General features: G+C 37.1%; 1 protein-coding gene and 1 pseudogene across 10 annotated transcripts; both read right to left on the bottom strand.

The window, feature by feature from the left end:
- Window positions 1-25,473: 25,473 nt before the first annotated feature.
- Window positions 25,474-29,175, bottom strand: LOC107540855 (cyclin-H pseudogene; annotated as a pseudogene).
- A 15,312-nt stretch (window positions 29,176-44,487) lies between these two features.
- CSNK1G3 (casein kinase 1 gamma 3) lies at window positions 44,488-129,410 on the bottom strand. Of its 10 annotated transcripts, none has more exons than XM_087815518.1 (14): window positions 129,036-129,410; window positions 103,289-103,710; window positions 96,184-96,224; window positions 94,165-94,234; window positions 80,558-80,706; window positions 78,756-78,990; window positions 73,447-73,532; window positions 73,242-73,326; window positions 71,264-71,412; window positions 69,958-70,053; window positions 66,075-66,170; window positions 56,869-56,975; window positions 56,330-56,353; window positions 44,488-47,091 (listed from the first exon to the last, which is right to left on the bottom strand). In XM_087815518.1, exons 2-14 carry the CDS (start codon window positions 103,464-103,466, stop codon window positions 47,037-47,039), a joined length of 1,371 nt encoding a protein of 456 aa, XP_087671644.1. In that variant the 5' UTR covers window positions 103,467-103,710; window positions 129,036-129,410; the 3' UTR covers window positions 44,488-47,036. The 10 variants fall into 10 exon arrangements, with proteins under 10 accessions (XP_087671644.1, XP_087671646.1, XP_087671645.1 ...); XM_087815520.1 differs by having other exon boundaries at window positions 66,081-66,170; XM_087815519.1 differs by having other exon boundaries at window positions 71,264-71,409.
- Between the last annotated feature and the right edge of the window lie 14,769 nt (window positions 129,411-144,179).

Below are 144,179 nucleotides of genomic sequence, written 5' to 3'. Positions count from 1 at the left end.
ATATGTTTAACTTGTATCAATGGATAATTTAGTCTTTTTATAGTCAGACTTCCTCATTTTTTACTTTTTATTTTTTACTTTTGATCATTAGGAACTGTGCTTTCCAAACTTCAATGTGCATGTGAATCACCTAGGGATCTTATTAAAATGCAGATTCTAATTTCGGTAGGTCTGGGGAAGGGCCTGAGACTGTGCATCACTAACAAGCTCCCAGGTGATGCTGATACGCCATCGCCTTTGATCAGCAAGGAGCTCAAGTAAATTTTTCAATGATATATAGTGTGTTTTCTGGGTCTGCATATTTGAGAATGTCTTTTTATTGTCTATACATGTGAATAACATCTTCACTGGGAACAGAATACAGGGCTACCTCGATTTTTTAATGTGATCCGTTCCAGAAGACCATTGGAGTTCTGAAACATTCGAAAACCGAGGGATCGACAGCCAACAGCTGGGCCTGAGGATCTTGCCCTCAGCAGAAGCCGTGTAGCATGTTCAACTTCCGAGATAAGTTTGAAAACCGAAGCATTTACTTCCAGGTTTACAGCGTTCATAAACTGAAATGTTCGTCAACGAAGACCTTAGTAAACCAAGGGACCACTGTACTTCAAGTTCAGACCGTCCTCACAAATGTCTGGTAGATGCTCTATTGTCTTCTGTGTTGCAGGGAATACTGAGATTCACCTTATTTGAGCTCCTTGAAATATGGCAACAATTTTTTCCCACCTGGAAGCTTTCAAAAGGTTTTCTATGTCATACAAATTTAAAGTTTTAGCAGAGTAAATCTAGATATGTTTCTACTTTCATTTAATTTGGTGAAGAATACTGTGAGCACTTTTAATTTAAAATTAAGACATTTTTTCAAGCTCATGAAAAAATTATTTTTCTTTACCCCTGGATTGTGACATCTGCTCTATATTTTTTTATATTTATCAAGAATTCTTATTTCCCTGAAGTTGGGTCATATTTATTCTCCATACCTATTAAATTCATCAAATGTAGTTGGAGATTTTAATACCCAATTTTCAATACTTGATAGAACTATATAGAAAGGCAGTAAGAGTACATCAACTTGAACACTATGAACAAATTTGGTGTAACTGACATTTGTACAATGGAATACCGTACATTTTTACAGTGGAATACATTACCACAAGGAAGATAAAAGAACTATGGCTATATTTGCCAACACCAAAGAATCTTAGAAACCAGGTTGAGAGAGGAAAGCCATTCCATAGTAGAATACCATTTTCATACTATAATACTATTTTCATAAAAATAAGCAAAACTAAATAAGGCATATATATATAATAGATCAGGAAAACAACCAAAAAAGAGAAATACAACAAAATCCAGTATATTGTCTACTTCTGTGAGAAACAAATGCACAGTATTTTTTAAGTTTTTAAAGATTCTATTTAAAATAGATAATAGAATTATTATTTTTATTTCATTATAATTATAATTATAAACAAATGTTAAAAATTCCAATCCCAAACAAGCTCCTACTATGATAAGTGAAAATAAAACAGATAATAAAAAAATGATGGAGTAAGAACCTCTATAAATCTTTTCTTCCATAAAAGCAGTGAAAACCCTAGCAAAAGCTGTCAGAATTAACTTTTAAGAACTCTAAAATTTAACCAAAGGCCTGTAAATGATCTCAGGAATGTTTATTTAAGTAATATGGCAGAATCTCAGTAAGAATGGGATACTTCCAGGCATTTTAACTTGACCTACTTCCATCCTCTTTGCCCAGGTCCATGGGAGCCTTAAAAGTCAGCAGCATCTCAGCCATAGTAGTTGAGAAAAACAACAGCCTTGCAGCAATAAGAGAGAGCATACTTTGTTTGGAGATTCTCAAAAAGCCACATCCCCAGAGCACTGACACTATTTGACCTATTTCACAGTAGACTGGGAAAAAAAGCCCAATTTTCAGCCTGTTTTTACTATTTGACCTAAAAAGGACCTTACTCCATAAAAAAAGGTCTATCCTGGTGGCTTTTGTCATAAACAAGCAGTGGAAATTGTTTACCATCATAACTGCCTGAAGCTAATACCAGTTGGGGAAAACAAGAACCTGGCCAAGTAATGAGATATCCATGGAGTGCATAAAAATCTTCAAAATATTTCTGGGGAATCTATACAGCCAAGCTCATGTGCAGGACTATGTACATGCCCAGGAAAAACCTGCTGATGTACCAATCTCTCATCTCTGGCTGATCTTTGAGACCTTGTGCTAGCAGGAAGTGAAGGCTGAAGTCAGAGTTATAAGTTGACTAAGTGCAGAGACACATAATTAAACTGCTGAAAGATGAAAAGAAAGAGAAAACCCTGAAAGGAGCAAAATAAAAACAATTCATGATATACAAGGGATCCTCAACAAGATTAACAGCTGATCTCTAATCAAAACTATGGAGGTCTAAAAGAGTAGATTAATATAATCAGTGAGCTGAAAGAAAGATTGTCAGTCAAGAATTCTATACCTAGAGAAATTATCCCTCAAAAAATGAAAGAAATTCAGACATTCCCAAATAAATAAAAACTAAGAGAATTCATCACTGTCAGACGTGCTCTACAAAAAACAAAACAAAACAAAAAAGCCCACTAAAGAGTTCTCCTCAAGTTAAATGAAAGGACATGGGAGAGTAACCTGAATTCACATGAAGAAATAAAGAGCAATGGTAAAGACAATCCCTTAGATAAAATATAAGAAGTACAAATGAATTTTTTGTAACACTTTTCTCCTCTCTGATTTTTAAGACAACTGCATAAAGCAATAATTATAAAACTGTGTTGTTAGGCTTATAATATATAAAAGTTAAAATTTGTTTTACAATAATCACACAAAGAAATAGGAACAAAATGGAGTCATATTAAAGCAAAGTTGTGTGTTCTATTGAAATTAAGTTGATAGCCCGGCCGGGCGTGGCTCAGCGGTTGAGCGTCGACCTAGGATCCAGGCAATCGGGGTTCAATTCCCGGTCAGGGCACATGCCCGGGTTGTCAACTAGATCAATGACTCTCTCATCATCAGTGTTTCTGTCTCTCTCTCTCCCTCTCCCTTCCTCTCTCTGAAATCAATAAAGATATATTTTAAAAAAAGAAGAAGAAGAAGAGAAATTAAGTTGATGGTAATGCAAACTAGATTGTTTTCAGCTAGGCTGCTAAATTTAATCCCAAAGCAACCAATAAGAAAATAACTCAAAATTATAGTAAAATAAATAACAAGGGCAGAGATTGGTAGAATGGATTTAAAATAAAAACATGACCCAACTATATGAAACAGACTTTAGACTTAAAATGTTAAAAGTAAACTAGTGGGAAATGATACCATGCAAACAGAAACCAAAAGAAAGTTAGAGTGGCTGTACTAATACCAGACAAAATATACTTAAGACAAAAACTGTTAACAGAAACAAAGAAAGACCTTTTATGATGGTAAAATAGTCAATTCATCAGTAAATAACAATAATATATACATATGTACCTTATGACATAAATCCAAGATACATGAAGCAAAACTGACAGAATTGAAGGGACAGACAGTTCAAGAGCAACTTTATACCCCACTTTCAAGAATAGATAGCAAAAGTTGAACAACACTATAAGTCAACTAGACCTAATAGAACTCTCTAGAACACTCCACCCATCAACAGCAGAATATACATTCTTCTCAAGTGCATGTGGGACATTCTCTAGGATAAAGCATATGATAGGTCATAAAACAAGCTTAAATAAACTTAAAAGGATTGAAATCATGCAAAGTACATTATCTGATCAAAATGAAATCAAAAAGAGAAAATAAATCAATAAAGAGAAAAAAATCAATAAAGAGAAATCAATAAAAAGAAAATTTGAGGAATTCATAAATATTTTGAAATAAACACACTCCTAACTAGCCACTGGGTTAAAGAAGAAATCACAAAGGAAATTAAAAAATATTTTTAGATGAATGAGAACAAAAACATAACATATGAAAACTTTTGGGATGTAACTAAAACAAGTTCTTAAAGGTAAATTTATAACTGCAAATTCCTATATTGAAAAAGAATAACTATATTAATACTTATGAAATATTCATTCTTCCTAGTTTTTACTTTCTCAGTGAGTTTCATACGACCCATTCCTCAAGGTAACCAGGCCATTCTAGATTCATTACTTTATTTTCACTAAATCATTTAATCATCCCACAACCCTAAACACTAAATGCTATTATTATTTCCATTTTACTAGTAAGGGAATTAGGTAATTTGCCCAAGATCACAGAGCTTATAACAGAGCTAGGGAACTCAGAGAAAAGATTTAATTTTTGGCTTCTGAGTTTCCAAAGTCTTTGATCTACTTTTTAGCCCATTGTCTACTTTGGTATTGTCTATTACCAGTCATAAGCAGATAAAGTTTTCACATCCAACTTTCCAAGAGGAAAAAGTCCTGATTTATAGCATTTGCTTATTTCTATTGTGTATATATGCCCACTATGACCAATTTTCAAGCTACCAGAGTGACATCATTGAACACAGATCTGGAAAGAGATGCCCATGACTGACTCTCATGCAGTATGAGCTGGCTTCAGCACATGCCTGGAATCATGTAGCCTCAACCCTATAGCCCAGATCTTCAAACTCAACTCAAACTCAATGACTTCATAAACCCAAGTACATGTTATAATTTGGCATTTAATATTTGGGAATACTGAATTTATTTCAATAATCATCTCTCTTCAGAGAGATTCTTTTCTATAAGGTAAGACAAGATAATATTATTCTTGAACAAATTTCTTCTTTGGGCTACAGCTTGAGTCTCTTATTCAAAGATAAACAAAAGCAGTGTCTTGGACACCAATGAATAATTTTTCCATTGATTTGCCTTAAACAGATGTTGATTAAACATACTTCAATTCAACAAATATTTATGGAGTGTGTACTCTATTTAAGGCACTCTGCAATGTAATGAAGGGTTTCCCGTGTCTTCAATTATTCCTATCAAAACAAATATTCAATGGCCTAAAAGAAAACTTGTTGTAAGGAAATATTTATTTCTCAAGATTGCAGAGAGGAGGGAGGAAATACCCAAAAACAGAGCAGAGATATGACAGCAGACATGATGAGGTTGAAAGATCAGGAAATGAAAATACTGTGATTCCAAGTCTCCATTTGCTGTCCTGTTAGTGGTGTCTGAACTCAGTCTGAAGCCATCCCCACAATGACCCAGAAAGAGGATATGTTTCCATTTGGATTCTATTCTGAATTTAGGGTCTCATCGCCTTATTTGCTGCTCTTCTCCTCTGTCAAAGAAGAGTCAGGTCGATTTTTTTTTTTTTTTTTAATTTAAAACAGACTATTGTCTGTGTCTATGGCCTATGCATATATGATCCTTAGCTAATCCCTTCAACTTCCTTCACCCAGTCCCCCCCACCCCTCTCCCCTCTGACATCTGTCAGTCTGTTCCGTGTATCTATGCCTCTGGTTCTATTTTGTTCATTAGATTCCACATATTAGTGAAGTCATATAGTATTTGTCTTTCTCTGACTGGCTTCTTTCACTTAGCATAGTACTCTCCAGGTCCGGCAAATTCTTTGAGGCTACAATTTCTAAATCACTTATTTTCTAGTACTTTGAAAAAGGCTTCTTTTTCCTCCTGGAACCCTTGCCTTATAATGCTGGGTATCTGGGAGCTCATCCTAAAATTTTTTCAACTTTTCTGTACATTTTTAAATGTTCAGAATAGGCTTATCTTATAAATATATATGCCAGACCTGGAGAAAACACTGGTCTTGAAATTTTTATTTATGTGAGACAGAGCAACTCTCTGGCTAGGAGCAGGGGAAACGGCTGGAAGACATCTTCTGAAAGTGTATAGCAATCATAGTATTAATCCACACATATGAAATTCTTAATGGCAATTTCATTTTGAACTTGGAAAAATTAATACTAAATTTCCCTGGAAGAATGAACAGACAAAAGAGTTAAGAATTAAGAAAAAAATAAGAGTAATAGAAGAAATTTATTCAGCCATATATTAAAACAATAGAAGGGTAATGAGATTGCATTTACCCTGATTAAAATGTAATATATGCCATTTCTGGAATTATGGTATATATGATATATTTTTAAAACTTCTTGAAAATACTGGGTGAAATATAAGTAACATCTGTTCAAAGATAGTTGAAATGTATAAATATTAGGGAAATCTCCAGAGACCAAAACCCAAATCTCAACTAAGAACATCTTGCAGACTACACCACGTCCAACATAGTAGAGCACATTTGACCATGATAATGTGTGAGGACAGAGACACTGAAATGAGAAATTATAAAGACAAAGAATTTCATTAAGAAAGTACTACACTGCCCAGCCAGGTGTAGCTCAGTGGTTGAGCATCAACCTAGGATCTAGGAAATCACGGTTAGATTCCCGGTCAGGCCACATGCCCAGGTTGCAGGCTCAATCCCTACGGTGGAGCTTGCAGGAGGCAGCCGATCGGTGACAACTCTCTCTTCACTGATGTTTCTATCTCTCTCCCCCTCCCTGCCTCTCTCTGAAATCGATATATATTTAAAAGTATGTATATATTAAAAGAAAAAAAATATTATACCAAATATTTGAACAAGAACAGCCTTATGAATATCATGATTTGATCAGGAAAAAACAATTGTTGATCATGACCCCTATAGGTGTTGAGGGTTCTCTAGGGAAACAGAACAAAGAGACATATAATACACATAGTCCATGTCCATGTACATATAGGATGTCCCAAAAAATGTATAAAAATGTATTCCAATGGGTTAAATCTGAAAAGAAAGGAACATCCATTGAGCTATCAGCTTTTAGTAGTGTATCATTTGCTGGGGGACACTCCACATCACTGTGGAGGCTGAGAAGTCCCATGATCTACCATCTGCAAGCTGGAGGCCCAGAAAAGCTGCTGTGTGGTTCTAGTCCACAGCCAAACGCCTGAGAGCTGGGGGCCCAATGATGTCAGTCCCAGTCTGGATCTGAGGGCCTGAGAACCCAGAGCACCAATGTTCAAGGGCAGGAGAAGATGGATGTCTCAGCTCAAACAGAGAGCAAATTCACCCTTCCTCTGCTTCCTGGCTGAATTCAGGTCCTCAGAGGATTGATGATGCCACCCACACACACATTGGTGAGAGCCATTTTCTTTACTCAGTCTGCCAATTCAAATTTTAATCTCTTTTGGAAACACTCTCAGTGACACACCAAGAAATAATGTTTTACCAGCTCTCTGGACATTCCTTAGCCCCGTCCAGTTGACACATATGAGTGACAATCACAACCCCCTACATAAGTTTATTTATATATTATATACATGTACTAAGTGCTAGCATTTTATGTATATTATAAAACTATCCAGTAGTAAAGTAGGAGTTTGTGTGTGCATATTTTAGTATGGATTATCCTGAGCACCCCCTGGGATGCTCCCTACCCCCAACTTTGGAAACCACTGATCTCTATCCATCTATATCATATAAAGCAAGGATGAGGTGCTTAGAAAGCCCCACGTCCTTCCTCTACCTCCTGGCTGATGGCTGCATTACTATTCATTCCTTTAGTTTTAGTGTTTAGCATAAATAATGTCCAGATCCCTTCCTGAGGACACATGTAACTACAGAAAGTAGAGCGCTTGCTGAAGGCAGCAACTAACTCAGTGCGGAGCAGATCAATGTGGAAGGCAGAGGCCTGGATAGCAAATACCCCACTCACTCTCAGGGACATGAACCCATTACGCAGAAGAATTTTCAACACATACTCAATAAAACTGGAATATTTTTCACTTCTTTCCATTTTTTTAAAATAAAATGTTGAACATTCAGCCTAGTTCCTTATTCTAAACAGATACAAGAATAAGACGCCCTTTCACCCCAGCAGCCTGCACGGTGGGCCTGTCAGCCGGCTGGCTGGCCCAGGCCCCTCTCCCACACTCGCTGCTCCCCGTATCCCCACACTGCTCCCCTAGTCAAAAAGAGCAGGAAGAAATTCCAAAAGAAATTGTATTTCTCAATTTGAGGACACTACCTTTTGGAGAAGATAAAGTACCTCTTTGTTGTAGGAAAGCAGACTCTCTGAAGGGTATCCATTTACAAAGAGAGTGGGCCTCAGCCAAGGGAGACGGGATTGCCCACTGAAAAATCTATATTGTATCTCTAAAATGGCATGGCCATTGTTTTTAGAACAAATGGACTTGCAATTCTGTTCTGCTTCATCTTGGTTCTTCTCTTGCTGAACTGCTCACCTTCCCACACTGCAGTGATGAATAAACTAAGTATAACAAAATCATACAGGAGTTGACATACGTTGGATCAAATAGATCCAAATAAGCATGCTGGCTGCATTTCAGGAGCCGGATCCGTCAATATCAGAGCGGCGCCCCAGCACCCGAGATGCAAAAGGCAGCCAAGCCATTTCATTCAATGAACCATGTAGGGTCTTTCCTCCTCAAAGAGAGACTCTGCTGTGGGGTAAATGCATTACAGGGCCAGGGTTTCAGGACGCACAAAAGGATGCTTTTCCTACGTGCTAGGAAACAAGGTGATTGAGACATATGTGAACAGCCCGAAAGAACCTGGCTGGCTCTTCCCTGATGGAGGAGAGCCACAAATAAGGTAATAAAATTCCAGTTTCATGAAGTCGATGCTAGAGAGTGGAGAGGTTTTCTCTTTCTGCTGTGGGTCACTGTGGGGGTGATTTTAAGTCATTGCCGTGGAATTCACACAACCCAAGAACAAAACAGAGACTTGGAATCCATGTGTTGCCTGCTTTCTAATCTGTCAACCCTTCGTGTTAGCTCTTACAAGCATGCGATTTGCTTAGGGTATTTTTTTTTTCCTCCCTGCAATTTTGATACATAAATAGCTTCTTTCCCATAAGTTTCTTATTTGGCTGCAGAATCATCAGTCTAAGAATAATTGAAGAAATGTAAATCCTCTCATTACTAACCAAGTACCTTAAATAGAGTACAAGCTCCATAAATACTCATGAAATTAAGCTTTGCTTAATCAACACCTGTTTGAGGTAAATAAATGCAAACATCATTCATCAGGGTCCAGGTCATATTTGAAGGAGATTCGCTCCTGCTGTAGTCCAAAAAAGTTATTCTCATGAATATTTAAATAAATGCCACCTTTTCGTTGAAAAAGAAATCTAAAACGAGAGCAAATGGCAGGCGCTCTCTACACCCTCACTCCTTCCTACACCCACAATCTCCGCCACAAATTCACCCACCGTACAGCTTGTAGACTTCTGAATTTTCCTGCCCAGGACAAGCAGTGTGGATTTCCTCTCGCAACTCCAACCCAATCCTCCTGAGGCAGGAAAGCGAAGGACCCCCAGCCCCATGTAGCCTGGGCCCCCCCATGGCCTGGTCTCCACCGTGGAGCTGCTCTGCGTGAGATTTGGGAGACACGGAGGCAGTCCATGCTTGTGCTGCTGCTTAAAGCTGACAAGCACAGCCAGGGAAGGTTCTGGCTTTTCTGTACCAGCGTCTGGCCCGTAGGATTGTGAATGCCACGGAGCAGTGCGGGGCCTCCGCTTTCATGGCCTGGATCCTGTCTGAGGTGGCACAGTCCTGAAACACACTTGGGCGTGGCAGATTCCCAGAGCGCGGAGGTGAGCCACCTTGGTGAGCAGGACCCCGTGTTGTTCTGAGTTAGTCCTGGAAGCTCAGCCAAGAGCTGGTTTCTGACCCTCCAACTCTTATTTTGCAAGCACCTAATTATTTTCTGCTCAGCTTGCGACTAAAACACTCCCACCCTCACATCCTTTCCTCTTTTCTTTGATTTGCAATAATCAGGCAAGTTAAGGGGGAAAGAGTTTTCTAAGAAACTCAAAGCTTTATATGTCAAGATCTAAGCGTGGACAGAATAGAGTTTCACAGGATAGAATTTCACAATGAACCGAGAATAGGAAGGACGGGGTGTGGAGCAAAGCTCCTGCTACACGGGACCCAACAAGCCTTTTCTGGGAACAGAAGGCCTGCGCAGAGGGCAAGGCTGAAAGTGCCAGACTCAAGGTTCCCGGCTCACTACTCAGGGGTAAAGCGAAGACAAAAGCCTGCAGAGTGAAGGAGAAATACGCAGGCGGCTCAGGCGTGAGTTGGCGAATGCCAGATCCCCCGACCTAGGAAGACAGCGGGCCCCTTAGAAAGGTCCCACATTCTACACGGGGGCGTTACGGGAGCGATGTCCAAGGGCAGGTGGCATAAGGACAACTATGTAGGTTCTACTCCACAGTGACACGGACGGAGCCATCGAGGGTCCTGCCCCACCCCCACTGGGGGAAGGGAGGAAATAACCCAGGAGGGGAGCCGGGGCAGACGAGCGGAAGATGCCTGAGGTCAAGAGGGTGTAGCTGCGAAGGTGAGAGCTTTCGCCCTTGGAGGCAGAGGCAAATGCTAACATGCGCCCGGCCGCTGGGCCAGCCACACCCAGGGTGCACGCCGGGCCAAGAAGTTCAGGGAAAGGGACACCCAGGAATACCACTGCAGGGACCACAGCGACAGAGACTGGCTAAGTCCAAGCAGAACAAGACGACTCAAGCCCAGGCCAGCGAGACCATCTATCACTTTCCCGGCACCAGAATTATACATAAGTTTTCCCACGGAGACAGGTCAGCCCTGAGTGACCGAGAGGGCAAAAAGGAGGCACAGAGAGAAAGCATGTCCGTAAGTGTAGCTAAGATGAAACTGGACAGTGGTTGTGATGATATTTGAATTTAGCTAGAAAGTTACCGATCGGACAGAAACTATCTGAACAGAAAAAATAATAAGTTGTCTGATCCAGGCGGACTGGGAGACTCAAGGACAGAGTGAGCTTAATTCTAGAAAACAGAATTTTTTTGAATACATCGGTCATTATGTGTAAATTTTGATCCTACCATAATAAGTAGAATTTGAGTGCTTGCAATGTGTGTAATTAAATGAAATCAGCATTATTTCATTTACTCTTGGTGTAGTCTAATTGTCTTTATTTTGTGGGTAAGCAAAGTGAATCTCACAAGTATTCAGTAACTTACCCAAGGATGAACCAAATTGTATATATATGATAAAGTCGTGATGAAGGCACGCCTTCGGCCAAGCGGAATTTCACAAATATCTCCAACAAATAAAAATCAGTTACTTCAAATGTGTTCTTCCTTCCCCACTGATTTGGCAGCCACGTGCCACACGCACAGACACGAATGCTTGCTGTCTGAAGAGAAGGAACGTCATCTACCAAAGCGTCTCTTCCCATAACTAGAGTTTGCTTTCCTTGCCTTCACCTTAACAATATTTCCAACCTCATGGAAACAGACACTGACTAGAAAACAAACAAACCAATCCAGGTCTTTGGACCTGGACTAGTGTGTAGTTGCTATAAATGAGATATTTCTACAGTCTCTTCCTCGACTAATTCACTGCGTGGCTAATTCTCATAAAAAGGACTGACAGGCGGATATTCTTCATCCCTGAGTCCTGAAGCAAGAATTATGAAATCAAAGCACACATTACTTTAAGACTTCTAACGCAGCATGATTTAGGTGTGCCATAAAAGTTACCATAAAAGAACCTGCCTGTGGCATTCATTTCCCTGCCTTCCCTCGGGACGGGGCCTGGATGCATTGTTTTCCAATGTCCCCAGTTAGAATCCACTCAGTCATTTCTGTTTCTTTACCACTGTGAAAACCTTTGCTCACAGCACCTGAGCCAGATCATGCAGGCATCCAGAAGACGCCCCATGCGGGACCCCCTGCCCAGCCCTGTCCTCCTGACTGCCCTCCCTTGCTCTGTAACCGTCCAGCCTTCCCCGGAGCCGAGGAGGCAGGCTGGGCACCAGCCGCTGGCCCTGAGCTCGAGAGCTGCAGCTGGCCCAGCCTGACCGGGAGCCCGGGAACCAGGTTCCCCCGGCCAAGCGGGGCCCGGTCTCAGCTGCACGGCTCTGCTGAGCGCGCCCAGGGCGCAGGCAGTGCTCCTGAGCAGGGTCTGCGGGATGTCTCCACGATGCCTGCCGCCCTTGTCACAGCACTGAGCTCGGGACTATTCCCAGAGGACCAAGTGCAGGTTATATTCCAGCTGCAGGGATGCCTTCTGCATTTTTTTTTTAATTCAAAAAACCAGGGTTTTTCCCCCCCAGTTTATCTTTTATTTTATTTTTGTTTTTAAAATTTATCTTCATTGTTGAAAGTATTATAGATGTCCCCCTTTTTCCCCATTGACCCCTTTTACCCCGAACCCACCCCCTCCCCCCAGGCCTTCACCACACCATTGTCTGTGTTATGTGTTATGCATATATGCATATAAATTCTTTTGTTAATCTCTCCCCACCCACCCACCCGGGATTTCTTAGCATGTCTTGTCTGCTTTCGTACACACACACTCAAAATATAACAAGCACTCAATGTGTATTGAATGAGTGAATGAATCAGAAACGCAAGAATAACCGTGTAAAAAGATATAATTTTAAAACAGCTCTCCTTCGACCTGACATCACTGTCCACATGCCAAGGAATGATTCCCAGTGCTTCTCAAACTTTAACATATTTAAGAATCACCCGGGGATCTTGTTGTAACACAAGCTTTGATTCCCTAGGTCTGTGGCTGGGCCTGAGTTTCTGCATGTCTGAAAATCTCCCGGGCGATTCTGCTGTGTCAGCACATTCTGAGGAGTGTGTCCCGATCAGCGTCAGCTAATCGGCCTCACCATCATGAGGATCTCAGCGAACTTCCCAGGTCAGGCAAGCCGTCCGTGGCTAATCAAGTAACACGTGTCTTGGCACACAGTAAGTAATCAATAAATAAACATTAAATCAAGATTTCATCAGGAAGAGAACAAACTTGGTTTATCTAAGGGGCAGAGAGATTTCCCTAGTAATACAAGAGAAGAGTTTACAAAAAAAATCTTCTCATTCCTACGGCTCAGAGAGAATTTCAGGACTAATTATCAAGTGAACACAGAGTGTGGTCAGCTTTGAGCCAAGGCTTAAATGTACTGGCCAAATCTTCAGTCATAAAATATCTTCAGACCTAGGTATAATTCTTCCAAACTTCTTCATAAATTTCTCATGAAAAATGGAAAAAATAGTTAGTGAAAACCTGATCACTATCCCAGAAGAGTATTAAAATGTTTAACATTTGTTGAAAAGGAGTAAGAAAGTAGAGAGCAAAATGGAACTTACATCAAGTAAAATTACAGATGAAGTTGATTGTGGTTTTCCAGAGTCCAAAGTTTTTGAGACAATGGAAAAGACAACATATTCCCATTGGTAATTTAAAAGCATGATTTTGGAGAAAAGTCATTCGTTTACAGTGGCTTTAGGACTCCTATTGGTATAAAGTGGCTTCCACAAATTATGTAATTACAGGAAAGGCTCTACTTAAACATTTTTTTCTTGAAAACAAGTATTTAAAATTGTGGCCATGCTTAACTAGGAGATAGCATGCAAGTTTGAATCTCAATAGGACTTAGCTAGTAAACATAGAACCTCAACTGCAGAGGACTGAGTTGGTCACACTCCCAAGTTCATGACGCAGATATCGACCATCGGTGCAAGGTCCCTACCTTGTTTTACTTTTCTTCCTTATTTTCAACCTCCACTCCCAATCTACTTCTCTATCTGTAGATAAGCAGTGTAATGTGTTTGGCATTTTTCCCGGACATGTAGATATATTGAAATAAGGTACTATTTTGTTTTGTGTTTATGTTTTAAATTTGCCTAAGTAAATCATGTCATAGATCTTATTTTTTCCTCTCAATGCTATGTATGAAAGATCTTTCCACATAACTATCTTTATTTTGTTACCTCTGTGAGTATCCACACTATTTCCCCATAAACCCCCCTAGAGACAGATACCTAGGTCGTCCACAATGCCCTGCTCCACAAATAATGCTCAAGCAAACATCCTTACACATGCCTCCTTGGGCACCAGAGCACAACTTCCACCATAGTGGAGTGGATAGGTCATGGGACCTACGCTAAATTAAGCTAAGTTTCTCCAGATCGCTCTCCAGATTAGCTCTTTGAGTGTACAGTCTTTGCTTTACCCATTTTTCTGTGGGTTTCCTTTTTTTTATAAGGTTTTCTTAAATATTCTAGATCTTGACCCTTATCAGTTTTGAATTATCGGATAACTTCTCCCAACCTATTCCCTGTTGGTTGACTTTATTGATGGTGCCCTTCATGACTCTTCCTTTCCTTGGAAAGTCTGAGATTGTGAGGCTGTAAATTGCGACATGAGGTAGCAGCTATAAAGATAAAAAGGGAATAATATAAATGGCAGAGAAGAAAGTTAGAAAGAAACCAGGTTCCTGATGGCATCGCTAAGCAAGTGAATCAATTCTATCAATCGTAAGCACTATATGTTATGTGAGAAAAGTAAACCACTAGTTGTTTAAGCATGGCTAAGTTTTTGTGACTTGAAGTTGAATTCATCCTAAATCGTGCACTCTCCGTGTTATAGTAAGTTTCTCCAGAAGTAGATTCTCAGATAAAAATTAAAGATGTAAAAATCCTATATAAAATATTCACAAAGTACAAAGATATATGTAAAGGACACTATACCAAGATCAAATCTGGCTTATTCTAGTGATACAGGCTGCTTTAACATTTGAAAAATCAATGGGATTCACTACATCTAAAGATTAAATTAGAAAAATCACATGATCGTTTCAGTAAGCGCAGGAAAATGATTTTATTAAATTAAGCACCCATTCATGATAAAACTTGCTACCATACTAGAAATAGATAGGAACAGCTTATTGTGTGAAAAGCTCTCTTTGGATCCTACTGTAAAAATTATACTTAATGGTATAGCATTGGAAGCTTTACCTCTGAAAAGGAGGACAAGATATGGGCGTCTGCTGCCACCACTTCTAAGTACCAGTCTCCTAGCTAATGAAAACGATACAAAAACTCTGTAAAATGTACTAAATTTAAGAGTACCTAAGCAAGTGATGAGATGTAGTATGTTCACGTGTTGAGTTTGCATCGTAAAGATGTCAATTTCCATGGTTGATCTATAGATTCAGTGAAATTCCAAACAAAATCTCAGCGGGGGGGGGGTGTGGGGGGGTGGGGGGGGGGGTGTGTGTGTGTGTGTGTGTGTGTGTGGGTGGGTGTGTGGGGGTGTGTGTGTGTGTGTGTGAGAGAGAGAGAGAGGGAGGGAGAGAGAGAGAGGGAGGGGGAGAGAGAGAGAGAGAGAGAGAGAGAGAGAGGGAGGGAGAGAGAGAGAGAGGGAGAGAGAGGGAGAGGGAGAGAGAACTGGCTAACAATGTGTGAGTGATCCAGTTTTTCATTTTCAGCAGGATTTGGGGTTGTCACTATTTTTCATTTTAGCCATTCTGACAGATATGTAGTACCATCATCATTGTGATTTTAGTTTGAATTTTCCTCTAGTTTACTGAAGTTGAATATCCTTCCTTGTGCTCAGTTTGCATCTGTATATCTTCGTGTGCTGATTGGATTGTTTGATTGTCTGCTGTTGAGTTCTGAGAGTGATTTCTATATCCTACATACTAGTCTTCCGCCTGATGTGTGGTTGGCTAGTCCCTTGTCAGGTAGGTGGCTTTTCTCCCTTCTGCAGCTTGTCTTTTCATCTTCTTAACAGTGTTTCATGGAGCAAATTTTTAAATTTTGATAAGCTCCAATTGATCAATTTTTTCTTTTTTAGATTGTTGCTTTGGTGTCAAATCTTAAAATATTTGCCCAGTCCTAGATCCTGAAATTTTTCTCTTATGTTTTCTTCTTAAACTTTTATGGTTTATACTTTACTGTTAAGTTTGTGATTAATTTTAACTTTTGTATAAGGCATGAGGCTTAGATCAAAGGTTTAATTTTTTTAACCTATGGATGTCCAGCTGCTCTCGCACCGTTTTTGTTGAAAATTCTATCTTAATTCTATTAAATTGATTTTGCACGTTTGTCAAAAATAAGTTAGACACGTTTCTGTGTTAATGTTTTATTTCTGGGCTCTTCTGCTCTGATCCAATGTTCTCTATGACTATCCCTCCACGCACACCACTTAGTATTATTATAGCTGTAGAACTCTCAACATTGGGAAGGTGGATTCCTCCTACTTTATTCTTCTTTTTAAAAATAGTTCTAGCTATTGTCATTCCTTTTTCTTTCCATATAAATTTTAGAATAATCATGTACGTTTATAAAAAACATTGCTAGGATTTAGATAGGATTTGTATTAAACTTTTTCATCAATTTGGAAAGAACTGACATCTTTTTTTGAGTCTTCCAATACATTAATAAAAATTCCTCTCCTTTTATGTAGATCTTAATTTCTTTCATCAGCCTTGTGTACTTTTCAGCATATAAGTCCTGTGCTCATATTCTTATGTCCACACCAAAGTATTTAATATTTGAGTGATTTTAAGTGGTATTTTGATTTTAGAATCCATATGTGCATTGCCCATACACAGACATTCAATTGATTTTTATGTTTATCTTGTGCCCTGTGCTGTTGCTGGACTTAGTTATTGGGTCTCCTAATGTTTTATTTGTTTAGTCCCATTCTTTTTCTCATTTGGTAGACATTTAAGTCCTCGAGAACCTAAAATATGCAACATCCATAGTATAAATTTCATAAAAATTATATGTGAACTTCTTGGGGGTCCAGTTCCACTGGCACTCATTGTTACACGTGGATGATTATTTCATGCATGGTTTGTATTTTGGAGTCTCTACTCTCTCCTTTAGTGGCACACTAAGAGCAGGAGCTCGATGTAAACCAGTTTACGCTGTTTATGTGATTGTCCATGTTCTCCTCGAGCACTCAGACATAGTTTTACCTTAGACTGTTTTTTATGTCAATTAAAAATGTAAAAATGTATATGCATTAGAACTACCCAGAATTAAAAATTATTTGAGAAGAAATTTTTCTTCTATGAAAAAAGAACTTTTCCTTTTATGCTGGTGAGATAACAAAAGGCTAAAAAAAAATGACAGAATTTTTCTAGTCCATTTTGCACTCAGCATTTAACTTTCAGCATCTTTGAGTTCAAATTCCCACCTCATAGGGTCTGTTTTCTTTGACCATTAAGACCAAATCCCTTAGTTAGCGAAACCAGTGTCCCATCACTAAAGCAACCAAGCATCGACTCATATTTGTTTCTCTGGTTTCCAGCAGTCCTACCCACCTCCACTTTGGATCCTTACTGATTTCCTTTACTTTCTCTTTTTTTAAAGGATTGTTGGGTTTTGGGGGGGGGGGGGGTTAATCTTTTTATTGATTTCAGAGAGAGGAAGGGAGAGGGAGAGAGAGTTAGAAACATCAATGATGAGAGTCATTGATCGGCTGCCTCCTGCGCGCCCCCTGCTGGGGATCGAGCCCGCAACCCGGGCACGTGCCATGACCAGGAATCAAACCTCCATCTCCTGGATCCTAGGTCGGTCCTCAACCGCTGAGCCATGCCCTGCTGGGCTCCTTTACTTTCTTAGTGCTCAGTTATGCATTTAAGGTTATTTGTGATACATTTTCCAATATTTCAGGATTTTTTGCAGTATGAAGGTTTTCATTCTATTTAAATAGAGGCAATGTCAGCCACTTTTTGTTAGGCTGTTAAATTCTCCGAATTAATATTTTACTTAGAATTTATCATCTAGACTCATATGTGAATTAGGCTTATAATTTTGTTTCTTATACTTTTACCTGGTTTTGTAGCCAGGGTTATAGTAGCTTCTAAATGAGTTGAATAGTTTTAGTATTTTTTCTGTTTTCTAGAACAATACGTATAATATAGAGAGATTCCATTATTGAATCTATGTTAAAATTCTTCTAAAGTATTACAGGTCTGAGACTTTACTGGCAGGAAGTCACTGGTCTCCATTGCTCTTTTTAAGTGATTATTGGTTTGTTCATGTTCTCTCCTTTCCTCATACCAATTTTGGCATTTTCAGAAATTATCCATTTCATCAGTGCTTTCAACTGTACGCATATCTTTCTTCACAATATTTTTATTATTTTAAATCCTCTGCTATCTATAATTATTAGGACTTTTTTCTGTACTTTGTCGTATTTCTTTCTTCTAATCTAGTCTAGATTAGTCCTGATAGAGGTTTGTCTCTCTCAAAAGTCTTTGAAAACCAGCTCTTGATGTTGTTCTGTAACGATGAACTTTAGACAAAGAATAATAAAGCTAATGTCCTCCAGACATTTTGGTTATGAAGATGTTTCCTATAACTATAAATTCAAATGATCATAAAGCAAATTAAATATTTAATTACATCTAGACAGTGCTCCAGATCCATGGAGTTTCTCTCCTGTTATGACCAGGATGAAAGTATGACCAGTATTTCCATTTGCTCAGCCCTCTTCCACCTACTGAGCACCTGATTTACATCATCTGTGTCACCTGTCCTCATGAAATACCACTAGGACACTCAAAGCATCTGAGTTACTATTGCACCAGCTTTATTCCAGAAATCACCACATCGTGACAGGCATCACATTCCATAATATAAATCATACTCCCTAAGAAAACAAAAATGCCAGCTCCACTTCCATTGATAAAAACATATGCGGTGGGATTACCCCCGGCACTCACTGTTTTTAAAAAGATAAAACGCTACGTGAACTCTTCCTGCGTTTTTTCAAAGGGGCAGTGGAATTAAGAACCACAGGATTTTAAGATTAAAAGTGACCACAGAAACCAGATAGTTCACCCCCCTCATTCTGCATTTGAAGAAATCTTGGCCTAGAGAGTTGACACGTACAAGATGACGCATGAGAACCAGAACCCACTTGGATCGCTGATTACAGCCTGCTCAGAAACGGAATTCTTTTCCTTACTGAAACATGTTCGAAAAAAGGAAAATGGTCAGACACTAAAAATGTGGTAGTAATGGAGGGAGGTGAAGAACGAGCTATGCCAGAGGGGAAACAGACCTTACGGGAAGATTCTCAAAAGCACCTGTAATGGGAACACAAACTGGAAAACACTGTTTAAGTTACCACATGATAATAAAGAGCTGGCTTTAATTCATGCCGTTTTTGTAAACCAGAGCGGAAAGCCCCATTTGTAGCTTATGGCTCATACGGTGTCACTATTCTCACTGTAAAAACAATGATACAGTTACCTGCAAGTTATCTTGGCAATTACAGAGGACAGGGTGCCAGAAAGAAGGCAAACAGAAAACAGGCATCGACAATCCTTCCTAGATGATGCCAGCTCGTGCTGGTATTTCCTGCCTGTCACATTTGCAGGCTAGGAAGGAGAGGGAAAAATGTAACGTAATTTAATTTAAGCTCGGAGCCTAATCATCCATGACCTTTAAACTCTGAAACCAGTGCTACTGCCCACATGGTAAATGCAATTAGGAAATTTGATTTCCTATGTTGTAGGCAATGAGATTTGTTTTAATTGACACTGATATATATTTGTAATAACTTCTGTATAAATTAAAAATCAATGCCAATTTCAACTCTCTGGGTGATTTTTTATTGAACAGGAAAAATTTCACAGGGGCCGAACATTTGCAAATGGCAAAACAACAAATAAAACGAAAAACAAATCTGAGCACTCAACTGTCCTGCACACAGAAAGGGTCTTTGGGCTCTAGGGCTTCTCAAGCCCACCGAACAGACTTGCCAGGTCCTACGTTTGCTTCAGAATTTAGGGAGATGCCCAAAATGTTATGGCAGGTAGGAGCCCCTCTGTCACTTCAACCATTTCTCCACCCCTGACCCTCAGACTGGGCCCCGCGCACAGGCTCTGCTTCCCCCTCTTTTCCGACACCCTTCTGTTGTGCTTTCAATGACACAGCCGAGCCTACTGGAGCCGTCCTCACTGAAGCCAGGCGGGGCTGAGGCTGCACATGGGGGGGGGCGGTTACACCTCGAACCCTGGCCAATGACCAGGCTTTGAATGCACTACACTAACCAGGAAAGTCAGCATGCATGGAACATGTGTGTGAACACACACTCACATGTGCAATGCACACACAACCCCCCCGCCCCACTATGTTATTGATGAGAGGCCTGCTGCGGAGGCTGCTCTGACTTCTGGTTGGTATTTATGGGCAGAGAGTTCACAAGGCCCCTCCTCACCAGTGAGAGAGGGGGCACTGCGCTGGGGGCACTGGGGACCTCAGCGGGCCCGGCATCGAAAAGGAGTCCCTCCTGAAAAAACCGCCAGCCCCTCTTTAGTGCATCCACTCAAGCTCTCCCTTCCTTTCTAAACTGCAGGCTAGAATCGCACAGCGCTTTAACATGCAGCAAATGCTGCAGTTAGGGAACGCTGTCAGGGCTATTATTCCCTTTTTCTTTCCCACATTGATTTCGTCTGAGACTGAACATATCAGCAATTATGCCTGTCAGATCTGGATTTAAACTTCCCATACAATTCTGAATGTATCCCCTGCTGACGGGCGTCTGGAGTTGGGTCCTCCGTATGAATCCTCCTGTGCACACACTCAGGCCTGGTGGTTGGCTACAGTGTTACCACTGAAAAGTTCCTTTCCCAGGGGTCCAAGTAACAAGAAATATGAAAATGAGCATTATATAACACAAATAACAGCATGCTAAGATAGTCTATGTTTTTATTTACTATTCACTTACCTATATTTCCTAAGGTTTCTATAGTAATCCAGCATTACTTCTGTTATAAACTTTTTTCACACTCGCATGAGACGAGCTAGAGGAAGAATATGTAAGGGACATAAGTCTCCTCCTATAGACCCAGAAAACCCAAGTGTGTATAAGCAGAAGGAAATGTACAACTGCATGTAAGTAAACATACGAGCTCAGGAAAAGAGAGTTAAGCTTGTGGAAATAGAGCTGGAATCGCCTCCGGACAATATTTATACACACCCACAAAGATATTTATGTAACTGGCTGTCCAGACTGCCCGTGTTACTTTCTTGCCTTACGCAGCCCCGGGCGCTGCAGCGGAGCCCCCTTTCCAGCCCTGTATTGAGCACCCTGACCTACTCCGACATATAAATTCCAGTGGCAGTGAATTAGAATATGGGGAATCTTTTCTGATAACACAAAAACTAAAACTCACCAAACTTGCAAATGTCATGCTTTTTGAAGAGAATTAAGGGACCAGAGGAAAACAGGAGATGGTTAAAAACAAACAAACAACAAAAACTATTTCCTTCCTTCAAGTCAAAAGTAGTAAATGGTAACTACCTTGTAAATCTCTGCCAATCTGTGCTCCATGTAAATCTCAGCTGGGAGTTCTCTCAGTGAACCCACCCCTGGAAAGTGCCTGCCAGGATGTTTATAGAACCATTACTGGGAGGTTTTCTCTGCAGGAAAAATTCAGGGCTGTGGTTCCATGCTTTAGGGGGTGCAAAAAGGTATTTCAGGAGGCAGCAAGCCTTTTCATTAAAAACAACAACAAAAAACAGACTTTAGTTCCAACCATAATTATATTCTCACAAAGAAACTCAGAAATGGGATTTTTCTTTTTTGGTAGATCAATGGCTTTATCCAAGCAACAGCTCATGAATAAATCTCTTTTTAAAGATCTAAAATGTGACACAGGCTCATTATTAGAAAATATTCAAGTAACTAAGTATATGACTTTAAGGGGGGAAAATTGTGGTACAGTGTTCTGAACCAGAGTTGCATTCTCAATGATGTATCTTTTTTTTTTTTAATTATTGGGCAAGTACATTTTTAGTTAGATTAAAGTGTATCTTCTGTGAGATCACTTTTCCTACATATTTCAACTGTAACAAAATAATGCAACACTAATCTGTAAGACTTTTTTCAGTAATAGATGTTTTTCCTCAGTAAATCAATGCAAAGGCTAATTGGGGTGGAAGGTGACTATCTCTCGTGGTTATAAATACATTTGCATTGCTATCAATCTTTTCCACTACCAATGTTAAACGAGGCTGAACCACCAAGGGGGAAAAAAAAAAAAAATTTCAATGTTAGCACATAGTAAATGCTGCCATCAAGTGGCCAAATGGAGAGTTGCCCTAACAAAAAATAAAAACTAAATTACTAACAATGTTTAAAGCCTGAAATCAACCTTATTCAGATCTTGATCGGCATTTTTATCATAAGTAGGGGCCTGAAAACTACAACCTGTAGGTCAGGCCCATGGCCTGTTTTTGTTTGGCCCTCAAGCTAAAAATGTGGCCTGCAAAACCAACCAAAACTAAAACAAACAAAAAACTACAATATTCGAGTGAATATTCTTTAGTTCTGGGTAGCTAATTGCTAATTAATATATCGTCGCCCCAAATGCTGTGTATGGCAATGTTATACATTGTTAATATTAAACTTGAATTATTTAATGTTAAAAGTCATTGAACTCTACTGTCTAATGTTAAAAAACAAATTAATAATCTTAGCATCTAATATGTACAAACCTATTTTAATAATTTTCACTATTCACTGCTTAGAATTAACTTTGAAGTAGATGGGATATGTCTGAGATATGAGAAATGATTTCCTTAGAATACAACCTGATATTTTCACATATTAGACAGTGGGAGATATAGGTTTTTAAATTATTGAAAGAATGGCCCTAAAATCATTACGATTAATTGTAATGTCAGCTAATTTCCATCATGCATGGCAGGAAAGAAACATATGATACAGAGGTGAGAATTACACAAACGTACAATTGTTTAAAATCCATGCATTTTAATGATGTTCACGAGAAACTAATATTTTCCATTTATATAATGACATGTGAAAGCATGGAGCCCTAATGAAGATGCTTATTCTCCAAGGTGTTCTAAGTGGTGCAGGTAATGAAACAGTTAATCAGTGCACACTGAGCAAACACATTTTAAAGATACATTTCATAACTAATACAACTTTGAAAGTAGGAGCTGGTTCTAAGGTTTTCAAAGTTCTATAAAACCTGTGGTATAAAGTATTTCTCAAGGTGTGGTCGGCAGTCTACCTGCAGCAGGATCATATGAAGTTCTTGTAAAAAACAGATTCTTAGACTTCACTGTGGAACTACAGAGTCGGAATTTCAAGGGAGAAAGGGACAGAATTTGAATGTTTAACAAATCCCACAGGGATCTCTATCACCTTAAAGCTTAAGAGCCCCTCATTTTTAGTAAATGAGAGACAAAAGTAAGCTGATTTTCTTAAGATCCCAAAGCTAGTATTAGAATTAGAAATAGAAGCCAGGCTTTCTGCCTCCAGCCCCAAATCCATATCCTATGCCACACAGACTGGAAAACAGGTTCCCACATTAGGCCTCCGAATCCTCGCACTGCAACTGAGAGCTATTAATCACAAACAGTAGAACTACTTCTTAAGTTATATCTTATGGTCTTTAATAAGCAAAAAACAAAAAGTGCTACATTATTTTAAAAGGTGTAACAGTAGGCGCTTTCTTGCTACTCATCACCATGAAAACGAGCAGCTGACTTCCTGTGAAGGCAACCGTGTAAAATTGTCTCTAGTCTTTTCTTTACCAGGAAACCCAGCAAAAATATGGTCAAGAAACATAAATCAATGCGATGGCTGTTTGCCCAGAGACAGGCATAATAATTCCTTCTGTCGCTGGGTGCCACCCTTTTACAGGGTGACTCTGCCTCCCCTTGAAGCTGGCTGGCCTTCTGACTCGCTTCGCCCAGCAGAATGAAGCAGAGGTGTTGCCAGGCGGCTTTCTGGCTCCCGCCTGGAGAGGCCTTGCAGCTTCTCACCCCCGTGGCCCACAGAGCCCCCGTGCTGCGAAGACGTTCAGGATGAAAGGCCACGCGGACAGAGAAGCCCGGACACCCCAGCTGTCTCCGCCGTCGCAGCTGAGCCACCAGCTGGCTGCAGCCACGTGAATGAACCCAGGTAAGACCAGCAGAGCTGGGGGAACCAGCGGAAATGGGGGAAGTGAGAAACTGGGGTTGATTTAAGTCGCTAAGTTTTGGAGCGGTGTGTTACATAACAATAGATAGTTAACAGGCTACAGAACAACCATAGCGCTGAACTACAACATAGAGACAGCCACCGTGCTAATCCACAAACGCCCAGGGCAGTGAAAATGACACAAAGGCGGGAGGGCTCCGTGAGACCCAGGCCCCGCAGGCTCCCAGTGGGGGGGCATTGGTCTCAGCGGGTAGGAGACGCCCAGACAAGAAGAATCCCCTTCACTTGGATGGCCAGCTGGGCTTCGTGCAGCTGTGGAGCCCTCCGAAAACCTTACTTTCTGCCACAGAGTGGCAGGTATTGCGAAGCTAAATAAGAAAACAGAGACGTCCCATCTGTTCAAGAGAACTGCTGCAGGTGGAACAGGGTGGTAGAGAAGTTACCAGTGGCGATTAGCCCTGCAGAGAAGCCGAGAAGATCACGAGGGAGGGAGGGAGGGAGGGAGGAAGCAAGGAAGGAAGGATTCTTGCCTACACACACATGCACACACACATCCACAAACACATTTGTGATTTCACTATGTGCCAGAGAGACTTCTAGCCAACCCAGAGTCGATTTAGTTGCCTAGGGTAGAATATTAGTGAGAATGTGTTCAAACGCCATGGTCTAAAATGCTAACTTCCAGCTGCACTCTATCTAACCCTCCTCTAGAGGATCCATCATCAAATAGCTGGTTCAGGTGTGTATGATAGATGAGTAATAATCAGAAAAAACATCAGCTGGGGCATATACAAAAATAGTTCCAAAAACCTAAAGAAAAGAATAGGACAAGCAGAAGGCAGATTTTAAAAACTCACAAGACTATGACACAAATCAGACTAAAAAAAATTTTTTTAAATCATAGTACTATTTAAATAAAGGAATTTTTAAAATTACAACCCTTGAAAACAAGAGTTCAGACAAGACATAGTAGGACTCAAGGGGAAAAGGTCAGAAAATAAATGTAATAAAAAAGGGATGTATCAGAGTCAAAAAAATAGAAGAGAGAAATAAAACCATTATATAAATGAAGGTCACTTAGAGGCATCAATGGGGGGGAGGCAAACCATTTCTTAAAGAACAGGAATATACAAAGACAAAGATTTTTAAAGTATTTGAGAGAAAATTACTGTTATGGAGCCAGAGGCAATCCAAAATCCAAATGACATTCCTAAATAAAAAACATAATATTCAAAGGTGGAATAAAAAAATTCCCTGAAGTAAAGCAAGAATCAAATGTATAGATAAAATGAGTCTATTGTGTAGCAGAAAAAGTTGTTATAGAATGATCAGCACACAACCTGAGAAACTCACCGGAGACTCATGAGAGGCCGTTCAGTGGGGAACAAGAAAGAATCAGCTCCCCTACCAGAAAGAATAAAATTTGGCTGACCTCAGGCTTCAAAAAAAAAGGACCGTAGAAGGCAATCGAGCAGTATCTACCAGGTCCTCAGGGAAGAAAATATAAACCAAGATGATCAGTCTGAACAGGCTATCATTGCAAGTCCAAAAGTAACTGACGGGCCATCTGAAACTTGCTGCATAATCTGAAACATCGCTCCTTCGGGCTTTGGAACGCCGACTGTGGCAGGCTGTCCCAGGCGCTTGGAAGAATGGAGACGTCATCAAGACACCACTCAACCGTGGGAGTTACAGTGGAGCAGTTACTATAGTCTGCAGCAATTTAGGAACACCTCGGTTTTCGAACGTCTCCGTTGGCGAGCATTTCGGGTTATGAAGCCGTAAACCCAGGAGGAAACGCTTCGGTTTCCGAACACGCCTCGGAAGTCGAACAGGCCCCGCGGCTTCCGCCGAGGGCAAGACCCCGAGGCCCGGCTGTGGGCTGTGGATGCCTCGGTTTTGGAAACTTTCAGACCTCGAATAGTCTACAGAACGGATCCCATTCGAAAACCGAGGGGCCCCTGTAATAATATAATCTGCCTCCGGGGATGAGAGCAAGTAGAATAAAGGGAAAGACTTCTGTCTCCATCTCTTAGAAGAGAAGGCAAATAGACAATGAATCTTAAAGTGGTAGCTCATTAAATCATGATCTAAATAAACACATAGAAAAGTATAAACATCTCAGACCACATAGGAAATAAAAATGATTAGAAACTAAAAGCACTTCATAAAAAGTGGCAGGTTTCAAACAAAAAATGATTGTCAAAACACTAACTGCAAATGAGCAAAAATATCCCCTACAGGTTTACATCGAATCCCCTCAGATTAGATCTAAAAGAGAAAATCACCTGTTATGTAACAGTGATTCCGAAAGGCTTAAAGAAAAAAGTAAACAAACAGCCCTGAAACTGCCGGCGGAGGAGGGGCCGGGAGAGACGGGAGCCCCCTTCCCTCCTCCGGGCCAGGGCCGCGAAGCCCGCGTCTGCCTGCAGGAGGCACCCTTTCTAAAACGGGAAATCAAAATCCAACAAATAATTATAATGAATCACAGCCCAATTTCAACAATCCTCACTGTCTCATTCAACATTTATTCAATAACATCAGCAGTTTTAAAAAATAAACATTCACGTTTTTGTACTAATAAATCATTTTAAACTGAGAATGAGCCTATTCTGAATTTTTTTAAGATTACTTCTTTCAATAGCAGTGCTTCGGGGTTGCTTTTGGCAAAGCATTACTTCCTCCATTTTTTTCATTTTTTTTAAAAAAACTATCTTTCATATCACTGGCTCAGGGGTGGAGAGAGGAAAGGGAGGTTTATCTAAATGATAATGGCCACCCACTGAGTTCGAAATTCTTCCTTTCACGTTTGCATAACGTTTACAATTTACTTCAATGCTTCTTTGAAATGAGCTAAAGTGATGTGATGACCCCCAAAAGCTGTGTTATAGTCCTCCAGGAAAAGATACTCCAATTTTATTCCAAGAAGCTTAGGAGAACTGTATGAGTCACGGAAACTGTTAGCTGTCCCTGACATGAAGAGAATCAGAAGATGATCAGTGGCTGCCATAACATTTCCACTAACCTGGCTGACACAGGCCTTCCTACTGAGGCGGTGACTAGAGGGGACAATCTAGGTCAGAACTTAGAGCCACAACAAGAAGCCACCCGGATACAGGCAGGGAAATTTTTCACAGAGGTGGCAAGTTCAAAAGAGACCCTGATTATTACAAAACGGGACATACCAGTGAAAAAACAAAACCTGGGCAGAAAATACCAATACGCACTGTGCTCAAAAAGAGGAATCGGCGATCCTGGTTGATTTAAATAAACAGGTAAATAAATAAATATTAAACTTATAGACACTCAATCATGAGTTCTTAAAATTTTTTTTCAGTTAAGCTATATCACATGTGAAAGTAAATTCACTTTAATCTTTCCACTGAAATGGATCCACCGGGTTTTGGGTGAGTGCTTGAGCCCATCAAACAAGGCTAAAGTCACCAAGAAAAGCTATTTTTTTAAGTCTCTCTAATAAAGTGATTACACGATAGTCACACTGCTCTCAGGAGTTGATCATATCTAAATGAGCTTTTAAAATGCACATCTCGGTGTCCGGAGTGAGATGAGCCGAGAACAGGACATCCCTTGTTTTCTCGAGAACAGCTGACACGCGGTGCACCTAACGGAGGAGGTGGCCGAAGAGCGAGTAAGGCAGAGACGACAGGGAACAAAAGGCCAACACTGGATTAACAGCGTACTTTTTCCCTCTAGTCAAGATGTGAATGGGGCTCACAATTCACTTTTTTTTTTTTTTAACAGTGTTAGCCAACCTTCATGGAACACTCGGTAGGAAAAGGCACTGCTCTAATTACTCCTGTGAGGAGCAGGCATTATTTCCCCCCGTTGTCACCTTGGGAAATGGGCACAGAGCGTTAGTAACTTGCCCAACATCACAACGTGAAGGAGCCATGATCCACACCCTGGTAATTTGGTGCGGGCTGTGCATTTAATGTTTATATCCATGCCTTTGAATTTGAATTAAATGCCTTGACTATGTTTAATCTGAAAAGTTCCTAGTAACTGTAACACATTGATATGGATTCATTGGAGCAATCGAATAAGCTAATTATCAAGCTGAACATGGAATTTGCTCCTACCTATCTAACCTTTAGCAACGTAAGGTTTTTACCTAGACGACGACTAAAGACTGCCTATTTAATAATATGATTTCTTCTCTTTTTTAAAAAAAAAACCCAACCATTTGGAAATGTTTTCAGTTAACTAATTGAAGAAAACCAAAGCAGATACTATCTGGGCCCTCTGGAGGTGTTTTATTTCACATAAAGCTACCCAGGAGGGAAACGCTTTTAAATAAATAGAAATGTTCACTCTACTTTGATGCTTTCACATTATTTCATTTTTAAGTAAATTTAAATTCCAGGTATGCTTCATCCTTCGGTTGAATTGTTAGCCCTGACACATCAATTTCAAATGGTTGGAGAGAACCTACCAGGTCACCGTCGCTGCAGACGCCCCTTGGAGAACATGCCCCCTCGCGTCTGGGTCTCTGAGACACAAGCATCTTCACACCCTTTCCTCCTCGGCCTTAAGGGCAAGCTCAGCAGACTGACGTCTCTCCACCTTCTGCTTCAGAACAGCAACTTCTTCCGATATGGGTCCTTAATTTTTTTTAACCAAATTTTTCATGTTTTTTATTATATCTTGTAACTGTGCCAAGCAAGGTCTGTTCTCTTTCAGTACCAGACTTTCTGATAAATAACTTTCCATGGTAATTCCTGCTCTGGGTGCACCAGATACAGTGTCCTTCAGGGCGGCCTGAGGTGTGCCGCCAATGTGAGCATCCGTCCACGCAGCTCTATTAGGAAAGTCATCAGCTGTTTTCCTCCAAATCTCTGGGTTCTCCACATGCGGTAGCAGGTCTTTAAACCAGTGAGAAAGCCCTTAAACGGTCTATCGGGATTGTGGCAAAAAGGTGGAAATTAAATTGCTGTGCATGAAGCAGTTCATATTCCAAAACCTGTTCATGTGCTTTCTCCTGTCCAGAGGACTCTCCCACAGGTTTCCAACAATTTGTGGACCAGATACATTAAATTCATCCGCTTTGCAGGTCAAAATGCAGGAGTGAGCACTGTTTTCCAGGGGTGATACCCCATTACTGAGCTATGAAGATAAAAACACTTGAAATACACACAGACTGGACCCACACAGACTTTGGCACTGTTGGCTTAAACACTGAACTAAGCTCCAATAATGTTTTCTTGTGGTACCTGCACAGAGAGTGTCCTTTCTTCCTGAGCCTCAAGAAAGACTGGCTCATCTGGAAAAGTCTTCCTTTCACCACTGCTTTGCATTTGCATTAGCAGCTGGCGCCGGCTGCTCCTCGCTGGCCAAAGTTCAGTGCCGCTCCTGGCTCCTGTTGTGGCCCATGCTTCAGGCCCAGGACGTCTGGAGAAAAAGGCCCCCAACGCCACAACACGGCGGTGTGAATCGGCTGAGCCAGGGCAGCTGAGGGCGTGCGGCGGCCGGCGTGGGCGTGCAGGCCATCAACAGTTTTAAGCCATCAACTATTTTAGCGGAATCACCTGCTCGAGAAATTGCCTGTGCTATCTAATGTAATCCTGACTACAAGCTGGCAAGATAGGTGGCAGTTTTTCAATATTTTACAGAAGAGGAAACAGGCCCAGAGATTAAGTAACTTCTGCACTCCCCCCAAAACGCACGTCCTCCAAGCAGCTCCCCTGAATTCCTCCCCCATCTGTGGGATCGGATGGAGTCAGCCGGCTCCCACCTCCGCACCCCCTTAGGGCTCTGGACTGTAACAGGTGCAGCAGCTGGTTCACCACGCCTACCCTTTCTAACCAGCCTCGACGGCAGGGACTGTGCCTCATTTATCTCCACATCTCTAGAGGTGTGGCTGGTATATAGTTGGGCTCAGTAAATATTTCATAAACCTAAGGATTCGGTAAGTACAAAGTTCTGCAAAGGGTGAGGGCTACCTTTGATGGCCGGTCCACCAGTCCAGATGTCATATTACGGATCTTCTGGTCCTGTTACAAGTTCTCATGGCCCCAGCCAGTCTTCTCACTTAGCAACAAGCCTAGATAATATACCTCAAATTCAGGAATGAGGCAGGAGATTAAAAAAATAATAGCCCGGCCAGCATGGCTCAGTGGTTGAGCATCGACCTATGAACGAGGAGGTCACGGCCTATTCCCCTGGTCAGGGCACATGCCCAAGTCGTGGGCTCGATCTCCAGTAGGGGGCGTGCAGGAGGCAGCCGATCAATGATTCTCTCATCATTGATGTTTCTCTCTCTCCCTCTCCCTTTCTCTCTGAAATCAATAAAAATGTATTTTAATAATAATAATAATGTCTCTCTGATTCTTATCACCAGTTGCTTTTAGCTATACTGTGGTTTAAAGTTAAATAAATTTGTCCTAAACTATCCCATAAAATACTCAGTGTTCATCTAAGGGAAAATATAACCATTTCTAGATAAAGTACTTACACAATTTTTTTTTTTTTTTGACAACCCACCTTGTTGATAGTGTTCCTAGTCATTAGTTTCAGATTCAGGAAGAGGGGATTCAGCTTTTTTTCATAGTCCTGCAGAAGTCAGACACATTTCTGCTGAATCAAGCACAAGATAGTGCTGCAAGACCCACTCAGCTGAAACCCATCACCTCCACCGCCGTACGGTACTATTAGAACAAAATGGGAATCGGTTTCCATCCCAATAGTTTACCTAAAAGTCTCTCTTCGGCAGGTTTGACCTTTACATTATGAATTTCATTTCGCTGTGAGATCTTACATTTATATTACTGCTTAACATGCACTCTGCGTAGGAGCCTTCCCTAACAATTTTTAACTGCCTTTATCCATGCTGAGCCCTCTGCTTAACTCCTTGCCTAAAACGCAGTGCAGTTACCGGAGAAATATTTCCTGTTATTTCAGAACTGTGAAGGTCAGGCCAGTGCCATGCAAAGGGAAATGAAATGTTTTGTGTCTTTAGGCTGCATAGTGTAGTTTCTATGCCTTTGTTGCTGTTTATGCTGGGGCCTTTGACTGTCCCTCGTTTTACTGTGTTCACTATTGTTTTCCCTTCTCTCTCGTGCCTTTTTAACTGAGCAAGGTTATTTCTAATGCTCTACCACTTATAGGAATTTTATAACATGCACAGCATTGAACATTTAAGTTAAAAACAGCCTTTGTTGCCAGAAAGCAAGAAGAATTACACTCATGAAGTAGTTCTGCAAAGCTGTTTAATCAAGTAATTAATCCCTTGGGTAAAATGATTTTTCATTCTCTATACTGTTTTGAGGAGTCAGATGACCTCATGGAGATCGCCTAGTGCTGAGTTCCTGTTAAATTTACACACAGTGGAGACATAAGCCCATCCCTATTGTAAGTGGCTTTTTTCCAATGGACCCTTAGAGCTAGTGGCTAAATGCATGAGCTCTGGAGTCAGAAAGACCTGGACCTGAGACTTAGCTCTGCCATTATTTACTGTGTGAACCAAGGCAGGCTACATAACCTCCTTTGTTTTTGCATTCAACAAATTGAACGCACACTGTTCTATTATTACTCCTTGCTCATGGAACTGCAGCAAAATCAGCCTAGAAACAATTGCAGAGTTTGCAAATATTTTCTCCACTAAGAATGCAGTGTGGGTGGAAATCACCCCCACAATGTGCTGAGAGGGGGAGGTTCCACAGGAACAGGCAGTGTGTTAAAGTTTGTGCCCACACAGGGTCAGCAAAGTAAAGTGCAAAAGGAACAGAGCAACCTTAGATGGGGCTGGGAGAAGCATCCATGTCAGGGGAGTCCAGCCTTGTGGGTGAGGCACAGCAACAAGTAAAATCCTGCCTATATTCAAAAACAGGCATTTAAGTGGCCTCAAAGCCATGTGTTGGTTTTTCAACCACCACTGTAGCGATTTGCTGTTATGTTGGAGATCAGTGGGCAAGGAGGAGGTGGAGCTGTAGCTAATTCCTCAGGAGTGTCACATAAACCCCAGCTCGTGATCTCCCTGTATATCACCTTATTAATGATGGGTGCGTATGTGTGTCCCACATGAGAATGTTCTCTTATATGTGTTTTGCAAGTATAATGGGTTGAATGGTGGCCCCCAAAATATATATCCACCCAGAACCTATGAATGTGACCTTATTTGAAAGAGGGGTCTTTGCGGATATAATTAAGGATCTGAAGATGACATCGTCCTAAGCTGAAGGAGGGCCACCAGGTAGGGCCTAAATCCAGTGACAGTGTCCTTGTTACAGACAGAAAAGAAGACAGAGACGTAGAGGGGAGGCCACATGAAGACAGAGGCGCAGTAACAGGCCCAGGTGAGTAGTCAGGTTTGAAGCCTGACTCTAGTGCTAGAAGGGATTAAAGCATTCATCCACTCAGCAGCTGTTTTATGCAGGGCCAGGCTTTGGTGGGCATGGCCCGATAATGCAGAGGAAGGTGTTTCTGTGATCTGTCAGCCACCTGAACACCTTGGGCTTCCCCTTGATCTGACAGCACTGCCAGTTCCAGGACTTTACCAACCGGTGGATCCGGGACTGGTAACATCTTATCTTGCTTAGGATGGTCTCAGGAACCAAGGATGTGTGAAGCCATTAAGAAAAAAATACCAGCCCTGGCCAGTTTGGCTCAATGGTTAGAGCATCAGTCCATGGACCGAAGGGTCGCAGGTTCAATTCTCGGTCAAGGGCATGTACCTCAGCTGCAGGTTCAATCCTGGCCCAGGTCAGGGTGCGTGTAGGAGGCAACCAGTCAGTGTGTCTCTCTCACATCGATGTCTCTCTCCTTCTCTCTCTCTCCCCCTCCTCCCTCCCTCCCACTCTCTCTAAAAATCAATGGGGAAAACATATCCTCGGTAAGGACTAGAGAAAGAAAATGCCAGTGGCTGTCACTGTGAGGATCAGAGTCGGGAGCCACAAGGCAATGCTTCTGCCCCTTCAGCTCCTCGCCCTGTGGGCAGCGCCTGCTGCTCACGCTCCCCTGGCACCTTGCCATGGCTTTCAGAATCCGATAAAGGTAAATTCAGGGTCCAGTGTGCCCGACCTCGAGCGTCATTACATCAGCTGGGTGGCGACGGACAGCGAGCGCGCGAGGCTTCGTCCCGAGGAGCGGCCTGCACAGGCGCTCACGCCGGAGCTCTCGCCAGCGCGGCGAGGCTAGAGCACCTTCTTCGGAACGAGCACAGAACTGTGAGGCGAGGACAAGTCCGAAGCGTGAAACATGCGTGTGCCTGGGGGCGCAGTCACGGTGGCGAGCCACACTTGAAGAAGCTGGCCAAGGACACGGGCGTTAGACGGCTGCGAGGGAGGAAGCTGAGAGCAGCCAGGGGGCACGCGGGTCGCCAGCGCTGCAGAGACGGGGCCGGGGGGCCGAGACAGCACCGCCGCCTGCCTGGCAAAGGCAAGATCTGGTGCCTGGCAGAGCCCTCGGGGGTCCCTACGGCTAGGTCACAAGGCACTGTGGCAACGGAGACGGGGCTACGCGAGGAAAAACTGGCAAACTGAAAGAAAAATTACCTGTTGGGGCGAGAGAAGAGAGAGGGAGGACAGTGGCCCATGACTGGCAATGTAAGAAGTAGATCAGTGCACGAGAAATTCTGCGACATACGAATTTTCAATGTGACCCAAAAAGGTCTACTAGATAATAGCAGAATCCAACCCACAAATGAGGTTTTTCTTTCATTTATAAAATAAAGATAATTAATTTAGTTCACTCTTGCAGCCTACCACTATATCTTAAAAAAAATTAGCTGTCCCCCTAAAAAATGGTGCCCAAGCCTGTCCTATTTTTGTCACGCATTGTTTTCACGCCACCTCTTCGCGACTTCTCTTGGGGTTTTGTTTTTCTCTCCATGTCCTTTTGAGCTCCGCCGGTCACTCTCTCTTCTCAGTGCTCTCATTTCAAAGCTTTCCCTCCCCTTTCTTTCAAAAGCTTAGTTCTAAAATGAATACTAACTAGACACAAACCAGCAGGGAATATATAAAGAGATACTCCCAAGCCATAAAGCCACCAAAATATAGAAATACTTCAAGAAAAAAAATTTAAAAGACAGCCAAATATTACCGCAGAAAAACTATGCCACGAAGCATATAAAGTCAGTAGATGAAGGTTATGGGGATACTTTATATAAAATTAATAAAATAAAATAAACAGAAAAAATAAAATTGTGATTTAAATGCACGAAACGTTAGAAGCAAATTATGGTTAGGGAGAACCGCAACGATAAAACTGAGCAAAAGAAAACGAAAAAGAGAAAACACGTCACAAATAGTAGATAAAAAAATGAAAGAATCTGACACACACAAAAGAGTTCTGAAAAAGCCATAGCTGCTGCTGCTGCAAAAGGAAACAAAACAAGACAGAAGTTTCTTAAAAGAGCAATAGAAAACTTTCCCGAAATAAAAGATTTAAAGGTGAATTTTGCCTCTCCAAGATTGATATAAAACAATCATCCCCAAGATGTCAAAGATGGGCTTCAAAGATACTATGAGCACCCAGACCAAAAAAAGCAAAAACAAAAACAAAAAAAATCAGTCAGGTCAGCGCTGGGACGGGTGCAGAAGGAGCTGAGTCCACTTCCCACAAGAGCTCAGCGCCAGCGGGCAGTGAAGCAGGTCGGAGGGCCCCGGGCGAAAGGCGATGGAGAGATCTTACTCCCGGCCAAGCTGCTTTTCAAAAATAAAGGCAAATAACAAAGTCTCAAACATGAGGGGACTCAAGAATCATTGAAAACTAATAGCTAAATGACTGGCGAAGTAAATTGATTCCACTTGGATATAAAAACTGAAAATTGTGGTGAAAGAATTGAAATAAGTCATGAATATGTTGAAAAACAATCTCACTAATAAATATTGAGAGGAGGAATTAAAGAAAGAATATGGTATCAGGGAGATAAGCACATTGATTTTTGTAATTTTGTAAGTAGGTATTGTTTAAAGCTAATAAACAAATCAATAGAGATAATCTTATTTTGTAATATAAAGGGAAATTCTTAAAAGATATACAAATAATTACACGATCAGGTAAATTAAAATATCACGCATACCCTGTTATTACATAAGAATACCCTTACTGATCCATAAAGCAATGCATAAACTGAGTCCAGAAAAAGAAACTGTTACAGGATTATTTTTGTACACTAAAAAACATGAATTTTAAAGATCAGGTCAAAAAGTCAACATACAAAAATGGGTGAGTCACCTAATCTGATATTAAAAGATATTACAAAGCTATGGTAATTAAAAAGCTGAATAGATTGGTTGACTGGACAGGATCAAATATATATGGAATTTAATATACATCCAATTAAATATATATGGAATTTATTACATATGGAATTTAGTATATGATAATATATATATTGAAGCAGTGGGGAGAAATTTCCCCAACAAAGAGTGCTGGGGAAAACCAGCAGCCATCTGGAAATGGATCAAGCTAAATATCTACCTCAGTCCTATCAAAATAAATTCCAAGTATATCGAAAGTTTTTAAAAGTTGTAAATACACATACTCTTTGACCCAGCAATTCCAATTTTAGGAATATACCCAATTGGCATAGTTCCTATTAATACTTGTGTCAATATGGAATAATATGTAGATCCATTTTTAAATAAAAAAGCAAGGTACAAAAAATATGTGCAGTGTGTTTGTACTTTACAGAGAGATATATTAATATATATTTCTGTACATATATATATACATATAATATAACATACAGATATAAACATACAAAGTTTATTCATCATAAAACATTTCAAGACAGGATTTGCAAGAAACTTAACAAAGGCTGCCTCTGAGGAGGCCAGAAGGAGACTGTCTTTCCCTGTACAACCATCTGCACTATTTGGATTTCTATCATTGGCACAGATTCTTCTTGGGATTAATGAAAAGATATTTAAAAGCTCCAGGTAGTAGAGGTAACCAGCAAGCCAGGCACTGGGCTGCACTTCCTGGGACCCCGGGACCCCAGTAAAGATGGGTTAACCGCACGAGCAACAGGCTATGTCGATGCGAGTTATAAAACACTTGATTAATTGAAAGCACAAGCTCAGAAGACACAAGGAGCCGCTGAGATATCACACCGCTCTAACATGCTTATGCAAAGAGTGAATTCCAGAGTCACAGGCCTAATATCCTAATACCAGGATGTGAAGATAGAAGAGTTATATTCATTACATATATTCTAAAAAAAAAAAACATGGTTTAGGAAATTATGGAATTTACTTCAGCATCAAATCTGGTCTCTCTTCCTTGAGGGCAGACAACTTTGCTTTCAAGGCACCATTAGAATAAACTGTGAAAAGTATCTGGTGATGTCTGAGGCCCCCACGGTCAAAATAATTTTTATGTGACCCCGTTGAATATGAAAATTTTATTTTCCTCATCAATTTACAGATGCTTCACGGAACTAGATCCCGGCACAGGGCAGAACTCCGTCGTGTTCTTGGTGACAGCTCCGGTGTCAGGGCTCCGACAGCGAACTGGAAGCCGTCGTTCCACACGGGCTTTACTTGAGCCAGAAGGAAGTGCAGGCTGACAGTGTGGTTCACACGAAAACGGCACACCCGTTCACTCGGCCTTTTCGTTCCAAAAACATTCTGCAGCCGAAGGGTACATTTCTAAAACCTATGATGATGGCATATTCAGCCTGGTGAGGGATAGAGGAGTTTAGGGTCTGGTTGCAGTTTAGATGTAGTTCATCCATCAAGGAGGCTCTTGAAAACCTCCCCCAAGTTAAAGACCTGTCATTTTCCACCTGAACTAAAGGCTTCATTTACTATCCTTACAAAACAGAAGAGTCACTAGTTTCAGAAACATGTTTAATGGAGAGATTCTAGGGGTTAGATGCTATAAAAATCAACAGAAATTTTAAAGCATTTCACTATATAGTACTTGGTCTGCTATTGATATGTTATTTAAAATGTTTATTATATATTTTAGTTATATATATATAAATACATTATATACATTATATACATTATATAAGGTATATAATTGTGTACATCATGTGCATTAAATTATCTACATTATCTTATATAAATACATTATAATTCTAAGAGGAACAGATTAATGTATTAGTCTAATTACCACCCGATTTTAATTAGCCCAGCTCAACTGTATTATTAATGCAAAAATCATAATTGCTGTTTAACAGACTTATGTCAATCAATGCTTTTCTTCCTCCTGTACCTGACAGAGTCCCATTATATCTACTCTCTACACAGACTAGAAAACTTTCTCATTAGGCTCCAACAATAAAACCAAATAACAAGCAATTATTTATTGAGTACTAATTATTTGTAAAGCCCTGTACTAGGCTCGGTGAGATTCCAACATCTTTTTTAATAGCCTCGAGGACTCTGATGGAAGGATACCAGGGCAAATCCATCCAGCTTTGTTCAGTGGGTTCCTGTTATCTGAGCATTCGGGCATCTAGCAGATTCACTCCTCCAGTAGAGCCAGAATAAAAATACACACATAGGCTGGTAGAGCAGGAAAGATGAAAGAACTAGATTTCAGTAACCAAAGAAAGAGGTGTAGACAATATGAAAACCATTTTATCCTGCAGAACCCTTAAAAAGCTAGGGTATGAGAGGCACCAGGAAAAGAGGGGTCATGGGTAAGACATGGATTAAAAACAGGGAGATGGTTCATAAGTTAATAAAAGAAAGACATGTCCCCTTTCTCACCACTGAACATAGAACACTAGGAACTAGGCAAATGCCCTTTAACGGGAGAGATGAAACCTTCTCAGTAGATATTAAACAATCTCAGATAAAAGACATTCACAGGCCAATAAGTAAGGATCCCCTGAGGGGAAATGGCAGGAAAGGAGTGAGTGATTTTCCTACCCATATACTGTTCTAAAGCGAGATTTTAATTTCCAAGGCACAAGTTAAGATAGCTCTAATGTTATCTCCTGAGATCTTGCCAAGAGTGCATTTGACTCGTTAAAGCGATTTTTGAACTGAATGAGAGTAAAAGATAAAAGCCATACAGCCAGCTATTCCGCACACCGCCGGGTTAGGGATGGCTCAGTGGTTCACTCAAGAAAATCATTTAGCAAGAAGCTTGAAAGCAATATCCAGAAGTCTTCAAACTAATATGCAGACAGGAACTATAAACAAGAAGACTTAGACTGAAACGGGCACCACGAATGTGCTGCAGCAGTCAGTCACCGACACTGGGTAGGATGAGGGCTCTGATGGGACTCACACCAATGAGGAGGGGGGTGGAGGGAATACCCTGGGGTGACCCACCCGCAGAGAAAGTCAGGGCCCTCAAGGTAAAATGTGCTGTGGAAAATATCTGGGCAAAGAAGGGAGGAAAAATTGGGATACAATTATGAAAATACAGAATACCAGGCCAGAGAAACAAAAACAGATTTAAACACAGTTCAATGCCTGCCACCAGGTGTCCAAAACACAGTTGCTGAATAAACAAACTTTAATTCAAAGAGCACAAAACCAGGGAACAAAATATAGTAGTGATAGAGAGCTCCAAATGTCCAAACATCTCTCTTTTTCCCCCTAAAACAAGAGCATCTGACAATTCATTATATGCCAAAAAGCTCTTCTCCCTGAAAGTAGAGATAGCAAAAAACTGAAGCTACTATTCTGGACCACAGAGGTGAGCAGCAAGCAGGAAATGATAAAGCGGACGTGTCAGGCAGCTTGAGAGAATGTGAACATGTCATCTTCGACTCGGTGATGCCTCGTGAAGGGAGCTCAGCACTGCGATCCCAGGGCTGCAATTCAGGACGATCCTGGTAAGGGGAAAATCGAGCAAGCTGGCAAACAGGCCTCTCCCGACAAGCTCGGTTTCTAAGGAATCCATGCAGGAGCCGGAGCAGTGTGCATAGGAAATGAATGGGAAAATATAAAATCTTTATCCCCATTTAGTTGAGAATTCCTAAAAAATAAAAAACGCTAAGGTCAACTAAAACAGGTTTTATAAAGTAGGTATAAGCCAGATTGAGGAAAGGCTTGAGAGATGACAAAGAGAATGTAAGGCTTAGCTTCCTTTATTTTTTGTGTGTATTTTTTAAAATCAAGAATAATCTCCAGCCTGAAAAGTTAAGGGGGGGGGGGGGGGGATGGCAAGAAGGAAATGAAGCCCATCAGTCTCCAGATCTGGACAAATTTTATACTGAGAGACCCGTGCGGGTGGTAAATGGAGCCAGGCAAAAAGACTAGAGCCAGGAAATGCAATTTCTATGTCCAAAAAAAAAAGTGGATTATAAAATTAAAGATTGATTCCAAGTAAGATTAGGCTGAATGTGTTAAAAGGCAATTTATAGTATTAGAAATCGAAATGGTAATCTTTAGGAATAAACCTTCTTTTTGATGGGATAAAAAATATGGAGTAATGCAAAGCAATGGACTAAGTGGTCCACCTGAGCTTCAGCAAAGCATCTGGTAAACAGCCAATGGTAGTGCAGCGGGGGTGAAGGATTATCACCCATCAGAGCGCCTGGCATCATGTTACATCGTATTACTGGTTTAGAGGACTGACCTTAAACCAGCATTATACTGGCGTGACCCAGGGTTTTGCCCTGGCTCTGTTTGTCATTTTTATCAATAAAGGTACAGAATTCATGATTTTGAATTGATCAATACCACTGAGGCAAGAGAGCTAATTGTGAAATGGGATAGAATTAGGATATGAGTATTTTTAAACAGGGTTAGTAGCTTCAATCTAAGACGAAAGTTAATACTAGACCTTATTCTTGTCTGAAAAAGCAGAAGTATACACTCTGCCTGAGAAAACAAGGTGCTGCTCAGTTTTAACCTGTACTTTGTTACGAGGTCCTGGTAACAGTACCCTGCGCTGAGAACTATAGTACTATCGCTAATCTTCAGAACCATGCCGCCAAGAAGGCATCATCTCCAATTTGAGGTGAGAAAACTGATGCTAAGAAGTCCAATAACTTGGCACAGTTCTCACAAGTTAAGTAGTGGAGAATCAAATAAACGTCTGATCCCCAGATCCCTGCTCTTTCCAAGGCCATGCACCGCTTCAACACCAAAGTGCACGCGAGGGCCAGGCTCCTTTGCTGTACTTCTAACTCTCCTATGTGCTTTCATACATTTTCCTTAACACTATCATAATTCTCAATGCTATTTCAAAACAGCCCTTCCATTTATAAAAGAAAGAAAGGTTATCTTTTGGTAAGTAGTGTCATTCAATTAGGTAAAAAAACAATTTATCTCAAAATCCAAATCTTTCCAATGTCCAGAACAGAGGTTGGCAAACTATGGTCTGCAAGCAAATCTAGCCCATTTCCTATTTTATTAGGTTCACAAGCTAAGAGTGATATTTATATTTATAAATGGTTAAAAAAAAGTATTTCATGATACATAAAAATGATATGGAGTTCAAATTCCAGTGTCCGTAAATAAAATGTGAACGGAACACGGCCATGCTCCGTCATTTACGTGTTGTCTCTGGCTGTTCTCACGCTGCAAAGGCAGAGCTGACGAGCTCTGACCGAGGCCACATGCAGGGCTCTCACCTCGCACTCCTGTTCAACACACTGCAAGTCTCGGTGAGGCAGTCAGCATTCGGCAGCATTTTCAAGTGGCACACATACTGCCATACATTTTATTATTTTTATTACTAATGCATACTCTGTAAAAAAAGAAAAGTGAACTGTGTGAACTTTGAGTGTTGGGCTCCGAAGGCACAGTGGCATATGGATTACTTTGTTATACAATTATATGGCAAAGTATCGTGTTTACCATGCAGTGACACTTTAGCTGTGCTAATACAATTTATTTTGACATTACCAGACTACACTCATCACAATATCTCCCACTCACAGGAAAGTAGCAGTCAGAACAATTAGAAAACTTAACACAGACTGTCTCATTACAGTAGAAATTCATTCACGCACAAAATGGTGAGAACCTAGGTGCAACCAGTTACTTTCCAAGTGGTTCATTTGTTACTCAAGCAAAGAAAGCTATTTACTGATGGTGAGTTAGTTAATTGTGTGTCCAGAGAAAGTAAAATTGTTTAAGACTACTAGCTTTTTAGCAAGGAGTTACTTGAAGACGCCAATAGTCAACTAAATAACAAGGCAAATGCCTTCAAGTAGTTTTCCTTGGTGCAAATGTAAAAAAAGTAAATGGAGCCACTTAAAAATGGAGCCAGAGCTGCCATGCCAGAGGAACTGCTTTGCAGTCTTACGCCTCGAATCTTTGGAATATTAAAATAGGGCAAAATAACCTTCGGACTGGGCCTAAGCAACCTTGCGTCCCCAAAAATCGCTTGCAAAGATAAGAAGACAGTTATTATGACTACTGGACTGATGACTACTGAATTGAAATTTAAAAACATTGTTTAGAATTAGTATCACTACGTTACCTGCACCAATAGAAATGCCTTCCTTCTGCTGATATAATTGTTTCCGATCCCTTTCTTATAAATACCCATTGCTTTTGTCTCCTAATCGGAACATTATTTGGGCTCCTGCATGAATTAATGATACCCAAATAGGTATTCCTATTGATCTCAATAAATGCTTGTTGCCTCTCACATTAAAGGCCTTTTACACATAGGTTAACGTTACCAATACTGCCCGATTATTGTTTACTAGAGAATTCAATGCTGAGTTTGAGTGACCCAAGAATTAGCTTCTGTGAATAGTCTTCATGCAACTACAAGACAGACTACTTTTAAAGAACTTTGGAAAACATCAACTCAGTGCAAACTGAAGTGGAATATGCTAAGACGTGTTACGACTGAGGGCAGTAAAAATGTGTGTGGAGCAGGTAAAGGTTTACTGGGCAAATTTACAAAACTTCTGAAAACGTAAGATGACTAAAGTCAATGTTTATACCTTATCCTACTCTGCAGCAGGTATTTTGTGGAAAATACTTGAGTCTATCATGTCATTGAACTAGTAGAGTTAATGGTGAATTTCATTTACTCTTGTGGTCTTAACCATCACCACTTCCATTAAGCTTTATCAGAAATAGAAACTACATATCCTGACTTGGCCAACTACACAGCAGTTTGATGGCAGCAAAACTGAAACTTTTCTGAATGAGAACCATACTCACCCTTTATTAACGAAAACGGAATAGCTTTGGAAATTAGCTTCTGCTGCAGATTTGATGTTTCTTAGTAAGTTCAACTTAAAATTGTAAGGCAAAACAACACTAATCTGTGAAACCTATACAGCAACATCATTATGATGACAAGTAACGTCAAGCTGCTTTACATGCTTCCCATCCTGGCAAGTTAATATGAGCAGCGAGATCTCCATTTTCACACACAGATTTGCAGTGCATATATTTTCCAAACTCAACTACAGTTCCAGTTGTATTTTTGGATCTCAATGGAAGTGCAAAGGAAATTTCCATATTTTAAAATCCAACCGTACAACTGAAGAGCATGTAACTATCCTTCAATAGGAAGTGATTCATCTGCAATGCAGTGATATGCCAAAGGCAAATATCTAATGGAATTCTATAACTACCTTCCAAATTAAGAATATGCTTGCCTGGCCGGGCGTGGCTCAGCGGTTGAGCGTCGACCTAGGATCCAGGTGATCGGGGTTCGATTCCCGATCAGGGCACATGCCCGGGTTGCGGGCTCGATCCCCAGTCGGGGGTGTGCAGGAGGGAGCCGATCAGTGACTCTCTCATCATTGATGTTTCTATCTCTCTCTCTCCCTCTCCTTTCCTCTCTGAAATCAATAAAGACATATTTTTTAAAAAAGAATATGCTCAATTAAAAATCATACATTCAAGGACTGATAACAGTATTTAGTAGTATCTGTGTGAAGATATTTTCAAAGATGAAAATCATATCACATAACAGCAAAACAGACACATTTACAATTGATTTTAAAATCCAATTAAGTGAAATATTATCCCCCCCCAAAATAATTCAATTCTTATCAGTAGACCTGTACTACAAAAAAAACTTGTACTCAAGTGTTTATATTTTAAATTTTATCAATTCAAAATTAATGGAAATTTCTTTCCCATTACACAAGAATATAAAAGCCTCAATTTTGCCTTTGGCCCACAATCTAAACTTTACCAAAAAAAGCTTGCCAACCCCAAATCTAGAGCAGTGCAGGAGTATTTTCGATTTAAGTAAAATCACAGTGTGGTAAACATCCCTATAAACAATTGTTCTAACAAAACCATTTTCATATCCCAGCAATATTACCTGGTAATTTTTCTGTATCTAGTCCTTTCTTTGGTTCTGACCCATGTAGTCTTACGAAGTAAATCCTAAGAAAATAGTATGTGGCTCTGCATTAGAGCTGGGCAGACGAGAATCTAGTCATCCAGAACGTCAGCAAAGCTTTATCAAAATTAGTTTTTAACTCTACTAATCCAACTGTTACGAAATCCTGAAAAACTAAACAAGAACAAAAACACATCAAATAAGGTGCTTGTAACCTCTATTTTTACCTGAGTCCAAAACATTTTTCAAATGTACTCACTCACTATGTGATTTCTAATAATATATTCAGGTTAATAAGTCTCGATAATAATGTTTTCTAACTTGAAACAGTTAGGTTTGCCTCTATGCTGTTTTGTTTTCCTCATCAGGAGAGCAGATGTCCACTGATTTTGCCTGGCAGTATCCATTCGCTCACCTTCTGACAGTAATACTCTCATTTCCTTTTGGGCAGCACTCTTTCTACCTCATTTCTCAGTCCATGTGTGGGCTGCAGGGGGGAGAACAGCACTCCTTTTGCCACAGGAATCGACTGGCTCAGGGGTGGGCATGTGAACCAAGGAAGGAATAAATGTTAGTCTTGGGCTTTCATTGGAACTGTTGAGAGAAATTGCCCCTTGTCTGGGCTGGAGAGAAGTCTTAAGCTGCTGGGTGGCTACTTTACCATCACCCATGAAAAATGTCCCTGACAGTGAAAACAGCAGGGTCGAAAGCAAAACTGAGAGACGGAGAAACACGGACTCCTGACTTTGCACCAGGATCAAGCACGTCTGAAGCCAGTTCTACCACTGGACTGTTCAGCTGTGTATTGCTTCAGCCCAGCCAGGTTTCTACCACTGGCAATCCAAACGGTGCTCACGACTGCAACTGTGCAGTCATTCAGATTCAACCCCAATCTCAAATCAGATTTTTCTAGACAGGGCCTTTTATCCATTACGTTTCATCTCCAGATCTCTCCACTGTTCCTGAATGCTCGTCTCGGTGTGTGTGTGGCTTTGCCTTGCCTTACCTGTAGCATCTTTCGGTAAACAGGGCAGCATTAATACCACTTTGGGAAACCCCTTAAAGCACCCAGAACGATGGTAAACTGTGAGAGACTGTCACAGATACATGCTCTCCATCTGCAGTAAGTTATTCACTTAAAGTTGGAATAATAATTTCATTTCTGTGAACATAAGAGTGTAACTTCATTCTTAAAAAGGAATAAAATGATTCTGTTTATTTTCCTTGGTTTACTAGTGGTATTAGCTTTAATTAATTGCTCCATTAAGTAGTTCACAGAAGTGGGGAAAATATTTTTAAACTTTCATTAAAGAAAGCTTAAATACTTCCTGGTATGTGCTCTTTACAGGGGGTTCCAACAAAGCAAAACAAAAACTAAAGCATACTTCTATAGCTCTGTTTCTCCAATATGCTAAACTCAATGAACTGGATTTTTTAATTCCTATCTCAAATTAGTGAGTGGCATTATTTTATCCACGATGAGAGGAAAGGGTTAAGAGCAAATTTAAAAAAACTACCTTTATTTTTTATTTCTTTTTCAGTTACATACTTTTAAACAGGGATGTGTTTCATTATTCAGACATTCAGGCAATGTTGACTTCATTAGTGTTGACAGAAAAGAAGCATAAAAATGCAAAACGTCGTTGGCTTAACCTGAACATACCTGCATTACCTATTACTGACCAGTTTGTGTTGCCAAAAGATTTATTCCTTGGCATTAAAATGGAGCACTTAAAAATATTGCTAAAAAGCAAATGTCTACACACTGGTCTTTGCAGCAAATAAGGGTATTTATACTTTTTAAAATAGTTTTAAGTCCATAATTGGATTAATATACACACCTTCTTATGTATAAGGAGTTCAGATCATATAAACACTGTACAGTCCAAAAACCCTACTGAGAATAAAACTAAATACGCTTATGATAAGAAATACAGATATCGCATGTATTTACAAATATCATAGACACACATATTTGGTCAAATACTGTAAAGAAAGAAGTGGTTTCACATTATAATGGCCAAAACATCCATTTACCTTGCTCAAAGCAAACAAAAATAACAACTCAGTATGTGACTCCTGCAGTTTAAGACATCATGACAGTATACAAATAGATAGGATGGAGACGGTTGACCAAATTATACAGCAAGTGTTTTCTAGGCTGAGTGTAGGTCTTTAAAATCAAGAACTTAAAAAGATCATTCATAGGATTCAGAGCAACGATGATAAAAAATGTCCGGATGTGCGGTATTCATATAGGCGCCTAATTCATCAAAAACAACGCACTGAACTTTTGGCTAATAAGGAAAATAAATTACAAAGTACAATTAAATCCCTGTAAATGCAATAATGAAGTCAAAAATGTAGATTTATTTACTTTAATTACACATTTTAAATGTTACCTTGAGACAATAAAAATAAATAAGCATGCCTGGAGGCACACACTTAAAGACAAAGATGGGGCTGCAAGGAAGGAGCAAGTAACAATTTTATAAAGGAAGGGTGAATATGGGATTGGAACAACATAATTCCTTCTAGCCAGTCTTTTTGTTTTAACTCTTCTTGAAAATTCTGGCTGGAAGAATGTGACAAAAGAACACCTGTCTTTGTGGCTTAAAACAAAGCATACTTGGAAAATGGAATGGGCTTCCTTTTTTACAGAACCGTGACTCTGTTCACATGCAGGCACTTTCACAGACTGTGGAGGCAAAGCACCTGACCCATCCTCTCCAAAATAGTTTTCAATCATCAAAATTAGGCTAAAAAGTCAGAAAATTCCAGAGAACCAGCAAAGCTTAATACAAGAGCCTAATGTGCACAGAGGGCAATAAAGTGACCCAGTTTTTATTGCTGGGGATCTTTTTTGTCAAAGACCAAATAATTTATAAACAGGCACCACTGAGTGGCACATCCGAAGTTTTCTGCTGCAGGGAGAATCGTTCAGCAGTGGGTTTCAACGGGATCGCCTATGACTTCCACCTTATACGCTGCAATGAGATTCACATTTATTTCTTCTCCTTAGTGTATTTAAAAAAAAACTCCCACATGTCTCATTTCTCAAAGTATTCACCTCTTGCTGTCTAACAGACGTATCTGGAAGCATAAAGTTACATCATACAAATATTTTGCATTTTTTAAAATAAGTGCTTTTGCCAGTTCGGCAACACTGTCCTTCACATAGTGATGCGACAAAAGCAGAGCTCAGCCCCGGCGCGGTGCTGCTGGTCAGAGCGTCATCCCGATACGCGGAGGCTGCAGGTTCTGTTCCCCGTCAGGGCACACACAAGAACCAGCCAATGACTGCATGAAAAAGTGGACAAATCGATGTTTCTCTCTCCCCCTTCTTCTCCTCTCTCCCTCTCTAAAAGCAATAAATAATTTTTTTTTTTTTAAAGTGGAGCTCATATTTACCCCGTTACCTATGATTCATTTTACCACTACCTTCTGCCAAACCCATAGAGCTTTTTCCTCAGTACCTCTGGGCAGTGACTGTACCATGATTTCAGAGAGGATGTTAGTATGACTCATGAATAGCAGTACCATCAGTAACACTGATATCAATGCGTATGTCACACCAAAAATGAACTTCTCAAGGATTAACTTCTTTAAATATTCGGGCAACTGTTTCCTTTGTTGCGTTACCCACTAGGGAGAGAACTCCTCTTTGACTATGCTCTTACAGAAGTTATAAAAGGCCAGCTTAGGCATAGAGTTGGTTGACATTAACGATACTGTACTGCTTTCTATGACAGGAGGAGAGCTTCTGAAAAATGTTCTACAGAACTGTTCTTATCAATACTACCTCATTGGTCCATTCTGTTCACTGATGGGCAAAGCACTCATGTTTTGACAAAACTTTAAAGCTTCCATAAAAGTTAAATTAGAAAAAAAAGTGAATGTAAGACAACCACAAAATGAAGTATGAAAGTATGACATTTTTGTTTCTAAGAGTGAGTCCTTGAAAACATATGTGGTCACTACAGAGATGATTTTCATCACAAGACAGAAGATGAACACCCAAGTAACTGCCCGTGATCTGTCTGTGTCCAGAGTCACTTGTGGCGCTGTATGGTTTTCCTTTTCCTTCGTTTGAAAAAACAGCAGCACCTGCAGACGGAGGGAAACACTTCTTTTATTATGAAAGTACTAAAATGTCACAAAGCAAGGCTGACTATCATATTCATTTAAATGGTCATAAAAAGCAACAGGGTAGTGCAAGGTGAAGAGTGAACATGCCAGTGAAGCATAAATATTAGTGAAACTATGGCAGGGTTATTGCTGTTCTTTTATCAATGTGCCTTTTATTAACAGCAAGACATTCTAAGCAACATTAAAAAAAATCACTAAACTGAAAAGGCTTTGCACAAAGACTAACCAAGAAGCTAAGGGATTCTGACCTAACTGGTCCACCACATTGTTATTTTGGATACTCATTAATCTCTGGCTATGGCATAAAATTCGTCTTATGGATTCTCTCCCTTTTTTCCTGGTGTTTATATATGATTGTTGAAGCCATTGTTAGAAAAGCAATAATTATCCTAACATTGGGGGTTTTCACTAAGAATTAGTTTAGATTCCAAAAATAAAAAGGGAAATTCCCAAATACACTCTTGAGCAAACATATTCCATCACATTTACAAACTGGAAGAGAAAAAAACACACTGAACAAAATAAGAAAGTCAAGATTGGCACTTTTTAATTCTTTAAAGGTTAAAGAAGGTCAAGCTTATCATAAGTTATTTTAATTAAGGTAAAAATTATAGTCAACATTTAAAATAGCACCGTCAAAGTGCTCCGGTTTTATATTTGAAAACTGATTCAGTTTTGTAATCTATGAAGGAAATACAGTGCTGGGTTTTGTTCCTAGGTGAAAAAAATTTAGAGATGAACCCTGAGAGAACTAGTTTTTCTCATGATAAATTCTCCTAGTCATGAGATGAAACATGCAACACATGTAGAGCAATGCCGAGGCTGGTATGAACTGAAAGTTCATGAGAATCACTGATCAGCAATCAACAAAACAAAAATACATATATATAAATTCCCCCTAAAAGTCTGGCATTCTTTCAAATAAAGATCTGGCTTTCCCACTCCCACACTTAAAAAAGAAATGCAACCTATCCAACCTACCAGATTCTAAAGATGACAGGCATCACATAAAAAGGGCTCCTTTTGTTTCCCCACTGAAGTCCTGTGTGTGTGTGTGTGTGTGTATGTGTGTGTGTAAATGTGTAAATCTTATTTTTTAATAAAAGCAAGACATAGTTATAAACATGGTGGTTCTATCAACAAAATGCTGCCAATTCAAAGCCTCATAATGGTGGCTTTATAAAGATACTCCTATAATTACGGGCCCACTTTCCTAAAAGGATATTAACCTTCAAGCTACACATAACAGAGACTGTGTAGCTTCACATGTCCTACCTGGCAAAAGATTATGGAAGATGAAATAATCGCCGGATATCTTTTATATCTTTTGTGAAAGAAATGTAAACAGAAACCACCCTGTCCAGCTAAATTACACAATCTCTCTACCCACATTATCAAAAATAATTTCAGACCCTTTATTGTGCTTTATGCCATGATTATGAAATCACTGTGGGGCATTTAAAACCAAATCACACAACTGCATTTTTATGTGCACTCAAGCAGCTCATCGTAACTAGACCACAAAACGTGAACAACTCCAAACTGTAAGCACCGCCCAATAAAGATCCGACTAGAAACGTGTCCAGTTACCAATCTTTATGAATTTTACTACTGTTGAGGTGACTACCAGAGAGAACAGAAATTACCCAATCAAGACTTAAAAAGAGTTACTACAATGGAAGAATCTAGGTACAACAGATTTTTCTTAGATTTAGAAAAATAAATCAAATTTCTTTGTGATCACCAGCTACCTAGTATCTTCTCAAATCAGTTATATAAATTTTCTAAAATGAAAAGCAAAACAAAAAATTATTCAAGTTAAGTTACTCTCTATGAGGTAAGAACCATTATTCTAGAAAGAACCTTTTTATTAAAAACTAAGAGTCAGAACACGCCCTTGCCATAAAAAACAAAACATTAAAAAATTGGTATTTAGAAGAATCAGACCAAATATTTAGGATATTAAAGAATATGGTCATATTTCAATGGAAAGTCATTAATTATTTAATGTAAAGTCTACTAATAATGTCCACTATTCCTAAATACTATCACGGACTATTCGAAGTCCAAAATACATTCTTTTAAAAGTTTCCCACTGAAAAAGTGGCTTAAGATATATATCAGTCTTTTGGAATGAGGAATATAATGTAATACATGCTTTGATGAACGAGTCCAAGTTCCAGGTTCCCCATACTGGTATTGGCGATTCATCTGGCCTGCTTCATTTCTCCAGTACCATTTATCTCCTTTCAGTTGTGAGAGGTAAGTTCCTCCTACCTTGCAGGTATCCTTTCCTTCAGTTGTGTAAGAATTATTTTTATTGATCACAAAAAAACACTCCCAAAATTTATTTCAGCCTAAATAAGATTTTAAAATGAATTTTAATTGTACAAGAATATTAAATTCAAAAGCAATCTAAAGAAGATATTTATTTTTCGGAAATAAATCCCACTAAATAGAGTATACCCTTGAAATAGATTTGCAAAAGTAAAGCTGGCATGTTATTAAACTGATAACCACCAGGGGGCAGCATCGTTTTATGCGATATGAATGCATCCAACTAGAAACATAAAAAATGCTGCTTTCAAGATAAGATATACTGACAGAAGTTAAGGAAATTGATATTTAAACTTGTGACTGATTTCTTAAAGTCATTACCAAAACAGCTGATTTATAGATTTGGTAATTAAGAAGTTAGGTATCATCTCAATTATCTCCTGAGCACTCAACCTAAAATATGCTGCTCCCATACCACCACTCTGTCACGTGACTGTTATTGTTCTCTCAGTACTTAATTTAAATTTATTTTACGTATTTATTATCTGCCTCCACACAAAATGTAAGCTTCATAAGATCTTGCTCACAGGTACATCTCATAAATGGGCACAAAGTTGTTACTAATTAAATGTTACTGAATAGCTAAAGGATTTGCCTCATAAACGCAGCTCCTAGAGCATGAATGCAGCAGCGATTCTACAGCATGTTCTACAGCTGGAGTTTTTACCCAGGGGTCGCGCACCCTAGTGCACACTCCTGAACTATAGGTTTTAATCTTACAGAAGCTTTTCTGGGGAAAATGGCGTGCACCATATTCTTAGAGGTGATTCTTGAATCTCAAAAAGCACTGCTCTCGAGACGAGCCTGCCAGGTCACCGCCCCTGCTTCTCCATTTCCCCGGGGCCCAGGCCTGGGTGCTCGGGGCTGAGCACTGGGGATACTGAGTGGACACCATGCCATCAACTTGTGGGTGCAGGCAAAGGAGTAAAAAGAGACAACATTATTTTAACACTTGGTACAGTTGAAAGGGAAAAAGTGATTGGTAATAATGACTGGAAATAGTGGCAAAGATTCTAGGAATTAGCACGTACACTAGTTCTCACAGATGATGTGAGCAAGTTATTTTTATCAATAAATGCAATCATTTGGTCTTAGAAAATTATTCAGAGCTTTAAAATGTTAAAATATATTTTCTGTCCTTGCTGCTCAGGGGCTACATTTTCTTATACATTAGTTCATACCTCACTTGGCGTCTCAGATCTAAACTACTGACAACTACCTTGGGGAAGCTGACTAAGCTTACAGACATTTAAGTCATGTCCTTGTCAATGCTTCTTTTTCTTGGCTCTTTCTGGACTATTCCATATGTGGTTCCAGTAAGCCAATATGCTCTCACAAGTCTGGCTCATGCTTCTCACATGATCATTTGGTAGCGAGTCTAAAAGCTTTGAAGTCACATCTCTACTCTTAAATCCTTTGGAAATAAATGTTAAGCCCTGCTTCTAATGAATTCTAAGGTTGCTGCTTTAAATTCTGTTTAGGTAAGAAACAGGGAACCATATGGGTCAAAGTCGGTAAGGGCCAAGGTTTTGCTGCTGACATTATACTACCATTTCCTCTTTACTCACTGTCTTTTTCTTCATCTAGAACCTGACATCTTTTCTTGGATTATGTCATACACTTCTTTCTCACACATCTACCCACAAACTGAAGCATGTTTCTCTGTTTGGCGCTGAACTTCTTATCTCTCCTCTACAATGACTCACTGGCTCATCCTTTGGTCAGACCCTACCCAGTTAGGACTCCAGAACCTCGCCTCTGCTCATCCGAGTTGATAAGTATACAGAAAATACCTTTTATGACATCTAATCTTTAATTCCTTGACTAAGGATTGTTCCCCTTAAAATTTATACCTGATATGTAATTTTATATCTATGGATCTCTTGGTTTTTAGAAATGAGGAACTGTTGCCCGGTTGGCATGGCCCAGCAGTTGAGCATCAACCTAGGATCCAGGAGATTGTGGTTTGACTCCCGGTCAGGGCACATGCCCGGGTTGTGGGCTTGATCTCCAGCAGCGGGGTGCAGGAGGCAGCTGATCAATGACTCATCATTGATGTTTTTATCTCTCTCTCTTCCTCTCTCTGAAATCAATAAAGATATATTTAAAAAAAAAAATTTAAAAAAAGAGGAACTGTTCAGCTGACCAAGAAGAGTTTAGATCAGAGAGCAAGACCATCCGTGTAACTATTCTAACTAGGAACCTGCACACCTATCCTCATCTTCAATTTCTTCCTTTTCATCCACATGCAATCAGTCCCTTAAGTCTTAAATGACTTTCAAAATTTCCCCGTCCTCTTATGCTAACTTAGTTTAGAACTTTTTGTCTCCACCATTGCTAAGAGCCTGTTAACTGACTTCCCAGTCTAAGTCTCCCCTTTCTCCAATCTGCCATCCAAAGTTCCCCCATCATAAGTATAGGGTGGGGCCATAGTAGGTTTACAGTGGTGACTATGCGAAACAGAGATTATTTCCGTATTATTGTTTATTAATCTCCACATGAACTGTAGACCTGCTTTTGCCTCCCCTGAATAGCCATGCCTTTTTCTCTTATCGCAGCAGTGGCTCTACACTGCCTATGGTATTAAGTCCACACAGCTCTTAAAATTTGGTTCCAACCTATTTTCACTCTCCTCTCAGTCTCATCACCCATCAGGCATCCTTTCCAGGCAGCCTAAACTGTGCAAGGGAGGAAGTAAGATTTTCTGCAATCTGATGATCTCAGGAAGTGACATAAGCCTCAAAAACTGGCCAAATTAATTTTCATAAGGTTCAATCTGATTATACCATTTCTGGGCTTAAAATCTTCATTCCTGTGCTGAGAAAGACAACGTTCAAACTTTTTTTAACCTGGCTACTAAGTCCCTTAGCCTGTCCCTCCCAGCTCCCATTAAGGCACGCACACTCTGTACAGCTGCGTGGTTAAACCTTATCAACCTCTTCTCTCTGACCACTACCCATCAACTCTGCCAAATCATACTCATCTTTGAGAGCCAGTGTAAGTACATCCTTACCCCTGGAGACTTCTCCATCTTCCCAGCTAGAAGTGAGAACTCCAGTCTCTCAAACAACATTGTATCCTATAGTGTTAATCCTATAATAACTATTAGACCAATGATTCTCAATGCTGGCTGTTCCTTAGAATCAGCTTAGAAGCTTTTAAAAAATACTGGAAACCAGACACACTCCACCACAGACCAATGGAATCAGAAACTCTAATAGTACAGTCTAAGTATTAGCTTATTGTTAGAACTCCCCACAAGACTGAGATGAAGCCAGAGTAGAAAACCACTATGTGAAAGTCATTAGGATACTTACTATCTTCTCTAATGGAACATAAAGGCCTTGATTTCTCTCCATAATCATCGTATTACCAAACATACAATAACTGCTCGGTAAATGTTAGAAAGGGGAAAGAGAGAGAAAAAAAGTAAAAACGAAGATGATTTCATTCTGCTTAAAAACTTGATAACTAACTAAAGGAAGCCTTGTTTTAATTCCTGAAAGGAATAATGAGGGTGCTATTCTCTGTATCACCTGCCTTAAAAAAAAAAATTTCAGCTACAGAACAAAAGGCAAAATCTCATTACTAATAAAGGAGTCACTTTATATTTGGGGGCACAGAATATTTTTCTTTCTTTTTTTTAAAAAATATATCTTTATTGATTTCAGAGAGAGGAAAGGAGAGGAAGAGAGAGAGATAGAAACATCAATGATGAAAGAGTCATTGGATCGAGCCCACAACCCAGGCATGTGCCCTGACTGGGAATCGAACCCCGATCGCCTGGATCTTAGCTCGACGCTCAACTGCTGAGCCATGCCCGGTAGGGCCAGAATATTTTTCATGATTCAGAAATCATATATTTACCCATGAGGTATGACTTTAGGACACTTGAGACTCTAAAATGTCCATTGTAATATACATTCTAGTTAATGGGATGAACTGAGAAGGATCTCTGCCAATGACAGATAAGAAGAAAGAGAGGAAGTTGGAAACAAATTCTCAAAGAGAATTCTAAGCAGGTTCCCAGCTACCTACCAAATGCTGGATGAGACAACCATAAGATACAATTTAGAAAAAGAAACCATGCTCATATTTCTTAATCACAAACTAAACGGATATGAGGAATGTAATAGTAAACTCGCAGGGATATAAGAATAACCCTGATGAAAGGAAAGTCAAAACCTGTGTTTAGTTTTCAACTAGTGAAGAGTTAGGCAAGTTCTGAGGGTTTCTGTAACCTATCTAGAGTAAAGCGTTAGTGAAATCATGGGTTGCTTTCCACTTTTTAAAAACAACTGCTTTATTATGATATAATTCACATATCATAAAATTCACCCTTTTAAACTATACGATCCAGCGGTTTTTATACCGCAGCAATAATCACCACTATCTAACTTCAAAATATGTTCATTACCCAATAAAGAAACCACACTGCCTATCAGCAGCCACTCCCACCCTCCTCTTCCCTGCCCTGGGCAACCATGGTCTACTTTCTGTCTCTATATATTTGCCTATTCTGGACATTTCATATAAATGGAATTTTATAATACATGGCCCTCGTGTCTACTTCTTCCACTTAGAATAATGTTTTCAATTTCATTTTTTCTATATTGTCAACTAATAGTGCATTGTATGGATATACTACATTATTTATAGTTAATTATCTAGTAATAATTTACTGAGGCATACTGTTTTCAGCATTGGGAATCTGAAGATGTAAAAGCCTTGTTTTCAAAAAATTCAAGAATGTTCAAGAAGTGGGAAAGTGATAAAGAAAATAGTCTATCGATGGCAGAATGGAACCAACAGAATACAGGCTTCAGAATGGAAAATGGAGCTGGGAAAGCTAGGCAGGGGCCAGACTATGAAAGGTATGAGTGGCCTGGGTGCCCTGAAGCTCCAAGCACCAGAGACCCTTTCCCCCAGGAATAACCTTCCCACCATCTACTTCCTTTTTTCTCATCTTCCAAGGCCTGCATAAAGAAACCAGAACCCATGAACACGCACATAAGCATACACCTACACCCACCTCAACTAAACAGATTACTATGCCATTCTTCAAAGCCCCCTCCACAAAGCATTCTCATCATCCTGTCAGTAAATAATCTTTCTCTTTATACCTTTTTCATAGTATTGAATCACATACCGATATATGCCAATACAATTGCAATCTTCCTGACTGTTGTGTATTCTACTTAAGGGCAAGGGTGGTATCAGAGATTTCTGAAGTCCAAGCGGTGTAATTGTTGAATGAATAAATGAAAAAATGTAATAGATTTGGTTGAAAGCACGTATCTAGGGGGATGTGAACACAGAACAGCCAGTTTCAGTGAAGAGTTCTGAGTATGGAAGTAAAAACATGGGACAAGGTCGGAAGAAGCACAGCATGGGAAGGGCACAGATGAGAAAGGCCACAGGCAACTGGAAGAGGAGAGATAAATCAGGGTGATAACTACTGAGCGCCTGCCATTTGCCAGACAAAATACCAGTGTTTTATCATGTTTAACTTTCTCAAACCTCTGAGGTAGGTATTATTAGCCTCATTTTACAGAAAAAGAAACAAGCTTGAAGAAGGTAACAAAGTGGCAGAAGTAGGATTCTATCACCTGTCTAATTGCAAAGGACACATGCATTATAATCAGCCACGCTGCCACCCTACTTCTGGAACAGTACTTAGGACTGCACAAATGAGCAGAAACTGTTTCTATTTCTGATGTAAAAATGCACAAGGATGCAGCTGACTATATCCTACAATCTAAGCCAAGTCATACTGTCAATAAATCCCACAGTCAAAAGTGATTAACATGGATACTTGATCATTGTTCTTTAAAAAGAACCATTCACAGCCCTGGCCAGTGTGGCTCAGTTGGTTGGACGTGGTCCTGTGTACCAAAGGGTTGCCAGTTCGATTCCCAGTCAGGGCACATGCCCGGGTTGGGGCTCGGTCCCCAGTGGGGGATGTGCAAGAGGCAGCCAATCGCGCTCTCACATCAATGTTTCTCTCCCCTCCTCTCTCTCTAAAAATCAATAAATATTCTTAAAAAAAGAAAAAAAAATATCCACATAAATTTCCTCATCTTACAGCCAGAAAAGGGGAATTATTTTGGAAATTATGTAAGGGTCGTTTTGGATATGAATAGAACTTTCCAAAAGTTATTAATCTATGCAACTTTCTTTATTCACTCTAAGGCTGACTCAAAAATTGTCCTGAAACTGAGAGAAGCATTTTAGACATAGCATAACAACTAAAGGCAAATGTCAGCAATAGTTAAATCCAACATTACCTCAACTAATAGAAACATTACATCTGCAATTAGCAGAAAATATTTAGATGAGGATTTTTCATAACACTCAACTATAGCTTATCATGAAACTTATCAATGTATATACACCATGTGTTAACAATGGCAATATCATTAGTTAGTAATTGAAATTCTGTTTTAGTGATACTACTGGGGTGGAGGGTATGGGGTTTACTATGTGTATTTAATAATTACAAACAGAAAAAAGAAAACTTATCTCAAAAGCCTCTTTCTATCTAAAATAGCAAATAAAGCCTCTGTGTTACAAAACAAATACACAAGCACAAGCAGGGTTGGTGTATCTACTCAATTAAAAAGTGCCCCCAAATCTATGTTACTTGAAGCAAAAGTTGCAGCAGGCAAAAGAGCTCCTCAAACAATGATTTCTTGCTTTTCAGAGCTAATGTAAATGATATAAATACTTTTGAACAACTTTTACAAATTATAATGTCTATGTTGAAAGGTACGTTTTTAAAAAACACAATATGGTGCTAAAAATCTTTGAAATTACAGTCAACGGAGCTATTTCTGCCTGCCTACACTTGGGAACTCACCACATGTTCAACACTTTCTGGCAGCTATACACAGGCACAAAAAAAAATACAAGGAAAGAGAGAGAGAGAGAGATCATCAGAAATAGCCCACATTGAAATTGTCACATTGTTTTTCATGCTTCATTTTTTCCCAAGCAGCATTATTATAATTTACACTCACAAAAAACTAAATTAAAACTAATATTGATTCATGCAGCATACTACAAAATTAAAAATTATTTATTCTTACGTTTAAAGAAAAATTGAGAATCTATAATATAGCAACAACTATCATGCATCAACACTCTTAAAAATAGCTAAAAATATTCTGTTGGTTCTAAATAAGTATTTGAGCATAGTTGTTAAACTATTTTGTATTATTAAAATATTTACTGAAATAACACTATTCTAAACTGAGTGATTAAAATAAACATATCACTTATTTTACATGCACCTATTCCTTGAAACAAAATTCCTGAAATAACTGCACATAACTATAAATGTCAAACATGCATAGTTTAAGAACAAAAGTTAGTAAAACAAGCAAAAAGAATACATACTTGGTTTCATCCATCACTTCTACTTCTGTAGGGGCTGTGATGGGTGCATTTGAACGTCCTGCAGTAGGGTCATCTGTGTTTAACTCTCCATTTGTAGAACTTACAACCTGAAAAAAACAAAAAAAATTATATATACAAAAGTAATAGGTTATACAATGATAAACATAATTAAGCTTCAAGTATTTAAATTAGAAAGTTAATATAAGGAACTTAAAACAATATGTAGTTGTTCATAAATGAACACAGTAATAGGTCTAGCGTTTTATTAAAGATCAAGGTTATTCAATATTTGCTTTTCAACTTCCTTTACATCTTGAAATGTCTGTTGTCTGTCTCCTTCCCTCTGATTTTTAAGGCTAACTCCTACAGTTCTCTCTCAATCGCTTCCCTGTTGTGTGCTCACTCTTCTGGTAGCTTGTCCCGTGCAACTTCAATATTGCTTCTTTCAATGAAACCCTCATTTCAATGTAATCATGCTCAGGTTTCCTCTCATACTGCCCATTCATTTACTCAGTTGTTCAAGCCCCAAATCCAAGAGTCATTGTGATTCCTCTCTTAAACTGAAACCCATATCTAATCCATCAGCAGGCCCTGTTATATACTCCCCTGAAATACATTCAAAATCCAACCAGTTCTCCCCACCTTTATTACTAAAACTTTAGTCCAAGCCACCATTATCTCTGTGTGAATAAGAGCAGAAACCTATTAACTGATCTTCTGCTTTTCCTTGTATCCCAGGGTATCCTTTTAAGATGTAAATTAGATCATGTATATAACTACCTGCTTAAAATTCTTCAAGTGCCTGACATCCCACTTCACTTAGAATAAAGATCCACACTTTTTACACCAATTTATAAAGCCCCATAAAAGATCTGAATCCTGCCTCCCTCTCTGATATAATACCACTTTCCCCTTTGCTCAATAGCATCCATCTGTTATTGTCAAGCTTATTCCTACTTTAAGGCCTTGGCATTACCTATTCTCACTGCCTAAATTCTCTTCCTGCTTACAGGCTATCTTCTTATCTTTTAGATTCTCAGAATATGTCTCTAAAATAGGCCTTTCTACCACAGAATCTAAAACTTCCACACAGACGCTCTCTTGCATGTTATATTCTATTTTTAACTCTTTGTATAGCATTTATTCATGTTGGTATTTTTCTGACTGATTTTGGTTCTTGACAACCATGCCCGCATCCATTAAAATTAAACTCTATGACAGCAAGAATCTTGTGTTGTTTCCTGCATATTCCCCCTACTCTACCTGGCTCAGAGCAGTCACTCAATAAGTATTTGTTGAAATAAATGAATGCATGCATGCATGAATGAAATACTAAAACAAGATAAAAACTATTGGGAGATAACAAAACTCCCAAATTTGCTTGGTCCTACAAATTCACCATACTGTACTATTTCTTGCCTTCTCCCAAATTTCTTGAAAACTAGTCTTAACTTCCCATTTCCATTTTTATAAAATTTTCCATTCATTGTATTCCTGAACTCCTTGCAATATGTACTCTGTCCCTACACCAGGATTCTGAGTTCTCTTGAAGGTTACCAACAATTCCTAGAAAATATATTCAGTGGTCTTTGCTCAATCCTCATTTTCCTGTACATTTCTTACCACTTGGCACCAGCTGATGACTTTGGGATAAGATGGGTCTACATTCAAAACCTAGTTCTACTACTTACCAGCTACACGACCCTGGGGAAGATATCCTATCTTGCTAAACCTCAGTGTTGTCAACTATGAAATGGGAAACAGTAGTATCTATTTAACAAGGTTGATATGAGGATGAAATGAAATCAATATATAAAGTACAGTGACTGGCATATAATAAAGGGCTCAATAAATGGTGGCCATCATTACTTTCAGTTTCACCTATAATCATGGCTTAAACTATCACCTCTATGTAAAGAATTCCCTGATCCTAAACAAGTTTGCCACCTCAAATTCAGTATTTCCAAAACCAAATTTATCATACTCTTAAATCTGCTATTCTTTCTATGTTTCCAACTTCTATTAAAGCCTTACCATCTTCCCAGACGTCCAGGCTCAAAATCTAAGAATTATCTTTGATGCTTCCCCCACCTGCTCTCTTTATGAGAAAAAACTGCTAACATATCAAAGGCCTGGGCACCAGAGTTGCAGTTGACTACTAGACTTAAAGGTACTATTTACAGAACCCCATATTTCTAAAACTTAATTAATTCAAAAGTTCTTACTGAGAGGCTACAACATGCCAGGCATTGTTCTAGGAACCTGGAATATCATGGTTAAACAAAACTGACAAACAACCCAGCTCTTGTGGACCTGAGTTTCTAGTATAAAGAAATAGGCTCCTCTCTCCCCAACTTTAAGGAAAGTAACTAGAAATCACCCAATACACCTGGATTAATTCAGGAATTATGAAAATTCAGTTTCCTATATCCTATGTGGAACAAGTACTTAGAAACAAACACTAAACTTGTGCCTACAGCTGAAAATACACAAAACTTCCTCGATCATCTTCAGACACAGCCCAAGGAGAAACTCCTGTGTCTAAGTCTGCCTCTCTGCTTCTGGGGTACTTGCTTCCTCCTTTCTGCCATTCTATTGAGTTCTGTGTTGATTATTTTCCCCTCTTTATTTTTCCCTCCTTCTGAATATATTCTAAAATAATTACTTGTTCTAATTCTCAAACATAATTTGGTTCTCATATTCCTAATTTTTAAATATCAGAGCCCCTACTCTGAATTGGAAGGGAGCCAGAAAACAGAATTCTTATACTTTTTGATTCCCCACTACCTTTAACTAGCAGGGATCCTTGCATGCACTAGATAATAGAGTTCACTGAACAATCTCCATTGCTCTCCCCTCAACATAATACTCAACAGGTTTCTTTCTCTCCTTTTTGTTCAGTGGCTTAGAGACTTAGCTGGAGGGACCCAACCTTGAACTATAGGCAGCTCCTCTAACTTTAGGCAGCATAATTGAAAATTTAAAACTCGGGCATTCTAAACTTCCAGCAAACAGCAACTATATATGCACTGTAAATATACCGAACATCTCCGTTGATGAACATTTTGGTTTACGAACGCCGTAAACCCTGAAGAAAATGCTTCCGTTTCCGAACACGCCTCAGAAGTCAAACATACCACACAGCTTCCACTGAGGGCAAGATCCTGAGGCCCAGCTGTGGGCTGTGGATGCCTCGGTTTTCGAAGGGTCTTCCGAAAATCGAGATACCACTGTAATTTGATTTACTTCAGCTCACACAAAGTCATACTTAACTTTAAAAAACTTTATTTTACTGAAATGTTTCAAATCCCATTCTAACTGGTTGACCAGAACCAGACCTAAAGGAAGTAACATCTTCCTTTGTGTAATTTTCAAATGTAATTTTTCTTGGGCTTCCCAGATTCTCTGACCCTCTGAGTAAAGGACAAAACAGTGTCAATGTGGTAACAGTTCTGTAAAGTTGGCCTACTTAACATCAGTGACTTGAGAGTGTATCATGGCAGCAAAATTGTTTTCACTTAAGAAAACTAGTGATCTTTTTGCAATGGGATTTTACAAAGAAGAAACAAAGACAATATTATAAATAATGTGACATTATACTCCTAGAAACCTAAATCAAACAAGCACTCAAACAAATATATACAAATTATTTTTATAAGTCAAATTCAAAAGAATGATTTCATTTCAGTGACATTTATAGAATTATAACTCAAACTAGAACATAAAAGTCTTTAAAATATTAGTGTTCATCAGGCTGATTTCCTTAATGAAAGTTTGTATAAAAATGACAGAAGCTTTGAGGTTGGACATTTCAAAAAGTGATTCAGGTGTTTTACAGAGTTTTTTGTTCTTGTTCTTAAAGAAATTTTCTGATATTCCAACCCTGATAAAATACTCAGTGCAGTTCTTATTTTAAGAGGTTAAAAAAAAAAGCAACCAGATGGCAGTTTTACTATTTGTACATGAGAGTTTAAGGGAAGGGGGCGGGGAAACAGCCTGCAGCTAAGTGTGGGAGATAATGATTATTCCCTGAATGGCTGCTGCCTCCCCAATCTAGTTCAAAAAGAAGTCATTCTCAAAGACTCCGAGTACAATCAAGATATCGCATGGTATCTTTATAGTCAATGACTGGAAAAGACCAACTAATATACTTTCCAAATATAATGAATTCAAACAAATTATTATGCTATCTTCCTAATTTCTATTTGCATTCTTGAAAGCATGTTACCAAGTGCTCAGTAGAGGCACAATATATTATTTAACCAGATCTCCATCTATCCAAAAAAAAAAAAACTAGAAATTTTAAAACATTATATATTTTACTTATGAACTCAGCTTTTTCTAAAAGTCATCTATAGGAAACCACACTAATAGAACATAGTTAAAAAAGTAATTTCCAAAGAGTTTATCAGACCTGTGCTAAAGTACACATATACTATACAAAATGAACTTCCTTACATATTCTAAAACTATAGCTAGGGTTATAATTGATATTCTTGATATTCCAACTGATGACCCCAAGGCATAGGACATTCTCAATGTCTTTCAACAAATATAAACCAAAACAGATTTTCAGTCTACCTTTCACTTATGGAAGGATTAAGCAGAGTACACTATTCTTTTAGTATTCCTATCTTTCAAGATGTTACTGCAAATGTTACTATAAAAAATATCAAAATAAATTCACAATGCTGATTTACCCCAGTGATAACTACACAAGGAATTTCCTAAACTAAACCTAATGGAGACTAGCTGGAAATTACTTATGTAATAAAAGCATGTAACTACAGTGGTCTCCCTTTATCTGCAGGTTTACTTTCCACCATTTCAGTTACCGTGGTCTGAAAATACTAAACGGAAATTCCAGAAATAAACAATTCAGAAGTTTTAAATTGCTTGACATTCTGAGTAGCATAAAATTTGGACCATCTGGTACTGTCCACCTGGGACCTGAACCATCCCTTTTTCCAGCGTATACCACTTAGTAGCTATCTCAATATCCCTGTGCTTGAGTTCAAGTAACCCTTATTTAACTTAATAATGGCCCCAAAGCACAAGAGTATGGTGCTGGCAATTTGGACATGCCAAAGAGAAGTCGTAAAGTGCTTCCTTTAAGTGAAAAGGTGAATATAGTACAATAACATATTTTGAGAGATAGAGGCCACATTCACATAACTTTTTATCACAGTATATTATAATTGTTCTATTTTATTATTAGTTATGTTGTTAATCTCTTACTGTACCTAAATTATAAATTAAACTTTACCATAGGTCTTTATGTATAGGGAAAATATAGTATATGTAGGGTTTGGTACTATCTTGGTTTCAAGCATCCCTTTGGGGGTTTTGGAATGTTTCCCCCTAAATAATGGGGAATACTATTGTCTCCTTCAACAACCTTTCTTTTGCAGACTTCAGTACCGCAGAAAACTATGAACAGAAATATATGATTATACTAATCACTCAATTTTTTTTCCTTGTTAGTACCTTTTCAAAGACTGATAGAGAAATCTGAAATTGTCTACTTGAAATGTTTTCAAAAGGTCAGTATTAACAATTAGCATAATAAAGAACTGACTGAGATAAGGCATCCATTACTCCTCTGACTTTTAACTACATGTGTTTTCTTACCATTTCAAGATATATTTGTCTAATTCTTTTTCTGTTATCATTACCTGTTTTTGTTTCTGAAGATATACTGACTAAAATATCAGACTTCTTATTAATGTTATTCTTTTATTTTCATCAGCAGTGCCTGGCTGCCCTATATGTCGGCACCATTTGTGATTCTGCCCTTTCCCCTCAAGTGCTCAGTGTCACATTATTCCTTAAACGCAAGCCAAGGCTGTACAACTATAGAGTTCCAAACAATCAGGAAGTATACCATACCATGCAAAGTACTTTTTCAGTAGTTAGTGTCCTTAATATTTGTCTTCTTCCCTCTGCTTGCAATTACCTCTCAGCTTTACAGGATCAGGTTTTCAGTTAGCTTTGCACTCAGTGGAGTTGTGCTACAGTAGAATTAGAGATTAGCAATATCTGCTGCCAGTGGTACCCTTTAAAACCTAATTTGGGAAATCCTGATTTGCCAGGTAGAAACATATCAAAAAGGGATATCTGAACCCTTCCTTTCCCCTAAGCCCCCATATCCAACTAAATTCTCTCTTCTAATTGCTCACATCCCTTTATTTCTCTTCATCTCCACTACCCATCGTTTCCCCTCAGCTACAGACTTAATAGCTGTGTCCCTGCCTTAGACTTGTCTCACTTCAATCTAGTCTCCAGCAACAGAAATCTTTAGAGAACACTATATAATCAAGTTAGTTCCCTATCTAATTCTCCTTATGGCTACCCAATATCCTCAGAATAAAGTCCAAATTAAATAACAAGACCTGTTAGGAGCTTTCATTACTTGCCTCCTGCCTACCTCTCTGTCTCTTTTTTCAATACACATCAGGCTGACTGAGTTTTATTTAGTTCTTCAATCTCTCTCTCCCCCATCTTTCTCCACTTATCACAATGCTTGTTTATTAGCCTTCGCCACTGACTGAAAGTTCCATGGAGACAGGCACCACATTATCTGTCATTCTTCCTTTTATTCAAAGAATCTAGCACAATGCATAGCTCTTAGTAGACATTTATATGTGTATATTTGCTAAATAATGAGTGGCCAGAAACTCAAAGTGGTGGGTCTAAGTTTCTCAACCATATTAATTACCAATGATTCTAAGGAGAGCAGAGGAGGGCACACTTGATTCCTCTAGGAGCTTTTCCATAACACATACAAGCCAAGAACAGATTCAAAATAAAGTCTTTAGATATCTGAATATTATTCTTAGTCTCTTGAGTGGGAAAAGTTTATTAACTATATAGCTGTATCCTTCTGGACAGTGAATTAACATGGTCACACTAAGGAGGTAGTATTTGACAATGCTTTCTTTTGGCTGTACCTCTACACTTTGCTCCCCAAAGTGAATAAAAATACTAGTCAAGTTTCTCAATTTGTAAAAGTAATAGATTATTCTACTAGTTAGCATTGCCTAAGTCCCTGTCTCTATGCTAAATACTTTTTTTAAAAAAATTAAATTCTCACAACAAAACCACGAGGTAGAAGTATTATTGACATCTCCATTTTACAGATGAATAACTTAAGGCACAGAATTTGAACTCAAATCTGACTCCACAGCTTGTGCTCTTAACCACAATGAAATCAACTTGGTAACTTATATGTCTGATCTGTAATATAGAAGGTGTGGCAAAAGTAGGTTTATAGCTTTGAGTATGCAGTTTATTGTTTTATTATTTATTAATTATTGTATTATTTTCCATAGGAACAAGTGTAAAACTACTTTTGCCCCATCCTATATATAATAATTCTGGAAAGACAAGGAGCTCAAATTTAGACTCCATGATTCAGTCCTATTAAAAGCACATCTGAAATAAAGAACATCTGAGGATGTTTCTGTGGTCAAAGTGACAAGAGGTTTAATCTTGCATGTCAACTGGAACCACCTTAGTGGTGCCACACTGAAAACAACTCAATATGTTCAGGAAGTTAATGAAAATAGTGTAAAATTTATTGGTTTTTGTTGTTACTAGAATTCTACTAAGTAAAACTGATCACTTATTCAATACTAGAATGAAGTTAAATGTAGTCTCTACAGGTAGAACAATTTTAAAGAGATGACGAGAAATGAGGAGGGTTGAAATATCTCTTTGAAAACATGTGAAAAAATAGAACATAAAGTTTGAAGTGATGAGACAACATAATCAAACTCATTCACCATCGGAGAGTCCAAAGAGATCCCATAAGCTACCTTTGGAAATCCCAGAGCAAGAAGCAGCTAAGTTTTTCTGGTAATAGTACAGAAGTGGGAGGACAGCTTTCTAATAGTACCTTAATTGTGGCAGAGTTCCATGAACACTCAGCAAGGTACTTGCTATGATCACATACAATACTTAGAGACATGCAAATGTATACAGGTACATACACAATCCAGCTTGTGTTATGCAAATTAAATATAATTTGCTCAATTAATTTTTCCAATGATATGAGTTGAGAACATTAAAAATTTTACAATTCAGGCATCCTTGCCTTTGAGTCCCTTTCTAAAGTTTTATAAAACTACTCAAATACTTCTATTACACATGACTGAAAGTTCCATAGACTACAAAGTCCTATAAAAATACTGGTTATCTAATTTAAATCACCTCTAAAATTTAATGGTGAGAAAAACATGAGAACTTATAAGATTTAATCAAGAACTGGTTTTTAAAATTCAAATCAAGAAAGAATAAAATCCATTGCATAGATTCAGTAGATTATATACATCAAAAATTGTTCAAGTGAGAATATGTGGAGGGGAAAAAAATCCAGAAAATTTTAAAAGGTTCTATATTAAAATGAATTGAAATAACATTTATTATCTCAATTACTTTAAACCAGCATTTAGATTATCTTAAACCAACATTTTAAAAGAAATAAGAAACTCAGTAATCTTTCCCTATTTCTATAATACACATAAAAGATTAAAACTTAGGGGGCATGAGAGGACAGAACATAGTAGCTATCTCTAAGTGTTTAGAAAAGGGAAAGAAAATACATCAAAAAAAATGGGACTGCTTTAAACTTTCATAAATATCCAGAAAATTGAAGAGAGTATTTAATAAATACTTGTCCTTGAAATTATTTTCTGCATCTGAGACGCAAACAAAATATACCATTTAAAAAAATTAGGGCCATGTTTATTTGGATAATTAATCAGAAAGTATATTCTGAATATTTAGGACGAAAAAAGTTACATATCTACTTAACTGACTTACGTCTGAAGGAGGCATGTCAATGAAAGGAAAAAGATAAAAATGTTCTATTACTTAAAGCTATTTATAAAGACTGAGCTTATTGTTGGAAAATCATGTTTAACACATATTTCAAGTAATGCAGTTTGTTTTTCTAACCTGTAGTATGACTTACTTAAATACTGTTGAATGTACTTGCAAAAATGAACAAAGGCAAAATCTTAGTATCCCTGCTGGTCTTTCTAGACCATGTTAATTTTGCTTTTTGGTTAAATACAAAGGAATAGAATTATGGAGAGTTCAGCAACAAGTTTCTCATTAGGATATGAAATCATGCCACAAGTTCCAAAAAAGGGTTAGTTGTATAAATTTGGGAAATAATCACTCATGCAAAAATCAGAAAATACCTGTACCGAGCCACCATGTCTGTCTGCTGCAAGGTGAGCTCTCAAATGGTGGGGATTTGCCTGCTGGGAGTCCCAAGCTGCCCTGTTGTCTGCCGACTGCCATTTATTTAATGCATGTGGCATGGATGGAAGAAGAAAAACCCAATATGTTAAACATCTCATCCTTATAATATAGAAAACATACGTTTCAAAGGAAATTTAAAAATACCCTTACTATTCTGAGTCACAGATGCAATGATACTGCATGTGGAGAGATTTTAATTAAATTGCTACAACTATGTAATGATCAACCATAAAAATAAAATATAACCATAGAATTTTGTAAGTGAAAAGACTTTAGATATCACAGAGTCCACCATCTAACTTTATACATGAATTAACAAAGAAATAGGGAGGTAAAAATGATGTGCCCAAGAAGGCACACTAAATCAATCATGAGCAAACTAAAAAACCATCCATGTATTTTCTGGAGTAGGGGGTCCCCACTGGTTTTCTGATGAGGAACAACTTCTAGCAAGGTAAGAAAAAAAATAGTCCTTAAATAACTGTTCTTAAGATCCTAGAAAACTTTTCTCTCTTGGTTAGTACCCTGCTTCTGATTGTGAGGATAAGATGAGAAAACAGAAAAATTCTTTGACAAGTGAAAAGTGCTATATAGAATACTATGAGAATATGACAATTTTTTAAAATAACAATTCTACATATATGAATTGGCTTTCTTAATCTCTTTTTATCTGATTCAAATTAAGGAATCCATTTCCCTGAAATAGGCTGACATTTCTTGATGCTTTTAGATGACCTGGCAAATTTGCATGGCAATAACTACAAACTAATAATAATCTACTAGCAGAATTAGAAGGGATCAATTTCTATGTTTCAGGAAAATGTGGACAGCACTAATAAAAAAAGGGGAAGAAATACAGTATTTAAGTTTCTATGACATGTTTCATTCTGCATGGGGTGCTTTATATGTTTTATCTCATTTTGAGATAGACAGTATTATCCTCATTTTACTGATGAAAACACTGAGATGTTAAATACTTCCCTAAATCACAGAGGTGTCAAGGAGTATAGCAGAGATTCAAACTCAGAGCCTACTGCTCCTCCAATAACACTTTCTAGCTCCTTACCACAATTATGTTATGTCCTAAAGCCTTTGGTGCTCTTTACTTTCTTTTTCAATGTCAAGAAAATCTTGCCAGAGAGGGCCAAGCACATGGGTTTATAGGGAGCCTAAAAGCATATCAGTGGTGAGAGAAACCCTTTGGGAAAAGAGATATTAAAATTCAAGTTGTGTACAATGAATAAAAGTTCAGGCACTATTGTAAATTAAATTGTACAATGTAAAATTACATATTTTATGGCATGAAGTATGTCACCAAAGCATTTACGACGTCTTTTCATTAAACCCTCCAAACTCATCACCAGAATTTAGCAGATCTGTAGCTTAATGAAATAAATTAGATGAGATAAAATCTAAACCGGATGGGAGATTGAAAATGATGTAAAAGTTGAAATAAATATCTAAATGTTGCCTAGGCACAACAGGTAACATTTGGGGGTCATAGACCTCTTTAAGAAGAATTGCCTGGCCGGGTGTGACTCAGCGGTTGAGTAATGAACTAGGATCCCAGCTATCTGGGTTCGATTCCCGGTCAGGGCACATGCCCGGGTTGCGGGCTCGATCCCCAGTTGGGGGCGTGCAGGAGGCAGCCGATCAATGACTCTCTCATCACTGATGTTTCTATCTCTCTCCTTTCCTTTTCTGAAATCAATAAAGATATATTTTTTTAAAAAAAGAAGATAGAATAAACATTTATGTGCACCCAACACTTTCTATAAAATATTAGGATCCACTAAACTTCAATCATTGACTCTAAGTTACAAATTGTTTTTCTTGGGACATAGAGAAGGTTTTAGCCATTTAAAGAATTAACTTTTCTTCTTTTGGGATTGTGAACTATGAGTTTCTTGTACAACTTAAACTGTTTACTGCTTCACAGGTATTTTTAAAAATTCTTCTAGATACACAACTTTTCTTTTATAATGAAAGTCTTCATTTCCAGGTTTCAAGTTCAGTACATAAGCTATATAAAAAGATTTCCTGAAAAGAAAAAAAAATTGACTCCCTACCATTTAGTGCAACAAGGACTACACGAATAAACTATGGTTCCCACCCTCAGTGAGCTCACAATATAGCAAGACATGTCTGAAACATGTAGAAAGTTAAACTCTAAGATATTTAAATTAAAATTTAATTCAACAATAAAAGAAGAGCTTCACTTACTACAATACCTAAGAGCTCAAGTGGAAATCTTCAGAGAACATAAATTATTGATATTCTTCCAAAGTACATTTGAGAAATTAACTCTCATTTGTAAAATACAAACTCTGAGTCTTGACTTCTGAGCCATTTCTTTCTATACACAGCATCTATCAGATTACTCAATCTATCAACAAGTTGTAATTTATATCTTAAATTAATTCACATGCAAGATCCTTTATTGTCCCAATTTTCCTAAGGCAAAATTCTAAAACTAAACTTTTTAAATTGGCTGTACTTTCAAGAATACTGTTAAATATTCCCTAAAAATAGCATTTTATTTTGCAATGATTTTTAACAAGTTGTGTTTTTTCCTTTGATTTTTGATCTCTTGTTTAACCCTCACTCCAACTCTGATGGGATGAAAGATGTAAAAGTGAAAAAGAATAAAGCACTATCCTTCTCTAAAAAGGGCTACAGTAAAAAATACTAAAGACACTTTTTAACTCAGGGTGATAGCAAATTTTTTTATGTGAAAGATGGCTTCAATAAAGCTTCTTTTTACAAAAAAGAGAAAAGTGAAAACACTGCTCAAAAATCTCAACAGCCCTCAATTACCTTACTGAGGAAATACAAACTCTTCACTCTCAATCTATGCGTTGTCTTGAACCTACTCTCTGCTCCAAGCAAGCTGAACTGCTTACTATTCCTCAAATTCCACATTTTTAAACTTCTGCTTCATATTTTACACTCTCCCTAAAATGCTCTTATTCCTTTATCTGCCTTTAAAAATGTCATTCATTCTTCAGGCTCATCTCAAAAACCACATTCTCCATAACATCTTTATAGTCCCCCCATACTCTAATGATCTTCCATGGCACTTTATTAATATGCTTCATGTGACAGAACTTAGTCTGCTTTGTAATGTAGTTATTGTGAATTTATGTAATAATCATGATAACAATAACACTAGCCATGAGAGCTGAGATTTACTGAAGGCTTACTATATGCTAGGAATTAACATATATTATTTCTATTTTATAGATGAGAGAACTGAGGCTTTGAGAGATTAATTTGCCCAGGGTTAAACCATATCCAGATATGAATGATTCCAGAGACTGAGTGAGCTCCTAGCCACTCATTACAAAATCATTTCTCATAGGTTATATTGTTTTTCTCACTTCTGCATTTCTGTAATATGTAAAATAGTAGCTTTCAAATACCAGGAACTCAGTCAATAATTTATTAAACTAGACTATAGGTAGAAAGATCAACTGCTATTACATCATTCCAACAAGATATCCAAATGCTTCTACTCAAATAGATGTCAAATGTTGCTCCAAATTATACTAATTTTAACCACTAAATTATAAGTTTATGATTAAATTAATAATGAACATTATGTGTGTACATATTTTATCAGTTGAATGAAAAAAATATGCATTTCATTCTTTCAATATGTATATATATGTGTATGTATACACTCACACATACATGCAAATACACACACACATATAAAGCAGTCATATGGACATTATAAAACACCAAATACATTTATAAACTGCCAGAAGGTAATACAAAAGCAAACTAAGACATTTCTTATCTAAAAGGGCAGCAAACCTGGTTTTTGGATTGTTGCATCTTATCTCTGTGTTGATGTGCTTCTCTGTTAGATGATAAAGCAGGATCCTGCTGAACTGCCCCCACTGGAGTAGGCTACAACACAGTAACAGTCAGCATCAATACAATCTATTTCAGAAGTCTTATTTAATATCATTTAGCTGTTCAAAAGAATCAAGGAAAAACATAAAAGACACTGAAATAAAGTAAGGCCTTAAAAAAAGACATCATTCTCAAAATATGTTGTTAAAGCTACAAATTAAAGCAAAGAAATCACAGCTACTCTTTAAACTGTTTCCAAAATATTTAAATGCTTTATCAAGTATTTATTTTTATATCAACAAAATACCTTCTAATGCTGTCATTACTTTTAAGTTACTTTTTCTTATCAAAACTATGAAAGTGTTATCTGTTCATGTTTCTCATTTTCAAAACTAATGTATAAACAGAATAAATTATTTTTTAAAAATTAAGGGAACAATTTTTTATAAAGCTAATAAAATTATTTAATGTCACTGAGAAGAGGCTTATAAAATATTTACTTTTCAAATACAATTCAAAATATAAATACTTTAATCAAAGTTTCTTTAGATTTGCATCACAGATATCATATATATTCAAATTACTTTGAATTTAAGAAAAATATACATTAAATGCTAAGTGAACTGTTAAAAAATATTTGAATCTGAGAGTTCAGTGGTTCCAAATATGGATAAAAACTCACTAACAGTGAGCCACAATTAAAGAAAATTTTGTAAAACATTCTTGCTTATTAAAAAAAGGCTAGTGAGAATATTTGATCTTTCAGAAATTGTCTCTTCAAAGAAAAAATGTGTCTCTCTAAATGATGAGTGCCGATCTTACAGTTATAATGACAATTTTTTAAGCTTAACATGCTCTAAGTATCAATCTATTCCAAGAGATAAATTAAAACTGCTAGAATAATTAAAACATTTTTAAATTGCAACTGTTCTGAAAGATGGCTGAAGAAAACCAAAAACCAAACTAGCTGATCTTTTAAAGTAATCACTAGAATAGTACACCAAAAAAAGTATATTCAACATTAAGAAATAAATCAACAATGAAAAGTTTGAAATATCATTCTAAAAAGCAGAGTCCAAATGTAGGGTATTTACAAAATGCAAAGGATAATATTTATATTGTGTTACCTGAAATATCCCTAAAAAGGAAATAAAATGAACCCTTTTTCAAAAAGTATTTGTTCTCAACTCTTTTCAGTTGAAGTATCTATACTGTGGGGAAAAAGCACAATAAAATCTTTTATTACATAGCAGAGAGAACTCACCAACTGTTTACCCATCCAGTCATATTCATAATCAAACATATATCCTTTTCGATCAAACAAGTCAGTAAAAAGCTTTCTTAGGTAGTCATAGTCTGGTTTTTCAAAAAAATCTAGCCTTCTTACATAACGAAGATATGTTGCCATTTCTTCTAGAAAGGAAATAAAAATTATTTTTATTATACTTATCTACATACTCAATAATAAAATTACTTGTGTCTAAAAAGCACATAGTATTATAAAAACAAAAAAAATAAAATTCTATTGCAATTTAAAAACTTATAGATTTAATTGCAATGAAATTTTTTAAAGAGGGAAAAGAAGGGAAGAAAGGAAATAGAGAGAAAAGGAAATGAGAGGTTTAACAGACATTATTTTTGCTTTATTTCATTAAGAAAAACTAAAATTTTTATTTTACAATTTCTTAATTGAAAACCTTGGTGAGTATTAGAGGTTGAATTAACAGCTTATTGCATGATTATTTAATTGCAAAGCACCATATTAAGCTCACATATTTTATAATTATTTAAAATACTGGTGGGAATTGATTTATATGTGAAAGCATATCCACTAGCTTGCTGGATTCCTTTAGAATCAGTGACATAAACTAACCATCCAATAGAGGATTCAAATTCCTAATTTTGGCTATAGAGGTATTCAAAACCAACTGACCTAGCAAAATAAACCTCAGAAATATAACATAGAAGCTGTATAATTCTTTTAATTTCTGGTCATATAATTAATAATCATGCATGCCATTAAAATTCCCAAATATATTAGAGATAAATATATTTTTAAAAGGTCATACTCTCCAGAATGAAAAAGTCCTAAAAATCAATAGGCAAAATGGTGAGCAAAACAGTATTTCACCACGAGAGCACAAAAAATCACTGTAGAAGTGACAGTAGGTTACACCTAGCTGCTCTTCTGATTCAATTCACTCCTGGTAGCCAATAAGAACAGGATCACACACCCCCCAATGGGCAGGGAAAGTGGCACCCAGTGACCTTGGTAAATCTCACTATGGTGAATCTCACTATTCCACTTTCTAGCTAATTATCTGGTTAATTTACTTGGGCACCACCATTTTTCCTGCAGAAATTTGTATAGGCTTCTTAACCTGCAGTCCATCTGCCTGCACTTAAACTGATAGTACTATAACTAATTTTTTTTTAACCTTCTACTTCTAGATTAAGAAAAACATATAATTAAAGTTTGCTGACAATGAATAATACGCCAAACTGGAAAAAGAGCTACCAAAGATTATCCTGCTGATATTAGTACAGTAATAATGTCAGCATTGTACAGGAGAACCTTGAATATCAAAATGAGACTGAATCCAGTCTTCTATCTTCAAATTTGGTTCTTTTTTCAGTCAATATTATTGTACAAATCACAGCAGGTATTTTAATACATTAGCAACACATTATTCTTATTTTTTATTCTTATTTCTTACTTGACTTAGAAATCATAAGAAATCATAAGTAAATTTCTGTTGGTTTGAGTTGCCAAATATCTACATGAAAGCCAAACTAGTTTCATAAAGCTCCCCAATAAAAAATTAGCCTAAAGGTAATAAGGGTAGCAAGGTTTCACTGTACTTTGAAAACTAGACTAAATCATGCATCATATACCTACTTTGAGTTGGACAATAAGACTCAAATGACTAACATTATACATCCAAACTTTATAGCTGGTATTTCCTAGCAAATATTTTAACTTATTAAAAGTATGTCATTGAAGAAAATATTACTTTAGTTGTTATTTGTCAACACTACTAAAAGATGGATTTCTTCTATTAATACCATTTTAACAAAGCAAATACACAAACTGCCCCTTTGTGCATCTGACATCTTCTAAGTAATATTTTGAGTTCATTTTTTTAAAACACACAAAAAAGTATTTATAGATGTAAGCAATGATTAACAGTTCTGCTCTTCTGTGTATGAGCAGATGTATCAATGAGGCATTTATTCATTACCTGGAAAATTTTCACATAACACTTCTATTGGTGTGGCTCGTTTTGTATCTCCAATTTTCTGATACCTCTCTTTTAACGTGTCAGCCTAAAACAGGGGGGAAAAAACCTTGAGAAAGTGGTAATTTTAAAATTAAATACCTGGAAGACAGGACCTTAATATATTAACAAGTTATCAAATTCAATAAGGAAATACAAAAACAATTACCTTTAAACCTTGCCAAGGAAGACTGCCTCTAAGAAAATACATGAACATATGACCTAAAGCTTCTAAGTCATCTCTTCTACTTTGTTCTGAAATATAAGAAAAACATAAATTTCACTTTCTTCTCCCAGTTAAGAATGCAAGAACAGAGAACTGAATCTTTTGTTATATATCAGTTAATTCCCAAAAGTTCAGTATATAAGTACAAAATTCAGATCCAGTGCATACAAACAACAAAATCATGTCTAGTTAAACAGTAATGTTTTTACATTAAAATTATTGTTGAACTTTAAAATATGCCACTGTGTTTCTTGAGATGCTATTGAGGATTTATTTCTTTCCTGAGATATCTACTCAGAGAAATATAAGGCAAGGGGAAAAAGGTTCCATGGTCAAATAGAGTCACTGTGTACTACAGCTCTGTCTTAAAGATTCAGAATGTAACATATTAAAGATTCTGGGGGAAAAAAATAGTTTTTCCCTAAAAGGTTAACCCTAATGTTCACCTTAAATGTTAAACCCTAAAAATAACTAACTTCATTTCACCCTGCATTTCCTAACTCCCATTCCACAAACATCGTTAATTTTAAACACAATTAGTATTCTGTGTAATATATAGTTTTTAAAACACTTGTGTTTGACACATCCCAACATTCATAATCCCTCCAAAACTTTGCTGCTAAAACAAACTGTCACTTTCAAGCTGCTATTATCGTTTTAGTAACAAAATGTAGGATAGTACATAACTGTGTGACAATCACAGACTAAGACTCAGGGAGTGTTTATAAATATTTGCTGAGTGCATTTTCCCCCCAATTTTTTGTCACTGAAGTTAAATGCTTAAGATTTTTTTAGTATTTTTAAATAATACAAAAATGCTAACAATAAAAGGAAAAATAATTAAAGGATGCTCATGTGCAAGATGCTTTATTCAAATGAATACTCATACTATCTAAGCAGTACTAAATGCTTTTGAAAAAGCACACCAGGATTAAAGTTTCAGAAAAGGTTTTAATTTTTACTATGTAATCTCATAATATTCTATAATTGTCTTCTACAATAAGTCTAAATATATGTTCGTGTTATTATTTAATCAACATCTATGCTTCTACCAAATAGCAAGTCACAGGAGGCCAGATGTCTCTCTGGGTCATTATCCTCAGGATCTAGTAAAATGGCTGCCGCAGAGCAGGTACTCAATACATGCTACTTAAATACACAAATGAATATTTGGAAATATATCATTCCAGATATATACCCCTGTTCTATAAGCTTGGGAAAATATCTAAAAGAATATGCATCAAATCATGAGTAATCAGGGGTGTGAGACTAGAGGACTAGACAGGACGTTTCTTTTTAAAAAACATATACCTTTATTGATTTCAGAGAGAGGAAGGGAGAAGGAGAGAGATAGAAACATCAATGATGAGAGAGTCACTGATCGGCTGCCTCCTGCATGCTCCTGACTGGAGATCGAGCCCGCAACCTGGGTATGTGCCCTGATGGGGAGCCAAACCCCAATCGTCTGGATCCTAGGTTGATGCTTAACCACTGAGCCACGCCTGTCAGGCTAGACAGGACATTTCAATTTCTCATTTCATATACTCAAAAACTGTGGTATAATAGGAATTTTTTTCTTCTGTTTTGTATTGTATTACAATGTAAGCATATGCTACTGAAAACAGCAAGCTTTCAAAAGAAGTAAAATAGACCTAAAGTTCATTTTAAAGCTGATAATGAAAGTGGGATGTGAACATGAAAAAAATCAGTAATGCCTTTTATTACTAAAATTATATTTTATTAGGTCCTGGGAGTATAAGAATGAAAAGTCATGCAAAAAAAAAAAAAATTATTTCTGAAGTCCTCCTGAGAATCAGAGTCAATCCCTGAATCTTTTAAAAACCTCAAAGAATCAGAGACTGATTCCTTGGGTATGACATGGAGTAGAAGAAGGCACATTTTAAAAAGTTCAGCTGATAATTCTAAAGTAGAGTCAGATTTGATATGCACTAGAAAGGAGACTTCTTTCATCTAAGTATAATTAGCATATAATAAAATACACTCATCATAAGGGTACAGTTTGATGAACTTTGAAAACACACACCCCTAAGTACCACCACAATCAAGAAGTATTTCCAAAATGCCAAAAAGTTCCCTTACGCCTCTTGTCTGTTATTCTCCCTCTCCCCGGCCTCAAACCACTTTCCGCCTTTTGCCACTCTTTATTAAATTTTATTGTTTTTTAATATGTTTTTATTGATTTTAGAGAGAGAGGAAGGGAGAGGGATAGAGAGAGAAAAACATCGATCAGCTGCTTCCTGCACGGCCCCTACTGAGAATCGAGCCCACAACCTGAGCATGTGCCCTGTCTGGGAATCAAACCAATGACCTACTGGTTCATGGGTTGATGCTCAACCACTTAGCCACACCAGCCAGGCTTTTTTAAAATATATATATAGAGAGTTTCACATGAATGGGATGATACAGTATAGACCCTATGTCTGTACTCTTTTGCTCAGCATAATGTTTTCAAGATTCATCCATGTCGTTGGATGCATTGATAATCATTCATTACTTTTTATTACTAAATAGTATACCACAACATGTTTATCCATTCGCCTACTAAAGGACCTTTGTGTAACTTCCAGTTGGGGGCTACTGTGAATAAAATATTTATGAACATTCCTATGCAAGTCTTTGGGTGGACTACGTCTTCATTTCTCTTGGATAAATAGCTAAGAGTAGATTACTGTGTCATGAAAAGTGTAAGTTTAACATTTAAAACTTCTACACTGTTCTCCAAAGGGGTTGTGTCATTTTATATTTCCACCAGCAACATATGAGAGTTCCAGTTGCTCCAGAGCCTGTTCAACATTTAGTATAGTCAGTCTTTGAAATTTTAGCCATGCCAGTGGCCATGAATGTTAGCTCATTGTGATTAAATTTGAATTTCACTAGTAACTAATATTTTGAACATCATTTCATGTGTTACTGGTCATTCACACATCTTTTGTTAAGTGTTCAAACATTTTACCCATTTTTTAAGTTCTACTCTTTGTCTTATTCTAAAGTTGTAAGAATTGTTTGTGTAGTCTGTACACAAGTCATTTTCAGATATAAATTTTACAAACACTTTCTCCCACCCTGATAAATTAAGCTTCATCAAAATGTAGACATCTGTTCTTTTAAAGAAGCCCAACTTATCAGTGTTTTTCTTTTATTGTTAATGTTTTTTTGTCCTATCTAGAAAATGTTTGACTACCCTAAGGTCACAAAAATTTTTCTCCTACTTTTTCTTCAACAAATTCTATAGTTTTGATTCTTTCATTTAAATCTATGATGCATTTGAAATAAAAATTTTTTTCGTTTAATTCCGGTGTGGGGTAAAGATTTAGATTCATTTTTTCCAACAATATCTAGTTATTCTCACAAGTTTCTTTACAAGACTATCCTTTTTTACCTTGAATTACTTTTTGCCATTCTCAAAAATCAATTGAGCATCTATGTTTGGTGTAACAAAAGTAAGCAAAAATATAGTTGAAGACCAAAAAGAGTATATTAAAATATACACTACTTCAAGATTTACTATACAGCTACAGTAATCAAGACAGTATGGTATTGGCAAAAAAATAGACAAATACACCAATGAACAGAATAGATAGCCTAGAAATAGTCAATTGATCTTTGACAAAGGAACAAAGGCAATACTATAAAGCAAATATAAGTATTTTCAACAAATGGTGCTGGAACAACCCTACATCCACATGCAAAAAAAAAAAAATGAATCTAGATACAGACCTTACTCCCTTCAAAAAATTGACCAAAATGGTTCACAGACAAGTGTTAAACACAAAAATATAAAATTCCTAAGAAATAACACAAGAAAAAAATCTAAGTCCTTTGCTAAATATTTGCTCTGTGAATATTTTATTGTACTCTGTGGCTTGTCTAGTCATTTTCTTAATGGTGTCAATTAATGAGAAAAAGTTGTAAATATTTATGAAGTCTAATTTATCATTTTTTTCTTTTGTGATTACTATAGTTTTTGAATATTAAGAAATCTTTACCCCCCCCATGTGATGAAGACATTTTTTTGGTTTTTTTTACTATCTAGAATTAATTTTTTGTATGGTGTGAGATAGGGGTTGAGGTTCTTTTTATGATATCATATTCTTCCCCCTTGAATTATTTTTAGGACTTTCTAAAAACATTCAGATCTAAGTTGTGTGTACAACAGATTATTAAGTATTAAGCCACAGTTAGTTTTCATATCAGAGGACATCAAACTTAAGTTTCTTCTTTTAAATTCTGTCTTCAACATCTCACTCACAAGTGAGAACAGACAGGAACATAAGCCAATTATTCGTTATCCATCATTACCACTCAAACGTACTTTACAGTGTATGATCATAATTTGTATAGACCTTAGAAGTCACCTACTCCAACCTCCAACTCCTGGTCTTAGCTTCAAGTCTAACTATTCTCCTCAGTCTTATAGGCTATATGCTGCATGTCTCTGCTTCCGCCTCTCATTCAGAACTAAACAGCACTTAGCATCTTCCCTAACATCATGCACTGAGAACACATCACTTCTAAATGATACCAAAAATATAATCATGAAGAAATATCAGACAGACCCAAATTGAAAGCATTCGACAAAATAGTCTGTACTCCAAAAAAAATATTAAGGTCATGAAGAATAAAGAAAGGTGAGGAACTGTTTCAGATGAAAAGAAACTAAAGAAATGTGACAAATAAATTAAATGAGTGGTCCTGGACAAGAAATAAAAAAGCTCTAAGAAACCCTAAGGGGTTGATATTATTTTATCCTATTTATAAATAAGGAAACCAAATGGATATAGCTAGTACACAGTAAACAGTACTGCTAAGATATGTACTCTTAGCATTAAATGTACTAGGCGATTTGTTACCTCCTTGGCTAACTGCATCAAAGTACTATAGTCCCAATCAAAAATCTGTGCACACACTGAATTCAGTTAGAATTAAATATTCTCTCATATCCTTTAAGAGAAATAATCAAATGCATCACCCTAAGTGTATCAAGCTTGAACATTTCAAGTTTTATTTTTAAAAAGATATAGTAAGTACAAGGATATGGCATTCATTTACTCTAGAGCAACTTATTTTTAAAATGTTTTATTAAATATAAATAAAAGTAAACTCTAGCTAGATGTGATAAATAAAAATTATAACAGAAGCAACTGTAGCCTGCAAAAGTTGAACCATAATAACAGATATTAAAATTCACACCATTAACATAGTTACAGAATTCAAACAAAAGGTACACATACCTTTTCCTAAATGTGTATTTATACTCATATATCTAGCTGTTCCCGTAAGGCTCTTGTGTTCTCTGTATGGTATGTGTTTCTTTGTCTCTGGATCAATATATTCCTTTGCCAAACCAAAATCTATAATATGAATAACTTGCTGGGTTTTATTTCCTGGGCGTCCTATTAAGAAGTTCTCAGGTTTTACATCTCTGTATATCAAGTTCTTTGAATGAACATATTCCATACGAGAAATCTTGATTTTTTTAAAAAAGAAAATAAATATTTTTAGGCTTTGGCTAGCATTAAAAAGCATGATAGAGGCAAGACAACATTCACAATAAAAACAGCATACAGAAAAAACTCAGAAATTGTTTCAACCCTTTAAAAGTAACATTGTATCAGTCTATAGTTTCTCAAATATATACTGATTATGATTAAAAATCTTTACTTTTACTATTATAGTGACTTATAAATGGAAGTGTTTGAATTTTATGAATTCCTTCCATATCAGTAAGCCTCATTAAATCAACACTTTCAGATGATGCTACATCATAAAATCAAAAAGCTTTACCAGTATTAAATCTTGAACTCAAAAGTATAAAGAGACATATTTACAAAATTGCAATTTATTCATCAGTTCAATAAGGAAGCAATTTTTACAATTATATTTTAAAGACTTAAAGAGTCTAAGCTGTTAAATAAAAGCAATCAACAAAGCACCCTTTAGTATATCTTTTCTTTCTCTTTCTTCCTTTCTATCTTTCCTTTCTTTCTTCTAACTTTTCTTTACTTTTTTCTTTAGGTATGAAACATTTTAAAAGATCTTGAAACTAGAAAATTTTCAAATATAAAAACTATAATAATACTGTACATTTTTTATTGTTTTACACATTCTCAAATAATATTCACTGTAAAAACTCACAAAATAGAACATTAAAAATAAGAAAATAAAATTGCATCCTTTAATGACAATCATGGCTGAGAATGCAATGTAAACACAGTCATTCAGTCCATTTTAGTTTGTTAACAAATCCTGGATCATATAATATATAATATTCTATGACCTATACTTGTAATTAATGATATGAGCATTTTCCAGGTCATGAAACTTTCTTTTAATACATGGTTTGCATTGAAAGTGTGCATTACTTTAAATACATACTTTACCATTTTATGGCTATTAACAACGTATTCAACTAATCCTGTTATTTCTGTAGATTTGGGTTGTTTCCCACGTTATTAGAAATATCCTTGCACAAAAAGCTTTAAGTACATCTGAATACTTCCATAGGAAAATTTACAGAAGCAGAATTAATGAGTAAATGGATAAAAATGATTTTAAGGCTTTTGCAGCATACTTCTATTAGCATTTATTTCAAAACTGCCTTATAATCATCCTCTAAGTTTGTTTCCCCATAGGTTCCCTAAAATTTAAGCAATTCAGAAGACTCTCTCATTAGTTTGTTTCCTCTTTTTCTCGGCCATTAGAATTTATTACCGAGATTTAGAATCCATGTTTCTGACGGTTCTCTTTTCTAAGTATTCATCTTCTAAATGAAAAGTGCTGGAAACAACTTAATCTCAAACTGAGCGTTACAATCTTAAAGCAATAAAATATTAATTCTCTCATAAAAATATACCTGATTCTGTTATTTTGTTATATGCATCCTAAAAAGACAATAATATGAAAGCAGAAACATTTTTATTCAGTTGAATGTGCTGCAAGATAATGTAGCAACTCTTGAAACTTTTAATATAAATTTGTGACTAAAGAACCACACAATTGTTCAAACAACTTCACATCACCCTGCTTTACTTACCAGTTGGATAGCTATCATGAGAACTGTTTTAAGAGAAAATGTTCGGTCACACAAATCAAACAAATCTTCCAAACTAGGTCCCAGCAGTTCCAGCACCATAGCATTGTATTTACCACAAGGGCCAAAATAGTAAACTTGAGGTATACCATCTGGGGAAAAAGAAAAAAGGATTTTTAATAATTTCCTCATCTTCAATATCAAACTATTCTTCCTAGAAAATTCAGTAAGTGTTTGTTTGTTTTTAATTTTGTAGTTTTAAGAACTACAGGAGTAGCTTTACATTTACCATACGTACAATAAACTTTTCCTGACCCAGCCTTCTCCTACTGAACAGTGTAGCCCGGTTACACCTCTACAGCAGCTGCATGATTTAACTACATTACAAACAGTACTTCATTGTTGGTCTCTACCACCTCATCAAAGACAGGAACTGGGCATTTTAGCCTTATATTTCCATGACCTAGAGAAATGCTTGGCACATAGGAAAGATCTGATTTTCACTGAACAAAGGAGTCACTGTTCTCTTTAATAACCCTGTGGTAGGCATAATGCCAAGATCAGCCTCCAAGATTCCCATCCTCTGGTGTACACACCCTGTATAATCTCCCGTTAAGTGTGGGCAAAATTCCCAGATTTCACTTTTGTGATTAGGTTCTGTTATATGGCAAAGGCGATGTGGTTAATACCCCTATCAGTGGACTTTAAATTAATCAAGACAGTAGTCCGGTGGGCCCGACCTCATCAGGTAAGCTCTTTAAAAAGAGGGTCTAGAGTCAGAGACATTCAGATTCAAAGCAGCAGAGCTTTCCTGCTGGCCTTAAAGAAGCAAACTGACATGTTGTAGAGAATGTCGCATGCCAAAATGGTGGGCAGGCTCCAGGAACTGAAGAACTTGGTCCCACAGCCATGAAGAACTGAATTCTGATAACCGGTGAGCTAGGAAGAGGGCTGAGACACAGGTGAGACTGCAGCCTGGCAGGACGCTCAACAGAGGACCCAGCTAAGCCAGCCTGGGCTCCTGACCCACGGAAATTGGGAGATAATAAAATCCCCTGTTCTGTGCCACCAATAATTCATTACTCAAAAATACAAACTAATCAAACGCCAAATATAAAGTCTAACTGCACAGAAATCATCTGCATTTTACTTTTAAAACTAAAAGACTCCCAATAAACAAACATAAATAGGTGATCGATTTATATCTTAAAATTACATTTATCTATTTATTCATTATGAGGAAATGAACTCCTCCCATCTTAATGTCTCAGTTTTACTTACAAGTGGTTTAGGGTTTTTTTAGAAGGGGAAAAAAATCTTTCATTCTCATTCCTTTTAAAATAAAGTTTGGGGAATATAACTTTATTCTTGTTGTTTACTCTATCATTTTCAATATTATTTATTGCAGGAGCATAACAGAAAACATTAAACTAGAAGCCAGGACAACTAGCTTCTTAGTCTGTCCTAAAATTAACCATTCGACTTCTCAAGTAGGCTTGCACTGGCTTATCTATAGTATTACTAGTTTGGATAAGACCAGTTTTTCTCAAAAGTGAATATGAGTGAGGCAGCAGAACATCAGAAGATAAAGAGGGAAGACAACATAGTCATCACAGGGCTAAGGGGAGGGGCCCAAGTTCAAATTGCACACATGGCTTCCTCCCCAGAAACAGAGATTCTCATACACCCCACGTGTATATGTCAGCACCTCCATATCTCTCTCTCTCACATACACACACACACACTTTCCCTTGCCACTGGGAATCACTACTTTAGTGTGAGCAACTCTTACCAGAGCCACTCTTATCATATGTGTGTCATCTACCCCTCACATGTGTAAAAGTGGATGAGAGGCTCACTAAAGTTTATTCCAACTCTGAAATACTGTTTTTACTATGCTATATACATTAAAAGCCTAAGGCAGCAATTAAGACTTATCAACAGCCCTCAGTTACTAAGCTTTTAAAATTATTTCTACAAGGACTTTTTCCCTCTCTATACCATGGAAAGTTTTTATAAATTTTAGCAATCTCTAGTAACTCATTTCCACTTTTTAGTTTGTTGCTTTCAATCTGGGTGCAAGGAAACCAGATCATTAAGCTTGTTAGAACTATACAGAGAATAAAAATAAACAGGTTTTGAACTTCTTCAATGGAGGGACTGTCAAAGGGCTTTCTATTTCCAAGTTACCATCTATATTTCTAGTAGTTAAAGTTGTTGTGAAATGATCACTGAATAAAGTAGCAATATATTTTGTTTTATTAAATGACTAACTTTTTTCAAATGTTTACAAAGATTTCCAGAAATGGAAAACCACTTAAGAAATTTAAGTCTTAATTAACTCAAAGAATGCTTTTTGAGAATCTACTATATCTTTTCAGGACTGGGCTGGACATTGAGGATTAGGTGTGATCGAGATGCCATGATCAAGGATGATTTAACCCAGGAATGCAAGTTTAGGCTCACTCAGAAATCCACCAATGTCACTAACCATAATAACAGGATAAATATTAAAAAAATTAGATCATTTTAATAGGTGCTGAAAAAGCATCTGACTCAGCTCTTAGCAGATTTGGAACAGAAGGAAACTTCCTCAACCTGGTAAAGGGCATCTAAGAAAAACTCACAGCTAGCATCATTGCTTTCCATTTACAACTATGAACAAAAGAAGGAGGTCCACTTTCACCTCTTGTATTCATCAATGCAATGAAGAAGAAGAAAAAAAGGAAATACAAGGCACTCTCGAAAATTAACAAAAAATCTGTTAATTTAAGAAAAACTAAAATAAATACTTGTTCCTATTTATATTACCAAATATAAAATTCACACTTTCAAGTAAAAATTAGAATTTTGCAAAATTTATATCTAACAAGATGGACTTGACAGTTTCCCCAATACTTAAAGAAACAAACCCTTTCTGATGAAACTGTGATATTAACTATTACAATTTAAATTTGATAATGAAATGTGTCAGTATGTGAAACAACTTAGTGAACCAGTATTCTCCAAACCACCAATGCATATATTTACAAAACCATGCACAAGTAACTGCTCTATTCAGAGTACAATGTATTTTATTATAAGAGAGAACAGGAAACTTTTTTTCATATGGTTTCTAGCTCTACATTGCAACTGACCTTTAAGAAACCACCACTTGTCAAGCTTTGGTGTAGTATCAAAAGGATATTCATAATTTAAAAGTTAACTTATTAATCAAGGTTTACAAAGCTGTGAGTTAAAACCTTATTGGTGAGAATATGAACTGGTACATTTTTGGAGGAAAACTGCCCTATCCTTTTCAAAGTAAGCAAAAGTAGGCATACAGTGATGCTAAAGCTGCACTGCTTCAACAGTAAAACACAACAACAATAATAGGGAACTACCTAAACACCCACCAACCCTGGACTAATTAGGCAAATTATGCCACACCCATTTTGGAAGCACAGGTGATTTCTACTTTCTCTTTTATATTTTTTAAACTTTTCCAAATTGTTCTGAAAAACACATGCTGTTTATGCATTCAGGAATAAAATGCACATTTTAAAAATTCTTTTGGGACCTCAAAGAAAAACTTGAATTAGAAAAAGATTTAGACCACATATATTTAATCCATGCATTAACTGTAACTGAGCTAGTATTTCTCAAACACTCTCCCTAATATTCAGTTATATAGCCTTACCTCTACTCTTAACTATTAACTTCATTTTGGAGTTCCTAGGAACAAAACAAAGTATACTATTCAGACTCCATAATGTACGTCTGGCTTCCTCTTTTCCCACCATATCTCCCTAACAAAAAGAATAAACAGATCCATTCCAAGGCCCAGATTTATTCTGCCTCACTTGGTTTGAACACTTCTAAGGTTGCATTTCAAAAAATTTCTACCCTAGTTCTGCCATCCAAGTTGTCAAACTTTTCTTTTTATCCAACTTTCAAGTCTTCTCTTTTCAAACTATCTCTATTAATAAGCATGGCCCGAATTTATATATTCACACAGAATTTCTCATAACTAAGGGAAGGTATACATAAGTAAATATACTCTGTTCTGCTTCATGTACGCCAACTCTTTGTTGGGAGGAGAGTGTGTACCTAACACGTACATTCAATCAAGTGATATACATACCATATCTTTGGGTTTCTAAAATAACACCATGAAAAAGATCAGCAAAGGGACAAAAATAAACTACTTCAATTTACTCCAAAATCTCCTTTCTTTAATGGTTTCAAAGTGTCTCAAAACTATGTATCTCTACCTTATCCAAGATGGCTAAATTCCATAAACATTACATTTCAGTGAGTAAATGAAACATCGAGTCTCCAATATGAATGTAAATACCTCAGCTTTATCATGTAACATAATTTTATCTTAAAATATGACTCAGTACAAATCTTTGGTGAAAAAAAGATGACCTAGTTCTGAATGGCTCCTTGAGATACATACTGTTTTGTGAGTCAATGAATATGCAAACTTCCTAGATAACAATTAATAATGTATTTCAACACAAATTTTATGTTATTGAGATACAGAATCGTGAGTTATAAATTTTTTTAAATCGAGAATGCAAAGCAAACACTATAAAGACCAATAGAATTTCACTTCCAAGCAAACAAGCATTAAGCAAACAAGTTAAATGGTTAAGAGCTAGGGAAGTTTGCAACAAACAGGGGCTAGGGAGTATGCTAAGTAAAAACAAAACCAAACCACCACAGCAATATAAATATGGTAGTTAAGACAACAAGGAAGAGTGTTTTAGAAGTGGGCGAGGTGAGGGAAAAGGGGTAACAGAGAAAGGCTCAGAAAGAAGGCTTAGAAGGAAGAGTAATGAAGGTATTAAGTTACTAGCTATGCCTCTTGATCAAAGTATTTGGCTACTGAATTGCATGGATGCAATCCAACTCATGGGCAAAAAAAAGCTTTTGTATTTGTTCTTATATCCAGTGAATTTTCAACTATAAACTTTTACTCCACCCAATTCCTATTATTCTAAAATTATTTTTGAAACTACTATAAAAAGCCACCCATTGTGAATTCATCAAAGTTCTGATAATTTTCAACATCAGTATTTTTCAGGGATGCTTATTAGGATCTCTAATTTTCAAGATAAGTTTCTGTGGATTTTTTCCCCAAGCAAAGCTCCAGGATGAGCAAGAATACAAAAATCACATATTTGAAAATACAATATTATACTTATTCTGCCCAAATTAATTTTACTAAACATTTCATTTTGTATTTCAGCATCCCATTAAGTGACAAAACAACATTAATTAATTTACATCAAAAAACAACATTAGGAGGTCGAACACTCTTAAAGAGTGCTTAGTACTTTGTGTCAGGTATTGAAGTACTTCAGTTCCTTATAAGTAGGTGAGAGTTAAGCATATCATTAAAAGAAATAATATCATGATGTTTCTTTCCATTTTCAGGTTCAGCAGTATTCATATAGGAGAGATTGGAACAAAAGAATTAATATTCTTGTTAGGATATTTAAATTTTACAGATCTAGTTAAGAAAATCTGAAATCTGATTACAATTACTAAGTACAGAATTATCACATAGGCTATGTTCTTTTCCAAGGCAGTTTTACTTTAAGGCATTCTTAACCTTTAGCACAAATGCTTATACTCCTAGTTCAGCAGTTCTCAATATGGTCTGGAGATACTTGGGGACAGAGGTGAATGGTCCATGAGACCCTTTCGGGAGGTAAGGGACATCAAATTATTTTTATAACAACACTAAGAAGTTATTTACCTTTTTAACTCTGCTCTCTGACAAGTGAATTGTCAAGTATTCCAGAGTCTACATGATGTGATCTGGCAATGGACTGAATGAATGCAGAAGAAGATATGAGAACCTAGCTGTTCTTTCTTAAGCCAGACATTAAAGAGATGTCCAAAATATGTAAAACAAAGCCACTTTTCTTACATTTTTAAAAAATTTAGAATATATAGTCAGTTGTGATTTTAAGATACTATTTTTTAATGAATTAATGTAGCACTATTTTTATATTTCTTTTTTTATTTCTCAAATGGTAACTATCAATAGCTGTAACCCACAACAAGAGAAGTCCTCTGGGATCCTCAAAGGGTTTTAAGAGTATAAAAGGATGCTGAGACCCAAAAATTTGAGAATTGTTGTCTTAGCTGAATAGTAAGCTCTGATAAAAATAGGTGCAGTAAGTTCTGGACTTGGTAACAGTTACTCCATTAAAATACCATGGCACCCACATATAGTAGTAAAATTCTACCAATTAATCTCAAATAAAAGGAATAAAGCCACCCCACTGTAAAAAAGAAGCAATTTAGTCCTTTCTGTGATAATTCTATTTATATATTTAGAAATTATTCTTACTGTTAAAGAACATTAAAAATATCACAAGTAGTTATTCTTTATTATATCAAATATTCAATGAATATCATGTGAATATTATATCATATTATATTATTCATTATTCAGTTATCCTCTTTGGGCCTAAATAATTAAGAAAAAAATGGATTCTATCATTTTTACCCCCAAGCTTCAAGATTACAAACCTTTTCTTCTCACAATATGCTACTTTATATTTAAATCTAAAATAAAAATGAAATATAAAATCGATATATTGTTTTTATGGCTTTTTGCATTTTTTCTTTTTACTATAAAATAGGAAATTACAAAAAGTGATGCAAAATTATATAAAATTAAATCTTTCATCTCCATTTAGTCATAGCCTATTAAAAAAGCATGGTTCTTTTTTGTTTTTAAGATTCTTATGTGATTAATTAATCACTAAAAATACTATAATTACCACATAACATACAACTATCCTAATACTTGCACCATATAAACCAAATGAATTTATTGAAAGAATACATAACATACATTCTTTGAATGTACACATTTTCCAAAAACTATAACTTTAACAGAAAAACTTTGTATACTTCCATCTACCAGTACCAATGCACATATATATTCACATATAAATTAGTAAAAGTTTAGCAATGCATAACTTATAGAAATTCTCATACAGAAGAGTCCTCTATAAAGAATTAGAAGTATTACATATACTTAAGATGTCCTCTACAAGCAATTAAGCTAAGACAGAAAAGAGAACCCTAAGAATCTGTTACATGAACTGTTGGTCATCTAGGCTGAGATTAAGTTTTAACTAACCACCTACTCACATAGTATTCTTCATTATTTTTGTTGATACCAAAATACAGTAGGTAATAGTTTATTCACTTAATTTTCACGGTTTTTACAATATTTTATTTCCGTTTTCTCAAACAGACAGTTCTACATAAGAGCAGAATTTCTTAAATTTGTTAAGACATGATCAGAGAAAAGTCTAATCTAGCAACTCAGTGAACAAAAGGAATCTTGGATATTACTGCATGTGTACACCCATGTTTAAAAGGCTAATATTATTACATACAACCTTTCTCAACAGTGAATAGTATGAGAAAATTTCCATCCTTTATGGAATCACCAACACTCATTTAGCTAGCAGACAGAGCTAAATAATATTGAAAAGAATGTGAAAATGAAGGCATCTATAAACCAGAGCAAAACACACAGGGAACACATAAATCCTGACTTTTTAACAAGGCACAAACTAAGAAGGCAGAGGAGTCATTATAAAGGAGGAAGAGAAGCTCTTTTAACAGCTCTTAGAAGGCAATACTATACAGAAGTATAATTTTAGAAATAGCCACTGCTGCAATTATCAAATTACATATTGTTTAGAACATCAGAGTTCAAGGGACATAAAAAGTCAAGCCACTCATTGGAGAAACAATGATATAAAAATGCATGGTTTCAAATATATATTTAATATCATTTCTATAATTAGATATTTGCCATGAACAGTAATTTATGACAGAAAAGATTATTTTACTTCCTTTGATAAGTAATGATTTATGAAAGAAAAAAGTTATTTTACTTTCTGTGATTAAGATATAAGCTTGATAAAGAAATTCCAAGAAATAAGTAATTACAAAGTTCCCTCCAGTATCAGCTATTTAAAACCATATGATGTCAGGGAAATAATTTAACATAAGACGCATTAATCAGAATTACATGTCTTCAAAAAAAATTTCCCCAGAAATTTCAAAATATGCTCTAAGCAGTTTCTTAAAGTATCAACAATTCAACTAAACTTTTTTCAAGTAAATAAAAAACTGAATTTTAAAAATTAAAACCTATCCTACTCTGCAAAGTGATTATTTTTAGATGACTGAATTATATAGTTAATTAAATTACCATTTGCAAATCTCCTTGCCTTACCATTTCCATTAATTTAAAAAATATTACTGATTTTTTTCCCTCCTAGTATTTCTAGATCTCTAAAATCAGAAATTAAATTTATCTAATCAATGAATAATAAAAATTAAATTAAATTAATTTTTTTGAAATTGTATGGCTGTTTCTTGGTCAGAAATAAACTCAAAATGTAATAATAATAATTTTGTAAAATATTAAAGTATCAAACTTTAAACATATAATCACAGAAGTGAAAAAGCTATAGGAAATTTTAGAGATTTTATATCACAAATTTACATCTAATAAAACTATTATTCTCATTTTAAAAATTATTACTTCAATCATTTATAAAGGACCTACAATTTTATTGACCATTCTTCTCAGTTTCAAGGATAAAAAGATGAATATAGCCTGGCCGTGCGTGGCTCAGCAGTTGAGCGTTGGCCTAGGATCAAGAAGATCGAGGTTCGATTCCTGGTCAAGGCCATGCCCTGGCTGCGGGTTCGATCCCCAGCTGGGGGCATGCAGGAAGCAGCCAATCAATTACTCTCTCATCCTTGATGTTTCTATCTCTCTCTCTCTCTCTTTCTTTCCCTCTCTCTCTCCAAAATCAATAAAGATATATTTAAATAAAGAATACATTACTTCAGTATCCTCAAAGAGTTCAAATTTTAGTGGAAGGAGACAGATATAAACAAATAATATAATATTAAATGATATAAAAAAAATAAAGATACTTTCAAAATATTTTCAGGTCAACGAAGAAGCTTTTCTGGAGAGAAACTAATAGATGTCAGAAAATGCATTGCAGAAGAGGTGACGTTTCACTGGGGCCTGAAGAAAGAAGGAATTCATTGAGAAAGACATTCTAGAAAAAAGAATACAGACATATGAAAATAATAAGATCTATTCAAGGAACAGTAAGTTTAGTGTAACTAAAAAGTGAGTCAGTAGAAAGAGAAAGAAATTTGGACTTTAAACCCTTTATGAAGAATTGAATGTAAGAGGAGGTGACATGCACAACAGGAGGCCCAATTCAAAGAAAAGTGACAAGGAGGCTGGAAGAAGAGAAAACTGACAGAAAGTCAAAATCAAAGGTGACTAACATTTTCAGCATTAATGAGTGTGCAGGTAATGGAACAAGATAACCCGGAGGAGAAAACAGGTCTTTTGGAAGAGAGAAAAAAAATCATTGGAAAAATAAGTAGAAAAGAAGGTAGGGAGCATAATTCTAGGTATATTAGAATTTCTGATTCCAGTAGGACATACGTGTATAACTAGATTTTAAGAATAGAGACAGGAGATAAAGCATTGTAAGCTATCTTTATATAGATAGTAATTTCACCCTTTCCTTCCTTCCTCCTGCTACAAAATATCCAGGATCATAAAGATGAAAGCCACGTACTAAAAATAGGAGTGGGAAGTCAGAGCCTGATTCCTTACTTCTGAGTAGCTATCTCAGCCTTCCACTGTCCACCTCAGAACTCCTTGCTTCTTTTTCCTCACACAACACTCAGTTACTTGTTTAAGCTACTGCTGTCATGGTTTATGTTACCGACAGTCAAATTCATTCCTATGCACTGGTCAGCATAGTTCTGCCTGTTCCTCTTCTCTTGTCATTCTCTCTATTTCCCCTGGGAGATCTCATCCATTCCCTTAGCTTGAAAAACCACCTATGTGCTGATGATGCCCAAATCTAGATCTTCAGTTTATTCAATAAATGCTGAGTGGATGTGACGAAACAAGGCTATTCAATACATGAAATTTTTGCTATCACAGAAAGTGATAATGGTATAAAACAATATTCCAATCCTATGGAAAGCTAAGTAATATAAAGAACCAGACCCTCATAGTCACACTGCAGTAAAGTTGTACAGTCCTACTGTATGTATATAACAGTTCCAGTGAATAAAATAAGAGAGAAAAGAGGGCTATTGTCAGGAAAGTTAAAGAAAAAGTGAAGACGTGGACTTACAGAAGTATCAAAACCCACAAAGGTAGAACTATATAAATTGTGTATTTTTCAAAAACATCTCATTAAATAAATGAAAATAAATCCATTTTTAATTTATGTTTTCACTGTAGTAAAATATACATTATATAAAATTATCATTTTAACAATTTTTAAGTGTACAGTTCAGTGGCATTAGGTATATTCGCATTGTTGTGCACCCATCACCACTATCCATCCCATTAAACAATTATTTCCCATTCACCTCTCCCCTCAATCCCTGGCAAACACTATCCTGCTTTCTATCTCTATGAATCTGACTATTTTGGGTACCTGAAATAAGGAGAATCACAGAGTATTTGTCCTTTTGTGATTAGCTCATTTCATTTAGCATAATGTCCTAAAGGTTCATCTATATCATACTATTGTGTCAGAATTCCTTCCTTTTTCTAAGGCTGAATAATATTCCATTGTATATATACCACACTTGGTTTATCCATTCATCCATCAGTGGTCACTTGGTTTGTTTCGACCTCTTGGCTACAGCAAATAATGCAGCTATGAATGTGAATGTACAATTATCTGCCTGAGTCAGTCCCTGCAAGTGAAATTGCTGGGTCAAGTAATAATTCTACATTTAAGTTTTTGAGAAACTGTTAAACTCTTTTCCATAGCAGCTGCACCATTTTACATTCCCACCAGCGACGCATAAGAATTCCAATTTTTACACATTCACACCAACACCTGTTAACTGATTTCTGGTTTGTTTTTCATTTGTTTGATAATAGTGATTTTAATGAATGTGAAGTGGTATGTTTTTGTGGTTTTGATTTACATTTCCCTAATGATTAGTGATATTGAGCATCTCTTCATGTGCTTATTAACCACTTGTATAGCTTCCTTGGAGAAATGTCTATTCAAGTCCTTTGCCCATTTTTGAATTGGATTATTTATATTTTGAGTTGAGTTTTAGGAATTCTTTATATATTCTGGATATTGATTAAATATATCTATTTTTAAAGAAAACACTAGGAAGCAAGTTGCTACTTTAATGATACTTAAAATATGGTAAGAGAACTGTAGGTTAAATTATATTAAATGGCCCATTTTTTATTCAGAGCAGTATGAAAATATAATCCTTTCAAATATCAATTCCAAAATCAAATTATTTTAAAGTCAGCAGTCTTTCCTCAAACTCTCTTGCTTTTCCACAAAGCTCAACATGGGTACTCAAAAATGTTTTTAAAATTCATTACTGATACAACACTAACAAGTAACCACAATTCACATGATTCATATGAAATACTCAAAAATATACACACTTGTCAGTGTTTCAGAGTCACCACAATGCACACCTTCAGACAATGCCATTCATATTCAGTCTATGTAAATGCTATGCCATGGAGAACAGGGGAGCACCCTAAATAGACTACTCTATAAATGGTGGTCCCTGGAGTTGTGCTGTGCAACACTGCAACCTTATGGCACTCAAGTAGTAAAAAAATGTATGTTTAATTTTTAAAGTTAAAAAAGGCAAAGAATAACAAAAGTCAGTGCACCTTTGGAATTCAATTCACTGACTTATTCATTCTTAACCAATTTAAGTATTCATTCCTATTTTTCCAAATGATAGTTTTACTACTTAAGTAGATAGAGCTGTTGCCTTTATCTCCCAGCATACAATCTTCCTTCTTCTGATAACAGCTCAGTTTCCCAGTAGGCAACTACCTCTCCCCATTCACAGTCCTTGTTTCAGGTAGCTCTTGGGATAAGCACAGGATCTAAATCTAGGCAATCAAATTCAGAGCGATTAAATCAAGGAAAGGCATGGGACACAAAATAAGACAGTAAGATTCAGTCCTAGAACTTTTGCTGGATTTTGGGGGAAAGAGGTGTTTTTATAATTGCTAAAGTATTGGTAACCACCTTTGCCATCTCATAAGGTGCTAATTGAGCGCGCGCGCACACACACACACACTACAAAACAGCAGAGCACAGAGACAAATTTAAGACTGTCCTGATGATAGCATTTGAAGTCCTACATACATCTTACATACAAGTCCTTTCCTTAAATTTCTAGTATGTGAGCCAATAAACTTTTTTTCCACTTAGCTTTTTAGGGCTTTCTGTCACTTGCTAGTCCTAATATGTATGGTTTCACATATAATTAGTTTTATCCCCCTATCTTTAAATCTCTGTTGTCAGTGATAATTTTGATAACTCCTGGAGGCCTGTCTGCATTATAAGAAACTTATAATAATAAAAACATTAATAGACAAGATGTCAACTTACTGGCCCCACACTGACTACTCATTTGGAAAGTATGAGAATGCAAAAGAATGTAAAATTGGTAATGTATTAAGACATAGACAACTCTACCAACTAGAATGTAAGCATGCACTTACAAGAAGACACATGAAAAAAATTCTATTTTATTAAATCTCAGGAAACAAAACATCCCTACCTAGTAAGAAACTGTACGTATAAAGTCATTACAGTTAGTAGAGTAAGAGTGAACAAAAAAAGTAGTGAGAACTTTTAACATAAAGGAAATGCAACATACAATAGGAAATTTTCTCATTAGTTTTTTCCAATGGCACATCCATTCTCACCTAGATTTAGAGTTTATATAAAAGCATATGTTTATTGGTTTTCTACAGCACTGTAATTACCACATACTTGCGGCTCAAAAAAATAAAAAAATTATTTTCTTACACTTCTGCAGGCCAGAAATCAGTTTCACTAGGTTGAATCAAGGTGTGGGCAGGGTTATACTCCCTCTGGAGGTTCTAATAGAGAATCCAGAAGCTTCTTCTAGTGGGTGCCAGCATTCCTTGGCTTATGGCTATATCACTCCAATTTCTCAATTTCTGCCTCTGTAGCCACTTCGCTTTCTTCTCTGCTGTGTATGTAAAATGTCCCTCTGCCTCTTTTTCCCAAGGACATTTGTGACTATATTTAGACCCACCCAGATAATCCAGAATAATCTCCTCATCTCAAGATCCTTAACTTAACAATATCTGCAAAGTCTTTGCTCTAAGGTAACATTTATAGGTTCCAGGGATTATGGCATGAATATATTTTACGTGGCCATTTTTCAGCATACAAAAAATGTCATAAGTCATTTCAACAAATACATATTAATAAAAAGTCTAAAAATATGGAAGCTATATGCATCTTATATTCCCAAATTAAATTTTTTCACAACGTTCTCTACTCATATTAGTACCAACACAAAAAACTCCAAAAATGTCCTATTTAAAATAAAAAAGGGAACATTAAGACTCCAGTAAGAAAATGTCTAGCGAGTATAGCCTTAAGAAGTGACTCACTTTAAATTTAAATACTATTCTTTGAAACCAAAGAGTTATCATGACAATTCATTTTATTACAAATTTAAAATTTAATATAAGACTTTACCTCCAGATCCTAACTGCTTGTAGAATCTATATTCCAAATGTAGCTGTGGTGCTCTGGATTTCATGGGTTCCTAATTAAAAAACAATAACAAGATATTAAAAGATCATTAGGCCCCAATTTCCAAATGTTATAAATGTTGGTGTCAATTCTTATAATGTAATATTTTATTAGACACCTCTGTCTCTCTAAGGTTAGATCAACTGTACATTTATTTCAATGTAAAATAAATTAATGCCAAAAACATACATAAGATTAAGTGGCTATTAGGTCAAGCATTAGGGAAATTTATGTTTTACTCTTTGTGAAGAAAAGTATAGTCTGAACCTTCATGACTAGAATGGTGACCCTTACTCTATTTCTCTTGTTCCCAAGAATTCACCTCTGAACTGTATATTTCTTATGTAAAAGTTCTAGTTAAAGTGAAGTCATAGAAAGTTAGAAAGAACAAACATGAAGATAAAAATTTTGACAGTAACTATATTTTTTAAAAATTTTAGTTGGGATATAGCTTACAATAAAACATACAGTTCATAAGCATTTGGTCCATGAGCTTTGTTAACTGTATATACCCCAGCAACTATCACATCAAAAACCTTTAAAACACCATTCAATGTCCAGATCCTAGACCACTGGCGTAGAACATGGAAAAAGGAAGAATCCCAAAGAAACAAAAGTCAGCAATGCCCATTCAAACACTGTCCAGACCCTGCATCCTGAGCCTCCCCATTGTGATTCATGCAAACTAACTCCTCCAGTCCTGATTTCATGCACATAAGGGAAGCTTGTCATTTTAACTTGGCTTTCTATGTAGATCAGCCTATAAAAAGAAAACATATCATTTATACTGATTTGGGCATTCTGAACCTGTAATAGTAAACTACTTTATTATAAAATTAGAATTAACTCTTCCTAAGTATTTCTGAGAGCTTGCCTGATTGCGTGAATTAAGTAAATCTGTATCTGATTAGCAGTGATGATCTTAATGCGATGACCTAACCAGATTTTCTGACATAAAGCCAAGGACCAGACCTTAAAACTAAGGTGAACTCCTCTAGGTACATGCCAATCCAAACCCACATGTCAGCCAGCCAGTCTTGTTGGCACCACAACCCTGCTGTACATCTTATTTCCCAGTCAAAATAAACATTTATTGCAGTGAACTTGGCCTATACTCACACATATACTTAAAATTAAGTAGTACAGTTTTCTAGCTCATCCCAAAAGATTTTCTATTTCTCCAATTTACTTCTTTCTCTAATCATCACTTCACATTACCTTAATACAGTGGTTATATTGGCAGGCACAATGACTGAGAATGGCAGGCAGACTGGAAAAACCAAGCCATGCTTAACCTCATGGAAACCTGGCTGGCAATCCAGTTTGAAAACTTGTGCCAAAAAAAGTTATGTCTTATAAAAATTCCCAGATCCCAACTCTTCTAAAAAAGAGATGCCTTATAGCTGTCATACTGGGTACATTTAGGAATTCAGGACAATTCCTTGGGAGTTTGCTTTCCTTGCTATCCTCCACCCACATCAAGCATTTCTGATTCTCTGAAGGTCAAGCAATAGCCAGTTTTACCATATATAAAATATCAATTGAAGAAGAGATTTTGGAAGCTACCTGGAAATACTTTCAAAGATTATAACCCTAAATACCAAGGAAACTCTTGTTCAAATACTTGAATCAGAAAGAGAAATCTTGCTTTCTAATTAAAAATGTCAATATGCCAGCTTCCTTAAATAAATAATAGTGCCAAAATTCAAATATTCAAATCTATAACACTGCCAAAGTAAAGGGATTGAGTTTTCATGGCACAGAAAGACACAGACATCCTATACATTACCATATACTTGAGGGACCTGATGATGAAAGGAGATTAATAACGAAAGATTAGTTATGCATATCACTTTCCCAACAAACACTCAAGTTATAAATGATATGAAAATAAAAAACTAAAATGTAAGTTAATCATTAAAGAAATAAGGAATGAAGGAAAAATAAGACACATGAACTTACCAGTTTAATTGCCACATATTCATTTGTGTATAAATTTTTCCCTTGAAAAAGAAAGAAAAAATGTCAAATTTACCAGTAATTAATTTTTAAAGATATATTGGTAAAACTGCTCTGGGTGGGGAAAGAAAAGCACATACTACATGTAGAGGAAGCATAGGTTTCTTCCAACTATTTAGCAAAAACCTCAAAGATGAGGAAATACTAAATTTACGATCAACTCAATGATACATTTAGTATTTCACCTGGATTCAGAGTAGAAAGTGATAATAATAAATACTGCAGCCCACTTACAAAAGGGAAAAGAATCTTATTTTGTTGGAATATTTGTACACAACTCATAAAGTAATCAACAGTCAAATACATCTAAACTAAATTTCAAAACCAGAACTCCTATAATAAAAACAGGAATACAAAATTCCTCTCCCAAACACACCTCATTTTAAACCCATTATTATGGGATGTAATCTCATTGGGGTTCATATGCAATCAGTAAATAGGATCAATACCTGGAAAAAAACTGTAATATACGAAAAATAAAATAAAAAATTTTTATTCAATAACAGGCTCTGATAAACTACTTTGAGGGAAAAAAGCTAACTACTTGGAGGGAAAAAAGTTAATAGCACCTCACTGTATAACCAAATTAAATTCCAGATATTTTAAGAGTTAGATACAAGGCACAAAACAAGAAAAAATATTTTTATTATTTTTTAAATTTATTTTTCAATTACAATTGACATACAATACTATATTCGTTTCAGTTGTACAACATAGTGATTACACATTTATATACCTTAGGAAGTGATCTCCCCATAAGTCTAGTACCCATCTGACACCAAACATTGGTATTACATTATTGATTATATTCCCTATGCTGTACTTTATATCTCCCCTACTATTTTTATAACTGCCAATTTGTCTTTAATCCCATCACCTTTTTTCACCCATCCCCCAACTCCCTAATCTGGCAACCATCAATTTGTTCCCTGTATCTATGAGTTTATTTTGTTTTTTAGATTCCACATAGAAGTGAAACCATATGATATCTGTCTTAATTTTACTTATTTCATTTAGCATAACAGCCTTTAAGGTCCATCCATGTTGTTGCAAATGGCAAGATTTCATTCTTTTTTATGGCTGAGTAAAATCCATAGTATATATATGTTCCACAGGTTGTTTGCATATCTTGGCTATTGTAAATAATGCTGCAATGAACACAGGAGTGTATATATCTAAAAAAATGTTTATTAACCCAATATATAGAAGCTTTTCTAAGTATTAAAAAAGTGGAAAAAAAATTAAAAGGTCAGATTTTTTACAGATTTGATTGCATAAAATATTTTAAACTTCTGAATGTTAAAAAAAAATTGACCATATACAAAGAACAGGTAAATGACAAACCAGAATAAAGATTTAATATCATTAGTATGTAACAGAATTCAAATGAATCACAATAATCTTTACAAAGGCAAATTGAAAATAATCTAGAAAGGCATCTGTAACCCAAGTAAAATACTATAATTTTTAAAGCAATTTTATAATAAGAAAAATATTATCATATCTTTTACTTATCGTATTATTTTAGAAGGATAGTTTTGGGGTTTGGGGTTTGTTTTTTTTTTACAACTGTTATAGGAACTGTGCCTGGCCACATTGGCTACTGAACACAAAATAGGCAAGCATCAACTTTCACACATGTGATTTTCCAGCATAACACACCTAACTTCCTTTTATAAAGCAGCTGATAAATGACAGTAAAACGTCTAAGCAAAATTTTAGTCTCAGATATGTTGCCACCACCGTACAGTGGTGTTTATTCATACAAATATTGTAATACTTTACAGAATTTTATACTTATTTTACAAAAACAAATGAAAAAAGCAAAAAAGCATTCATACTAATACTAAATAATGTAAGTTTCATAAACCCATTACAGTTTGCAGAAAGATGGAACTCAATAGTAGTATCGTAAGTGGTGAATGTTAAGTTGTATTCAAGTACTCACTGACCCCATAAATATTTTTTAAAATATTAGAAAACAAATTTTTAGTCAATTAATTTAGCATTTAGCTGTACCTTCTTCACATACATTTTCAAAAATATATTATGTATGAAATTTTAGGCTCCCTCTAGTAAGTGTACAGTGAATAATTTAATGGTACAGTAACTTAATCTTGAGGAACTGATGTCTAACAAAGGAACAATTCTGTTTTCAGTTCAAAGATGGAATTTGTATTTTCTCAGGACATTATCACTTTTTCATAACTATTTTGTATATGATATTCACATGTACATGAGGGGTAAATATTCACTGGATAAGAAGTCAGATTAAATACAGATTCCACAGAACTAAAATATAACAAATACTCCTAGTAGTTTTTGTTGGCATTTATATGATCAAATGTCTACTTTTACACCACAGTAGAAAGTACTAAATCTTAAAAGCATCACCTTTTCTTGAACATTAGAGATTTTGCTGAATTTTGAGGGTTATATTTATAAACATGAACATTGATTAAACAATACTACCAATGCCTTTTTGTCACCTAACATAGGCATAGGCCTCATACAGTTGGCTTTTAATCAATATCTGTTATATGCATCAACAAACAAATGATGCACAAACTATGTGTTTGTGTGTACAGTATAAATGAGATGTGTATGTATAAAGGGAATACACTTAAGAGAAGGCTCCAGGTAGACTGGTTACAGCTAACTGATGTTTTAATCCAATTTTAGAAGATATTCCCAATAGAACTTTGTGCCATATTAAACTTGAAAAGGTGTTTTTACCAATTCTGTGGTACATGGATGGTAATTATAGAAAACTATGTTCTACAAAAACAAAATATATGTTTATAACAGGAACTACTAATTATCCACCAATATCCATGCTCCCCCTTCTATAATAGTAGAATGCCCACATTTTAAAGACTACATTTTCACCTTGTGTGGCCACGTGATTAAGTTCTGGATATGAGGTTTGTCACTCCCCACTCCCAAGAATAAATGTGTTCTCTCCTGGCCCCTTTTCTTCCTCTTGCTGACTGGGAGATGGCAACAACTGGAGCGATCACCTTCCACAGAGAGATTGAAGCCACATATTGAGGATGCAAAGGTACCCTCACAGCCCTGGGTGCTCTCCCTCTGGTTTGTGTTATGTGAAAGAAAAAGAAACTATTTTGCTTAACACCACTTTGCTATAGCACCATAGCCTATTCCTTAGTATTACATTTTTCAAATAAGTTTTATAATATGCTTCAGTTAGGAACAGCAGAAAAATCAATAAACATAAAAATGATGAATTCACTCAAATCTTCAAGTTTATTTGATATATAGTATAAGGCTTTCAGAATTTTCAACAATTCTTAAAAATGAACAATAAAATAAGAGTTATGAGCTACAAAGGAATAAGAAGAGAAGGAACAAAAATAAAAGAAGTTATAAAAACTCCTGTGGCATACTTAATTATGTCAAAAGTTGCAATATCTTATTTCAGATATGGTAATCTATAAAGCAATATATATATATAACACCCTTGTGCTGTGTTCTTCTATGTGATAGTCAGGTGTAGCCACAAGAAGGGACACAGAAGAGGCTCAGAAAAACAAAGTTTATTATGCTCACAAGTCCTAGAGGAGGGGTCATAGGAAGCATCATGTTTTGGTCAGGAAGAAGACAGGAGCAAGGAGAGAGCTTAGGAGAAGGCCTTTAGACTCCAAGGCAATGGCAAGGCAGGGCAGGATAAACAGTTTAGAATTGGCTAGTTTAAATAATTCTCATGGCAATTAATTCTTGTGGCCTCTGGGCTATATAGGTCATCTCCAGTTGTCTTGTACCTGGTCATGGGATGATTAAAAAAGAAGGTTGGTGTGTGGAGTGTACAAGCCTGATAGAGGAGGTATGGCTCTGGACTGTTTTTTGTTTGCAGATCAAAGGCATGCTCCCAACTGAGAATTGGCTAGCGCCACGAAAAGCAATCTCTTCCCAGTTAGAAAGGTTTGGCAAGGTGTCAAAACATCTTAAGTCATATACAGAATGTATAAAACATACACAGAATATATAAAACATATACTGAAAAAGTAAATATATATACAATACAATCCTATATTTTACCTAGCTGTATTTGGTCTCATTCATTGCCTGTTAAAAACATTTCTAGGGGTTTTGGTTGACTGTCTAAGCTAGAAATAATACACCTACTAATACAAAGAATGCAAGCCTTACCACCAATACATATAAAAATAAAAATACATTAATTCATCATTTTACAATCAAAAAACATTTTAGAGTATTGTTTAAAATGTTTACCTGTTTTTTTAAATCTCAAGGCCAATTTTTTTATGTCCAACTTTATTTTTTTAAATAATTACCCATAAGAATGAACAGTTCCAAAAGCAAATAATACTGTCTCTTCTTGGGGTACTTGGGGTTGTGTGTAGAAGTGCAACTCCTATTTAGTGCCCAAGAGGTTTGAACACCAGGCAGTGAGTGGAAGAGTCCTCTACAAAAGAAAAAGAACCATCCAGCCCCAAATGCCAATAGTCCCTTTGTTGAAAACCACTTACCTACAATATGTATACCTTATAGTCTTTCTTACCAAATACTAATCACAAAAGTTTTAGTGCCAGGAATCTAATGTTTGAGATGTGTCTATTAATGTGGTTTCTGAAAAAGCACTTTAAGAATCTAAACCAACTTTTAACATTAGCATGTTTATCCAGATACAGAATGATGTTCATAACAACTTTTTCTGTACAGAGAATTCATTTGGGGTCTTAAAAGAGGGAGTAAAATGTCCCTTTATTTTGTAGGTGTTCAACGGTCAACTGTATATTATAAATATACATAAAACACAGATACATATATTGATATAGAGAATATATTTAAATAAACATATACACAATTGTTCAATAAACCCACAGGTAGAATAGATAGGTAGATAGTGGATGGATTAATAATCATCTTATCCCTATTTCTGCTTATTCACAGACTGCAAAAGAAAGGGGTATTTAACAACTTCATCAGTTTATGGCATATATAGTTTCAGTATATGGTACACACAGTTTCTCACATTGCCCTGATTAAAATGGTTCACTAGATTTTTTTCTGCATACACACACACACACACACGCACTATAGATATGCATATATATGTACTTATTTTGAAATGAATTCTATGAAACCATTTTGAATAAAAATGGCCAAAGTACTATTATAGTCATACACACAATAGATAGATATGGTACAAATATATATTACAGATAACTGTAGAGCTAACTTACATAAATTTTAAAATATACACATATAACATGCTATAATTTTAATTTTTAAAAAGAACTAATATCTTAATATTGTTTTTTTCCTTTTATTTTTTTTTTAATTTATCTTTATTGTTGAAAGTATTACAGATGTCCCCTTTTTTACCCCCATTAATCCCTTCCACCCCCAGGCTTTCCCCATACTATTGTCTGTGTCCATGGGTTAAGTATTTATGCATATAAGTTCTTTGATTAATCTCTCCCCAACCACTCCCTTATGCTAAGTGAAATGAGCCAGTCAGAGAAAGACAAGTATCACATGATTTCATTCATATGTGGAATATAATGAACAAAATAAACTGATGAACAAAACAGATCCAGAGACATAGAAGCATGGAAAAGACAGACAGATTAATATTGTCTTTTAAAGCAGAATCATTGTTTTCCTAAAATATGCAGGCACAGTGCTGGTCCTTTCGTATTAACATTCAGAAAGTGGAAATAATCCCATTTTAAAGTTGAGGAATTTGAGGCCCCAAATAGTTAAATGACTTTTGTGTTCCATACAGCAGGGGCAATTTTTATATTTTACCAGTGTATTATCAGTGCTTAATCATGCCTCATACATGATAAACATGTAATAAATTTTGAATAGATGGATAATGATGCTCAAAGTTAGACAAGTAAATAAACTGGCTTTTCTAACTCCAAAATCAGAAACAGTTTAAGAACTTCAAAAATATCCAATTCAATATCCTTCAAAAAATGTCACTCACCCTTTAAAATATTTGAGTCCCCTACTAAAATGCAAAAGAGTCTGCCAGCCACATCATATTACAACTATGTATAAAGTATGTCATTACCTTTTACTAGCTTGCTTAATTTAAAGATATAATGTACATTAACTACACAAAACACTAATAAAATGAAAGAGTAACTACAAATTAGGGTGTTTTACAAGATGAAAAGGAAAAGTAGTTGAGCAGATAAACACACAATTGAATTTATTTCTAACAACTAGGGTTGGATCTAAGAAAATTTGTAAAGCCAAGTGTGTTTTTTTTTTAATTTCTAAAATTTCCATTATTGGTGGTCCATTGACCAGAGCCCTCAATGTTTCTAGATACTAACTCATATAACCATGTTGTCCTCCTCCTTGTTTCTATTCAGTAAACACAGCCACCTCTCTAAATGTGAATTAAAAGCCTAGATTTTGGTCCTGAGTCTGTCATTAAATTGTTGTGCGACATCTGGCAGGTAACCTTCCCTGACTGACTTTCAATTTCCTTAAATGTAGAGTTATGAGGTTTAATTGTACCAATATTTCTCAAATGTGCCTGATTATAAGAATATACTGAATCAGGACTTTGTGTCTCCCACCCTGAGCCCCACCATGGATATACTTGGGGGAGGGAAGGGCAATAAATTACAACAATGCAAATTTTACTTATTTTTATGAAGTTTCAGTATATTACCTTGACCTTAAGCCATATATAGTCTCTCAAAGTGATCAGTTACTGTTTTCAAATCTGAAAAAGTAGCCTAAATATCATACCTAAGGAATACACTGCAACGGCTTTACTGGCACCTATTTCAGCCTGCTGGGACTTTATAATTTATTTTCTTTTTTCTCATATGCTGGATGGTTAATCTCAAGTAAATAGAAATTCATACATTAGAGAATTCCTTACAAATGAATATTCAAGTACATAAAAAATTTCCAACATATATATTCTTTAAAATTACTTCTACAAAAAATTAAATAGCAATCATTTTCATTAGAAAGTATCTTTCATTTTTTTAAAAAATGTTTCCAACATAAGGAATAAAAAAAAGAGTCTTACCTAATCGTAATTCTCCAAAATTGCCGCATCCAATTTTTTTCCCCACTCTAAAGTTAGGTCCAACCATTAAAACTCCAGAGGATGAAGACCCAGTTCCTCGAGTGTTGTGTCCCGATCGACCACTAGGTCGTGCCATTCTATCATCTGATTTGTCCTTGTCTTTCTTTTTATTATCCATATCAAGTTTGCGGTACTCCACTTTGAATTCTTTAATCAAGACAAGCACGCTGAAATTGGGTATTGTGAGAATAGGTACATCACTAGGTAACTGTACCAGGCGGGTAATGTTAACATTCAAATTGCAGTAGGTAGTCAATTAACTGGTGCGTGTTCATCCCATTCGTAAAATTTTTCTCAGCTTTCTTTTCAGCAAAACATATCTTCGGAATTTTCTTTTCAATGATGTGCGCTGATATTGAGAGCTAAAATAATTAGAAAAGAAAATTAGTCAACTTAGAGAATTAAAAAATATGTTTGGGAAGCTAATAACGAAAGTTCAGGCAATGGATTATCGCTATTCACTGATGCCCACTAAATCAAACCACAGTAGACTCTTAAACGAACCATTATTCTTTATTTCTATACTTTAATACAGAGAGACAGCAAAAACAAAACAAAGAAATCAGGGATTCAGTAGCTTCTAAAAATAAAAAAGTAATAAAAATGTACTGAGTGTTTCATAAGCCAATATACATTCACTAACCTAGACCTTCCAACTTAAAATCATTTCAACTAAAAAAAAAAACAAAAAACTTAAAAATTCCACTAAGTCAATATAAGATTTCCAATTTAAAAGCTGAAAAAGAGAATACTTTGCAAATTAGTAAAAGATATTAATAAAAAAATCTTCCACACGTTCATACACTTAATTTTCAAGGTCTTTTTCAAATATACATTCTCATTTGATCTTCATTTATTCAAATATTTATTACCCACCAGCTGTACATGGGAATGGTACTCAGAATTGATAATACAGAGATCATCCATGCTATCTATCAAGAAAAACAATTAATTCTTATGTAACATCTGAACTAGGCCTTAATAAATAAATGTAATTTTGCAAGGTTAAGAAATGTTGGTAGGCATCAACCTTGTAAGGTGGAGAAATTATCTAACATACTGATGAAAACACTAAAGCTCACAAAAAATTTCAAGGCTTTCAGCGGCGTCTGCCCCATTCATCTTCTCTAGGAATTTCACCCATCAAACATACCTTAATTCTGTAGTAAATCTGCAAGCTTAAATGATGTGTCTATATTTGTTTGAACAACTTGAGTGGATTCTATTATTGCAATTAAAGAAGCTTTGACTTCAATAGATACTAATACAGAAACTAGGATCAACATCAAGGCCTTCTTATTCCTAATTCAGAAATTATTTTATTATATAATGTAATCATAACGGGTTCAAACAAATAGTATTTTCTGATTTTCAGCAACTACCCCAAATATGCAATTAGTCCTAACATCCAATCTGTTTATAAAATTTTTTATTATATTTATCATACTCTGTTTTGCAGATGAAACTGTACACATCTGCAAAACAGAGTATTTTTTTTTTTTTTGGCATATATAAAACAGAACTGAGTTTTGCATATACTGTTTATTCTGTTTCCTGCCATAATAGAGTAACTGGATACTGAACTTCCCCTCCCACTGTAACTATAAAGCTGGACAAAGCCTATGAAGCACTAGCTTTCAGGCACTAGATAATAGGCAGGGAAGACTGATCTTTGAGAAAAGAGAAACGGAAGGTGGGTCTCACCTTCACCCAAGCTCTCTGTCTAGGAACAATTTTCTGACTATATCCCAGGGAGGTGACAGCTCAGGCAACAAACAGTGATCACAGATCAGTGTTTGGGGCTGTTGAAGTGAGTGGAATTCGCAGGACATGATGCTGAAGGTGAGGTAGTTGTGCTGTTTTGGGGCTATGGGATGGTAGGGTAGAAGATGGGGCAATATTCTGAAATATCTAGTGGACAAAGACTACTACTGGGATATATGAAGAACAGAGACACTACAGGCAGCACAGTGCTGAAAGTCCTTAAAATTCCTATTTAGTCATAGAGGAACCTCATTAATATCCCAGGAATTCAGCTGAGACACCACAAAGACCAAGTCTTAAGAGTAAAGACCTAAAGAGGCAATTTTCAACCTTTTGCATCTCATGGCTCACATAAAATAATTACTAAAATTCTGCGGCACCAAAAAATATATTTTTTGTTGATCTGACAAAAAAAAGGTATAATTTTGCTTCATTCACACTGGACAGCTATTGTGGTAGCTGTTGTCAGTTTTTAAATTTGACAATCTAAGGGAAAACAGGTCAGTGCCCCTGACTAAATAGTCAGGTATTACATGTTTTAAAAATTCTTGTGGCACACCGGTTGAAAATCGCTGACCTAGAGTAAGAACTACTATAGACTGGTCTAAATAAAGCCTAAGCAAGCCTAGACAGGATTAAGAATAGCTCCAATTAAATTAACTGCATTCAGAACATAATTCACCACACTTTTTTAAAATTTTATTTTCCTTTTTATTGAATTTATTGTGGTGACACTAGGTAACAAAACTATACAAGTTTCAAGTGCACAATTCCACAACACATCATCTGTACACTGTATTGTGTGTTCACCACCCCAAGCCAGGTTTCCTTCTATTACTGTTTATCCCCCTCTATACCCTCCTTCTCTTCCACCCCCCAACAATCACCACACTGTAGTCCATGTCCATAAGCTTTTTCTTTTTTTTTCTTTTTTCTCAATCCCTCCATCCCCCAACCCAGCCTCCCACCCTGACAACAGTCAGCCATCTCTCTATGTTTGTCTCTATTTTGCTTGTTAGTTCATTTTGTTCATTAGATTCAGAACATAACTCAACATACTTAAAACAACAAAAAACCTAGACTTTCAACAATGTTGAATTCAATGTCCAGCATAGTTAAAAAGTTATAGACATGCAAATAAAGTAGTAAATTTACCCACAGCCGGGAAACAAAGAAAACAGATTTCAAGATGGCTATGATACTGAAATTAGAAGACCAGATTTTAAAACTATTAAACAGTTGTTAAAGTCCTATTAAAATGAAGAAAGGGAATGGGGTAGAATTGACTAGGATATCGTCTGTGAATGGAGAAGTCTAATCAAAGTATATACAATTGCCCCTTGAACAACATGAGGGGTTGGGGGTGCCGAAAATCCATGCATAACTACAGTCAACCCTCCACCTGCAAGGAGAAATTGAACTACAAGTGTCAACTGGAAAAAATTCGAATACAAGTTCCAGCCTGCATTGTTCAAGGGATCAACTGTACTAGTTAGTGAGACACGAAGCTGTTCCCTACTTTACTCCATCCAGTTCACCACATTCAAGAAACTGTTCATAAATTTGTAATAATAGATTTTTAGTTTTTAAAATATTTTTAACAAATTAAATATTTGATTAAAATATTTTCTTATTAAGAATCTCAAATAGTGTTAGTGCTTTCCTTATGGTAGCACCTATCAAGTAATATTAGAATTGCCTACAAGTTTGTCTATAGCAATGGTCAGTAAACTCCAGCTTTCAGGCTAAATCTGACCTTTTGCCTATTTTGTATGGCTGCAAACTAAGAATGGTATTTACATTTTTATATAGTTGAGGGGAAAAAATAAAATAATATTTTGTGACACATGAAAATTATATAAAATTCAAATTTTAGTGTTCATAAATAAATTTTTATAAAAATGAATCCATGCTGATTTGTTTACGTGCTGTTATGGCCTCTTTGTGCTATAAGAGTTGAGTAGTTGTGAGAGACCATATGTGGCACTCATCAGTTCACATTGCTGCCCAGTGTCCCACAAACTGCAGTGACTATCATGCTTTTAAGCACAATGGAATGTAAATTATGTACTTCAAATTAGATGGCAAAGTGTTGTGTTTATTATATAATGACATTACACTAAAGAATACAATACACTTTGGATCCAAAAGTATTAGTATTCTATTGCTGCATAACAAATTATCAAAAACTTAGCAGCTTATACCAATACACATTTATTAGCTCACAGTTTCCATAGATCAGAAGTTTGGGCATGGCTCAGCTGAGTCATTTGCTCAAGGTTTCACAGGCTTCATTCACAGTATCAGCTAGGCTGCATTCTCATCTGGAGACTAAAGTGGGAAAGAATCCTCTTCCAAGCTCCTTCAGACCGTGGACAGAATTCATAACCTTGCAGTGTGTAACTGAGGAGCCCAGCTTTTTACCAGCTCTCAGATGGAAGCCACCCTCAGGTCCTACAGGGAGTTCTGCAGTTCCTAGCAACTGCCTACAGTTCCTTGCCACATGAGCGTCTCTGATATGGATACTTACTTATTCAAACCCCCAAGAAGAAACTCTGGCTCCAGTCTTCTAAGAGTAAGTCTTATATAAGGTAACATAACCTTCTCTCATACCTAAGTCCCAATCTGTGTACCCTTCTCCAATACACCAGTTCTCCCAGATCTTGGGATCTTTGCTATCTGCTGCCAAACCTCTATAATGCTGCCTACCTGTCTAGTACAAGAAAGAGAATAGGATTAGAAAAAGAGAGTGTTAGAATCCCAACTAGTTATAAAGCTTTAGGCAAGGCCTAATCTGCCTAAGCTTATTTTAATAATTGTAAAATAGGAGGATTAAACAAGGAGATTTCTAAAGATATTCTTAGTATTATAACTGCCTATTGTATCTGATGGCAAGGACTCATTATATGTAACTGTGATCTTCGAACCTAGCGCACTCCTGGGCACCTAGGACAGTCAACAGATACTGTAGATTCATAAATAAGTTATTTCCATCTCTAAACATTTCTAGGTTTCAGTTGTATGATTCCTATCTAGAACCCTCCCAGTTACACATCCCCAGAACCCATAACAGGCTCTTTATTCACCTAAAGCACATCACTAAACCCCACATACGCCAACCAAAGTGCTACACGTGTTCCTAAGTCACTTCCTGGATGAGACAGCATTCCCTTGCCTGAATTACTCTTCTAATACTATCTGTGTTTCTGCCTTCTGTATTGATTCATCCTAACACCAAAGAAAACTTAGTTCTAAAAACTACAGACGTTGTTTTATCTATAGCTAATACCACTAGCCCTGGAGTCACAAATTCCAAATGCCCAAAAAGACAAGGCAGGTAACCTAAATGAGTGAAACAAGTAACGCGTAAGACAATAAGAAATATTGGGGGCTATGACAAACTGGAAAGCAAATACCCCATTTTAAAAGGAGCAGGTCCTACTCAGCTGTAAACACTTGTTACCATTCAGAAACACTAGGTATAATTTTTCAATAAAATCCAGAAACCTGGATTTTTATGTAAAATCTCTTCAGTTGCCTTTTGCTGAGCACTTCCTATGCTAAGTACTTTAAACAGATTAACTCACCAGTTCTCACAATCATAAGATACTACTATTACAATCCCTATTTTTACCAATGAGAAAACTAAAACTTAGAGAATTTATACCACTTGGCCAGCATCATAAAGTTAGAAGGTGGTGTAAAAAGAATATGATCACAAAGAGTAGTATTCTTTAGATCATATTCTTACCTCTAGTTTTTTTCTTGTTAATTCTCTGACCTCCCAAAGTCTGAACTGTGCCTTTTTATTGAGATCTGCAGCGTAAGTCAGCTCCTGCTTGCCAGCCTGTATTATAAGTATATACAACACCTCAATGCTGCCAAATCCTAATTTGAACCAATCTGAGGGTGCAGTGTGGGGACCCATCAGTCAACAAGCCCCATTCAAGTACACAGGGTTCCAGGACACGTATGAACAGAAAGACTATCTATACACACACATCAGAAAAGACAAATCATTAATCTACAAAACTGCAATGTGTTCTTACTCTACTGTGGTAATATTAGATTTGGTATATCTATTATCAATAAAGGGACTTAGAAGGAGACAAGAAATATTAACAAACTTTTCGAAAATGGGACAAGTTTTATTCTCTGATGCCAACATATACTCCTTCCCACTTCTCTCCTCCCCATTTTCCTTTGGAACTTTCTTTGGTTTCTTTAGAGATTTGTTTTTGTTTTGTTCTTTTACATAGCAGGTAGTAATAATAGCCTCCCTTCCCTTTTTCACTGCTGCTTACCATTTCACCTGATTTCCTTTAGGAAGCCTTTCTGGACTTCTGTCTGGCCAGATCAGCACCTTACTCAGCTGTGGTCTTCTCTGGCACTTAGTTTGGGCATTAGCTTATTTCATTCATTATTTCATCTGTCAGTATATGCTTCTTTTCTTCCCATCTTCCAAAAGTTTGTTAATATTTCTTGTCTCCTTCTAAGTCTCTTTATTGATAATAGATATACCAAATTACTTTATAAATACTTAGAAACAATCTGTTCTAAAAACTAAATAACATCTGTACTTTATTTAAAAGCCAACCTTGTTATAGAAGAGTATGAAGGGCAGTTTACAATAGGCACACACACTACAAAAGGACTGAGAAATCAGAAGGAAAGCAAAATAACGTTAGAAATAAAACTATGTAATACTAATTTATAAAATTAATACCATGCAGTTCAGTACCTGCACCTAAATTTATTTTCCTGCTTTCTAGTAGTCAGTTAAAAACAGAAATATAAGTAGATACAAGAGTCAGTGTCTATTAAAATTACACCAGTTGCTAAACAGCCCACAAATAATCCTAGTATTTATTGTATTATATCTACAGGTGCAGTAAATAGTAATAAATAACTACAAATTTCTCTTATTTTTTTTTAAATTTTTTTTTAACCCTCACCCAAGGATATTTTTTCTATTGCTTTTCAGAGTGAAAGGGAGAGAGAGAGAGAGACATCGAGAGAGAGAAACATCGATGTGAGATACATTGATTGGTTGCTGTTGGGGCAGGGATCGAGCCTGCAACCAAGGTACGTGTCCTTGGCTGGAATCGAACCCAGGGCCTTCAGTCCGTGGGCCAACGCTTGTAACCACTGAGCCAAATTGGCTAGGGCTTCTCTCAGAAACTTTAAATTCAAACTTACAAGAAAGAAAATGGAAAAAAACAGCTTGAAAACTTAAAAATTAGGCAGCCATAGAAATAAGAACTACTGAGAGAAGAAAGTTTCACAGAAATATGCCTGGCTTATAATTTCTTATAACACAATAAAATAATGGCTTAAAGAAATCTGACTTTTTATAAGACATACTACCTGTTAACTGAAATCTTAAACCTTCCACAACCAAAAAAATGAATATGCATTTAGTTAATATGCATAAAGCTACATGAACATGCATAAATGGTAACAAGACATTTATAAATTATATTTGATTCTATAATTATTCTCAGCATACTGACTTATTAAAGTATATATTAAAGAGCCTAAATTTATCAAAAGGATGTATTTTTAAATTGTCCTGAGAATAGATGAACAAATATGAATAATCAAATGCTTTTCTTTCATAAACAATTACAACTTTGCTGCAGTAATGTCCACTAATAAAGATAAAAATGAGCTGCTAAATACAAAAAACATTAGACATAATCTGATTATATGAGTAGAAATGTAAGCCACTGGCATACTTCTAATTTGATGATCACTGATGAATCTTCAAAACATAAAAAAGAAAATCAGATTTTCTAATCTTCATGGCCCAGTAATTTAGGATATTACAGAGCCAACTGACCTCCTTTAGGTTGCAACTACATAAAACAGACTAAGTAGTGTGAGAACATATCAGTATAGTATGTTCTGCCTCTTAAAAAACCACCCAGAGCTAGCTAAAGCTTTCAAGTAAACACTAATGAGCAGTTCTAAATTAAAATATATATAGACATATATAATTAATACTCTACCTAGCTTCTAAATTATTGTTGCAATAAATGTAGAATTGTTCTACGTACCTATAACATATAGTAAAAGTTTCTGTAGGTATCTTTTCACGTTCAGCATGTTATTCAATGTTCTTTGCAAATATAAAATTATCAGGGATGGAAATTTAAAAAATAATTTTCTTCACAAGTTACTTGTCAAAGCATTGATTCTCACTGCTTTGTTATCTCAGATGGAAAAGTCCATGTTTAGTATATGAAATGACCCATTCACTGTTTCAAATGTCTTGTTCAGTCTCTATAAAAATTACATTACAATACATGTCCCTAAGATTCTCCTAAATTAAAATGAGTAAGGATATTTGTGATGTGATGGCTAGTTGTTACATCACATGCTTCTATTAGCAGCAAGTGTCCCAGTTACTGGTTTCTGGCATGAGCTCGACTGTGGTTGTCTAAGAAAAGACTAAACACTTATTTTTAAAAGCTAAATCGTTAACTGTAATGTCAAAAATAGAGATCAATTTCTCTAATTACACACTACAGAAACTTATTTTGTCTCAGAAATATTAAGTAACTATCATCTACAACACATTTTTGAAACCTGATTGAGGTGATGTCCCTTGTATATTCCTATTAAGATCCACCAGTTCAATTAGAGCAGTGTTCTCCACACTGTGGATCATGAGCCATTAGTGGGTTGTTAAACCAATTTAATAGGTCCCAAGCAGCAGCATTTTTTCAATGAAATAGTTTTGAATAGAAAAGAAAATGGAGTACACATATGTAATACAAACACTACTATTTAATGAGATTTTCTTAGGTTCTTTATATGAATGTATATGTATCACTAGGTCACAATGTAAAGTACATTTCTACAGGTTGTGGTAAATTTATTTCCATGAGTTGTGGCCAAAAAAGTGCCTCTAAGTTTGAAAGTAACTTAGCACAGTACCAAAACATACTATATTATAATCAGTTATAACTAAATTAAACTTTAAATGAGAGCTTTTATTAAAAATCTAAATTTTCTTAATATTACATAAATATTACTGAAAGTCTAATTAAATAAATTTTCTAATTACCCAGGTCTGACTGTTCTCCAGTAATTTGGATCTGACTGTTTCATAGGTCCTCAAAATGTCTTCTGTGCCTCCTCTTTTCAATTTCACTGGTGAATTTATACTCCCATTGACATACCCCTTTATCATAGCTAATGAGTCTCAATAGTTGAAAGAACGTTTAATTTGAAAATGTCCAGCCCCATTAGTATTTATTATAGTATATACGCCCAGAAAATCATAGATCATCCACATCTTCTGCCCCTTTAAGCATGATGGGAATCAAAAATCAAGTAGAGGCCATACTAAATTTGTATTACTGAAATATTCACCATACCAATATCTATAAGCAGGTCATGCACTATCTATAAACATAAACTTGATTACAAACCCCAATCACAGGAACGATACTAAATTTAAAATCCAAGCCACAAAGGAAAGCCATGTTCTTTTGGGGGGCACTTACTTTCATTCAACAAATACTGAATATTTACCTTGTACCAGACACAGTATGAGGTGCTAGGGATAGAGCAATAAACTTGCCCCAGAAAAGGTCTCACCAAGCCTCTTAATGACTGCCAGCTTTCTGTAGCATATTTTTATATAAAAAGAAAAGAAAAAAAAGAAAAGATATTCTTCTGACCTTAGCAAAACCAAAAACAGTTGATGTGCAATAGTTAGGTTCCATAAAGTTATTGCAAACACTGAAACAGCAGTCACTAAGCCATTGCTCCCAGGAAAAATACAGAGCTAGGGTCCTGCAAGCCTCTGGTCACATTTTCATAAATTAATCAGTACATAACCTTGTTTTAATGTGTGTCTCTGTTTAAAGACACCTTATTTAATATATATTGCTGAGTCATTAACATTGAACTCGCATCCAACGGCACTGTAATTCATGCCTGAACCAAACTGATCTAACAGGTATTTTCTCCATAAAGCACATCGAAGCCTCTTTGAATTTAGGAACTCTAAACAGCACTTTAGCACTACATTTGGAGGCCATTTTAACCCTTTGCAGTCATATTAAATTTGGACATGGGTGTCGTACTGGTTGGAATTAATTTCCATTGAAAGAGCAGTGATGCATAACATGCAAGATTATGAAGGATAAACAAGATTTATGAACTGATATATGAATGAATAGAGTTAAGATTCGTACGGTTCCTTGCTGTGGTGGCTGAGAGCAGACATACGACCGGAACGGTAAAAAAGCTTTGGTGGCTGAGAGTAGACAAACGACCGCAAAGGGTTTTAAAAGGCAAAATCACTCCCCAAAAAGCACTAAATAGACCCCAAAAGTAAAACAAGAAGGCAGAGCTTCATCACCTTGTTCAACTTTAGCTGGCAACATGCACATCAGGTGACAAATTTCTTGCCATTCTGCGCATGACATCTCTGTGAATGACTGGGAAAGTCAGGAATATAAATTTTAGCAAGTAGACAATTTGCAAATATGGACTTTGGAAATAATGAGGATCAGCTCTAATACAGGGAATTTTCTCTTTAAATGTATTCCATCTAATAAGAAATTAAAGAATTCAAATATAATCACTATGCAACTCCTAGTGAATTTAATGGAACAAGGCAAGTATCCTCAATTGCTGCTAACATCACAAAAAGAGAGGCAACCTTTGATCTTCCTTGAGCATAGAAAAAAAATTGAAACTGAATCTGATCAAACCTCTGCATCTCACTACCAATTTACAGGAAAGCCTGGGGACAATGCTTTTACTCTTTAACTTTAAAATGTCCTCAAGGTCAGGAAGCATATTTTATTCAACTCTGTCTCCCCATTATCTATTATAATCCACAGCACACAACAGACATTGGTTAAAAGGTTGCTGACTGAATGAGCAAATGAATGAATGAATGAACTAATGAACTACCTCTTGTAAGCTTAGGAATGTAATTTATATGATCATCCTTTTTTCAAATAGAGGAAAGAAAAAGGTATGAGCAGGCAGGCAATTCATAGCTCCAAGAGATACTACTACAAGAAGTGGAATAACACCTCGTAAATCAAAGGTCATTTATTCCATAATTTCAACTCTCCAAAACATAGCTATGAGCCAGAAGAAAAAAATTTACTAAAGGAGGTCACAAAATGCATATTCTGTTCATTAAGCAATAAGAGCCCCTAAACTCCACTTTAATTTTAAAATAACTCTAGTAAGTTTATACTAGAAATCAAACTTAAAATGGAAAAACTGAGGTCAGTAATAAAAATATGATAGAGAACAAGGAGGACAAACAATTTTATATACCTCAATAAATTCACAGACATCAATGCATAACAGCACTTTATCACTGATGTTCAGAATGAGAGCCCTGACACAGCAAGACAAGACCTGAATGTGTTTAGAAAACACTGAGAAAATAGTACTAACTTATAAAGTTTATAACTTAAAAAAAAAAAAAAGTAAGAAAATTTTCTAGTATAAATTCAATCTTCTAATTTATCTAACAGGTCATTCATTCCCTGATAATGACAGATAAGTAAGAAAGTATCTCTGAAGTACATACTGTCTCATACATGGTTCTTACAAAAGAGTTACATTTTTTCTTCTTAAGTACACTGGTAATTTCCTAATTTATAAAAATAATTAGAAGTTAACAGTCTAGTGTAGGCAAAGGTCACAAATGCAAAAGGCTCATTCAAGGTTATTAATGTTTGGGAATTTTAAATATAATGCTAATATTGCCACTTCTCATCATTAAGGGACTTAACTGAGTAACTGATAGTAAATCATAAATAACCAAGTTGTCTTCTACAAAAATTCTAGAATGAAATAAGTGATAAAAACAAGAGTGCAACCATTTCTCTAGAGGAAAGATTTCCTTCTGGCCAGTTTAAACCAAGAGAATCCTTCCCCAAATTAAGTGCTGTAGCCTGAAGACAGAGACACAGAATTTATCCAAAGGCACCTTAATCCCCAAATGAGCACCAGGGTTAAAGTCCTAGTCTATTGTTGTTGTTTTTAATATACAGCAATCAGGGTTGCATTACCCGAGCAAGAAACAGTACTTCCAAAACATACTGAAGACTGCATTCACTGAAAAGTGAGGCTCCCCTAAATCACTATCTCCATCTGATAGACCTCCAGCAATAAAAACATCATGTTCAGAATTAATGTCACTGTCATGATATTCTGGTGTGCAATCAAACAAACAAGCAAATTACGAAAAAGTCATTCAATATAGCCAATTTAAGTTTTAGGAATGGCATATTACTGACACTCTTCTACACTGCTGACAGGAATGCAAAATCGTACAACTACTTTGGAAAACAGTTTGGCAGTTTCTTATAAAGTTAAACATACACTTGCCATATGACCCAATAATTCCAATCCTAGAAATGAACACTTAGATTCACCAAACAAAAAACAAAACAAGAAAACTGCACACAAATATTTGTGGCAGCTTTATTCATAATCACCAAAAATTGGAAACAATGCTTCAACTGGCAATTGTATAAACATGCTGAAGTACATCCATATACTAGAATACTGCTCAGCAGCAAAAAGAAACTACTGATACCTAGGTACAACAAGAATGAATCTCAAATGCATTCTGCAAAGTGGAAGAAGCTAGATTCAAGAGTCTACATACCACATGATTCAATTTATATAATATTCTGGAAAAGAAAAAAATTATAGGAAAGGGAACAGATCAGTGGTTACGAAGGGCTGGGAGTAGGAGAAGGGGCTGACTACAAAGGAGCAGCATGAGGGAATATTTTGGGGTGATGGAATTGTTTTGTACCTTGATTGTGGAGGGTGACTTTTAGTGTATTAAAATTTAAAAACAAAGAAAAACTTTATATAAAAATGTATAACAAAATCATAATTAACTGAAATGCTCAACAAATGGAATATTTCCTTTAAATTGTCTGGCTAGCCAATAAGTGCATTTAATTTCAACTTCTGCCATTAAAAAAAAAAAACTTTCTATAATTATTTCTTTATTTTTAAGCCTAGGTAACTATGTCAGATGCTTGTGTTTATTATTTTATTTAAATTAGGACCAATTTATTGTTTGAGATTTATCTCATACAACTGTGATGATGCAAACTAAAATGGTTTGGGTGCAGATGGTGCCTCAGAGGAATTTAATCAAGATCAGTCCATGTCAAAATTCTCCCTGATTTAAAAAAAATGATGAAATGATTAACCCATGCATTCGACAAACAAGTAATCATTAGAGGCCTAATATGTGCCAAACACAGGAAATACAAATGGGAAAGAAGACAATCACAATCCCTGGCATCACATAACTTAAACAATAATATAAAGTGTGATACATACTTCAAGAGAATGATAGTGCTTTCAGAGCACAACAGCAAGTGTACATAAACCACATAAGTGCTAAATCTCCCATTAGGATCTTTACCTTAAAATGCCTGGTATCTTGGTGAACCCAAAAACACAGCTTAAAAAGTATGCACCACAGTGCTCACTACTCCATTACCATCAGTGTTTAAGGATGGAAAGAAAGCAAAACCACATTCACAGAACACTATACCTGAACAAGCAGTACAATAATCACTCCCCTATAGTAAGGTCCTCTTTAGGGAAATACCATAATGTGCAGATTTATTTCTGTCACTTTTTCAACAAGCAAGGCATTTTCCCGATACAGAATACCATAATTATGAACTTCTCTCCTTAAGGAGTATTATTTTAAAAGAGAGGGAAATAATAAAGAAAAGGAGAGGGGGAAAAAAAAGCTGAGAGGATGGGGGGAGGGAAACCGAAGTAGGTATAAAGATTTTTGCAGTGAAGTCTTAAAAACAAATTAAGGAAGTTTAAGGAAACTAAAACAGAAGCACTGAACCACACCCCTGCTTCTTTCTGTTATGAAAAAGGAAGCCAAGATATGTAAAAAGAGGGCGGCCTGCAGGTGCTTTGGCATGAAGTTATCATGTACAGAGGTAAAATTATATAACCCTAAGGACTAAAGACTGTGCGATGAATACTCAGCTCCGCCGAAGTTACCTGAAACTTTTTCCATCTCAAGCATCCTAATTACACAATGCTTCTGGGACCCCAACGGGGCTCACTAGCACCAGGGTTAATAACTTGGTGTAAAAAAAAAAAAAAACACAGAAAAGCTTTCAATAGCTATTAAAGAAACAAACACAGATGAAAAGAAAGTGCATCTTGGTATGTATGTATTTACAAGGGGAAAAAAGCAAAAGAAATTTACCGAAACTCCATCTCAGAGGAGTAAGATGCTGAGTAGTTTCCATCAAGAAACAAGGGGTAGAAGCAAATTAATGTGTTCCACAGTTCCTTTTCCAAAGTCCTTGCTGTCAAACATGTCTTGGAATTCAGAATTTTAGGGGGTTTGGACAGGTGATAACAATGTGCATACACCACATATTTTGTAACACCCCTAGAGAAGGCAGAACGGCACACAGAAGTCTAGGACAATGCACTATAATCAAACATTTACTATTTCTGCAGTGAAACCTACAAATATATGAAATAAATACACAATATTTCAAAACAGGTTTTGTGAAAAATCTATTTCTGCCAAACATAAAAGTAAAATTTGCTTTTCAGAGCATCTGAAATGTCAGAATTGTTGATAAGGAATTATGGTCCTGTAAAACAGTACCCATTACACCATTACTAACTGTATGTGCCAAATGTTCTGGTAACCTCTTTATCATGGTACTGACTTTATTGTGGTATTTTGGTGAACTCAAACTACTTCTAAGTCTTCCATAGGTTCACACACAACATGTCTCTAAACTCTAACCACTCTTAAATTTTTATATCACAAAATCTCCTACTAAGGAAGTTTGCAAAAATATAGCCCTTGAATTTACAAAACTTCCCAATATAATTTTGCCACCATGCAAAAAATGTTAAATTGAATGAATTTAACATATTGAATTCATAAAGTGACTTGCTCTCATTTTGTCAGAAGAAAAATGCTGTAACTAGTAAAGGTGTTCCTGACTTATGAAGCAACATCAAATGAGTCACAAAAAGGATTCTGGTTTGTCATAAGTGACAAGATACAATAACCATAAAACTCTAGTATCATAGTGCATTTATATGTAACTACTCACTGACTATGTACAATATACTATATATACAATATACCAAAACTAAAGTAAACTATTTCCACTGAGGGGAAACAGACATAGTTCCTGGTAAATAATGGTAAAAAGAGTAAAGTGGTAGAAGTGCAGTTAAGCTAAAAAAAACCATTAAGGCCCCTTCTGTCCTCATGTTACGTGAAAAATACAACTCAATGATACTGTAAATATGATCAATATAACCTAAAACTAAAAACTTTTGATGAGCAACAATTCTTCTTGCTTTCTTATAACTTAAATTTAAAGATATAATTGTTTTTACCACTTAAGTTTCTTAAAATTTCCAGGGTCATCCGAATTGATGCCTTAATTTATTCTTGACAAATTTCCCTTTAACAAATTTTGCAAATGTCAAAAATCCTCTAATTTTGATGTGATGCTTATCAAAAACTGCTAATGAGCAATGAACAAAGTGGACTCACTAAGGATTCTGGGTATGAAACTATAAAGAGAAATCACTTCATTAACCTGATGCTCTTGCAAATATTTTTTAGGCATTTTTTGTCTCATCTTCACACCTCCATTCCCGATTAAAAAGAGAACATAAAAGTAAAAAGAAGTCATTTTTCAAAAAAGAGCTAACAGATGCGTATAAAGAGGAGAAATCAGTCATTTTCAACCCTGGAATCACCTTACAGAGCCTAAAATATAACATTAGTGCCCTGGCCCCATCCTCAGATTCAAATATAAATTAACATGGGTAGAATCCCAATATCTATTATTTTTTTAAAATTTATCTTTATTGTTGAAAGTACTACAGATGTCCCATTTTTCCCCCTACTGATCCCTTCTACCCGGCACCCACCCCCTGCCCCAGGTCTTCAACACACTATTTTCTGTGTCCATGGGTTATGCATATATGCATATAAATCCTTTAGTTAATCTCCTCCCACCCAACCACCCACCCCTGCCTTCCCTCTGAGATTCCTCAGTCCAGTTCATGCTTCTATGTCTCTGGATCTAAGGTCCCCCAGGAAAATATTAATGTGATGTCAGGAATCAGAATCCCTGGCACAAGTGCCTTTTCCATAAACCCTTTTCTCTTACTTTTACTAAGTGGTAGCACTCCCGGCCTTACAACAAGGACTGCAAGCATTATATTTAATATTGTCCATTTTTCTTCTCTCATTTACTTTACCACAGGAAAAAAAATTACTGCCCTGGCCAGGTGGCTCAGTTGGTTGAAGCACTATCCCATACATCATAGGGTTACAGGTTCGATTCCCAGTCAGGGAACATACCTAGGTTTCGGGTTCAATCCAGGTCACGGCACATATGGGAGGCAACCCATGAATGTTTCTCTCTCACATTGATGTTTCTCTCTCTCTTTCTTTCTCTCTCCCCCTCCGTTCCTCCCTCTCTCTCTAAAATCAATAAACATATCCTTGGGTAAAGATAAAAAGAAATTAATTTTCAGCTGGAAAATTTTAAACAAGTGCATATAGTAAAATTTATTTTAGCTTACTTAATTATCTCATCCCCAGTGTTCAGGATTTTATTTTTCAGTTTTCAAAAGACAGTCTTCATTTATAGCGTATTTAGATAAACAGCAGAGCATATAATAAGCATACAATATGCATTCCAGTTATCAACTTTCAACAGATTATCAGAAAATATAAAAAAAATGATTTTAAAAGGCTGATTACATTTTGATATTTTATTAACTACAAATACTTTGAGAATCTCAAATGTATTAAAAAATTAGCCCTGGCCAGTGTAGATAAGTGCTTAGAGCATCTGCCTGAGCACCAGAGGGTCTTGGGTTCAATTCCTGGTCAAGGGCACGTACCTGGGTTGTAGGTTCAATCCCTACCCCAGGCAACCAATCAATATGTCTCTCTTACATCGATGTCTGTCTGATTGTCTGTCTCTCTTTTTCTCTCCCCTGTCCCCCCTTCCTTCCACTCTCTCTAAAAAAAAACCACAACAACAAAATCAATGGAAAAAACATCCTCACTCCTTTGGTGCCCTGACACTCATATAACAGAAAAAAGACTCAGTAAATAATCTTTCATATTTAAATGAAAATTGGCATTACAAGATTCCACATCTTTAAGATTTACACTTTTCTCTTTGTTCATATTTCTTTCAGGTCCCTAGAATAAAAGGAAAAAATAAATAATATCTTACTAAAATATGCATCTATAGCCCTGGCCCGTGTGGCTCAATTGGTTAGTGTTGTCTCATACACCAAAAAGTAGCGTGTTCAATTCCTGGTCAGCGCACAAACCCAGGTTTCAGATTCAAACTCCAGTCAGGGAGCATGCAGGAGGCAACTGATGTTTCTCTCTCATATTGATGTTTTCTCTTTCTCTTTCTCTCTCTGTCTCTCCTCCCTCCCTCCAAGATCAATTTAAAAAAATGAATCTACAAACACCAGTTGTTTTTCAATGCCACCAACAATTGATATCTACTAGTTTCACTTCCAAAACAATACTAGGCTATTTTTGCATGCAAATTAGTATTTTACTAAAAGGCCTTGTAGGCATGTATTTGCATACCATAGGACTAGTGGAATAACGGGAATTTTCTCTCTTCTCTCCCTATTACATTACCTACTACATTTGCCTGTCATTTGAAAGTCTTCATTACTAGAATATAAGATAAGTATTTCACAGAAATAGAAAATAAACATGACACAGGCTGGGTGTAAGGGAAAAACCATTTTTCACTTCCTTTTTTTAACTAAAGGAAACTCTGACTATAACTTTGACTCTAATATACTGTACTCTAATATACTGCCAAGTATGCTACCTCAAGTCAAAACCAAGCAAGTTTAAAAAAAAAAAGATAATAACAAAATATTCAGAACTCTACCACTTTTATGTAGTACACTGGGATCAAAAGATATCATATATGATGGCCAATTTCAACTTTAAATTTTAAAGTAAATAATTTTAGTAAGTCTAATTTTAAAAATAAATACAATTATAAAGTATCTGTGTATTTGAGGCACACTTTATTCAAACTAATATACATGACAGCAGAATTATAGGTTAAAAAAATCAACTGGAAGAAAACATCCCACATCCCAGGATTCCACTTTCTATACTCAAAGCAAACAAACAAAAATTTACTATTTTTTCTGATGGTAAAAATAATACATAATCATACCTGAAAATCCCAATAATACAAAGAAGTATAAAAAGTATAAAAGTAAAAATCATTCTAATTTCACTACTTACAAATAACTGTCATTAACACAAATATCCTTCCAGGAGATGGATGGCTTTATTCTGTATATTTACAACAATAACTGCAACTGTTATAAGAATTACAATTACAACAATTAATTCTATACATTAATTCAGTATATACACATATATGCACCTCCATATGTATGCGTGTATACACACAACACAAATACATATGCTCTTTTACATATACTGAAAGCAGAGAAACCTTTAAGATAACAACTTTCATGAAAATATATATATATATATATATATATATATAGTTCCGAGCACTCACTCCGTTTCTGCATTTTCACTTAAGCAAGCCATGTTTGAGGTTACTTTGTGTGTGTTGTGTTGTTGTTGATGATGATAATGATGATGTTGACTGCTTAGGAGAAAAATAAAGATTTGTCTGTTTACTTGTTTTACTTAAAAAAATAAATAAACCATCTGACCACAATTTTACATAGCCTGAGAATACAGATATCTGCACTAAAGGTAACTGTCTGGCTGATTTGAAGAACCAGCCCATGGTCCAGAGCAAAAGAGCAAAGGAAACAATAGGTTTTCAAGGCCTCCCACCTCCTGGTCAGAAAGAGCACAGCTCTAGCACTTAAGGATATGAGAGATCTACTTTCCTATGATTCACTTCAATGCTAAAATTCTGTGATTCCCCACCTCCCCATTCTCCCATCATTCGTTCATTCGTTCATTTTGTTGTTCTCAAGATATTTAAAAACCTTACTTTGCCCCCTATCTCACTGAGATTCCATGATTGGGAAAAAAACCCTTTTTCGGACTGACAAACTCCCATTTCCTCCTGCACTTATTCTGTTCTAGTTGTGATGAATAAAGAAATCTGCTAAGATCAAAGGCATGGGCAATTTGGGGTGAGGAGGGAGGGCAGCAACTCAGAAAAAAAATTAAATAAATTTACAGATACAAATTTTTAATTTGAAGTTAAAACAGCTTTATGAGTTCCATGGAATACATGTATTATCTTACAACTTAGATAGCAAATTTTATTGATTCAAAGTCAGTCATTAAGAAAATTAGTGTTTTAGCTCCTAAAATACTCATACCTGAGCATATTTAAGATAGTAACATAGAAGCAGCTTTCTAATCTTTCATCTGTTACATTTGTACAATGCTTTAGAGTTCAAAGTGCAATTACATGCATTATTTATTTTCATTCTAAAACAAACAGATGTAGTGGTCACTATTGATTGTCTCTCAAACACCCATTCCCCCATATTTTTCCTTCCCACTATTTTTTAAAATATCCTCCCTCCACTATGTAATTCAGGGAAATGTAATATCATCCCCAACTGCAGGGACATATCCTGATTAGTAGAAACCAACCATGATAATCCCTTTCCCCTTGTCCTACTTGGTTCAGAAGTAAATGTACATGACCTAATTCTGGTCAATAAAACATGAAAAGTATGATGGCAGGCTTGTGCAAAAGATTTCCTGGCCAATGCCCATCTAGGTGTGATCTTGCTACCAGCCTGAGGATGAATCTGACACAAGGAAGAGCAAAGCCAAGAAAATCATAGAGAGGCAGACCAAAGCTCTGAAAAACCAGCCCTACCTCCACGTCAGGCACTGTAACGTGGTGACACCCAGATAAATAGTATATCCCATCTACCTTTCCTTCCTCAGCCTGAACCTCCTTCTCTCACACCTAAAAGTCCTCCTTTCACTTGGGCTGAGCTAGGTAGGCAAGACAAGGAGGGTAGCTACTATCAGCTTTTAGACCAACATGCTTTGCAACAAACACAGTGCTCCTGGTACATATCAAGGGTATGGCATTTCCTCTTCCAAGGGGAACATTTCCTCTACCAATTCACTCCAGCAGTCCCTTCTCAGGTTGAGGGCAAACTGGAATTATAAAACGGCTTCTCTCCAACCCGGAGGCTGTATAAAAGCTGAAAAGTAAGCATGTGAAATCAGACAAGGGATCGCATCAAGAAGTATTTGAGAACTACAGACTGATCACGTGACTAAACAATTCACTCTGAGGTATGAATGACTATAAGTTCATGAAAAGCAAGATTTCTTTTTTAAAAGAGGATGATACTAAATAAATCTCCAAGAGAAAGTATAAAGTAGGTGACATTTTAGAGGCAGATACTCTCTTTAATATATTTTTATTGATCAACAGTTCTTAAGTTAGTTAAAAAAAGGGAATCATTAAAAAACCTACAGACCTTAAAATTTTTATTGCAACTAAAACGTAAAAATATACATTCACAAGACAATCTTGTAATGCAAGGCACATAAGGGTCTATGGATTGTAGCTCTGTTTTACCTTTTTCTAAAAACCACATCCATAGTACATCACCTATGACTTCCAATTTCTGTTTCTTAAACATGGAAAGACATCTCACAAACACTTGAAAGGAGACAGAATCTTTTTAGATTTTTAGGGGTTTTCCCCCCAATCATTTAAAGTTATTTCTCCCACACTTATTTCAACTGTTAATTAATTTTAGCTACTGACCTGTTTTCAAAGTGGCCACTGATTCTCACACACTTTTTTTTTTTTTTTGCCTTCACAGTTCACTGAACAATGTTTCATTAAACTATGTAATGACAACATTAAGTACAACTGCCATTAACAATTTGTTGGGCATAAACACAAATAATTCTTGGTAAGTATACAGTAACTGGCTGGAATAAAGTTCAAGAACAAACTAGAGTTGTCTAATGTCATTCAGTGATGTAGAAAGAGCATCAAGCAGTAAATGAATGAAGAGTATCACTTAATCTTTTGCGTGAGTTAAAAGAGATACATCTGTAATAGTCTGTTCCTAAAAGTCTTTGCTTATTCTACCCACCAATCAACCCTGTAACAACTCATAGATATCAGTAACTTCTGAATCTGCTTCTAAGATTTATACAGTGCCTACTAGGTGCCTGGCACCATACGTTGGCACTTCCTATGAATTTCCTCAATCTTTTTTTTTTCCTAAGATTTTTTTTATTGATATTTGGAGAGAGAGGATAGGAAAGAAAGAGAGAGAAAAACATCGATGCGAGAGCTGCCTCCTGCACACTCCCTACCGAGGATCGAGCCCTAAACCCCGGCATGTGCTCTGACAAGGAATCCAAACAGCAAACTTGCAGTGCGCAGGATGATGCCCAAACAAATGAGCCACATGTGAAATGGGCCTGGGTGAATTTCCTCAGTCCTGATGAAGAGCATAATCACAGAATAACCTCTCCCTTTATTTAATTTTAAACATTTGTTGGGTTTTTGTTTTGTGTGTGTATGCGTGTGTTACTGTTGATCCGTCCTTGAGATGGTTACACACCAGACGGAAAAGTGCCCTCATAGCTAAAGAAAGTAGTTCAACACAAATCAGCTAAATAAATGTAATAATTTTAATACAACTAAAATCTGACATTACCTCACTATAGAAAAAAGCATTAGAAGTTTGTTTTTTAAAAAAAGATTACCTAGCATGAGATTTTAACTAATGCCAGTGAAAGCTATAAAAAAATATGGATGTGGTTTAGCCAGATGTGGACATAACTTCGCTATAGATTTTCATTAAATTAAATTACAACTGTGATACAGCATTAGTAAAGAAAACTATCAAAATGTGTAGAGTCTTATCTACCAAATACATAAATACTTCAAGTTCATCATTAAGAATTCTTCCTGATAACCAAAATGATGAGCAGGGAATGGCACGAGAGATTATAACCAATCACTTACTATAGCTTAAGAACAAATCACCTCACACCTTCCTAAGGTCCCACAATAGGGGGAAACACAAACATTCATAGTTCCTAAATCTCAGCTTTGAGAAAGGGGCTGGAGAAAACATGGCTAAACAGCAGCCTCCACTGTGTCTCTAAAACTTACCTGTCCCCATGTATCTCTCTCATTCCATATATTCTGAGTAGTTCAGGGGCTCTCCAAAGTCACTTCATATTAATATACACACTTGATTTCTACATATTAATCACAAGTATAATTCTGTCCTGTAGATCAGCTCAAAAGTAATACTCTGAAGTAGCCTAAGTTACTAAAACCATACCGTCTCCTCCTACAGAATCTTTACAGTTAGAGAACTTCAAAGAAATTATATCTTGAAGAACCAACACCCAGACACATATTAACACCACCAATCAATGCCACTAAGTGTAAACTGCTTGAGAAAAGAAAGGAAGATGGAAGATTAGAAAAAACAGATCACTGGTGGTTTCAGACTTTGAAGTCAGAAATAAAAAACTAATCTAAATATGTACTGTGCTACTTTCAAGAATAAAACAGGTTGCTTAAACTCTAGAAGACTCTGTTTCCTACAGTCAAAGCAGGGGTTACACCACCTAACTCAGAGTTGTCTGCACAGTAGCATTTATGATCCCTATACAAAGTAGGAAATTAAATTGTAACAGGTATAGTTGCTATTGGGAGGTTCAAAATAACACAATTTCAGTTACAATGTAAGTCCTTTTTGAGGATGAAAATGAAAATAGCAAAAATCATCAATCTTCCCTGTAACATGATTCTGCATGGACTTAAACACTGGTGTTGGGAGGGTAATATTTTTCTAAGCACTCCTATGATAACAAGTTTGGGGTTAAATTATTTTAGGGTCATGTGGTATTTAAGATGACTAAAAACTGTATACATATTTATCCAGAACTGTATAAGTTTCTCATTTTATCATCCCACTGTTACAGTCAATTCTCTTTGTATGTAGACTCCTTATATTTCACTTTAACTGTAGTAAATCTCACCTTCAAATGTATTAACAATAATGTAACTATCCAAAGAACTGTATTTTGCTTTGTTTTTTAATATTTCAGCTTGTCCTCTATTTAGTTTAATTAATCCTTTTGGCAAGCCCTTTGAAACTAAACAACCACCTGTTCCATTCTGAAAAAATCTGAACCAATAAACTATATCAGAATAATGGCCCAGTCCCAGCATGGAGGGGATTATGGAGGGGACACAGAGAAGTAAATGGACTGCTGCTTTCCATTTATTCCTGAGTCATATTTTTACAGTCTGGATTTATTTCATGTAAAACCAATTACCAGGTCACCAGACACACCCATATTCAAAGGCAAGTAAAGAAATATTGTAAGGCATGTATGAACTGTTTTATATTTTATACTTTTCTGTTTTCCTCTATTAGCATAAATGATACCAAGTTGACTATTCTGCTATAATTTCCTTCAATTTACTATCCTCATTTGCCTTACCTACTTCCTATCATCGCAGACTCTATACACTTGGACCTTCATAGCTCAAAATGACTCATTTTTAAATACAAGGCATACGGGATTTCCCTGGCCTGATCTCCACCTACTTTCATAGCTTCCTCTCCCACAAAGACCTCCTGGCACAGCAGTCTTATGTCTAGCTCAACAGGCCCAATAATACCAAACCACATGCCTGTGCTCAGGCTGTTCCCTTCACCTAGAAAACTACTCCATACACACACGGCCCCCACTTTGCCCATTACAATAGTTTAAGGCCCAAATGGAGTGTTACCAGCTTTAAACTCATTCATAACTACCTGCTCAAAAATCAGTCACACACACACATACACATATAAACATACACACACACCATGCTTCCATCCATCTAATAAAGCCCACAGGAGTTTTGTGTTGCAATTATATCTGTGCAAGTCTGCTTCTCCCTTGAAGGCAGCCACTGGGTCCCATTCATTTCAGATTCTACCCACTCTTCCATCCTCACCACACAGTAAACTCCCTTGCACATATTAAAGGTCCAGGTTGAACTAAACCATCCTTGATTCTAATCCCAGTCCTTTTATTTGAAGGAATAAGTGACTTTCAAGTGAAGGTTTTATTAATAGTTAATGCTTGCAAATATAATGATGAAAACTTAATAATTACAGAATGCATTAGTTTTTACGTTGATTATCGCAGAAGAGGTCAATGAATGCAATAAATCATCAGTAAAGGTAATAATTTTCCAAGAGCCCCCCAGAAGTATCATACATATCAACATTAAAATTAACTGTTCTGTGCCCCCTTTAATAAGAACTACTTATACCTGATGCATATCCAGAAACGCAAACTCCCTGAAAGCAACTGTGTCTATACACTCTAAAGAATCTATGTCAGAGCCATGGAATTTATTTGATAACATCTTTCTTCCAATGCCCATAAGTGTCGTTTTCATTTTTTGTGCAACTTTTATAAAGGCTAATGTGTACAAAATATGAAGATAGTTTATCTTCGCTCAAAATACAGTCAGGGCAAAGTTTGGGAATGACTGTAAAGTACACTAAGCGCATCTCTCCACCTCCTCCCCACAAAAGGCTATTAAGAATGTCACAGACCAGATCTAATTTTTGGTGGAAAATATTTTCTTAAACTGGCCTCAGATTTAATTTTAAATCACTTATTACAATTTTTGTAATATTTTTTCCACAATTTATTTACTTATAGAGAAAGCAGGCATTCCTAAAAAATATATATACATGGCTTTAAAAATTAGATTTTTTTTATTTTAAAAAATATTTCAACTTATAGTTCAACATATTTTACTCTCTGTAGGCAAACGTCATTCATATCACAAGTGCAAAAGCAACAGATATAAAAATCGACTTATTTTCGTAGCTTATTAAAAACCAGGTTGTTTTAAATTTCCCAAGTGGATGTTCTAAAACAAAAGGTTAAAAGGGGGTCAGTCACTGCCCAGCCTTGCTCCTCATTACACCGGAGTTGAAACACTCGCACAGTGTAGCAACAGTAGCCATCTCCCACACACACGCTCTCTCCCACCCATTAACTTTTCCTCCTTCCCCGGGAGAACTAGAAGGGTCGTCACACAGACCTAACTCCCCCCACCCCACCCCAACACACTCCATCACCGCCCCGCAGAAAAGCAACGCGGCGGCTGTGGACCAAGAGAAGCGGCGCTTCTGTGTCACTTCCCCTGCATGTGGGATAAACAAACGAGCGCCGTAACAGTAACCATCCGAGTAATTTTGTTACTCCGACTAATCCCTCGGTTAAGTTTTGAGCTGAGTGAAAAGCTCTATCACATAGGTAAATCCCTGGCCCCCTGCCTTGAAACAAACGCCCCAACGGGAAGTTGACCCCTGAAATGAAGGCTGGCCCCCGACACCTCCTTCCAGCAGACCGATGCTTCCTCCCTCCTGCCCGAAACCCCCACTCCGAAGGTAATTGTCTGGACACAGCCGAGGAGTGCTGGGAACTGCGCTCCCGACCTCCAGACCGCTCCCCACAGCAGCCCCTGCCCTTCCCAGCTCGCCCACCCCCCTCCCGTCCCCGCTCGTGCCGACCACTCGGGCAACTTCTGCAGCCAGCCCGGCCCGCCGCCCGCGGCCCCCTCCCTGCCCGCCGAGCCCTCGGCGCCCTCGCCCCCGGCCGCGGCCCCTCCCGCCAGCGCCACAGCGCCTCCCGCCGGGTCCTCGCCCACCCTCCTCCGAGGCCCCCGCCCCCGCCGCACCCCACCCCACTCAGCCCGGGACCCCAGCCCACCCACGAAAAAAGGGAGTCGAGGCCACCAAGAGGCTGCCGCCTGGCCACACGGCCCGGCGCCAGCGCGGAGGGGGGCTTTACCTCAGAGGCGCGGCCGCGAGCGGCGGGGTCGGTCCCGGGCGCGGGCGGCGCCCCCGGTCCGTCAGTCAGCGGCGGAGGGGGCAGCGGCGGCGGCACATCACACCCGCGAGCGGCCGGAGGAGGAAAGCGAGCCGCGCAGGGAGCGAGCGAGCGAGGTAGGGGGGAAGGAACGAGCGAGGGAGGTAACGAGCTCGGCTCGGACTAGGTCCCTGCACTCCTGCCGGTGCCTCCTACCGCCGCCTCTGGCTGGAGAGTCGCCGCCCGGGCCGCTGCTGTCGCCACCGATGCAGCCGGGAATGAATGCACAGCAGCGCCTCACTTATCCGGAGGTCAAACATCCTTCTGCCTCGGGCATCCGGATCGGCGCCGGACCCGGAAGTGAACGCACGGGGGGGCGGGGGGGAATAAAAAAAAAAAAAAAAAAAGGAAAGCGTCTCTCTAGCGGCGGCGGCCCCCACGCTGCCCGCAGCAGCGAAAAGAGCCGAGTGGAGCCGAAGATTACAGCGGCTCGCTCGGATTGGTCGGCTCGCCGACCGGAAGAAAGACAGCACGCTCATTGGCTGGCAAGGCGTATAAAGGCCAAGCCACTCCTTCCTGCCCACTTCCTTCGGAGCGATTCGCAGGGCCGAGCGTGGGTCATTGTGTTTCTCTCGTTGAGGTCTGTGAAGAAAAACACCCACGGTGTAGGAAAGCTACTAAAAACTCCGTGGCTTGAGTGAGCAAAGAGCCCAAGGCGCCATTGTGCCGAGTCAGGGCGCCGAGGCTCTCCGAGCGTGCCCAGCCCGGCGCTCCAGGCGCCGAAGGAGCTTTAGGACGGGGCTGAGGGAGCAGCGTCCCTGGTTGGAATCTCCTTTTTCCTAACCCCAGCGCTGTGCCGGGGATTTAGCTGCTCCGTTCGTGAGCTCCAGGAAGCCTCTGAGCTGTAGAATATGGTAGTTACTATCTCAGCTTTTCAAACGAACCTCCCGGAGTCCAGAGAGGCCAGCCCACTCGAGTCCTCAAGTTGTAAACCGCGAACTGGAATCGGTCCTGCCTGACTCCCTTTCCAGGCCTTTCTGTGCACAAAGGAAGGGCGGCTTCCAGGCCGCCTCTGCCTCGCAGCCGGTCCCCTGGGATGACGACGGCTCTCCCGGCGAGACCTCCGTGGAAATGGGCCCACCGCGAAGACGCTGGAACTTTCAAGTTTTGGAAATTGTTACTCTTACTATTGCTTATGTCTAAAGCCCTTTTAAAAGTCAAAGTCAGACATTCAGGTATGCATGAAGAAAAACCATGGCCTGGTGCCGTGTTTAAAGATTCACTTATCAAACGTTTTAATATTTTGATACATTCACTTTCTCAAGAAACTGGCGTCTGTCTCACACACACACCCCCCAAAACCTTGCAAGTCTGCAGTGAGCCAAAGACACTTTAACATAATGATTTACCTCGTGTTCCCTCTGCGTTACCGCCCGATGGGCTTGCTGTGCCGCCCGCGAGGGGCGGCGGGTGTGCACCCGCGGCTCTGTCTCCCCGCTTTTCCTTTGTGCGCTTTTCCTTTTCACCTCCGCCTCGCTCTCCCCAGCTGAAGGTGAAGAAGCGACTGTTCTTACCGGTCTTAGAAGAGGAGCGAAGTTAAAAGGCCTGCTTCTGTATTTATCGCGCCACCATCATTCTAGGAGAGACTCAGAAGCAGCTAAGACCGATGCACGCTCAGACTTGGGGCTCATTTGCAGAATCAAATGCCATCCCCAAGTCCCTGATCGACCCCAGGGCCCGGTACGAAGCGGAGAAGAAATGTCCGCAGTGCCGGGAGCTCTGACTATTGTCACCAACCACCCACAACCGGGTTGGACTCTCTGCCTCGAAACGCGCGGTTTGGATCAAGAGCATGTACTCAACCCTCAAAGTTCTGATAAATGGTTAAGAAATAGACGGGTATCTGATCAAATCACATTTTTTTAAAATTAGACGTGGGTTGAAGTAAATGTGTACATTTTAAACACTTGAGAAAAGATTTTTGTTGTTGTTAAAGTTCGGCCTCGAAGCTCCATAGATGAAAATTGGCAAGGAACCGAAGGAGGAAGCCAATGAAATTTTCGTATCATTCCATTAACTTGTAAGAAAAAACTGGCATTATCAAAACAGCTTGCCTTACTAAGGGGAAATCCAAACTACAGGCGTCGCAACCAAAACCCTGTCTTGTGGCGTGATGTTTCAACATAAGCAGATCATCATTTTTCATCTGCTCTCGTATCAAATACAGTTAAAATTTTTGAGTCACCCCATGTTTCCCAGCATTGCCACTCTTCAGATATTTATATTCTATGAGTATTTTTTCATGGTTTCCTAAGCAGTGTCACATTTTTTCTTACCCATACTTCATTCCGTTGAATTGATATCTCTACAGATATAAGTAAATATTTATTATACCATTTAGACATGCAACACTGTAATGATTACTTTTTTAAAAAAGATAAAAAGTAACAGAAGCTTTACCCATATATTTCTATTAAAATGAGGGGATAAAGTTACTTCAAAATAACTTTTGCCTAAGACTATCATGAATTTCTTGATGGGGGGGGAACAATTTATCAAGTGGGAATTTCACAACAGAAAGAAAAGAAAGCAAAATTTCTGGGTGCCTTTCATTTCACATCTGAGACCGTGTAAATATTCCAATATCTCCCTTACATCTTTGATTCTGTTTGTATACAACCTTTTTGTATAAACTATTTCTCTCATCCCTCTGAATGCTCACCTTGGCTACCTAGCCCTGCCAACACATGCACCCACAAGTACACAAGCTGGAGAGAGTGTAGGATTAAGGCCCTCAATTAGAGTTGTAAGCAGGAAAACTATTCCATTTCTTTCTTTCTCCCACTTGAAGTCTTAACTGCTTACAGAAAAGGGAAAATGGCCAGCTTTACTTTCCACAAAATGTATGTACCATTCTCTCTCAAGTAAAGCACTTGTAGGACACAAAAATAAAGCATTTTGTCAAAAGAGAAATTTGCAAAGTGCAAGTTTCCAGTGTGCCATTAAAGGCTATGAGAGCAATAACATACAGATTTGTGCTATAAACATTTCTTCCCTGGCCCCTTGTTCACATTATTAAAATACTCTCCTTTGCCACACTTGTTTTGAACAAACTGATCAAGAAATACCCCCAAAATACAAATAAACACCAAAGATTAATCTTGCACAGCGATTTTCAACTGGTGTGCTGCAAGAATTTTTAAAACATGCCGTACCTATTTAGTCAGAGGCACTGACCTCTTTTCCCTTAGGTTGTCAAATAAAAATTTAAAAAATGACAACAGCCAACACACAATAGCTGTCCGGGGTGACTGAATCAAAATTATACCAATTTTTTTTTTTTTGTCAGATTGGCAAAAAATATAAATTTTTTGGTGTGCCACAGAATTTTAGTAATTAATTCATATGTGCCATGAGATGAACAAGGTTGAAAATCATTGATCTACACTCTGTTTTGATGCAGTGTATTAACACTATGGCAAATCTGGCTGAGTTAAATACAGGTAGATATTTCCCAACTAACAATGTAACAACCAACATTTGTATAAACTCTATATTAATACATCTGATTCTGACAACAACCCTATGAAGTAATATTCCAGCTATTACTGTTTTTCCTCTGTTAGGAATGAGGAAGGATGACCTCACAGAGATTAATTGACTTGCCCGAGATGATGTAATAAGTGATAACCTGTTAAATAGGAAATACAGAATTATGAGATTAATATATTTACAAATACGCTTCAAAATAAAAACAAAGGAAACATTTTCTTCCAAATATTTTGTTTAACTGTAATGGTAAACCTAGCATGGAGGTTTACTGGTTGACATAGAGTAAGGCCTGAGGCATTACCAATTTCCAATCATTATCAATACTGATTTTTTTTCAGTATTAGCCTTAAGATAAACTTGCTGGAGGAAAGATGTAATTAAGGAAAAGTGCGCGGTCAAGTAGAAAGAGAAAGAACACAAAATGAGACATCGTGAGAGCCTCCCAAGCCTGGGAGCAGAGCGACATATTTTACTGCATCCAGGAAAATAACATCTTCGCCAGTCAAACCTATAGTCAAGGGGAGGAAAAGGAAGGGTCCTGGGAGAAAGCCAGTCCAGGCTTTGGGGAAGCTGTCACTCAGCAAACCTTTCCTTCACGTTGTTACATGAGTACAGCTAGAAAGGGTCAAAACACTGGTTTACGCATTTCTGAAAGGATTTTTTTTTTTTTAAATATGCCTTTATTGATTTCATAGAGAGGAAAGGAGAGGGAGAGAGAGAGAAACATCAATGATGAGCGTCATTGATCGGCTGCCTCCTGCATGCCCCCGACTGAGCCCACAACCCTGGCATGTGCCCTGACCGGGAATCGAACCCCAATCTCCTGGATCCTAGGCCGATGCTCAACCACTGAGCCACACCCAGCCGGGCTGAAAGGATGAATTTTGTAGGTGGAAAAATGAAAGTACAAGAATCAGAAAACTTTTCTGAGAGGTTTTATTGCATTTTATTATAATAATCTTAAGTAACGTTTAATAAAATCACATCTTAAAGACTCCTTGTCCTAGCTCAGCTGACATAACAAAATACCATAGGATGGCTTAAACAGCAGAAGTTTGTTTTCTCGTAGTTATGGAGGCTGGAAATCTGAGCTCAGGGTGGAGGCATGGTCTGATTCTGGTGAGACCAATCATTCAGGCTTTCGGATGGCCTTTACTGGATGCAGGCAATCTCTCTCTCTCTCTTCCTCTTCTTAAAAGGGCACTAATTGCATCATGAGGGCCCTACCCTCACGACCTCACCTAAACCTAATTATATCCAAAAGGCCTCATTTCTTAATACCATCACATTAGAGGTTAGGATGCCATCATATGAATTTGGGGGAGGGCACAATTTAGTCCATAGCACTCTTCAATGTAGAGAGTATATCATCTATAAATAAAAGAGCAGGTAAAGGTTAGATGGGATGTCAATAAGGGAAGACAATCCAACATAATGTTAAAGCCTCATAGAGGAAAAGTATTTGGTCTTAAGATAAAGTACTTCAATAAAGAAAACTGTCTGTAGGGAAAAGTTATAAACACCGTCAAAAGTTGTAAAGGTGTCTTACCAAAAAGAGTGGCTATCTCTTGCTAGGCAATATAAATGTTTGTTTGTTTGTTTGTTTGTTTTTCCATTAGCAGGCTTGATTTGGGCAGCTCCTAAGCAAGTTGGGCTCTCTGAAGAATGCTATGTTGTGAAAAATGCAAGAGTTAACCAAAGCTGTGATTTTTTTGGTAATGGTTTCAACAACAGCTTGAATTCTGGGTAACACATAGATCCAAGGTTTAGAGATGGCTACCGTGATTGGTCTCTGCTATATTTTTCCCTCCCCTGGCCTTCTTTTGCTCCCCATAGTTATATTTCCCTGATACCTACCTCAGGAGCTCATCACCTAGCTCATGAGGCAGATCTGACCAACGCTACGTGTCTCATCAACCCCCACTCATAGGAATCATACAGTTCCCTGAATGTAGATGCAGAACGCCAAGGCAGAGCTCTGAATGAGAGTGTGGGCTTCCAACTGTGCCACTCCCCTCTGATGTTTTCCCAGTCGACAGCACTGGACTTCTCCTTTGCTTTCCTTTTCTAATTGAAACTGTAGCCTTTCCCAGGACCCCATTCAATGTGAAGAAGGTATAGCTTGGTTTAGGTAATTGTTCACTAGTCCCAGTTTCTGACTAGACCCTAGGCTACTTACTAGACTTACAGGATTACTATATACTTCTTCCGGATAGGCCCACGTTGGTGCAGAAGCTTGTCTGAGCCATGTCTGAATTTCATGGGCCCTTTGGACAGTGAGCAGAGGACTACCTTGTGGGGGTCAGCATCTGTGTCTAATTATGTTTCTTTAGTCTCTGTCATGTTTGGTCTTCACCCCTCTCTTCACCAACCACGACTGCTAAATTCCAGGCATGTCTTCCTCCCACCTGTTCCTATTATGCTATTGATGATGACTGAACAAGATCATAAGGTCAGCAGAAGATAAAAGGCAGGAGAATACCTTAGTTAGAACCCTCACTTTCCATTTAATTTTCATTCTGTTTCTCCTATAATTAGGGTTATACCACTTTTCAGTTTCTCTCTATTTTCCTTCCTCGAACAATTTAAGTAATCTGAATCTCAGTTGGCTCGTTTGTAAAATGAGTAACACCTACATCATATCAATGTCAGGAAGATTAAATGCAGGGATATATCTTTAATGCACTTACTACTGTGTCTGGCAGACAGTAAACACTAAACATATATTCATTGTGAGCTGCCCAAGGGCTGCTAGGAACCTGTATTTCCTAATCCTACATGAATGGTAACTTAAATTGAAAATATCAGGCCCCAAGCTATTCCCCAGCTTTCAAAGTCCAAGGCTTACTGAACTAGATTTGTGGTCCTGAGGCAAAACATTTTTTAAAGTTGTTCCAGGGCCCATTTTTCTTGATTTTACCATGTACATTTGGACATTTATGAGGTATTGGCTGTTTAGCATCTGTTCACCCTTTCTTAATAGCACCCAGATTTGCTTTTGATGAATTTTCTCCAACTCACTATATTCTGTGACCAGGAGCTCTAGCTTCCTATAGGTATGAAGTGGGGGGGACTAACGGGGGACACATTGTCTGAGCAATGCCAAAGGGATGCTCCCTGCCTAGATTTGAATCTAAAAACAGTGGGAATGGTACTCCATCCTAACAGCAGCACCCTGCCATAGCACAGTGACTATGGTCCTACCTTCCAGCCTTTACAGCGTTTGGATTCTGCCCAAACCAGGACCTCCAGCTTCCTCTCAATCCTGTGAGACACTCCACCCCCGCCCCCAATTGCGTTTCACTCAATTCTGTTTTGCTTGAATTATCCACAGTAAATTTCTATTGTTTGCAACTGAAAAATCCTGATCACTTTCATTCCTGACTACTGGTTCAGCTCACGGTTCTCTCCTACTTGTATCCTTTCTCGTGTGGCCCGGCTCTGTGTCCACGTGAACACTTGAATTCTAAGCTGTAGCTCAGTCCTGCTTCACGATCCTTTTTGGTTTCACCCTAATATAACCTCTGACTGTCTCACTGTTGTTATGAGGCTCCCTAGCTTCAGGCTTCTATTCTCTTAATTGACAAAGCTGGCCACACCCTGTGAAAGCTTTGTATTTTAGCATAGCTGCCTTCAGTCACCAGGCTGCCCTACCCTACCTTCTGAGTGAAACCCTGCCAGTTACAGACCTGACCCTTGGACTGTGTCTTAATGCCCTGTTCTCTGCCAGCTTGGGTGAACTGATCTAACTGAGAAGAAACCTCAACCAAATGCCAATACTTGCTGCTTTCTAGAACTGTTACTCTGATACCTATTAGTGTATGTTTGTCCATTTATATTCATGATAATAAAAGTGAATTGCATCCGTATCTCATTTCCTTTCCATAGGTTACCTGTGTTCTTCTGATCTTGACTCATGTCAGCAAAGAGAAATCAACTTGGTCTGTTTGCAATGGAATAAATTCTGTATTCTAAAGTTACGCTAGCCATTTGAGTACTAAGCGATGGGATAGCCCTTGTTTTCGCCAGCTGCCTGAGCAACTTAGTCCTGGTCTTGGAATATTAAAGAGAATCTAGCTGTGCAGCGTTTGGGGTACAAACCAAAGCTGCAGTCCTCAACTTCCTCCTGTATGCCTTTGCAACAGACATTAACATCTCACTGGAAATCTATGAGTGTTGTTGAACAGGCTACTGAGTCCTGACCAAGGCTGCAAAAAAGAAAACAGGTGCTGGCTTTAGAATTCATTTCCAGATATCAGAAAACCCAGTTGTATGTGACTGTTACAATAAATGTTAGTTATTATTATTATTATTAAACTCAATAGACTTAAACATTGTCCAAAGTAATAAAAATAATTATCTAGCAGATAATGGGGATGATGATTGGTAACTAAAGAGAAAGAATGGTTATTTTATCCTATATATGTAAAATGATTTTTTAAAAGATTATAATTCCAAGTGACTTTAAAATACAGTAATTTGATTGTATAATTCTCACAGGATATATTCTATTGACAAAACAATTGCAAAAACAAATTTACTTTTTAATAATCTTCTTGGTGGAGGTAATGTTGAGGTTGTTTTTCCGAGACCTGGGATAAAGCCAAATGAATAATTATGGTACATTCTAATTGTGTCATCCCTGATGTTGACACAGATGACACAAGGGGCCAGCTAAGTAGCCTATAATCCTGAATTTGAAACAGCATCAACTCACAGGTGTTTTGTATAGATATTTGTTAGCTCAGTCCATGAGAAGGTCCAGCAACAAGCCCAACTCAGTTGCAATGGGTACATTATTCCTCCTCACTTTACAAATAACAGAGCCTTTAGAAGAAAGACAAGCAGAAAAGGGCACAATATGAGTTTGCTATTGCTGCTGTAACAAACTACTACAAATTTAGTGGCTTAATGCAAATCCATTACCTTACAGGTCTGGAGGTCAGAAGTTCAAAACGGCTCTCACTGAGTTAAAATCCCGGTGCTGGCAGGCCTGTGTTCCTCTGGAGGCAGCCGGGGAGGATTCGTTTCCTTGTGAAGGCCACACGCTTCCCGCATTCCCTGTCCCGTGGCCCCCTCCACCTCAAAGTCAGCATCGCATCGCACTGATTTCTGCGTCTGTCATCACATGTCCTCTGACTCACCCTCCTGCCTTCCTCTTTCACTTATAAGTGAAAGCGCTGTGAGAGCACTCCCGGGACAGCAGAGTCCCCCGGAGATAATCAGGATAACCTCCGTCTCAAAATCTTCACGTTCCTCTGATGCAGGCCCCTTGTGCTATGTAAAATAAAACAGTCATAGGTTCTGAAGATTAGGGTTAGGAATCCTGGGGGAGGGGCACATCATCCTGCCCCATCATCCAGGTATCTAGTCGAACAGAAGGGTTTGAGTTTTTTAAAAGTAGGTAGAGCCTAACCTCAGTTGCTGAGTTTGGGACCCAACACTTAGAAATGTCACTCTGAGAATAATTTCACCAGCACTGCCTACAAGCCTTACATAATAGTGAATGAGATAGTGAAGCTAACAACTTCTGAGTGCCTAATAAAAAGTGTCAGGCACTTTCTAGAAAACATCCTTTCAAATTATTATAGGTAGGGTTTGTTTTGCTTTGTTTGTTTTTTGTTGTTGTGTGTTTTTCCTTTTCATGGATGAAGAAAATAAGACTCGGAGGGAGGGGAAGCAAAGCGTTCAGGCCACTCAGCGAGTTAACGGCAGAGCTAGGGTTTGAATACAGAAATGCCTGACTCCAAAGCCCATGAATTTATGCTACTTTTCACGATGTAGCCGGAGAGGTAGGACCCTGGCACATACAGTCAGACTGTGGGATCGCTTCCAACTGCAGCCCCCCGCCTCCAAATTGAGCCTGTTGAGGCAAAGGAGGAAAGAATGAGGGAAGACAGAGGGAGGAAGAAAGGGGGAAAGAGGGGCCCTACATTAGTGCTTTACACCAGGCTGAAGCAGAGCACTGGAGGCCTGCATGTGGGAGAGGGATGGAGAAGGGCAGGTGGAAGGAAAACTCGAAAACCTTTCTCCAGGTAGCGTCCCGAGGGTTATAGCGCTCACAGGAAGCAGCACCGGTCAGAGAACCCCTGGGGTCTGGAGTCAGGGACTTCTTAACCAACTCTTACTCCAAACCTCAAGTCCCAGACAGCGAGAGGTACTTTAAACCAAAGAACCAATATTTATTTGTATATATAAATATTGAACCTTTATTTATATATATACATATATAAATCAATTGTATACAAATTGTGTATATATATATATATATATATATATATATATATATGCCTTTTCAGCCACAAATGTATGTATATGAATAGTTATTGATAATTCTTTTTAGTAAACATCCTCCAGTGTTTTACTGCTTATTATTCTATGCACCAGGTACTCTTTTCAACTAGTTTATACTTGAGGACTCAATACAAAGTTGCATTTGTTTGAAATTAGATAGTATCTGTTCTAATATGTTCTGTTTAGGCTTAGCTTTGATAAGAGGATGTAAACCTAATTAATGGGTCTGCTATTAATGATTGAGAAAGGGGTTTGTTTGAGAGTGTAACTTTAAAGTGCCTTGTCGCATAATACCAAAAACTCATTTTAAAAACATTTTGGAGAATTTTCTAAAAAATATGCAGTTCATTTTCTACAGATACTCTTAAATTATAAGAGTAGAATACCAGGTGATGGTATAATATCAGCAAGAGCTCTGCTTCTTTTAAACAGCTACTTTGTTTTCATCTTACAGATGTCACACACCATTCAACTATCATATTTATTTCTGGTTCTGATTTCTAGCCTGTCTCTAGCCCATGTACCTTATGGCATGAGTTTTGGTGAACTGACTCTGGTAAAATCTTGGTTTACATATTCTCACTCCCCTCCCTTTCATTTTTATCTTGTTATCTTGCTGTAAGTATTTTTGTGCACTGCCTTCTTTTTATAATGAAGCAGAATATAGAAAATATGTGAAAAAATAATTTTCTGTTTTTCTATTTATTTAGCATATTCCATAAAATTTGTTCTTTTCCCAAATTTGGAGAGAATATTTGGGTCAGTCTGACCTAAATGTGACACTCCTGACTTTCAGACTAGGGGTTCCTGAGGGGCACCTCAAGGAGAAATGCATTCATCTACTGGAGCAGCCAAAACTCAGGTACAAGGAGACCCATAAGCCATTAATCAGGAGAAATGTGCTATTAAATTAAGGTATTTTGCTCAGAGAAAACAAACAGTGTTTTCAAACATAAATCCAAGTTGGAAAGAAGCAAGGGCAGGCAATTATTTGCATATGAAGCTGCTTTTCACATGGGCACTTTATATCTATATTGCTCCAAAATGTGTAATAAGCAGGGACTTATTTATTTAGCCATGGTTAATGATTCTCCCAAACAATACCAACTGAAGAGCCACTAGCAACTGAAAAAAAAAAATTACAAGTGAAAAATAATTGTCAACTCATTACATATCAAATAAATATAATAGCAATGAACATTTACTGAGTGCCTACTACATACCAAGTACTTATCACATTTGATTTTCAGAACCCCAGTAAGCATGTACTTTTGTTAAATCTATCTTACAAATGAGAAATGAAAGGAAAGCCGCTGGAGGATTTAAGTAGGAGCATGACACAATCTGATTTACATGTGAGGATCTCTCTGGCTGCTATAAAGCGATTAGACTATAGGGCAGCTGGTTAGAAGGTTACTGTAGTAGTGCATGCACAACACGGCGGCTGGGACCATTCCAGAGAGGTGATAATATTAGGAGGGGCTGCGAGGTGTTAGAGTCAGAACAGACTTTAATTTGTGTGTGTGTGTGTGTTAGGGTTCACCACTTTTTTCTCTCAAAGCCAATAGCCTTTTAGTCGGCTAAAAGAAGGTTATCAAATGTCAAATGATCAGAATTTGAAGTTCCCCTGTAATTCTAATCCATGCTGAGGGTGAAGTCAGGGCCTTTTTTCCCCTGATGATTTGATGCTACCATCTAGGCTGCCCTCCAAGGAAGGGGTGTGATTTAGTTGCGGGGAGAGTGGGAGAAAAGTGCCACCTTCCTTATTCTGTTCCCTGTGGTGAATGCCACGTCAGTTCTTTGAGCTGATCGTGCCCACTGTGTTGAGGGACATGGGCAAACACGTCAGGAGTCCAAAACTTGGAATTAAATTAGGACCCCAGGAATTCCTAGCTATTTCCTGACTTCCCCCTTCTCTATGCCTTCCCTCACTTAATACAGAATTTTCATTTGTAAAGTTAATAAAGTGGCAGGGATTCTAACAGCCTGGAAAATCCAAGATAAAAATGTGAGAATCAGTTTAAATCTTTGTTAGTTCTCAAGTCTAAGGAACAGATCTAAAATAAATTTATTGTGTATTACCAAATCCATGCTTCTGAAAAACAAAGTTTCAAAATGACCTAGCATAACATAGACATTCCAGTCCCGTCCAAGTTCTATTTCTTACCCTCTTTTTCTTCCCTCAAACATATTTTCGCCCTTTATGATCTCTTCAGTGTGGTTTCACTAATATGAGTTTCCCATATGTCTCTCTACTGTCTGCAAGTAGATTATATGCTTTATGGATTCTCTCATGTGGCCTGAGACTGCCAACCATACATTTGAACTGGCCTGACCAAGGTCCAGGACAGGGAAAAGCAGTCATAAGGGTGTCACTATAAGTTTGTAGCTATCTACATTCTAAATGTGTGTGTAATATAATGTGCCTTTAGATAATATAGAGTACATATAATATGTTACATAGTATATATATGTATATATATGTATGTAAACATGTTTATGTATATAATATATAATAGAAGATAGGTCATTGTTTTATTGTGGATACAATTGTTTTGTATGTTATCCATCCATCACCACCATCCCAATGCACACACATACACACACACTTTTAACTTTTAGTGACATTGCCTGTATATTGCCTCATAGGAACAAACAAATTCAACCACATTAACCTTCAAAAATCCACTGGACTCAGGTCCGTTTGTTGATCTCTGGTGAAGTAAATTAATTTTTTTCACTTTTAATTCTATCTATTTTTTCAAACTGCAGTTCCCAGATCACTTTGGAGCAGATCCTAAAGAAGCTCATGTGCTCTCAGCTTGGATTATGATGACTGACTTGGTAAAGCAAAGCACACGAAGCAAAGGTACCTCTGTCTTTGGAAGTTAAATCAGACCCAAGTGTTCCCAAACTAATTCTACTTTAATTCCGCCTCTAGAACTTGAGCTAATTATTACCAAGATCACTCTTTGGTTCAAATCATCCTCATCATGGGTCTCTCTACCTACATTAGAACAAAGTCCCTAATTTCTCCCTAATCTCCTTTTTCACCTTTCCTATTCCCCAAACCAACCCACCCCAATACACACACACACCACCCAACTAACTAGAATTGCTAAGGTGACCCTTAACAAAGTTATCTCTCTAAATAATCTGTAAGGTGGGAGAAGGAGCAGCCCCTTGCTGTTCTAATTTCTATACGTCACCTTCCCTGTCTTATTCTCCAGATCTTATAAGATGCATTCATCAAAGCACCTATGTTTGAAATACCTAAAGTGATTTCTATTTTCCTGACAGGGCACTGACCAATAGAGGTCTAAAGCAATGCCTGAGATGAATGCCACTCCCAGGAGCTAGGCTGACTTCAGAACTGGATTTCTTTTTAATTGATAGCTTTGCCTTTTGCACAATTACTAGTCCTTCTTTTGATATTATAGTTTCTCCTTTGGGACAATTCACAACTTAGGTACCTGGTAGTATCTTACTGTTCCCTGGTTGCTTGGGACAACTGCACCCATGACTGGAGCAGTAGTTCAAACTGTACACCCTTCTCAAAGCCAGATTTCCCAGTCCAAACCAACTTAGCCTGTGTGCCCAATTTAGTGCCCAAATTTTCCTTCTGAAACATGATATAGCAGCAAGTATTCTGAAACTAGAGATAAAAGACCTAAGTTTATTCATCAGTTCTACTATTGCTGTGTAACCTTGGACAAGATACTAAATCCATTTGAGCCTGTCACCACATCTGTAAAATGAGAATAGTAATAAAATCCACTTTCTAGGATTGTAAAGATCAAACGACACCAACTATATTGAGAGCTTTGTAAACTATACAGGACTATATAAAGCAATTTATTGTCCATTTCTAAGTCATAGTTCACTATCAGACAGACTTTCTAGATACAAGTTTCTAACAGTGGCTTAATGATTATTGTGGAAAACTAGTTATGAAGTTATTTTGAGATAGGTAGGGCCTTCCTCAGTTCCTTCTCTCAAAATCACAAATGTAAGAGGCCACTTACTCTACCAATATGAATTAAATCCAGAGGTTCACTGGTCAATGTTTAACAACTGGCTCTCTGGGGAACAGAGGGGAGCTATAATTTGTAGAATTCACTAATTTCCATGGTGTAAATATTCCTGCCATGGCCAATTTCAAAATACCAAAGTGCTATCAACCATCATACAGAATTCCTCAGTATTTAACAGTTGGCTGTCCAGTACATAACTGTTTCAATCTGCCTTATTACCATACTAAGAATATTTCTTAGTGTTAATATGGGTTCTAGAAAAAAAATTGTGCATATTGATGTTAGTCAGATTAGCTTTTTTCTTTACTCTTTATCAGTTGAGGATGACAAAATATTCTTTTCTATAATAATGTCCTTTTTGCTAGCAAAAATCCTGAAAATAGAGCCCTCCTTTTGTTTTCCTTATTAGTGAAATTGTTCTCTGATGCTGAGAGTACCATTTAATTTTAATTTAATTAACTCTCCAGAATTTAAAGGCCGTGGACTACATTTTGGAAAGATTAACAGCTAATACAATGACTGTTCAACGTCAAAATAGCAATAGATCATACAATGCCTAAGAAATTAGTATGAAATACAAAATATCTAATATTAAAATGTATTTTAAAAATATTAAGCAAGGTCTCTGCATTCTGGATCTTGGAGCATCCCTTCGCATTTGCTTTGCCTTTCACGGGCTGCTGATTCTCTTACGGTTGGTATTATAACAAGCTGATCGCCATGGAGAGATTGTATTGGCAACATGCCCACTGCTCCAGTTGCACACATGCTTCTGAGAATTGATCCGGTTCCCACTGACTCTCGGAGGTGGGAGTGCCAGGGGAATTCTGGCTGACTCAGATCATTTCCACATTGAAGGGCAATTTTAGGCGTGTAATTTCTGGTCTGCTTACGAGTTTCAGTGTACTCCACTGCATTCTTATACATTAATTTATTACGGTTATCGTTGTTTGGGGATCCTTACTGCCACCCTAGACCTACTCCAGATTAGACTTAAACCCTTCAACGACATTCTATAGACTAGGGATGAATAAGACCAGAACCTCAGAACGAAGCCCAAGTGGGAATCCCATTACCACATCATGGCGAAACCACACCAAACCTTTGGCACACTGTCAGGCATAAGTGTACTTGCGGTCTGAGCAGTTCTACATATTTATCATCTGTAGAAAAAAAGGATGTGAGCATAAATTGATATTTTAATCTATCCCCTCTCAGCTCTCTATCAGTCCATACTAAGGGGGGA

This window comes from Miniopterus natalensis, chromosome 3 (assembly GCF_054644295.1).
Source record: "Miniopterus natalensis isolate mMinNat1 chromosome 3, mMinNat1.hap1, whole genome shotgun sequence".
Taxonomy (NCBI): Eukaryota; Metazoa; Chordata; class Mammalia; order Chiroptera; family Miniopteridae; genus Miniopterus; species Miniopterus natalensis.
This window is presented reverse-complemented; position numbering and strand designations above follow the sequence as displayed.

What these genes read in the sequence shown, in the direction of transcription:
- CSNK1G3 (XM_087815518.1), bottom strand. Translation starts at nt 103,466, where the DNA reads ATGGATAATAAAAAGAAAGACAAGGACAAATCAGATGATAGAATGGCA. An exon ending in CAAGCAGTTAGGATCTGGAG is followed by an intron (nt 80,707 to 94,164) that starts GTAAAGTCTTAT and finishes CTTTTTCCCCAG; the next exon opens with ATGGTATACCTCAAGTTTAC. An exon ending in AAATACACATTTAGGAAAAG is followed by an intron (nt 73,533 to 78,755) that starts GTATGTGTACCT and finishes CTTATATTTCAG; the next exon opens with AACAAAGTAGAAGAGATGAC.